Source organism: Pecten maximus, chromosome 5 (genome assembly GCF_902652985.1).
Source record: "Pecten maximus chromosome 5, xPecMax1.1, whole genome shotgun sequence".
Classification (NCBI taxonomy): Eukaryota; Metazoa; Mollusca; class Bivalvia; order Pectinida; family Pectinidae; genus Pecten; species Pecten maximus.
The window spans coordinates 40954858-41099036 of NC_047019.1; the positions used below are offsets into that span (position 1 = coordinate 40954858).

The following is a 144179-nucleotide window of genomic DNA, read 5'->3' on the forward strand; positions in this document are numbered from 1 at the left end:
ACACATCCATGGGTAAATCATCCGCAACCACCGGAGAAATTGAAACTTGTTTGAATCATGATATATCTATTTTGGAAAATTGGTTCATGAAATTCAATGCAGAAAAAACAAATACACATTTGTATATCTTTCTTTTTCAAAAAGACGTAATACTACATTACCTGATAATGTATTTCAACACATTACTTTGCCATTTGTTTAATATCACAATCAAGACGGCATACATTGAATTACTTAAAAAACCTGAAATATTTAGTGTCTAGAAATTCTTTATCTGTTCTTTATAAAACATATCTTCGTTCCTTACTGTAGCCTGGGATGGGTATTCTCAAAAAGATTCTGAAAAAAAACCAGTTACTTGCAGCTCAGTTAGTTACTGGCCTATACCCATATATGCATCAAGAGAATCACTTTGCTTTGAGACAGGATTGGAACTTTTATCTGAACGTCGCAAACTAATTAAGCTATCAACACTTTTCAAAATAAGAAATTAAATGACACCAAATTATCTGTAAGAATTCCTTCCTAGACTCCGTTCTGAAACACCAGCATATCTTACTCGTAACCAAAATAACTTCACTTTCCCAAGATGTAGGACTGAACTATTTAGAAAGTAGGAGATAGAAAACTTGCAATTTTACACACCAGACTTAGGAATGGATACAGTACTCTGCAATATGACCTTTATAAGTTAACCTCAGTGAGAATCCTTTATGTTTATGCGGGGAAGTAGAAAGTGTACATCACTATTTCTATACATGTCCATTTTACTCTATTGTAAGAAATCACATGGTAAGAAATCATAAGAAACCTTAACCTTCCAGAGATACTTCTTATTGACACACATTCTTCTTTGGGGAAATCAAGATATCACTTTTGAACAAAATATTAATTTGTTTTACCTTTGTATGTAAGTCCATTAAGGATACAAACCGTTTCTAATAGTCCTGATTACAAAATAAAATACTGTTTTTATGTGAAAACCTTGGTTAATACTCTAGTAGCTCTGAGTAGCTCAGGGTAGAGAGAAACAATGTCAACAAATTACAACAAATTATTTTGTTAATCCAATGTATTTAAGTCAAAATTATATATAAATGTACATGTTAAGACAGCCATGATGTATGTAAAATGTATTTAAGTTAGGAGCAGGCTAACTAAGTTGTAAGAACTGAAACGTTTTTTGTCATTTTAAGGTAATAAAATATGTTTAAACCAATGGTAACTTTCTGTATGGTAAATGTTGAATCGATGGCAATTTGCTATATGTCAAATGTTGGATCAATGGTAATTTGCTGTATGTCAAATATTGGATCAATGGTAATTTACTGTATGTCAAATATTGGATCAATGGTAATTTACTGTATGTCAAATATTGGATCAATGGTAATTTGCTGTATGTCAAATATTGGATCAATGGCAATTTACTGTATGTCAAATATTGGATCAATGGTAATTTACTGTATGTCAAATATTGGATCAATGGCAATTTACTGTATGTCAAATATTGGATCAATGGCAATTTACTGTATGTCAAATATTGGATCAATGGCAATTTACTGTATGTCAAATATTGGATCAATGGTAATTTACTGTATGTCAAATATTGGATCAATGGTAATTTATTGTATGTCAAATATTGGATCAATGGCAATTTGTTGTACTTTAAATGTTGGATCAATGGTAAGTTAATGTTGGATCAACGGATTTTACATAAGGCACATGTAGATTTGCGTGTCGTTGGCATTACAATGATACTGAAGGCTATGATGACAAGGAATCCACCGATCGGTTTAGACTAAAGACAACATTGTCTTAATTCAAGTAAAGGCCCCCGAGGAACCCCGAACTCTAACATTTTGTCGTTCTCTTATTTGTTGTCCAGGGTGACAGGGCTATATCACTGTAGACACTAAAAATGAAAAGCTGTTCGTCAAAATACTCTTGTTTTCATTAACTATTTTATAAGATCTTGACGATTTCTTTTCCTGTTAGGATTAAACATTATATATGTATGTATATTGATGCTCCAGACGAAGTGGATGTATTTGAATTTAAGAGAATAAACACATCAATTGGATTTTTAGTCTGACAGTTGTTAATTAATGAACTATCATTAATTAACGTTTTTGCTTCGCCACATTTAAACGCTGCGATTTATTCAGAATGTTAAGTGCCGGAATACCGGGTACCGTTCTTAACCTGTTTATTATACGTTACGTCAGGATATCGTCAAAGTGCTTGATTTATAAACATGGGCAGAATGACTCCATCAGCTAAAAGATTATTTTTTTAATGCAGAGCGGGCGTCGACCACGATAATTTGTTTAGGAGAAATCATGTAATTGCCTGATAATTAATTGGACGGTTTATGGTCGTAGTCTACGTATGCGGCCAAAGTTTATTTCGGACGGCACAGTGACAACATACTTGGCTTTTACCTAGACGGTCGTTGTTCTATTCCCCGACATGAAAAGGTTAGGGGGTCACCTGTCCGACTACGTGGGTTTCCTCCAGGTACTCTGGTTTCATCCCACACTAAGACCTCTCAATGCTTCCGAACGGGCCAACAAGCTCGATTAATAGAAGTTGATATAACAGGAAATCAGCTGTAAATCAAATAACAATTTTTGACAGGGATATATGTAAATAAATATATTGTGTGATGTAAGTAAAGCTTTCGACAGAATCTGGAATAAAGGTTTGATTTACAAAGTTGAACTTGATGTAATTTCGGGCAACTTTTATTGACCGATTAAACATTAAAACCTGAATAATAAAGGGTCTAGCTATTGGAAAAGCATCACCAAGTAGCCATGCTATTGCAACAGTTTATTCTGATTTTCTATAAATAATGGGGCTTATGATAATGCATGGACCAATAAACGTATTGCAGATGATACTTTCTATATATGGTAATTCGAAACCTATGACGACAAAGCAGCTCATCAGTAATGATAGCTCTCCGTAATGATGAACGGCTGATAACGTTTAATGATTAATCATACGAAAACGATAAAGAAACACGATATGTGAAATTGTCTACCAGTGACAATAACAATACATTCATATCCAAAAACAAAGAACAAATAAACCGACATGGGAACAGAGCTGTAATTCTAAATCAAAATCGATAGATCGAGCGGAAAGTATCAACAATTCATCAGTCGACATCAATACCAACAAATAAGATCATCTACCTCACCTGCAAATAGGGGCATGCTTACCTTTCCTTATTCTTTACCTTTTTCTTAAAGCAAGACCAGGGGATTGCTTATAAACAAATTAAAACGATAGCGTGGGAATACTGTGGTCTACCTCATACGATCACATTTATATATATCTGGTGAGCATGAAAGAAATTGTTTATCGTTAACTAATAGTCGTTAAACAATGACAATAAACCAAGTTCATTATCCATAATTAATTTAATCAATTTTAAGATTTTTTTTTTCATTTGTATGTCTTTTGTACAAGTCAGTATCAAATATGCAACATGCGTTCCTGTTAGTGTGTAACCAAGTAATCTGACGTCGGGAAAGGTGTTAACAATGTGAGTCCCGGTATCTCTAGGGTGTAACCAAGTAATCTGACGTCGGGAAAGATGTTAACAAACGTCCTGAGTGAGAGTAAACTACATCTAGAACTTAATCGTCAATTGATTAATTCACTCTGACAATTTCATATAATATTTAAATGAATAACAAATTAATTTTTAAAACACAAATAATAAATCAATTTTTGAACAATATCCTGTAAACCGTATATATGTCACCAAAAAGCTGGAGGACAATTATGTCCCTAGCGAAGCTTTATGTCCCTAGCGAAGCTAATGTGAGTATATACATCTAATTTTCATTATTTAAGATGTCAATTTTATACCGAATCCTGATAAAAGCATGGATTAATTTACAAATATTTTAAGCAGCAAGATGTGGTATATAAACTATATTTTCTGTAGAATTAGGGTATTGTTCATATTATGAAATTATTTTGTTCAAAGATCACAGATGATCCACCATTCGTAATTTTCAAAAATTGGAATGCTTTTATTGTGTATGTTGTGTAAAGTATATAACATCAGCAGGTAAACAAAGGTAAGAAAGGTAAGAAAACGAAATATTCACTAATGAAGTGAGACACAAAGTGGATAACACCCAAGTACTGTAAACTACTGAGGAGGTGTTATTTATAGTATGGCAAAATGATGACAAATAACTATAACTTATTCTTGTGAAAATAAAGTTAATTGTCCTTTCAACAAAAACCATTGCCTTGTGTACTGGTGCCATACGTCAAAATTTACCCTTTTCGACAATGGTTTCTTTTTGTTTTTTGTTTTTGTTTTTACATTCGCAAAGACTTCATTAAAATTCATTCCTATGTGATAAATTGAACACGGGGAAACACTATTTTCATTTAATAGAATATTCTGTGGGACATTGTATACTCCTAAGTTTCATCTTGCTGGCACTTGGAAGGCAATGTTGTTTGTGATTGAAAATCGATGTATTTAAGATAGTGCATTATTGTATGGAGAGAATTCAAATATTCAAATGTAAGATTAATTGTCTAATCAAACTGTCACAGAGAGTACAATTTCATGTCATAGCAAAAGTCTACAAAGTAAGAAATTCGTTATTACCTGAGGGTGCGGATTTACAGAGATAAATATTTAAGGGGAACAACTTTTGCAAAAATATTCAAATAAAAATGCAACTTAGGAAAACAATACTATACATGTATATATATATAGGTATTATATTGTACAGTTGTGCAGGTAGGTTTTTTTTAACTGATATTTTGTTGTCACGGTAGCCGAGGTCACTAAAGCAGATTTTTGTGTACTAGCACATAGCTCATCAGTATTAAATGTAATGCATAAATGTAATTATATTATGGCCCGTAGGTCATCACCGAAATATTAATTTTATTCAAATTTGACCACATTGTGTATGTTATCAAAGCCTATTATTTGAAACATTAGTTGTTTCCTGGACTTTTATTATGGAAACGTAAAATATAATGTAGGCTTTATTGATCAGAATTGATATAAAAGTATTGTCAAATTATTAAGCTGAAAATCAGTACATGCATACTAAAAACGTTGTCACTTGGTTGCCATGTTAACCAATTAAAACACTATATTTGGAAGGAATCTATAAAGGTTTTGGTATAACAGCGCGCTCATCCAGTCCTTAAAAAAATTGTTTAAATTTGGCCAAGTGTTGGAAGATTGATTTCTGTTGATTCCTTTGGTCTGCACTGTCGATTCTGATATAATATAATATGCAATAAATGGATATCTTTGAACTGACTGAAGTGTGAAGTTCCCGTGACAGATATGAACACGTAGCTTAGGAGATAGAGCACGGACAAGTTATATTTCATTCTAATTTAAATCTTATCTCTTATTACACTATATTATTGAGTAGAATAAGAGTTCTGATTGTTATCATTTTTTCTATCTTAGTCAAAGATAAAAAAAAGCAGGGCAGAGTAACCTACTTCACTTTGCAACAATACACCTCGCCTCAACTAGGTGAACATATGTCCTAAAGTATTAAGTTCCAGGGACCAGGAACGTCCGAGATAATTACCGGACGGACTAAACGCAAACCTATCCTACAGCCCCCCCCCCCTCACTTATCACCACTCCATCGTTCACGGTGGAAGAACAGGCATCTATAGTCTAAGTACCTATAAAGTAAATAGTAACGCGACCTTAAAGATGTCAGAGGTTCAAGGATATTATATACAAGTACTTATAATGGAGCACAATTAGCCCTCTTTCATCCCATAAAGATAGGAATATTGGTAATGTATGCATGCACTTTATGTAATATTAGTCAAATAACTATATCTATCACATTTCTACTGTGTTTTGCCATGTAATTAAAACCATTTCATAAAATATCTTTATTATACACGTGTTATATTGTGATTAGCTAATTCTGTGTGAGTTATTCCTTCGCGCAGGAACGAGTTTTTTTTTTACTACGAAATGACCAAAACAAAATTCAGCTGACAAGATTCAAACAGCTACAGTGCTTACAAATCGACATCGACTCTCACCTTTCACGGCAGTTTGAACACAAGGTTTGATGGAAATATCTCTCAGCTATCCTAACTCACACAATGACACTTGTAAATGTATTGGTATGATGCTGATTCTGATGAGTCGGAAGACTCGGAAATTAATACAAAGCTTGAGCTTGTAAATCTACAACACAGGCGCTTGCATAGAAAATATGACTTCCAATTTTTTTTATATGACAGTGGTATGTGTAATATGTTAAGGTGAAGGCTGGCAACAACGCCACGAACGAAACGGCACCCCATCTCACTTCAATCGACTAAAAAACACATTTATTCAAACTGACACGACGCACACTATATGCGACCGTCATCAGAAAACATTCATCTTTAACCTACCGTGCCACTCGATACGAATTGTTACATCCAAGAATACCTGGGGGGTGGGGGAGCCGAATTTTTTTTGGCGAGGGGCCTGGAGGCCAAAATTTGGGAACAAAATTTCGGAAAAATGAAATGATCAAATGATTATAGCAAATTTTGCAATCTTTCGAGAATAAGATTTCCGATAAGCGGAAGGGGGGGGGGGGGGGGGGGGGGGGGGGGGGTATAAATTGATTCACACAGAACGTCACTATCGTATCGTTTTCTAAATAATGAACGGTTTTTAAGGCTATAAAAAAATTTTCCTCATCCGAAAAGGGGTCCTGACACCCCCCCCCCCCCTCCCTCCCCCTCTGAATCCGCTAGTACACAGGAAAAGCAAAAGAAGTCAAGAATACCTATTCTGTAATAACACTCACGTAGTAGGTCTAGACATTTTATACTTGAAATTTAAAAAAAAAAAAGGTAAAAGGGAAATGGATTCGCATACTTTTTTCACAAAGGTAGAACAAAATGCTTGTGCATACAAGACTCGGGACTTGCCTATAGATCTATCACTGTATGATTATCGAAATATTGAGGAGGAGTTCCTTCAGTCATTTTGTTTTACAAATTTAAAATCCGCCAGTGACAATGTCAAATAGTTTAACACATTGTATTCTTTGTAATACTGATTATCCATTAGTTCCACAATTCCACTTTACATCGCTCGCATATATAAAATCTAAGTTATTGATGAATTACCTGATTAATGGAGTGTGTAAGCATCAAACGCTACTCTAATAATAATCAAGCTGGCTGAAGTGCTTACAGAATTATTTACTTGAGGGGCAGTAGTGGTTATTTTGTGTCAACGCCAGACTTTTATAGTATTTTAGGGCTAACTCCAGAATACCCAGAACAACCTCTTATTCTTACCGGTATTGTGTGTGGTCTATATATTTTTAACTAGTCATGTAGGTGTCCATTTTTTTAAATTGAAGATGCGACGTGACAATGTTGTGAATTGACTAACTTCATTTTTTTCTTCGGGCTGAAATCGACTGTTTCTTTACAAGCGATTCACATGCAAACTTAAGATTACAAAAATGCATCATGTATTCAAAAGTAAATTTTACAAGAAGTTCATTATTTTTTCGCATTATTTTTTGTGATGATGTCCAAATGGCGCTGACCAGTTGATAGATCGATAACATCAATTCAAATGGAATTTTGATGCCAAACAGTTAAGTCGACGTCATGACAAAATACAAAACATTTCAGCATTATTTGACAATAGCATACTATACTTAGACCTTTAGACCTCTAACAAATATCAAATTGGAATGGTGTCAGGTATACATAACGCGAAGGAGCGACAACACGATTGTGAAGGAGCGAAAACACGATGCCGAAGGATTGAAAATACGATGGTGAAGGAGCGAAAACACGATGGCGAAGGAGTGAAAATACGATGGTGAAGGAGCGAAAACACGATGGCGAAGGAGTGAAAATACGATGGTGAAGGAGCGAAAACACGATTGTGAAGGAGTGAAAATACGATGGTGAGGGAGCGAAAACACGATTGTGAAGGAGCGAAAACACTATGGTGAATGGTGAAAATACGATGGTGAAAGAGTGAAAATACGATGGTGAAGAAGTCAAAATGCGATGGTGATCCTTCGCCATCATGTTTTCGTTCCTTCGCTACTTCGTTCCTTCGCGTTTATCTTCGCTAGCCAAGGCCACGGATTACGTTACACTCCACGAACCCTTATTGCAACATCATCTGTAACATTTCCGTTGTTAATTGTAATTATAAAAACGTCGGTATTAATTATCACCTGACCATATAATTAGGCTATGTATTCATTTAAAACAATTTTGTAATTTTGTCAAAATTTAGATGTTTGTGATATCAACATGTTTGTCTGAATAAAAAGATTTTACTCAAAAAAAAAAAAAAAATGTTACAAGAGAGGCTTTAAGAAAATCTGCAAAAATAAATTCATATCATTTGATTTGAAATTAATGAAATTAAGAAAATTCTGAAAGCCACATAATTAATTGATTTATATACGGACGTCCGCCGGAGGATCAATAATGATACATATCGCGGATAGTTAATGCTCTTATGAGCTATAACGGAATAAACATAGAGCTGTATAACCTTATAGGGCAGCCGTACCAGGCCTAGCTACAAAACTAATACGATATGGTGTCACGTCACCACTACTGAATTTCTAAAGTCATTTGATAGTCTGGGGGATTAAAGCATGGCATTAGTAACAGCACTAGATTAAGTCATTTAAGTTTATAATATCATAGATCTGCGTATTAATATCATTAGCGTCATAGAAAAGGTTGATACCAAATGTTTTTATATATAAGAAGTATATACTGTGTACTAATTATTTTAGGTGGAGTGTCTGAAATGCTACAGTGCTTACAAATCGACATCGACTCTCACCTTTCACGGCAGTTTGAACACAAGGTTTGATGGAAATATCTCTCAGCTATCCTAACTCACACAATGACACTTGTAAATGTATTGGTATGATGCTGATTCTGATGAGTCGGAAGACTCGGAAATTAATACAAAGCTTGAGCTTGTAAATCTACAACACAGGCGCTTGCATAGAAAATATGACTTCCAATTTTTTTTATATGACAGTGGTATGTGTAATATGTTAAGGTGAAGGCTGGCAACAACGCCACGAACGAAACGGCACCCCATCTCACTTCAATCGACTAAAAAACACATTTATTCAAACTGACACGACGCACACTATATGCGACCGTCATCAGAAAACATTCATCTTTAACCTACCGTGCCACTCGATACGAATTGTTACATCCAAGAATACCTGGGGGGTGGGGGAGCCGAATTTTTTTTGGCGAGGGGCCTGGAGGCCAAAATTTGGGAACAAAATTTCGGAAAAATGAAATGATCAAATGATTATAGCAAATTTTGCAATCTTTCGAGAATAAGATTTCCGATAAGTGGAAGGGGGGGGGGGGGGGGGGGGGTATAAATTGATTCACACAGAACGTCACTATCGTATCGTTTTCTAAATAATGAACGGTTTTTAAGGCTATAAAAAAATTTTCCTCATCCGAAAAGGGGTCCTGACACCCCCCCCCCCCCCTCCCTCCCCCTCTGAATCCGCTAGTACACAGGAAAAGCAAAAGAAGTCAAGAATACCTATTCTGTAATAACACTCACGTAGTAGGTCTAGACATTTTATACTTGAAATTTAAAAAAAAAAAAGGTAAAAGGGAAATGGATTCGCATACTTTTTTCACAAAGGTAGAACAAAATGCTTGTGCATACAAGACTCGGGACTTGCCTATAGATCTATCACTGTATGATTATCGAAATATTGAGGAGGAGTTCCTTCAGTCATTTTGTTTTACAAATTTAAAATCCGCCAGTGACAATGTCAAATAGTTTAACACATTGTATTCTTTGTAATACTGATTATCCATTAGTTCCACAATTCCACTTTACATCGCTCGCATATATAAAATCTAAGTTATTGATGAATTACCTGATTAATGGAGTGTGTAAGCATCAAACGCTACTCTAATAATAATCAAGCTGGCTGAAGTGCTTACAGAATTATTTACTTGAGGGGCAGTAGTGGTTATTTTGTGTCAACGCCAGACTTTTATAGTATTTTAGGGCTAACTCCAGAATACCCAGAACAACCTCTTATTCTTACCGGTATTGTGTGTGGTCTATATATTTTTAACTAGTCATGTAGGTGTCCATTTTTTTAAATTGAAGATGGGCATAGCCCTAAACAGATGGCAAGTACAATAAAAAATCAAAATATCAAACAACTATCAGCTATTACCCCATCCAAATTTTAACTTCGAAAAATTTCAACTGATACTGCTTCTTCATGGTATACGTATAATGTCCCGGCCCTGTCTTTAACAAGTTATTGAGCACCGTTATATGCAATCTTTTTTTTATTGTAAACGAAGTTCAACAACTACCGAAATGATGCAGTTGAAGAAAAGGAAAGGACGATCTCATCACTGCATGGCATTAAAACATTTTATCTTATTAGTCCGTGATATCGCAAACGACGTCCTATGCTTGCACCTGTAAAATAAAGTATGCCGAGATGATCCCAAAAAGTGCATCTGGTGACAGTCGATTATATAATCGCATGACCTTTGAACCCCGTATGTAAATGAAGAATCTGGACAGGCTGAGGGAGCCGTTTGAAAAATGGCGTTCTGAGCGAGGAATTCGGCGATGTTTTCACGGATTATTGTGTTTTGGATGTAACAATTCGTATTGAGTGGCACGGTAGGTTAAAGATGAATGTTTTCTGATGAAGGTCGCATATAGTGTGCGTCGTGTCAGTTTGAATAAATGTGTTTTTTAGTCGATTGAAGTGAGATGGGGTGCCGTTTCGCTCGTGGCGTTGTTGCCAACCTTCAGCTTAACAGATTACACATACCACTGTCATATATAAAAAAAATTGAAAGTCATATTTTCTATGCAAGCGCCTGTGATCTACAACGGTCAAAAAACGTCACCTGATTGACTGTTGAGGAATGTGATTTCTGGCCAAGTGCCAACCTGCGACGTGACAATGTTGTGAATTGACTAACTTCATTTTTTTCTTCGGGCTGAAATCGACTGTTTCTTTACAAGCGATTCACATGCAAACTTAAGATTACAAAAATGCATCATGTATTCAAAAGTAAATTTTACAAGAAGTTCATTATTTTTTCGCATTATTTTTTGTGATGATGTCCAAATGGCGCTGACCAGTTGATAGATCGATAACATCAATTCAAATGGAGTTTTGATGCCAAACTGTTAAGTCGACGTCATGAAAAAAAAAAAAACATTTCAGCATTATTTGACAATAGCATACTATACTTAGACCTATAGACCTCTAACAAATATCAAATTGGAATGGTGTCGGGTATACATAACGCGAAGGAGCGACAATACGATGGCGAAGGAGCGAAAATACGATGGCGAAGGAGCGAAAATACGATGTCGAAGGAGCGACAATACGATGGCGAAGGAGCGAAAATACGATGTCGAAGGAGCGAAAATACGATGGTGAAGGAGCGAAGTTCCGTCGTTCCTGCGCCATCATGTTTTCGTTCCTTCGCTCTTCCGCTACTTCGTTCCTTCGAATTTAGAGCATCTTCGCTAGCCAAGGCTTCTGATTACGTTTCACTCAACGATCCTTATTGCAACATCATCTGCAACATTTCCGTTTTTAATTGCAATTATAAAAACGTCGGTATTGATTATCACCTGACCATATCATTAGGCTATATATTCATTTGAAACAATTTTGTAATTTTGTCAAAATTTAGATGTTATGAGAGAGGCTTTAAGAAAATCTGCAAAAATAAATTCATATCATTTGATTTGAAATTAATGAAATTAGGAAAATTCTGAAAGCCACATAATTAATTGATTTATATATTGACGTCCACCGGAGGATCAATAATGATACGTATCGCGGATAGGTAATGCTCTTATGAGCTAACGGAATAAACATAGAGCTGTATAACCGTAGGGCAGCCGTATCAGGCCTAGCTACAAAACTAATACGATATGGTGTCACGTCACCACTACTGAATTTCTAAAGTCATTTGATAGTCTGGGGGATTAAAGCATGGCATTAGTAACAGCACTAGATTAAGTCATTTAAGTTTATAATATCATAGATCTGCGTATTAATGTCATTAGCGTCATAGAAAAGGTTGATACCAAATGTTTTTATATATAAGAAGTATATTCTGTGTACTAATTATTTTAGGTGGAGTGTCTGAAATGCTCTTATATCGGATTACTTGCGTCATTTCAGGAAATGTGTGTTTGGATATCAGATCACATACAGGTGACACACGAATTTGGTATTAAACACCTAAACCTAGCACATTTTCTAAACACATGTGTTAACATCTTCATATGCTTCGGTAGAAGGAAATACCCCTAGATTTAGCACTAGGATTTATGAAACGAGAGATTGTTTGCATTCGCCATATCAACCTTACAAACTAAACTGTAATCGCAGTTCCAGAAGATTGCGATTTTGGTTTTGGTGTCTGGTTCCAAGCGAGATAACGTTTCTGGTCATGTTGTCTTTGTATGGCACAGCATAATTTTAGTCATTTAGAAACCTTTTTTGAACGGTTTTGTTTCCTTCTGTGCTCTGCTGAGAAACCGATATGTTCCTTTTTAACTCTTCGTACAACTTAAATACATGTGTTTCCTTTTTTTAAACGGCACTAAGTAGCCATGTACTCCCGCTACTCATTTGACTGCGACTTGAAATTTTTTTGTTTGTTAAACTAGAACCATAGAACACATAACAATTATGTTTATTCTATACAAAACGCACGCATTGAAATAATTAAGAAATGGTATTAATGACTTGAGGTATACTGACATACACAAACACAGAACACAAAGGATAAAGGGAAAAAATGTAAACCTAGGTCGAAAATATGTAAACTTCAGTATTCTTTATTTTTTTCTTTTGTAGCTAGTGCTGTATTTTTTTGTGTTTATCTGAATTTTATTTTTAGGTTACTTTCAGATATAACAATTCAATTTGATATGACTCTTTAGACTATTCAGATTGAGTTTCATTTCTAGACATTTAGATCTATACATTGTATATGTATTGTTTTATCACGAGCATTACTGAATTATTCATGTTTATCGAATCTACGATCATGATTTTTAGGTATAACAATAACTCTTCAATTTTCTTGAAAATATTTACTTTTTCGAAGTTTCACAATATTAGTGTTATTGTTCCTGGAAGACTTTTAAAACTTGTGCATTAGTTTTTATCTAATATACCGATATAAAATAAACATTTGTTTATTTTAAGAACTCTATGTGTTAGCCATTGTAGAATGAAACGGGAATAGGCATTGAAAGAATATTTGTTTATTTTTCATATGACAATATTGAAAGTTTGATTCCATTTATTTTGGGTAATGAGTTTAACTTCAATTTTAAAAAACAGTGTATATATTTCCTGGGCTCGTTTTTGACTTCTTAGAATTAACTTGAGATTCATAGGTATATTGGGTAATGTAATATTTATTTCTGAATCAAAATTTTATTGGTTCTTCCTTATAAAATGATATGTAGCATTTTTTAGACTCTGATAACTTGAATAATCATGAGCAGCATGAATGTTGATTTTCCCCCACAAAATTCTTTAAAACTGTTGCAAAATCTATCATATTTAGCAATATTATAGACATAATGAGTCCCTTTTTTGTACCATGCATTATTTTATGTAACTTTCTGATCTAATTTTATTTCACTGCAAAATACCAGGCATCCAATACATCTTTCCAAAAGAGATTATTTTACAGTTTTTCAATTTCTTCCATTTTCTCAATCTCAATATTTGTTTTTTTTTCCACAAAGGACTCCTATTTCCATATTTACTATATATCCGTCTGACCAAAGTTGCTGTTACGGCTGTTAAGGCTTTAGATGTATCATTTTAAGGCCCCCTTCTTTATAGGTTTTTATGATAATATCTGTTCTTACTTGATCAGGTTTTTCATTCCATAGAGTTTGTTTAATACAAGTCATCGGGATTAGGAAGACATATCAATAAATGATTGATCTGCGATATTAATAGAGTTTTGATGACGGCTTTTTTAAATATTGGTGCGAGTGTTCTTTTATTCCATACTGATTTTCAGACTTCAGTTTTGCAAGCTTTATGTCAAAATCTAGTTTAATAATTCTCTGTAGATCTTCGTCATATTCTATTCCTGATAGAATGAAGCGTCTACTTCCCATTTTAAGTCAAACTTTGTGTTTTTGCTGCCAATCCATACTACCTGGGTCTTGGAGGATTCGTTCCAAATCCAGATATACTTGCTAAGTAGCAAGAGAGTAAGATATTAGGGATCGGTCAGAAAACAACGGTTCTTTCAACAGGGTACCCTTATTCATGGTAGCCCAATGAAGTCCTCATTTGTTAAAAATCTTAGAAAATTTGAAGACGGATAGTCAACTATTTGAAAGCGTAGGTACTCACAGTCTGTACTGTTATCCTGTGACCAGAAGGTATCACACGGGCCTATAATACTGGTATTCTGTGACTAGAAGTTTCCCAAAGGGCGTTATTGGTATCCTGTGACAAGCAGGTCTCAAAGTATGATCTACCTCCCAAACAATGTAGTTTAAAAAGAAATACCGGACGCTCAGAAAAAATGTATCTTTTAATTGTGAATACAACAAATAATGACACATGTTCTGATAGTATGTGAAAATTTATGCGCAATTTAATAAAAAATATTAACTTCTGAATCAATTACTATTAATGGATAAGTATACTAGTGAATAATTGATGAATCAAAACATTGTTTTAAATAAATACAAATAAATCTTAAAAAATGAATATAATGAAATGGCAATGCTTCTTCAAGAAATAAAACAATGTATTTTACAAATGTCTTGCATTCTTCGGCTACCTTACACATTCCATTTCACTTTCCCGTCATGTTTCTTCATTTTCTCTATCTCATTGCTGTTTTACTTTCCCCATCTCATTCACATTATATATATATATATATATATGAAGAATTAGAAAAAATGCTATCAATGATTGGACAACATACATATATGTAAGAGGACATGTTCTTGATGTTAACATCATATATCTAAATTGTGTGACAAAATTGAAAGTTAGAGGTTACAGATATACCAACAAACACGTAACACTGTCAAGATATAACGTATAAACACATATGACCTTGACTATTATGAGAACTAATTTACATTACAATATTTACAGTTGTCGTATAGGATCGAAGTGTGCATCGCAAGTGTACATGTATCATAGAAGTTGTACAGGATCGAGCTTGCACGTTTTAACACAAATTTAACATTGTAAGCTTTTCATAAGAGATGTTGTGCCATCGAATTTGATTTTATATTACCTTTAAATTGCCATTTGCTTTAGGAATGAATTCGTGAATCTAATACAAATGCATTCCTCTGGTGTATCATAATGCATTCAGTAACTATTTTGATCTCTACTAGGTTTTTAGCTGTCGACGTAATTTATTTCTAATATGAGGATAAAAATATACAATTGACAGGTAATTAAAATATCGTGCCACGTATATAATTGTACCTTGTTAATAAATACTTATCTCGGACATCTAAAGCATATGATCTCAATCACAGATAACATAACACCAGGGTTAATCTATCAGGGTCATAACCAGGTCATTGTTCGTGAGAGTTAATCTGTTGGTATCGTCACTCATCATTTACATCCGTGTGACTTTAATAAAATGTCTAGACATCACATCCCATGTTTAATCTGTTTTAAGTCATGTGTTTAACGCTTAATTGAAATGTGATGGACATGGTGGTCGTGGTGTTTTTTTTTCAAAAAACATAAATAAGTAATGTGTTTTCACGAATCATAAATAAGTAATGTGTTTTCACGAATCATAAATAAGTAAAGCGAAAAAGTGAAAGCAATCAAATCAGCATGTTATATCTCATATGCACAATTAAAATATAAGACATAAAGTAGGATAGCAAATATAACAAAAATAAACTTGATATTGAATACCAACGTAGATCAGTTCTTTGATGTTTTAGCATAATTCAGCCATAATGACCTTGGAAATATATAAAGGCCACTTATAGCATTTATGGAAGAATTTATGATACTCAATCGTCTACTAGCCAAACGCCATGTCTTGCATAACCAGAGAAAATTCTTTAACAAGAGATCCCAGAGGGATCTTGGCGCCCACCATTGAATGTTCTTTATAGGTTCCATGTCAGATTGATCTTTTCTCTACTTTTCTCTTCTTCTAAGTCTTACTAATCTGTGTAAACTCAGAAGAAACCTCTAGTACTTTTCAAACAAGGGAAACCTATATATAAAATTTAAGATTTAGGCACCAAGGGGAACCTATATATATGGAATTTGAGAAAGATTCCTTCAGTGCTTTCTGAGAAATAGTGATAACAAACTTCAATTGTCAAAATCCAAGATGGCTGCTTGTCGGCCATGTTGTTTTCCGATTGGTCTCAAAATGCAATATGCATAACTAGGCACCTGGGGGAACCTACATATGAAATTTCAGGAAGATCTCTTCATTAGTTTCTTAGTAATAGTGATAACCAGTTTCAATTTTCGAAATCCAAGATGGCTGCCTGTCGGCCATGTTGTTTTCCGATTGGTCTCAAAATGCTATATGCATAACTAAGCACCAAGGGGAACCTACATAACAAATATGAAAAAGATCCCTTTAGTACTTTCACAGAAATAGCGATAACAAACTTCAATTGTCAAAATCCAAGATGGCTGCCTGTCGGCCATGTTGTTTTCAGATCGGTCTCAAAATGCTATATGCATAACTAAGCACCAAGGGGAACCTACATAACAAATATGAAAAAGATCCCTTTAGTACTTTCACAGAAATAGCGATAACAAACTTCAATTGTCAAAATCCAAGATGGCTGCCTGTCGGCCATGTTGTTTTCAGATCGGTCTCAAAATGCAATATGCATAACTAGGCACTAAGGGGAACCTACATATGAAATTTGAGAAAGATCCCTTCTGTGCTTTTTGAGAAATAGCGATAACAATCTTCAATTGTCAAAATCCAAGATGGCTGCCTGTCGGCCATGTTGTTTTCCGATTGGTCTCAAAATGCAATATGCATAACTAGGCACCAAGGGAAACCCACATATCAAATTTGAGAAAGATCCCTTCAGTACTTTCTTAGAAATAGCGATAACAAACTTCAATGGTCAAAATCCAAGATGGCTGCCCGTCGGCCATGTTGTTTTCCGATCGGTCCCAAAATGCAATATGCATAACTAAGCACCAAGGGAAACCCACATATCAAATTTGAGAAAGATCCCTTCAGTACTTTCTTAGAAAGAGCGATAACAAACTTCAATTGTCAAAATCCAAGATGGCTGCCTGTCGGCCATGTTGTTTTCCGATCGGTCCCAAAATGCAATATGCATAACTAGGCACCAAGGGAAACCAACATATGAAATTTGAGAAAGATCCCTTCAGCTCTTTCTCAGAAATAGCGATAACAAACTTCAATGGTCAAAATCCAAGATGGCTGCCTGTCGGCCATGTTGTTTTCCGATCGGTCCCAAAATGCAATATGCATAACTAGGCACCAAGGGGAACCTACATATGAAATTTGAGAAAGATCCCTTCAGTACTTTCTGAGGATTAGCGATAACAAGAATTGTTTACGGACGGACGGACGGACGGAGGGAGGGACGGACGGACGGACGGACGACGGACCACGGACGCAGGGCGATTTGAATAGCCCACCATCTGATGATGGTGGGCTAAAAACTGATGGACAACTATTATCAAGTCTCCATTAGAGATTAAGAATTAAACAAATTCATCATTCTAGACTATGAATGTACATATAATGCTGTCTAATGTTTTTAACATAATAGACAAGTTTAGCCTTGAAAATAGATTTGGATCATTGAAAAAACTTTATAGCATTATATCCCTGTAATCAATATCTAAACTTTAAGCTTGCATCACAAGACTATGAATGACTATCATGATAAAGTGCAAGTTGGATAAGAATAACTAATTTATCTGGCACTCTCTTGGTATTTCTCAAAAAGTGTGCATTTTGGTGTGCGACTATCCTGCACCTTTCAGCTTTTGTGCCACAAAATATTTGGTTTTTGTGCAGCAACATTAGTGCAACAAGGCTAATTTACATGCAAAATCTGACTAGAGCTGCAACACTACCTCAACTATGTGCCAGCTATAATTACAAGGCCTCATCAGTTAATGTTTTGAATATGTTATAACATGGCATACTGTACGGTAAACCTCCGTTCAGTTCGAACAGGCGATACTTCAAACACGTTTCAACAAAAGTGTTAATTTCTAACTTGTGCTAAATCGAACTCTGGTTGTTTATAACTGACACTATTTCGGATAGTCCGAACTTGTCAAAGTAACAACATAAAGTATGATTTTTTTCCGGCAAGCTCCATCGAAAGCTCGCGACGATTGGCCCAGTAAAAATGCTAAGACTTTGATCAACAGACACATTTAGGTTAATTGGTTGTATGTGATCATTGCCGTTCATCTGATAGAACAAAAATATTAATATATGCTACACATTTTAGCGCTAATTCAATATTTTCAGTTGATTGCAACTTTAGGCCCCCACAAAGTATAGAAAACATGCAATATAAGTACTATCGCTGTATGACAAACTAAGAAATCATCCATGCACTGTCAAATATAGTGCAAGCCAAGCATATTGATTATCTAATTGCGACTGGACATCTAGTTATTGCCAATCAAGGTATTACCTGTAAAACTGCGCCCTTTCGCTAGGTAGGCAGGCGAGACAAGGTGCAAGCCGCTCTATAGGGTGCTGTTTTAGTATTTATCTACAAAATGTGATATCATTAATTCGAATTACTGATCAATGAATTAATAAATGATATCAATAATTCAAATTAATGATATCAGTAATTCGAATTAATTATATCATTTATTCGAATTAATTATATCATTTATTCGAATTAATGATATTGATAAATAAGAGTATCTATTGACATCAAACATTCGAATTAATGATAATGATGTCATTAATTCCCAAATTGTTTTGCAAAATGACTGCTCCCTCTAAAAATGTCCAAAATAGCGGTTCTCTTGCAATGTGGCAATTTTTAAAAAAGATCTTGTATTACTCACAGGTAAAAAAATATGTATTTCATCTCAATGAGAAATAAGGAGCATCACCGTTGTCAAAACAATGTTACTCCAGGATAATATTTTGTCTGATATCAAGCAGCAATTACAGTCTATCCTCAATCTTGGTTTAAAGTGTAATCCCGCAATGCAATGGAGAGACATATTCTTTTTTTACTGTGGTTCTACAGACTAATTCATGATATCAATAATTCGAATTATGATATCAATAATTCGAATTATGATATCATTAATTCCGTTTATTTAATGATATCAATAAATTGATTTAGTGATATCAATGATATCACAAATTCGATTTATTGATTTGATTAATTCCTGGAATAAGTGATATTATTAATTTGAATTAAGGATATCATTAATTCAATTTACCAATATCAATTCATTAAGTGATATCATTAAATCGAATTGGTGATATCACATTTTGCAAATACTAAAACGGCACCCATATTGCTCGCGGTAATGTTGCAATGATCAGCCACTAGGTCATTCTGAGTTACATGTACGTGATAAGCATTTATATCCAGCCAAAACAGTCCAAAGGTGTCCCAATCAGTGATGATAATTTTGTAGGTATCAAATAAGTTTGGTAGATAATACGACTTGGCAATTTGAAAGCAGACATGCTGAAGTTCTGACCTAATTTTACCAACATATATCACCTATCACAGTAGCACTTTCATAAACGCAACAGGTTATGTAGATTATGATTTCAATATATGAAATGGACCATTCATTACAATAATATATCGATAGTTTCTGATTCAAATATAACCAAACCGTTCGGAGACTCAGCATTTATATCTCTAGCTAGTCTACAAGTATGTCCAACTTTTATGTTACAAATGAACCGTGTACTGTTTAGGAACCTATAGCTACATAATGGCCGAGGGCTTCGCGATTAATATACAGTAACGATAATAATAATCATGAAATGAAGTAAGTTTAACAATCATTTGACACTGAATTAAATAAAATGCTATCATTTCTTATTTATTTACAAATGTGCCATTGTTCAGGTCGTCGTTGTTACGTATCAGATTTACATTTGATATGCCAGGTATGTGTTTGTGTCTTATTTACCCTTTGTCGAGATTTTCGCCGATATCAACTCGGATAGTTCGAAATTTCTGAAGCAGAATATCGTACAATTTGAATAGGTTCATTAATATATATTTACTTTTGAACTGACCGAAGGTTTACCATAAACTTTGTTTGGGTATGTAAAAGCACAGTGGAATACATACATCATAACATATCTAACATGATAATGTTGGGTGTAGGTGGAGGTGTTTTGAGAGGTGTTTCATTATTTCATACAGTCATTTCACTGTACATGTACCTCTCCTGTGTAGTTTACAGACACTTCTAGTCAGCAATTCACATCATATTGCCTATTACTATGATTAAACTATAAAATCATCTTATAGCTTTACCATGGTTACAATGAAAGCCATAAAGAGGATGCTATGACAATGAGTAATGTCCAGTTGTACAGAAGTGTTGTACCAGAGTTGCACTCGTCTTTCTGACAGAAACAATAGTTTACTGTGCGACCATATTGTGTCACAAACTGTTTGCAGCCACTGTAGCTTTCCACCTTGTCTATTCCTGTCAAAAGAAATTGTCTCATTTAAATATTTGTCTTTTATTAAATGTTTTTTTTATTACTGAAGGGAAAGATAAACAATTTGAAATTTTGAAAAGGTAAAAAAGATAAATGTGAAAGCAAACACAAACATTAAGAGTCAATATTAATGGGGGAAATATATTGTTGACATGTCTTGGAGTGTCTGAAGAGAGTCTGGAGAGTCCATCTAGCCACTGCAGGTTATGGAAGGGGCATTAATGATATTGATGGGCTCAGAATGCTATTCTTTTAGAGGGAGATACTCTTGGATCAACCTGAAATTTGACAAGGGTACTCAGCACCAGAGACATATATACACAGAGATAAGAAACATCGCTATTTCCCCGTACAAGTGGTGGCTCCCTTTATTCGTGACCACTCCAGCGTATCAATTATCGAGAGCGCCTTGTCCCCTATCAAACACATGCGAGCACAGGTAAATCGGGCTTTGCGCATGTGTGTATCGATCTACTGGAACTTATTCGACAAGTTATGGTTAATCCGCCATTACGTCAGGCCAAAATATCCTCACTTTTAAATACACACAATCAACACATCGTTTTATTTAGGCCACTACAAAAGTTACTTCATTATCCAAAAACGATCATACTTATGGGATATAGTCTTGATGATTATGCACATTATTGTCATTTATCCGTATTCTCGAAAATCTATTGGGTCCTATTCGACATGTCCTAGTTTTGTAATTAAGCCGCCATTACGTCAGACCAAAACATCGTCAAATTTAAACACACACAAAAAGCACATCGTTTTATGGAGGCCACTACAAAAGTTACTTCATTATCCAAAATCGATCTTACTTATGGGATATAGTCTTGTTTATCATGCACATTGGTGCCATTTGTCCGTATTTTAGAAAACCCCAAAGGGACTTTTCGAATACTGGAAATTCCCGCCGATCTTCCGTGCGTGTGCTTGAATTTCATGCTCAAAATACAAACACTTTGACAGCAAATTGTTATATATTTCATATTGATGATACTTCTGCATTTTGATATTAATAAAATACAAGAGGCCCATGGGCCTTAACGGTCACCTGAGATTTGAAATATTTCAGTTTATTTAATTGACCCTTTTTGCTTTTGCCCCCCCACCTATCAGCCCCTAGGGTCAGTCAGGGCCAACATATGCATATTATCAAACTTTCATTCCATGCTGAAAATGTTAACCAGAATGAATTCCAATAGAAATCAAAACAAATCAGTCAAAAATGTGATTTCCATATATAAACTATAGTAAAATTTACCCCCTCCCCAGGGGCAAACTTGTGACCCCAGGGTCATGAAATTTAAAATTTCAATAAAGCACCATAAGACCCTTCAAACTATAAAGAGTATTTGATTCCACCTTATTTCAGTCTTGAGAAGAAGATTTTTGAAATTTCAGTCAATTTGACCCGTTTTAGCCCCCGTCCATCAGCCCCTGGGGGTCAGTCAGGGCCAACATGTGCATGCCATCAAACTGTCATCCCATGCTGACAATGTTTACAAAATTAGAATGAATTCCAATAGAAATAAAACAAATAAAAGTCAAAAATGTTATTTCCCTATATAAACTATAGTAAAGTTTAGCCCCGCCCCAGGGGCAAACTTGAGACCCCAGGGTCATGAAATTCACAATTTTGGTAAAGAACCTTCAAACCGAGCCATCTATGAAGTGTATTTGATTCTATGATATCTGAGAGTAGAGAAGAAGATTTGTGAAATTTCAGTCAATTTGGCCCTTTTTAGCCCCGCCCATCAGCCCCTGGGGGTCAGTCAGGGCCAACATGTGCATGCCATCAAACTGTCATCCCATGCTGACAATGTTTACAAAAATTAGAATGAATTCCAATAGAAATAAAATAAATTAAAGTCAAAAATGTGATTTCCCTATATAAACTATAGTAAAGTTTAGCCCCTCCCCAGGGGCAAATGTGAAACCCCTGGGTCATGAAATTTACATTTTGGTAAAGCACCTTAAGACCCTTCCATCTATGAAGAGTGTTTGATTCCAGCATATCTAAGAGTAGAGAAGAAGATTTTTGAAATTTCAGTCAATTTGGCCCTTTTTAGCCCCGCCCATCAGCCCCTGGGGGTCAGTCATGGCCAACATGTGCATGCCATCAAACTGTCATCCCATGCTGACAATGTTTACAAAATTAGAATGAATTCCAATAGAAATAAAATAAATTAAAGTCAAAAATGTGATTTCCCTATATAAACTATAGTAAAGTATAGCCCCTCCCCAGAGGCAAACGTGAAACCCCTGGGTCATGAAATTTACAATTTTGGTAAAGCACCTTAAGGCCCTTCCATCTATGAAGAGTGTTTGATTCCAGCATATCTGAGAGTAGAGAAGAAGATTTTTGAAGTTTTAGTCAATTTGACCCTTTTTGGCCCCGCCCCTCAGGCCCCTGGGGGGTGGGGACCATATAATTTACAATTTTGGTTGACCTTTAGCCATAGAAGCTTCCTGCTAAATTTCATAGAATTTGGTTTGTGGGTTTTGGAGAAGAAGTCGAAAATGTAAATTGTTTACGGACGCACGACGCACGACGCACGACGGACGACGCACGACGCACGACGACGGACAAAAGGGGATTAGAATAGGTCACTTGAGACTTTGTCTCAGGTGACCTAAAAAGCACATCCTTGGATATGGGTGATGATTTCAAATGGAAATTATCGATAATTATATCTGGTTTTCAAGAGTTCTCCAACATGGCGTCAAGTGAAGACTAAACCGAGCGACCGCTAAGGATTGTGGGAAGGTCAGGGGCCACCACATACACAATAGGGGCAAATAGAGAGCTGCATATCTATGTATATATGTCTCTGTCAACACTCATGGATGAAGTCGACGCCGAACAGACGGCTGGACGTCCTACCATGACATAAGCTCACTAAACCAATTCAGCAAAGAAAGGGCACATTGTTCCTTTAGGTATGTCAAACTGTTAGAATGCAGTACCTTGTTACCAAACTCAACAATTTGTCAATTACAAATCCAAAATGTTCCTTTAACGAGTGCATTACAAATTTACTCTACAAAACATGATAACCAGATATGTGATGGTTGGATGTACAAAAGGTAACACATTCTGCATAAATAACGCATGTTTTTCTGTGAATCTCAAATGTTTAGACGGGAATTTAATGCAAAATCACTTACCATCAGATAAACTTTCCAACAAATATGTATAGTCTGTTTGTGAATAGCACTGTCGTCTTGCATTTTGGTAACCTATAAACACCAACACAATGTGTAACTACAGATGTGGCAATAAGTAAGTACAAGGCATTGAATATTTTACACTCAATTGACATTTGACCTGAAAATGAAGGCTGCAGTGACTCATTTACAATATTATGCACATTATCGGTGGGTAATGAATATACATACACATATATTTAACTGCTCAAAAAGTTTGCCCCAGACAGATTGTATTAGAACGTCAACAAGAAATTGTAAGAAAAACCAGAAGAACTAGTACTAATTAAAATAATATATGTCTCCCTTAAGCTTCATTCAAATTCATTCGTCACAATGACCCAATGGCAGAGCACTGCACATCATCTGGGGTGATAAAGATATACTGCAAGTTTCATTCAGGTATCTTTTAATAGCTGAAACTTTCTCGTCGGCTGAAATCATTGGTATAAATTGCACATATATGACCTTTGACTTAATTTGTGTCCCTTCGCCCCAGGATGTTTTTGACAAAACAAGAGGCCCAGGGGCCTTAACGGTCATCTGACTCTAAATTAAAAACCTTATATTATTGTAGTATGTATTCTCTGTAGCAAGTATATAGTGGCACTGTTGGCCATGGTGGCCATCTTGGATTTCTGACCGACCCAATAAATAAAAACACTTGGTAAGGACCATCTCAGGATCATTTCTGGTAAGTTAGAGCTGAGTCCCACTGGTGGAATTTGAGAAGAAGTTTAAAATAGGCATTGTTCAGGAAAACCATGAATGCACAATCATGTTACAAAATGGCCTCCATGGCTGCCAAGTCAATGATTTTACGAGGCCGAAAATAACAACACTTTGTTGGCCCTCCTTCCTTAAAATCCTCACCAATTTCGAACTCAATGGCACCAGTGGAACTGGAGAAGTTTAAAATGCTTTTTTCAAGATGGCTGCCATTGCGGCCATCTTGGATTTCTGGTTGACCCGATAAATAACAACACTTGGTAAGGACCATCTCAGGATCAATTCTGGTAAGTTAGGGCTGAATCCCACTGGAAGAAGTTTGAAATGGGTGTTGTTCAGGAAAAACCATGATTGCACAATCATGTTACAAAATGGCCACCATTGCTGTCGTTTCAAAGTTTTTACAAGGCCGAAAAAATAACAACACTATGTTGGCTCGCCTTCCTTGACATCCTCACCCATTTCCAGCTCAATGGCACCAATGGAACTGGAGAAGAAGTTTAAAATGTGTTTTTCAAGATGGCTGCCATGGCGGCCATCTTGGATTTCAGACCAACCTGAAAAATAACAACACTTGGTCGGGATCATATCAGGATCATTTCAGGCAAGTTTCAGCTCAATACATGTAGCACTGGTGGAACTTGAGAAGAAGTTTAAAATGTGTTTTTCAAGATGGCGGCTATGGCGGCCACCTTGGATTTCAGACCAACCCGAAAAATAACAACACTTGGTCAGGATAATATCAGGATCATTTCAGAAAGTTTCAGCTCAATAGCACTGGTTGAAATTGAGAAGAAGTTTAAAATGTGTTTTTCAAAATGGCGGTTATGGCGGCCATCTTGGATTTCGGACTGACCCGAAAAATAACAACACTTGGTCAGGATAATATCAGGATCATTTCAGGCAAGTTTCAGCTTAATAGCACTGGTGGAACTGGAGAAGAAGTTTAAAATGTGTTTTTCAAGATGGCGGCCATGGCGGCCATCTTGGACTTCGGACCGATCCGAAAAATAACAACACTTGGTCGGGATCATATCAGGATCATATCAGGATCATTTCATCCAAGTTTCAGCTCAATAGCACTGGTGGAACTTGAGAAGAAGTTTAAAATGTGTTTTTCAAGATGGCGGCTATGGCGGCCATCTTGGATTTCAAACCGACCCGAAAAATAACAACACTTGGTCAGGACCATCTCAAGACCCTTCGGGTCAGATGACCTAAAAACCTCAAATGCATTCAGTTATGACTATAATTCACAAATTTGTCCTTGACCTATGACCCAAATGGCTTTGATATTTGACCTAATGACCTTGATCTTCTTTAATGTTCTTCAGTTAAACGGTACAAAAGTTACCTTCACCTTTAACCTTTGAGCCCAGAAACCTTTACTTTTATTCAGTTGACCTTTTGTTGAAATCTTACACCAACGTTTTTCTTTATGATATCACCATGAGATGTTTATATGTGAAAGAATAAAAAAAAAAATTCTCGATCATGACCTTTGAACCATTAATATTGACTTTAGTCATTGGTCAGTTGACTTTTTCTTTTATTTCAAACAACTTTGACCCATAAAGCCATCACAAAATGTTTATCAGTGAAAAGATACAAAAGTTGTGTTTAACTGTTGACCCAGTGACCTTGACCTTTGGTAAGATAATTCTTTTATAAATCTGACCAACTTTGCTTCATAATGTAATAACAAAATGCTCCTCAGTGAAATGATAAAAAAAATTGACCCTGATTATCACCTTTTACATTTACCTCTGATCAGTTGCCTTGTTCAATTTCAATGCAAGTTTTGTACAAAAATTTATTCTCCTCATCCCAAGGATGCTTCAGGCCAAATATAGACCAAAGCCTTTCATTTCTACAGAAAAAAGAAGGATTTTAAAGATTTTGCTTTATTTCTCCTTTTGGGCCCCGCCCCTCAGACCCGTTGGGGTTAACCCACTGTTTATACAAGATCGGTTGGCCTTCACACCGGAGGATACTTAAGACTGAATTTGGTCAAAATCTATTCAGTGGGGAGTACATGTATAATGTATATACGTAACAGTCTCGGAATCATAATGTAACAACCTGGGGAGTGTGATTTAACAGCCTAGGGAGAATTATGCAACAGTCTGGAGAGTATAATGTGACAAACTTTAATTTTGTTTATGATATGTTATTGGGTAAACCAATGATCAAACTTACTATTGTCAAATTCTTTTGAACAGACATGACATCCTGATCTTGTGCTGATGGATAACTGGTCAGGATCAAAAGGTTCTACTGGACAGAAATTGCAGTCATAACACTCGATCCCTCCAACCTCCTCACTATAGTCATTTCCTCCTGTGCCTGGGAACACTCCTCCAGGAATCACATTCCTCTGGTCCCAGTACACCTGGAACTCGTTATAGGAACCGTCATTCCAACCTTAAACAGAAAGTCACAATATCTGGTTGACTATGATAGCATAATATATTCATTGGCTTAAATATATGTAATCGTCTTGAAATACTAGTTATTCCCAGTCCTGATCTGATGACGAGATTCGATTGTCTAAACTGTGGTTTCACCGAGTATCGGACATTCAAGATTGTGCGTAAGTACATTTGTATGTTTCTATTATAAGTGCTAAATATATTGTTAAGGGAATGCCCCAGGGGTAAACAGAAAATATTAATTAGATCTGAAATGGGAGGTCACAATTCACTGAAATCAGTAAAATGGTGCGACTTCGACTGGCGGTATTCATTTTTTTTTTATTATTTCTAATAAATTTATTATTTTGAGTTGATCTGGCAAACTTAATACTTTCATATGGTGACATGCTTCACTTTACCTCCAAGATTACCGCCAGATGGGTACAGATTCCCTGTATTGGAATACGGGAACTGTGAAATTCTCAGCTTAAACCCTCCAAAGCTCTCCTTCCGACCATCAGTAACAAACTGGACAGTTAAATGGTTCTGGGTTGTCTTGAATGTTTGGATATCGGCCATGTCAGCAGGGGAATTCTTCGTACCACAAATACCAGCTGGAGGAATATTTGGAAACATCTTGGCATTGTCAGCTGTGGGTCCTTCAAAAGAACAATATATAGATATCATCAGTCAATTCTGTACATACATACCAGTAGGTCTCATATCAAGATTGCTAGAAGAGCTGTCTAGTCTAAGTAGAGTGTTTCTACCTGATGAACATGTACACACATCGGTCAAGCGTAAAAGTTAACTAAGTAAATTGTAATTACAATGGATCTCTCACCTTTACCTCACAAGGTGATGAATTAAATAGAATCTTTCCTTACCTTGAAGGGTTGTTATATTGTTTTCAGTTATATATATCGGTACAAATGTTGCGACTCTTAAACATTAATCGCTTAGAGGTCTCTGTCAAAGGAACTGGCCAATGCAAGATTCTCTAAAGAAAATACATACTTCAAAGTTTGCTTACCTGGTATCTATCATAATCTTTAAATTGTATCGTTCAAGAGAGAATGAATGTCTTTATAATGGTCGCAAGGACTCTAGTCTTTCTATCTTAATATTTAAAAAAAAAACATGACTTCAATTATATAAGATAGCCTCTTACCATTGTAAAGCTTCAGATAATCATAGCAGAATTTCGGATAACCTCTTTCATCCATCACAGCATAACTATCTATTGCAAGATAATCAATCTGAACTTCAATCTGGTTGTTTGGGTGTGCTTCTATAGATACAATACAGTTCCTTCCATCTTGATAACTGGTGCCCACATTTGAATTGACGTCTTCAACATCCCGACTGTAAAATTTGTATCTGGTGTTGACATATGCTGGGTTTCTGCAGAATTCTTCATTGTAGGTACAGATCGAACAGTAAAGAGTGGACTGTACGACAATATCAGCTGAAAATAATTAAATACTGAAAGTACTCACTGATGGCTGCTAAAATTTTAAATTGATGACAGATGAAAGAATTATGACATATATATTCCTGTGAAAATTAAATTGATTTACTGATGGATCCCTTCTGACAGATAATATACATTTATGTTCTGGAATCATTTTGCGGTTAAAGTCTAGTTTATGCTCTGGTATTTCCAATTTTTCTAAGATCATGTGAAAAATGTGGAAGATAATGTTTTCAATCATTTTCTAAATGTTACATCAAAGTTCATTCCTATGTGTTAAAGCTGCAACAGTTGGAAAAAATACAAGTTTGGAATAACCACAGATGAAACTTAGACTATATAAAAGATGTAGGTCAAAGGTCTATGAAAATTTTCTAAGAAAAAGAGACAAACCTTAACTGTGAAAATAAAAAAAAAATCGCTTGTCGGCCACTTTGTTTTCCTATCAGTCTCAAAATTCAATATGCACAAGTAAAGACCAATGGAAACATATAGCTACATATGAAATTTGAGAGAGATCCATGAACAAGTACTAATCTGAGAAACAAGCTGTTGTTCCGAGGTGTTGCAGATTTCCTGGTGGTTTTTAATTATCAACTTAATTACAAGAAAACAGAAGCATTCAATAATACTTTAATGAATAAATGCTGTTGATTTATTTACATTAAATCAGTCAAGTATTTTCTAAAACGAACAAGCACGCTGGGTAGTGCTAAGCAATAATGCATGCCCCCTTCGTACCGTCCCCGAATAGCAAGTGACCTTGACCAAAAAAACCCTGAAACCTGAACATGAGATGTAGCTACTCATGCTGATAATAAGCATGGCACATGCACACAGAAAATGCACAAAAAAGGGTGAACAGGCGAACTCTGTCAATTAAACCAGTCAAAACAGTGATATTTTACAAACCTATAAATACCTACTTTGATGAAATTACAGAAATAACTTGAACTTTTAATGTGTATTAATGGCAAACCGTGGGAATTAATTGCTGTTGACATGTAATGCGTTAAGCTGTTTGTAAATTTTAACAAAACATACGAAAAATGCATGTTTCAGGGGGACATAATTAGCTCATTTGTATCGCATATATTACATAAACTAGTTATATCGTTTTGCTCACAAGAGTTTAAAGCACAAAATACGAGGATTGGTTTGACCAAATTTGACTTAATTATATGAATGAAATGCAAATGGCGGTCGTGAAAGATCACACAAATATGGCATATAAGGAGGTATTTCAAAACATCAGAAATGCTCTTATTAGACACCATAAAGAACTCTATAAATGGCAAGAAGTCTTCTCTTAGAAAACAAGAGATCCCAGAGGGATCTTGGCGCCCACCATTGAATGATCTTTATAGGTTCCATGTCAGATTGATCTTTTCTCTACTTTTCCCTTCCTCTAAGTCTTACTAATCTGTGTAAATTCAGAAACAGCCCTCTAGTACTTTTCAAACATGGCGAACCTATATATAAAATTTAAGATTTAGCGATAATGGCTGTCTGTCGGCCATGTTGTTTTCTGACTGGTCTCAAAATCCAATATGCATAACTAGGCACAGAGGGCAACCTACAAATGAAATTTGAGAAAGATCCCTTCATTACTTTCTGAGAAATAGCGATAACAAACTTCAATTGTCAAAATCTAAGATGGCTGCCTGTCGGCCATGCTGTTTTCCGATAGGTCTCAAAATGTAATATGCATAACTAGGCACCAAGGGGAACCTATATATGAAATTTGAGAAAGATCCCTTCAGTACTTTCTGAGAAATAGCGATAACAAACTTCAATTGTCAAAATACAAGATGGCTGCCTGTCGGCCATGTTGTTTTCCGATAGGTCTCTAAATGCAATATGCATAACAAGGCACCAAGGGGAACCTACATATGAAATTTGAGAAAGATCCCTTCAGTACTTTCTCAGAAATAGCGATAACAAACTTCAATTGTCAAAATCCAAGATGGCTGCCTGTCGGCCATGTTGTTTTCCGATAGGTCTCAAAATGCAATATACATAACTAGGCACCAAGGGGAGCCTACATATGAAATTTGAGAAAGATCCCTTCAGTACTTTCTCAGAAATAGCGATAACAAACTTCAATTGTCAAAATCCAAGATGGCTGCCTGTCGGCCATGTTGTTTTCCGATTTGTCTCAAAATGCAATATGCATAACTAGGCACCAAGGGGAACCTAGATATGAAATTTGAGAAAGATCCCTTCAGTACTTTCTCAGAAATAGCGATAACAAACTTCAATTATCAAAATCCAAGATGGCTGCCTGTCGGCCATGTTGTTTTCTGATTGGTCTCAAAATGCAATATGCATAACTAGGCACCAAGGGGAGCCTACATATGAAATTTGAGAAAGATCCCTTCAGTACTTTCTCAGAAATAGCGATAACAAACTTCAATTGTCAAAATCCAAGATGGCTGCCTGTCGGCCATGTTGTTTTCCGATTGGTCTCAAAATGCAATATGCATAACTAGGCACCAAGGGGAACCCACATATGAAATTTGAGAAAGATCCCTTCAGTACTTTCTGAGGATTAGCGATAACAAGAATTGTTTACGGACGGACGGACGGACGGACGGACCACGGACCACGGACGCAGGGCGATTTGAATAGCCCACCATCTGATGATGGTGGGCTAAAAATGTTAAACCGTTAAGTTTGGGCTGAAATATGCCTAATTCTGAAGAAGGCCACAAACTCACCAGTCTAACATTTTGACTTAGAAAGGCCCTTCTGACTCTGATCAGATGTCTTAAAAGTATGATCAAGGAGCATTTGTATTGATTGAAATGCCTCTCTATATGTCATATTTGTGTAATATTATTCACAGCCGCCATTCGCATTTCAAGGTCAAAACAAAATAAGCGTTTATAAGTATACGTACATAAAGTCAAACCCGGTAAAACAAATGCTCCTGCCCTGTGCTATATGCACCTGTGAGCTTAACAACTTGGCTATTTTTCTGTGCTATAGACACTTGTGAGCATAACAGCTTGGCTATTTTTCTGTGCTATAGACACTTGTGAGCATAACAGCTTGGCTATTTTTCTGTGCTATAGACACTTGTGAGCATAACAGCTTGGCTATTTTTCTGTGCTATAGACACTTGTGAGCATAACAGCTTGGCTATTTTCCTGTGCTATAGACACTTGTGAGCATAACAGCTTGGCTATTTTTCTGTGCTATAGACACTTGTGAGCATAACAGCTTGGCTATTTTTCTGTGCTGTATACTTGTGAGCATAACAGCTTGGCTATTTTTCTGTGCTATAGACACTTGTGAGCATAACAGCTTGGCTATTTTTCATGTGCTATAGACACTTGTGAGCATAACAACTTGGCTATTTTTCTGTGCTATAGACACTTGTGAGCATAACAGCTTGGCTATTTTTCATGTGCTATAGACACTTGTGAGCATAACAATTTGGCTATTTTTCTGTGCTATAGACACTTGTGAGCATAACAGCTTGGCTATTTTTCTGTGCTATAGACACTTGTGAGCATAACAGCTTGGCCATTTTTCTGTGCTATAGACACTTGTGAGCATAACAGCTTAGCCATTTTTCTGTGCTATAGACACTTGTGAGCATAACAGCTTGGCTATTTTTCTGTGCTATAGACACTTGTGAGCATAACAGCTTGGCTATTTTTCTGTGCTATAGACACTTGTGAGCATAACAGCTTGGCTATTTTTCATGTGCTATAGACACTTGTGAGCATAACAACTTGGCTATTTTTCTGTGCTATAGACACTTGTGAGCATAACAGCTTGGCTATTTTTCTGTGCTATAGACATTTGTGAGCATAACAGCTTGGCTATTTTTCTGTGCTATAGACACTTGTGAGCATAACAACTTGGCTATTTTTCTGTGCTATAGACACTTGTGAGCATAACAGCTTGGCTATTTTTCTGTGCTATAGACACTTGTGAGCATAACAGCTTGGCTATTTTTCATGTGCTATAGACACTTGTGAGCATAACAGCTTGGCTATTTTTCATGTGCTATAGACACTTGTGAGCATAACAGCTTGGCTATTTTTCTGTGATATACGCACTTGTGAGCATAACAGCTTGGCTATTTTTCATGTTTGGTCATTTGCATGACTAAGAGTTATTCCATGCTGCATCCTACCACATTTAAGTAACTCTATAGAAGAAACTGATAGCATCTACAAATTATTGGTGATTGTAAGAAACTACATGTCCGAACAAACACTTTCGTATATTACATGACTATATCTTTGTGCAAATCTTTAGATATTTAATTGTGTTTAAAATTCAACTAATTATTGAAATATTAAGAAATGAATTGTTGATGATAAAGAAAAAATGCATCTTTCTTTCACCATGGCCTGCGAGATATATATTTTATCCAATTTATAATGATTTTTGGAGGGATACATGCACACTGCACAGTCACAAAAGTAACTTGGAACAATGTGATTGGTAGCTATATATAATCTAGGTATAGTTGCGAGAACATCTGTATAACATTGAACAGGTCGGGGCACCACAATGCGGTCAGGAGAGTCTGTCATTCCGCAAAAAAATGAAACACACATTTGTTCCTGGACTATTTTGATACGACACATTTGTACTAAAGAGTACGTATCACCTTTCACCTTTGACCTTTGAATTAAAATCAATATGAGATATCATACCGTTATAGTGATCATCACATCTATATCATCTCTGACTATATATAGATTTATAATCACCTAAAACCAATTGAACAGATAATCCTCTTATTTCAGGAACTAATAAACAGAGGATATTAAATGGTTTCCCGTTTCATATAACATATATTTCACGAGTATGACAGAATATCGATATTTTCACGGGTGTGAAGCACAAGTGAAAAATATCGAAATATTCTGTCATACTCGTGAAATATATGTGATATTAAAGGGAAACTATTCAATTTTCTTTTTATTGCATTTTATAAACTTACAAACAAAATAAAAAAAAAAATTAATAGTGTCAAAAAGGTGGGGGAATCAGTAACATAATTCATGACGTCATCCCTTTGTGACGTTACTCCACGTCAAATGATGACGCCATTTTGAACGGGCTGATCAAAGCAATTTAGCGTTTCCTTCTGTTGTCGTGAATCTTTACTTGAAAAGCTAATGTCAAGTTAATATTTTGTCAAAACCTAGTCTGAATATTTCAGAAATACAGCAAAATAATCAATATATCTATCTTCGCTTCGATTAGAAAAAAAAAGTATCAAATGTGTGCTCTGATTGGTCAAAAACGAAAAACCTACATTTCACTACAAATTCCTATATTTTCACTACAAAATCTTATATTTCCACGGCTCATTGCTGCAGTGAAAATACAAATTTTATTAGTTTGATTTTCTATATTTCACTGGTCATGCAGGTAATGCTATCCTTATAGTCAATTTGACCTTACTAGTTGTGGCCCCTTGTACATGTTCTAATAGTTGTTCAGCCCTACAAACATTTTCGACGAAATAAAATATGTTTAACAATGAATTCATAAGTTATTCCATTTATATCTTGCTTAAGCTTTCGTCGATACCAAAATAGGTATTGCATGTACTTATATCTAAGTACCGAATTGTATATTGTCGCATATATTTACCAGGGTTACATAAGTATAAGCATTTATACATCAAATGGGGCTATAGATAAGTACTATACGAGGGCAGATGGGTATTTTATGTAGCTTTTGCAGGTAGATGTAGATGAGCATGTTAGGGGGGTAGAAAAGAATGGTATGGGGTAGATGAAACTTTTACGAGCATAGATGAGTATTTTATGGAGGTAGATATCGATGAGCATTTAAGGGGCAGATGAATATTTTATTAGAGTAGCTATATATTTGTATTTGATGAGGAAGGAGAGTATTTTGTGGGTGTAGATGAGTATTTAATGGGTGTAGATGAGTACATCAGGGTTGATGAGTGTGTTATGGGGTATATGAATATTTTATGGAAGCAGTGAGTATTTTATGGAGGTAAATGAGTAATTCATGGGGTAGATGAATATTTTATGGGGATGGGGGTAGATGAATATTTCATGAAGGTATTTTATGGGAGTATAGATATTATTTTATAGTGGAATCGAAGCACATCATCTTAAAAATATTTCCGGTCTTTTGATTGGTCAAGAATTTGAACTTTGACCCGAGTTGCAATTGCTATTGACGTCATCAATAATCAAATGACGTCACATCACCGGGTCCCGACCGTTACCTGTCCACCTTATTTGCATACGCGAAATAAGACTTGGCCACGTTTCCCTTCGATTCAAGCTGATATTATTGTGGCAGAAACAGGTCACACTACTCGTGATTTTTGGATATGGAATTATTTCACACTCGCTAAAGCTCGTGTCTTTTGTAACTTTTGAAAAATAACTAACGAGTGTGAAATGAATTCCATACCCAACAACCACTCGTTGTGTAACCTCTATTTTTGTGGTCAACTCAATTGCAAGTACAATTAACATTAAGATTACACATAATTTAAATGTTTTTACATTTATGAGCTGTAGTTTAAATCAAAGTCTTCTAAGGGTTAAAATAAATCTTCCTGTCATTCTTTAAGAAGAGGGAGTTGAGATTTTTTGCTTTATTTCCCCTATTGGGCCCCACCCTTTCGGCCTCAGGGTAGTTTTAACATCCTCCTTTTATACAACATAGGATCACCTTAATGATGCTCCAGACTGAATTTCGTTCAACTTATTTGCATTCAAAGGAAAAGTTTGGCGGTGGACGAAGGACGATGGACGCTGAACAATATGGCAGTTCATGATCACCTGATGAGGATGCCTTTCAGGTCAGGGAGCTAACAAATCAATTCAAGATTTAATCATTTCGCTATAAATGATTACATTATCATCAACAATAAGATAAAGTCATAAAGATATGTCTCCTTAGCAACAAGTTTACATTAGTATTTATTTCATGAATATAATATGCGTGTGGAGTGTATGAACTGTCTTAATCAAATTTTTTTTATCATGTGATGTTTCCCAAAATCTGGATAAAAATTGAATGAAAAGTTGTCGACCCAGAGAAGAATCTGTTAATATAGTAGGCTAATACTACATCAGTCATGGCCAGATAGATGTCCCCCCTCTATTATTGGTTCTCTACCCCTGTAAAGTAGTATAATACTCCCCCAGTCATGGCCAGATAGATGTACATGTCCTCCCATCTATTATTGGTTCTCTACCCCTGTAAAGTACTTACATGTGTATACACTACGTATCTTAATCATATAAACACCCACATATTTCAAGCTCTCTCTCTCTTTTATGACGATTGTCATATACAAATGTATATGTATACCCCCCCCCCCCCCCCCCCCCCCTGATATTTAGTTAACTTAATTATAGTTTTTTTCAAAAGACTTATAATGTACAAATAGATCATTTGTTTCATAAGTAAGTGTAAATTATCATTCTTTTTGCTTTTAATATGTTTTTCTCTGATTTTACTGGCATTTCAGTCCATGTCTCTAAATAAGAACTAACTAAGAGCAGTTCAATGCATGTGTATTAATTAAACAAGAGGCCAAGAGGGCCTATATTGCTCACCTTGTTTCATGAGATATGAAACAAGAACTATGCTTAAGCATATTTGTCACTGGTATTGCTATGTCAATATATCATAAGCATTTTATATGGGTACAAGAACATTGGTTTTATTGTAATTCTAAAAATGTCAGTTTAGCCAAATTGACCCCTTCTGGCCCGCCCCTTAGCCCCCAGGGGGGTCAGATCTATCATTTGTACAATTTTTAATCCCTACCCCAAGGGGATGCTACCAGTCAAATATGAGAGATATCCATTGCTAGTTTCAGAAAAGTTGTTTAGCCAAACTGGCCCCTTTTGGCCCCACCCCTCAGCCCTAAGGGGGTCAGCCCCGTCATTTGTACAATTTTGAATCCTTACCCCAAGGGGGTGCAACCAGGCAAATATGAGCAATATCCATTGATTGGTTTCAGAGGAGAAGTCGTTTATATCAATCTAGCCAAACGGGCCCTTTTTGGCTACGCCCCTAAGACCCCCAGGGGGTCAGCCGCACCATTTGTACAATTTTGAATTCCTACCCCAAGTAGGTGCTACCAGGCAAATATGAGAGATATCCATTGCTAAGTTTCAGAGGAGAAGTTGTTTATATCAATTTAGCCAAATTAACCCTGTTTGGCCCCGCCCCTCAGCCCCCGGGGGGGTCAGTCCCACCATTTGTACAATTTTGAATTCCTACCCCAAGTAGGTGCTACCAGGCAAATATGAGCGATATCCATTGCTCGGTTTCAGAGAAGAAGTCGTTTATATCAATATAGCCCAATTTACCACATTTGGCCCCGCCCCTCAGGCCCCTGGGGGGGTCAGTCCCACTTTTGTACAATTTTGAAACCCCACCCCATAGTGATGCTACCAGACAAATATGAGCGATATCCACTGCTCGGTTTCAGAGAAGAAGTTGTTTTTATCAATACAGCCAGATTGACCTCATTTGGCCCCGCCCTAGAGGTCCCCAGGGGGTCAGCCCCATCATTTGCACAATTTTGAATCCCCACCCCATAGTGATGCTACCAAGCAAATATGAGCGATATCCATTGCTTGGTTTCAGAGAAGACGTCGTTTATATCAATATAGCTAAATTGACCCCTTTTGGCCCCGCCCCAGAGGCCCCGAGTGGGTCAGCCCAAACATTTGTACAATTTTGAGTCCCCGACCCATAGCGATGCTTCTGACCAAATTTAATGAAATTCCGATCAGTGGTTATGGAGAAGTCAAATAAGTCAATTGTTGACGGACGGACGACGGACGACGGACGCCACGGTATGGCATAAGCTCACCTTGGTCCTTCGGACCAGGTGAGCTAACAAGGGCCCAATGGGCCCGAAACGATCACCTGCAATGCAGTGATTTTTCATATATGGTCATAGATTGTTATTTGAAAGCATGCTACAGGGCCAATATTCAGAAGTCTGTTCAGAAGTCATTTAAAGATTTAAGCATACTTGATCGACGTGACCTTGAATGTGAGGGTCATTCATTTGAACAAACTTAGTAGCCCTTCACTCCTGCATGCTACAGACCCAATATCAACTGCCTGGGACTCTTGGTTATTGAGAAGAAGTCGTTTAAATATTTCAGCCTTTTTGACCCCTTTGACCTTGAATGATGGTCAAAGTCATTCATTTGAACAAAGTTGGTAGCACTTCACCACAACATGCTACACACTCAATATCAACTCCATTGGACCCTTGGTTATTGAGTAGAAGTTGATTAAAGATTTTAGCATTTTTTAACTATGTGAGCTTGAAGGTCAAGGTCATTCATTTGAACAAACTTGAGAGCCTGTCACCCCTGCATGCTACAGGCCAAATATGAGGTCTCTGGGACTCATGGTTATTGAGAATAAGTCGTTTAAATTGTTCAGCCTTTTCGACCCCTGTGACCTTGAATGAAGGTCAATAGGGCTGGGTATTGCGGACCAAAACCGTATTGCAATATATTGCAATATTCAACAGAAACTTGCAATACGTATTGCAATATTATTGACCTTAGTACCATCAACTTGCTCGTCGTCCGCCATTTTTCGTTTCTAGTAAACAATCATAATCTCGAAAGTGCTTGATTTTAACGTAGATGTCCCATACGGCCAAGCGCTTTAGAGACAACGAAACAAGCGCCCCACCAATACGACATAATGACGTTCTCGTGTGTTTCTTTCACGTTTACATAAGTAATTTACGCTATTGGTGCCAACACATAATGTTAAATCAGTGATTAATATGCCTTTTTGTTAACCATCGCGATATACCGGTTTCCAGGGTTTGTGTACCGGTATATCGTATCGACCTGCCAAATTCGCGGTATACCGGTATTTCGATATTATCGCGCACCTCTTAAGGTCAAGGCCATTCATTTGAACAAAGTTGGTAGCACTTCACCCCAGTATGCTACAGACCAAATATCAACTCCCCTGGACTCTTGCAATTGGTTATTGAGTAGAAGTTGTTTAAAGATTTTAACATTTTTTAACTATGTGACCTTGAATGAAGGTCAAGGTAATTCATGATCATTTGAACAAACTTCGGAGCCCTTCACCCCTGCATGCTACAGGCCAAATATGAGGTCTCTGGGACTCTTGGTTATTGAGAAGAAGTCGTTTAAAGGTTCTAGCTTTTTTTACCTCTGTGACCTTGAATGAAGGTCATGGTCATTCATTTGAACAAACTTGGTAGCACTTAATCCCAGCATGCTTTCGACCTAATAGCAACTCCCTGGGACTCTCGTTTATTGAGAAGTCGTTTAAAAATTTCAACCTATTTGATCCCTATGACCTTGAATGAAGGTGAAGGTCATTCATTTGACCAAACTTGGTAGTACTTCACCCCAGCATGCTACAGACCCAATATCAACTTCCTGGTAATCTTGGTTATTAAGAAGATGTCATTTAATATTTTTTTTAGCATATTTGACCCCTGTGACCTTGAATGAAGGTGTCCTGACACTTTAACACTAGCCCTCCACCTCTGGGTTGCGAGTTTGAAACCTACGTGGGGCAGTTGCCAGGTACTGACCATAGGCCGGTGGTTTTTCTCCGGGTACTCCGGCTTTCCTCCACCTCCAAAACCTGGCACGTCCTTAAATGACCCTGGCTGTTAATAGGACGTTAAACAAAAAAAAAAAAAAAAACCTTGAATGAAGGTCAAGGTCTTTTATTTGAACAAACTTGGTAGCCCTTCACCCCAACATGCTACAGGCCCAATATTAGGTCTCTGGGCCTTTTGGTTATTGAGAAGAAGTTGCTTAAATGGAAAAGTTGATGCCGGACAGACGGCCGGATGGATGGCCGGACGGACGACGGCCGGATGGATGGCCGGACGGACGACGGCCGTCGCGCCACGGCATAAGCTCACTTGGTGTGGACATTTAATTGAATTTTATATGAAATACACAAGGTCATATTAAAACTAATGGGTATGTGATATAATTACTGTGTTTATAACTGTTATGACATACTATTTTACTGTATATAATTATTATATACAGTTTGCAATACTTCTTCTTTTAAGTTCACAGTTTATGTTTCAATATATCTTTCCTTTAGTACATGACAAATTATTTTCAACATTCAATAAAAAACATAATTATGATAAATTAAGTTTCATTTTACCATGAGATTTACATGTACATGCATAGGAGTTAGTTTTATGTTTTTACAATATTAAATACTTAAATAGGCAAATACTTATATCTATATAGGCTTGCCTGTTGTCTAATTCTTTTGCATAATGTGTACAATAAATTTGCTGCAATATTATTAAATACTTTTTGTTGTAGAAATAATGTATATGGATCGAGCATTGAACTCTCCGTAACTTGTAATTGTAGACAAAATTAATGCTAGAAAATGTTGTGTGATGCTATACAACAAAGTCAATCATCAATTAAAATCATATGTAGTTGAACTGGAGTGGTCGATCATCAACGACCAGGTAGTTCAGTTGGTAGAGCATCCATCTGGATTTCGGAGGGTTTCATGATCATGCAGGTTCGAACCCTGGTCTGGCCACTATATTTTCTTTTTCTTTTACAAAATTTACAAGAATTGTTGCTATTACCATTGCCAAGCATTTCTTTGTAAATGTTGCTCTGTTGCTATTATCAATTGTCCACGCGTATTTCTCAGTTGCCAGGTACTGACCATAGGTCAGTGGTTTTTCTCTGGGTACTCCAGCCTTCCTCCACCTCCAAAACCTGTTGCGTCCTTATATGACCCTGGCTGTTAAAAGGACGTTAAACAAAAACAAACTAAACAATCTGTAAATGTTTACCACTTGAGATCAAGACTGGAAGTTATGTTCAGTAAAGAAATATTAACAGCATCTTCAGCAAAGGGATCCAGATGTGCAGTTAATAAGGTTGACAACATCACCAGCAAGGCAATCGATCCCGACATACTGACTACTATCAAAGGTAAGCCTCATTCTATAATACACCCCTATTACAAAAATATTGCTTGGTCCAAATAAAAGTTCATTGATTATAACTGATTCTGAGAGTCATGAATTCTCAATTCACTTTTTTTTCATTGATTTATTTCAGATTATACCCTAACACAATTTAAGGAAGAAAATAACAGATGCAGCGATGACAAATCTGATTAATTCAAAGTGTGGAAGTGCAAAGAGAGCATTAAAGAAGTCAAACTAGTCCCTAAATCTGGGACTTTTTTATTTGTTAGATGTATTTTATTTAGATGACTTGTGCCATGCTCCAATATCTGTCGTCAATAATCAAATGCCACATGCTTTCTAAATAAACTTTCTGAAAGCATGCTGCAATTTCATTATATTCATGATCAAATGGTATTTGCAATTGTACATCCCAGTCAACAACTGGAATTATTTTAAATAGAATATTTGATCATCCGGTTTCCATTTTATCGGAAGAGAGTTACGTGTGAATTGTCAGTTAATCTTTGTTTTCAAAATGAACTTATTCTGAAAAGATGCATTTAAAATAGCAAAAGTTCGACAAAAGTCTGGCATTATATATAGTCACCATGTAAACAAAAAGCACAGTCCTCGACGACTTTGAGAAAAAACACAAATTATTGTCAGGTGTGCGATATTTAGGTACTGTGCAAAATTACGTACCCTTGCTCTAGTGTTTGGAGGTCCAGGGTTCGAACCGAGGTCTGGCACTGTGTTTTCTCTTTGACCTGTTACACTATATTATGGGTCGAAACGAGGAGGGGGACAGAACTATTAAGGACAAACCAGTAAGGAGATGGAAAAACCAGGGGGTCTGACATATGAGAATGGTTCGCACAAAGGGATATATACGTGCGTCCCATTTCTTGATCATATCATTTGTAATGAACCCTGTGATTGGAACACGAGAGGCTGCAGGACTTGATTCGAATTGATACATGCACAGGCATCTGTTTACACATATATATTTATATATCTTTATAAAAAAAGAAATATAAGCCCCTGTGAACCAACAAGTACCAGAGTTTGACGTTTTATCAACAAGCTTGTTTACTTTTTTATAGCAGACCTTTATATTACAGGTCTCTGTTACGGAGTAATATTATATGGATTAAATATATATTCTTCTTCAGTTATTGATAGAATGTCGACTCAGGTGCCAGTACGTATTGGTTCACCACAGGGGCATGTCTAGTCTTAAATTAAAAAATAGCCAGAAATACCTCAATATATAAAGACTTTACATATATAGATATTTCTGGATATTTTTATAAGACTAGACCTGCCCCTGTGGGTTCACCAGGAAACGACTACACCGCCGAAGATAGCATACCTGGCCGTATATATACAGGTGTACAACGAGACAAACAAATATTGATATGTAACTATATACAGTACTGTTATTATCACATTAAACAAATGAAATATAATAATGAGTGGCTAGAACTTGGTAAACAATGTGTCAAGTTACCTTTCAGGTAGCCAATCCAGGTAAATAAAATCAAAACAAACACAGCGGTATCCATTTTTAAAATATGACGTCATCACCGGATGTACAAGAATACAGGTAATTATAATCCTGCGTGAGGTGAAGATTTTCCGTTCATATCAAAAGTATTATATTACTTACTCTGGAGCTCCGTTATCATATAAACTTATTGCAATATATGTCTATTACAACACAGTTAGCTAAAGAAAGATATTATTTCTCACCGGGTAAAATGTACAGGTATGTGCACATTAATATAGGTCTCTGTAAATAATAATTCAGATGCTCAATCAACACCGGGTGTAATACACGGGTACTCGCTCTCATCACCGGGTATACGCAAGAACTCATTTTAATCACCGGGTATACACAAGTACTCACTTTCATCACCTGGTATATTACACAAGTACATGTATGTACAGCATGTATACGTACTCACTCTAGATCTCATCACAGGGTATAGCACACAAATATTCACTCTCAACACCGGGTATAATACACAGATACTCATTCTCCATTACCGGGTATAACACACAGGTACTCACTCTCATCACCGAGAACAATATACAGGTACTCACTCTCATCACCTGGTATAATACAAAGGTACTCACTCCCATCACAGGGTATAATACACAGGTACTCACTCTCATCATCGGGTATAATACACAGATACTCATTCTCCATTACCGGGTATAACACACAGGTACTCACTCTCATCACCGAGAACAATATACAGGTACTCACTCTCATCACCTGGTATAATACAAAGGTACTCACTCCCATCACAGGGTATAATACACAGGTACTCACTCTCATCATCGGGTAAAATACACAGATACTCCTCTCATTACCGGGTATAACACACAGGTACTCACTCTCATCACCGAGAACAATACACAGGTACTCACTCTCATCACCTGGTATAATACAAAGGTACTCTCATCACCGGGTATAATACACAGATACTCACTCTCATCACCGGGTATAATACACAGGTACTCACTCCCATCACCGGGTATAATACAAAGGTACTCACTCTCATCACTGGGTATAATACACAGGTACTCAATCCCATCACCTGGTATAATACACACACACAGATACTCACTCTCATCACCGGGTATAATACACAGGTACTCACTCCCATCACCGGGTATAATACACAGGTACTCACTCTCATCACCGGGTATAATACACAGATACTCCTCTCATCACCGGGTAAATTACACAGGTACTCCTCTCATTACCGGGTATAACACACAGGTACTCACTCTCAACACCGGGTATAATACAAAGGTACTCACTCTCATCACCGGGTATAATACACAGGTACTCACTCTCAACACCTGGTATAATACAAAGGTACTCACTCTCATCACCGAAAACAATACGCATGTACTCATTCTCCATTACCGGGTATAATACACAGGTACTCGCTCTCCATCACCGGATATAACACACAGGTACTCACTCTCATCACCGGGTATAATACACAGGTACTCACTCTCATCACCGGGTATAATACACAGGCACTCACTCTCATCACCGGGTATAATACACAGGTACTCACTCTCATCACCGGGTATAATACAAAGGTACTCACTCTCATCACTGGGTATAATACACAGGCACTCACTCTCAACACCGGGTATAATACCCAGGTACTCACTCTCATCACCGGGTATAATACCCAGGTACTCACTCTCATCACCGGGTATAATACCCAGGTACTCACTCTCATCATCGGGTATAAAACACAGGCACTCACTCTCATCATCAGGTATAATACACAGGTACTCACTCTCATCACCGAGAACAATACACAGGAACTCACTCTCATCACCGGGTATAATACACAGGTACTCACTCTCATCACCGAGAACAATATACAGGTACTCACTCTCATCACCTGGTATAATACAAAGGTACTCACTCCCATCACAGGGTATAATACACAGGTACTCACTCTCATCATCGGGTAAAATACACAGATACTCCTCTCATCACCGGGTATAATACACAGGCACTAACTCTCATCACCGAAAACAATACGCATGTACTCATTCTCCATTACCGGGTATAATACACATGTACTCATTCTCCATTACCGGGTATAATACACAGGTACTCACTCTCAACACCGGGTATAATACACAGGTACTCTCTCTCATCACCGAAAACAATACGCATGTACTCATTCTCCATTACCGGGTATAATACACAGGTACTCACTCTCATCACCGGGTATAATACACAGGTACTCACTCTCATCACCGGGTATAATACACAGGCACTCACTCTCATTACCGGGTATAATACACAGGTACTCACTCTCATCACCGAGAACAATACACAGGTACTCGCTCTCATCACCGGGTATAATACACAGGTACTCCTCTCATCACCGGGTATAATACACAGGTACTCCTCTCATCACCGGGTATAATACACAGGTACTCACTCTCATCACCGGGTATAATACACAGGCACTCACTCTCATTACCGGGTATAATACACAGGTACTCACTCTCATCACCGAGAACAATACACAGGTACTCGCTCTCATCACCGGGTATAATACACAGGTACTCCTCTCATCACCGGGTATAATACACAGGTACTCCTCTCATCACCGGGTATAATACACAGGTACTCCTCTCATCACCGGGTATAATACACAGGTACTCTCATCACCGGGTATAATACACAGATACTCACTCTCATCACCGGGTATAATACACAGGTACTCCTCTCATCACCGGGTATAATACACAGGTACTCCTCTCATCACCGGGTATAATACAAAGGTACTCCTCTCATCACCGGGTATAATACACAGGCACTCACTCTCATCATCAGGTATAATACAAAGGTACTCCTCTCATCACGGGTATAATACACAGGCACTCACTCTCATCATCAGGTATAATACACAGGTACTCCTCTCATCACCGGGTATAATACACAGGCACTCACTCTCATCACCGGGTATAATACACAGGTACTCACTCTCAACACCGGGTATAATACACAGGTACTCACTCTCATCACCGGCACAGACACTCACCAGGTGTAACCAACAGGTACTCATCACCGGGTATTGTCCACAGGCAATTGCATTTAAAATGTCATTGGAAAAAAAAAGAAAAAAGAAAAGAAAAGAAAACAAACAAACAAACTTTATTGCACTTTCATCGCTTCAAGAAATACGAAAGCCGGTTTGGGCCATTTTCGTATAAGAAAATATTTTTTTTCGCGTTATATTGCGCAACTAACGCCATATTACACGAAACTAGCGCGTTTTATTATATGACTGTGATTTTCCCATTTTCCTGATTGGCCAATTCTAAATATTCTCACTTTGTTCAAATATTATATCAACCCCGAATCCGCGGTACAGGGTGATATATAACAATCCAACTTGAGTTCGTACTCAAATATAGCAGCAAGGGACTTTCCCATAATACGTGACGTCAAAAATGTATGCTTCCTGTACATATACACGTATTTATCCTGCAACTGCCATCGCATTGTCGGAATACACACACCGTATATATTTTTTTTTGCGGTACGGCAGTGACGGAAAACAGCTGTACTTTGGAATCGAAGCACGTGCGTCAATTCGACTGACCTACTTCCATATGAAACACCGTTTAAAAGGCGAACATATTTGGAAAAATAACAAACGAGAGTGAAAGAAATACCCTATACAAAAACCACGAGTGTGTGTGACCTTTTTTCTACCAGAATAGAAAAGCTATTCTGAGGATGAATTGACCTGTTTTGTGTCAACGTGTGTTCTTTTCACAATATTAGGTATTGTGTAAGGATATAACCCGAAATGAAATGCAGCTAAGTAATATGCAAAACTTACAATATCGGAAATGTGTGGAAATATTACAACTTATTACAAATCATAACAAAATTAATAATAAGTAAGCAATAAATTGATAGAAATCTATAGATATTTTCAAGAATCTAACAAACACAACTTAACTATTTTTCGTGCGTTATCATTCCCGGGACATCATGAAGCGACCTTCATGTTTAAGCCAATGAAATCGCATTAAACTACGTAATTAAAATAACTCGCTGTTTTAGACAATAGAAAGAGCATAACAAAACGTTCCATGTTTACAGAGTGAGAGTCTCTCTCTGAAACAAGGACACAGAAAGAGACAAGCAAGAAGTTCTTTGTTTACATGACGAGAGCCCCTCTCTGAAATAGGACCACAGAAAGAGTACAACAAGAAGGAGTTTCATGTTTACCGATTGAGAGCCTCTCTCTGGAGCAGGGCGACAGAAAGAAACAATCAAGAAGTTCTTTGTTTCCCTAGGAAGATCCTTTCTTCGGAAGAGGACCACAGAAAAAGTAAAACAAGAAGTTCCATGCTTATCGATTGAGAGCCTTTATCTGGAACAGGACTACAAAAAGAGACAAACAAGAAGATCTTTGTTTACCGAAAAAGATCCTTTAGCTTGAAGAGGACCATAGAAAGAGTACAATAAGAAGTTCCATATTTACCGATTGAGAGCCTCTCTCTTGAACAGGTCCATAGAAAGCGTACGAGAAGTTCCATATTTACCGATTGAGAGCCTCTCTCTTGAACAGGTCCATAGAAAGCGTACAAGAAGTTCCATATTTACCGATTGAGAGCCTCTCTCTTGAACAGGTCCATAGAAAGCGTACAAGAAGTTCCATATTTACCGATTGAGAGCCTCTCTCTTGAACAGGTCCATAGAAAGCGTACAAGAAGTTCCATATTTACCGATTGAGAGCCTCTCTCTTGAACAGGTCCATAGAAAGCGTACAAGAAGTTCCAATTAACATTGGAAATATTTCGATGTCTGAATTATAACAATTACAAAGAACCTAACATATCTAGCAAAGGACAATTTAGATTAAATAAATGACTTAAATTATTGTTAGGTTTTTATTTGTCACTAGTTCAGAAATTTAAGATATGCATGCATATGATAATACTTTATGTATTGATATAAAGGCCTCAAGCTTGACTCCGTCATTATTATATAATATATCGTAGGTGTATCGCAGCAAGTTATTTAAAATGAAACAATAATTAATCTACATGTAAATAGAACAGTACATCAAAACTATGGTGGCTTATATATGCCATTTCGCTATTTCGTCATTTCGTTGAGAGATAAAGACAATTGTCTTTTTGTCTTGATAAACATAACCTTTCTAAATTGATGAAAAAAAAAAAAAAAAATGAATGAAATTATTGCTTAGCTAGCGACCCGAAATAATTACATTTAACTATTTAATGGTTATTTGGCCCGCCAATCATCGTTATGTCTACGCGCCGCACGAGATATAAATTTGAGAAGTCGGACAATGAAATTATATACAATAAAGCAGTAAGCACACAGAACACAAACGGACGACATACCTACGATTACATTGTATACAACAAAGCAAGATAGGACAACATTAGACGGAATCTTACCTAATTAAAACCAGAAACATGGCAAGAGGCCGAATGTGCCTGCATTGCTAACCTTATATTCAATATCGATTCTTTGATGATTTTCTGCCTTAAACAAAAGATAAGGGCATTTCCCAATAATGTACCACCCATATACCTTGATTCTTGGACTATAGTTTATCAATATTGAATATTTTAGCTAATTAATCCCTGTGACATTGGATATATGCAAAGGTCATTTCTGTTTGCAAACTTTGTGGGGTTACATCCCAGAAATATAAAAATAAAATATCATGATAATTCTAGGCTTTTTAGGTACGAAGAAGGAGCCCTTTGATTTTTTAGCACCCCTTTGACATTAAGTATGGCATAATAAATCAATAATAATAATAATAATACAAAGACAGAGGACCCATGGAACCCATTTAAAAGACGCTATTGAAATGAAGGAATATATATATATATTGCAAAAAAAAAAAAAAAAAAATCATACATTTCTTGTCCATATAGTGTAGAGATGTGTCATATGCAGACCAAGAGAGGTATAATACAAGTACATTTCCTGTGAACTTGACATGTCCTGCAACAAAAAACAAAAAAATCGCTCCCCTTCATCAAAATCAGATATCAGGAAAACAACACACTAATAGAAAACTGAAACTAAACACTAAACACTAAACTTCGTTATAAAGCCTACGCAACACACTTTCGTCATCAGACAACAATGAATCAGTTTGTCTTTATTTTGAGCCATTTTTTTTATTAAATATTAAAAGGTTGTTAACGCAAAAATTGCGAGTTGAAATAAAGTACTGGAAGGAAATATCCCTAAATGCAAACTTTATGTTAGACGAAAACAATTAAATATATGTACGTAGGTGTGGTTCAATAAAACAGAAGGAGTAGATCAGTTCGGACAGTACTGATTATAAATAGATTTCTAAAAATGCTTTGACCTATTTCACCCCAGAACTCCCATAACATTTCAATGGATGAACATACAACTATACACAATCATGGAAATGTTCATTAGAACACGTCTTTCTTAGGGGGCACAGGAAACTCAATAGCTGAATGATTTATACACAGTGTGTATTTTCACTAATATCAATTTGCGTTAAAACAGTATCTGAGGTTTTGAAATTTCGAACAGATCAATCAAATACAATTGTTTTTCTACTTAGAGGATGTATTACCATCTAAGCAACATCTATGCTCTCTACGTATATCATTATAACCTCCAGGTTTTACAAGAGTACTTACCTAGATGTACAGTTTTTGGTATTCTCTGCTGTAGTGGTTCTCCAGAGTATAACTTATAGTCATAAGAATAAATTTATATCAAAACGTTTTAAAACGGGGCACTTAGGAAATTGTATATCATGATAAAAACTACCAATGGTAATTTCAAGTTTTGTTGAGAAATGATTATATATGATGATGACCAAAAAATATATCAAAACGGACAGCTTACTTTCTATTTCTAAATTTACTGTTGAACACTCTCAAAGCAATGTCATTTGAAATACATGTATTTGAAATGTATTCATGTGAATTAAGATGATCCGCACTTCAAGTTTGATTTCTTTACCATTTATCGTTATAAAAACTTCCACCTGTTCTAAAAATGAAATTTTGTTGTTGTTGTTTTTAATATGCTTTGAAATTCCTTCCAGCACAATAATTATTCAAAATTATCAAGGATACCATACAAACCGAGATGATAATAAAATTTACATTGGAAACTTTAATTGTTTTACAACATCTGCGAAAGATGTTATATCAGCTTATGTTATATTCCATTATAATACAGAACCAGAGAGCGACATGTACACACACGTTATACGATTATCGGGCAGCCTTCGAAACCACACAATCTGCGAGTTGATAATACTTGATCATCGTTATATAAATCATTAAATAAGATAAACCCTTAAAACATAGTATAAAATATGATGCAAAATTATCTAATTATAACGAAAACTTTGTAATGTTTGACTCTCATTTTTCTGTAGTACGCGATAACATTTGATTACGTAGACTGGTGAGTTGTTCTCTTATGATATAATATTTTTCAAAAAAAGTCTACTGTGTTGTTAAAATAGACGTGATTAATCAACTGATTGTTAAAACAGAAGTGAATAATTTCCTCAGATAGCTCATGCTGCAAATACTACATTAATGCTCCTAATATGTTAGGGTCAGTCAATTTACCTTCTTATGTGTAATTCAAACAAAAGCCAAATCCGCAGGATAGCGACTATATTATAATATCTTGTTAAAAGTTTACATAATATATATACAAAAAACAGGCAGTAAACTTGCCTTCTATACCATTAAACTTTTAGATATGATGTCATGGAATTTCACCTTCCTAAAGTGATTGATTGCATTTTTGTACTAAGTCCAGTTCTTCATATAATTATACAGTATGATTGGAGCTGTACTATCGGTGGTCCTTATAGCGAAAAAAAATACACAGCGAATATAGTTTATATGTACACACACCAATCTTAAGGTTTTATTAAACCTAAAATGTGGACTTAGTATGTAACTTTCACTGTTAAAATTCTTTTCCTGTATAGTAATAAGGCACATTTCCCTTTTTTTAAATGGAGAGATATGATTTGTTATAAAGACTTTACAGTACCAAATAAAACCACGGTCTGCATTACAATTGATCAATATGGTCGATAGAATTAAGGTTGCACAGCTCAGCTTGGACAATGCTGCGTGGTCAGAAAGTACATTAAAATAGTGTATCAGCCGGATGACTCGGACGTTTAAAACTGGAAAAAGCTGTGTGGTCAGAAATTACATTAAAATTTGGGATTACAATTGTTCCAGTGTATTAGATAATAAATCTGTAATTATAGGGCAATCAATGATTCTCCCGACATTAGGTCTATAGTTTGTAAACCAATGGGTACCTGTTGATCTCCTCCGTTACCATGTTGACCAATGGAAATGTCCTGTCACAAGGAGCACACATGACCCAAAGCTGTTCCTTGTCCTCTGATCCTATAACATAGATTCGTCGTGGTTTGTAGCTTTTTAATTATTTCGTGGGTAAAGATACGTACCATAAAGCAACCTCAAAAACAACGAAAGTTTGTACACAACGAACGTTTCATGTTATTCAAGGAATGAAATTTATTTTTTCAACATTCATAAGTACAACATTGGCTTCTGGACATTTTCCATGAATAGCAATTCATTGTAAATATCTCCAGAAAACAAGTGTTGTTATGAACTTATGAATATTGAAAAAAAAAATAATTCCTTATATTTACATTATGATTATTTTTATCTGATCTGTTAAAGCATCAAATGATTTAAAAGAAATGCATTTTTTTCACGTTTTCACCTGGAAGTGACATCGGAGAGAAAACAGCCGTTTTTGCGGGAAGGTGTCAGGCAGTTCTGGCATGGCCTTAGCAACCATCATAACAACAAAACCTACAACATTTATTCTGTGAGATTTTTTGAGTGATTTTTATCTTTTGAACATTTAGGAGACCGTAACAACATCGGATTTATGTACATATTACATGGATCGTGCTATACAGTATTATCTACAGTCAGTGGTGAATTGGTGGTATAATCACTAGTTCTAGTGTCAACAGACAACAAAAAAGAGGAGGGATATTCTGTAAAAAGGCATAAGAGCGCACAAGTTCGCAAAGTGCACTGTACATGAAGGTTAATCCTACGCCCAATTCCGCATAGAGTTCGAATACCTCAAAATTCTTTTGTGCCTTAGACGGCATCAGCTGTTAATATTGAGGACGCAATTTTGCCACTGTATTGAAACCTATCAGCTTTTACGAATAACTTATTACGTAATATATGATTACTGCATGTCTGTGGAAATTGTCTTAATTAATGAAATGAAATACCGATATGAATAATTGCATTTGCGTCTACTTGTGCTATATACACTCATAGACGACCATGATGTCATATTTCCATACATGTAATACTTACAAAACCTATGTGTTCGAGTTCTGCGATTAAGCGCAGAACGTAAGATAAGCACTTGAAGCATAGGTTCCTGACGCATAAGACAGGAAAACAATAATTAATACATATAATGAAAAAAAAAATATTTGATGCGTCAGGAGGAAGATGTGCTGAAGTTGAATAACCAGCTGTTTCTCTGTCTAGGCTTAGTAGGCTTACGGTTTGAATTCGAGGCCCCGTCGTAACTACTTTGATATCATACTGCGTAATGTTAACTATTGTGAGATATACGAGAATAACGTATATATATGTGAGAATAACGAAAGTGATCTCAGTATTCCTTTCGAGGAAAACAAAAGATGATACTAAATAGTTCATTTAATGACCAGAAATTCCCGCTATCGTGTAGCTTTGTTATCTGTTTCATGGAACGCGGTCCATTCTAAACATCTATATCGTACTGAACTTTGTCCTTTGATAAATCCACCATAGATATCTTTGAACCTTAAATAGGTTAATTCTGTCACGATGAGAAAACATTATTATCGAAATCCAATAACAAGTGTTATTGCTTTGTCATATACTTTTGTTATTAATACATAGACCATCTTATACAGGCTAATACCGTCGCGTGTTCAGCAGCTAATTAGGCTTGTGAGATATAAACCTTTTCTTGAAAATCTGATTGAAAACTTCAGTATTCGGTAAACTTCAATAAAAGTCAGTTATCCTAGATATGATCAATCTATACATAATGGTCTGATTAAACCAGGAAGTTTGTGGGCAGGTAAAATCAGAGAAACTTTTAGATGTCAAAATTGATAACAAATTATCTTGGTCTGACTACATTGCATTTATTATTTCAAAAATAAATCATGGCCTCGGGTTACTAAGACGTATACGTCAATATGTACTTGTCACTCCAAACTAGACTCAAGTTATACCATGTATTGTATTTTACCACCTTGCATGGAGTGGATGATCTTTAAATCCGACTCAAAACCTTTCAAAGCACAGAAAAAAATTTGCTAGATTGCTTTTAGATGCTTCATTCGACACATCATCTTTGGAAAAAATGTTTTTATTGTTTCATTGGTTACCGATTTAGGGTATTTCCAAATTCAAAAGATGTGTGTCAACAATTTAGTACCACAATACCTTTCAAACCAGATCTCAGTTTCGAATTATAGACGTACCCGGCCAACTTCCCAAAAATCCTTAATGTTACCGAAACACCATACTACATTTGATGTCAAACATTTTAAAGTGGCAGGCAGCCAAATCTGGAACAAGTTAAAAGCTAATACAAGACTTTCAAGATCCCTCCCGATTTTAAAACGAAAAATAATGGGAAGAAAGTTAAGTACAGCTTCAATCTTTTATTTTTAACAAAGAATTATTAGCTACAGAACTAATTATTTTGGGCTATATTAGCGTGTATTCTGTCAAATCTTACACTTTGGCACGTAAGCGTATATGTATATTGGACAGTCTGTCTTTTACTGAATACCTAATGGCCAAGCATGAAAGAATTGTGCGTCTTTGTTTCTGTGATGACTTTATGTAATTGTGAAATGTTTCTTTAATTGTGCTAATCGTGTATTGATGATTTTTAAGGTAATCATATCAATATTAATCCATCCATGTTATTATCTTATCTTAATTGACATTAATTGACTGTGATATATTACTGTTTTAATTAACACTTTTACTAACAAAGGTTAACTTTGCTAAACAGGTGTTTATCCTCAGTAAATAAAGTTGTTATTTATTATTATAATTATTATTATTAATGGTCGAAGAGGCCAATGAAGGCAGCTTGTCGATCGTGAAACGTTTCCGTATTTAACGCACTCCACGTGAACTTTACCTAAGCTATAAAGTATAGGAAATGAGTTCTTCCTTAGCAGGGAAATCTGATCATACTGATTTGTTTACACAAAACCAAAGTTTGCAGAAGTTGTATCACCTTTTTTATCATTGCAGACATTACAAAATAATTAGCATTCAATAGAAATACTTATGTTGAAATACATCATCTTTTATCTTTGCATACGTTACAAATAATTATCATAAATCAATGACATTAACAATATTAAAAGAAATAACTCAAAAAAACATAATTGGATGATATTGGCCACAGTTTAATCAACAATAATGGAAATGTACACCGCAATATTGGCGTACCACAAAAAGCAATATAATGGAGGATCTTGGGAACTCAATAAGTTGAAAGAAATGTTTGTTTCTCATCATCAATCAAGAAAACTTCAATCAAATAATTGTTTCCAATCATCAGTAATGGAAACTCCATCAATGATAGTACTGATTTCCGGAGATGTAGCGACATTCGCCATGTGGACATGGATATCAAAAATATCCAGTCTTCATCCCAAGTTCCATTTCAACTTCCTTCAACGTCCTAAGTTGGGTGACTGATTTCCATGTAAGGCATCATTTTCCGTTGCCCAATAAAGGAAAATACAATAGAAAACTGGCAGCAAACAATAGCGCAATACAAGGCAAACAAGGGAGATTCTCAACAAGGGAGATAACTCTGAAGTCAAAACTGTCAGGGCAGCACAAGGGAAGCAACTCTTTGAACACCCGGGAAAATTGCGCACCACCAGAAGGCCACATGTCTCTGATAATGTGATTTATGCATAACACATAAATCTAATTAATATTCAAAAGGAATATATACAAGTTTAAATGCATCTCCTTTTATCTTTACAATCATGATAATATACTATGCAGAAACATTCCATTTTGAATCATACATGTTGTGTAATAGAGACGTGACCTAACAAAAAATAAGAAGAAAATAAATGCAAATTAAAAAAAAACTAAAAAGAAAAACAACAAAAAACATTATGAATAGAAATATTTATCAGAGAATGCAATACCGCTTAATTCAAGAACATCTAAGCATACCGTTACAACGAGAACAACAAAAGTCCACCCCATAGCCTAAGCTTTAAACACCATGAACGTTTTCAGAAACGAAAACTCGCTTTCCTATCCTTCTATCGAGCGCCAACGCCAGCTATTGGAGATTTTGATTAACAAATGGATTTAACTTAATCTAAATCAACATTTGTTAATTTATCTATTTATATATTAGGAATGTACATAGTCAGACTGGACGCATACTGTAACATATGTCTTAAACAGACATTTGTGTACTAAAATGTACAAAATACGAAAAAATTGACAAGGGTAGAGAGTACTATAATTTATAGTGAAGACTGACATTTACATGTTTAAAAAGAGTTCCTTAGTATGTTATGATAACGGACTCAACCTTCTAATATATATTTTCACATCGTGGGAATACACTACAACTACCGTTCCACAAGTGTTTCGTATCCCCCGGGAGCACATTTGTCTCATATGTCGTGGACGGCATCCAAACGAGATGATTTTGCCATACCTTTTCAGAAACTGAGATGAGTAAGAAGTAAGATGACGTCTGAAATTCCATTTCTTTTTCATTGACAAGATCAGAAATATATTGAGAAGGCGTACGTTAATCTTAGGAATATTCTATTCACACGTCTGAGACTTCCGACACAAAGTAAAAAAGACAGCGTTTGTATGGAATACATATTATACTAAAGTAATGATATAACGTGTCAGCATACCGACACCGTTTCCGTTATCATACCCAACATCATTACAAGATAGGGTTTTCATAGAGAAGAGTACATGTATTTGAAATTCGAACGTTCTTTCTCAATAAGCACACCGAGAGCGGAACCGTTTTATGAAGAATCATTTATCGCCGTTAGATTTCTTTTCATGAATGGATATTGGTCTGGCAAACCTCCGCAATTTATGTTTTGGTATCTGTGCGATTGATAATCAGAACTTCTCCTAATAAAACATCCATTATATGGTTGATATGAAATCAATCTTGTCATTAACTTCAGTGCAATGCCTGTTTCTTATAAGCCATTATTTGTCTTACCGCCGTAACTTTACTCGCTCTAATCAATTTAGTAAATGTTACTTATCCATTGTAGTTCCTTTACATATGTTATTTGTTGTAACGCTCCCTGCTGTCAATACCATAGGTCTGCTGTACCCACTTTGTACCTGGACGGGGTTACAATGACGAGTGCTGCAGCCAGTCGTCCGTTAACATTACATGAACACATTACATTGGAGTTGTCTTATACATGTATATGAAATCCTGTCTATTGAACATCAACTTCTATTACAATTCACTCTGTCGTTAGAGAAAGACATTTTTTAAAACAAACAAATCGCAGATACAACATCCGTAATTAAAGAAAGAGACTCTAATATGAATTAATTGTGCAACGTCCTTTATGGCCGTTTTTCGATCACTTTAAAGTTTCATTACCCGAAGATTTCGTTGAATATAAGGGAGTAACTAAAAACTAGTTCAAAAGCTCATTAATAATATTAAAGAATGAATGATCGACAAAGATACTGCAGTTGTGAAAATTTGATGGAAAAAGTTTTATCATGCAAAGTTGATACGTAATATTGTATTCCCTTAGAAAGGTTACAGAAAATACCATTGAACAGCACAATAAGAGTGAAAATGTGGTTTGTGCATGTCCACTTATAATACAATATATAAGACACATAAGTAATAGGAATACACGAATGTTTAGAAAAGGGGCACTGCCTTCATAGATTTAGCAGGAATAAACACTGTTTCAATTTATATTCTATGGCAATGCATTAATCAATCAATCAGTATGAAATTGGGAAATGAGCGGTCACGCAACACCACATTTCCACGTTTGTACATTTTATAAATTGCTCAAAAGTTTGCAGCGGGCCCTGTGAAGGGCATGAGACACGGCATTTTTCTCGTACTTGTACTCCATGTATTTCCTACATCTTAAACGATTCGTCCTGACACCATTCAAAGAACCACCAGGATTATCTCCCCTATATGATTGTTACGTTAGCAGGGATAACACTTATAATGGCTTCAGAGCACGTCTATAGTGACAAACGTGTCATGAGTCAATTGAACGGTTGCCGTCAGAAAACAAAAATGGTTGCATGGAACAAAAAAAATGATTTTTGTTGTTGTTTGTTTGTTTTTTGTTTGTTTTTTTGTTTTTGTTTTTGTTCTCATATTGGTTAAAGACTATTGCAAAAAAAAACCTTATTATTCTTCATTCTATAAATCCAAATGATAAGTTCATGGCTTTCAGATCAAAATAATGATATACGAGTCCATTTTTAGGGTAGCGTTTGGAGTAAACTCTAATATCTCAAAATAAATGATATCATCTTACCATATTTTATACATGATTTACCTGAATTTCCAGATTGGTATGGAAATCAGTTGAGAAAGAGAATTATATTCTTTATCATTATAAAAGGTAACCAATGGCAATGAAGTGTCGATCCTTTGATTAGTCTTGAACGGGTTTTACTGGTGAGACATTTTACTTGATTATATAGATCTATCTAATCACAATAAAATATTGTATATATAAATATTGTATTTTAGTTTTACAAATTATTCCTGATTAGATACTGGAAGTTCATTACTTGGATGTGGTATACTTATATTCACACGTCGTTTGTAGTAACCTGACGTTAAATTTTTTGAGAAACCGACCTTAATATCGAACAGAAAACAAGTAGACACTGCTTTCATTCTCAACTTCAAGATCGTTTTTTTATTAGAATCTTAACTAACAAGGTTGAATTAAATTGATAATTAATTGAGCACAATAGTTAAAATATTTTGAAAAAAAAGTGAAATTGAGGTGGACAAATATCATAGCGGTTTTGCTGCATTGATCATCCTAACTGTCACAGTCGCCCTCACGTGCCAAGTTCACTCCCCTGTAAACAAAAGGTAGGTGCATTAATTATGTTTCTTTCCTGTAAAAATAGGTACGTTTATTAATTATTTTGCTGTAAATAATAGGTAGTTTTATTTACTATGTTTACTCGCCTGTAAATATTAAACAGCTACATTTACTATGTTTACTCGCCTGTAAATATTAAACAGCTACATTTACTATGTTTGATCGCCTGTACATAATTGTTAGCTACGTTTACTATCTTTACTCGCCTGTACATAATTGGTAGATACATTTTCTATGTTTACTCGCTTGTAAATATAAGATAGCTACATTTGATGTGTTTGATCGCCTGTACATAATAGGTAGCTATGTTTACTATGTTTACTCGCTTGTAAATGATAGGTAGGTTTATTAATTATTTCACTCACCTGTAAATAATAGGTAGGTACATGTATTATATTTAACAGATTATGTTATTGATAAAAAATGCAATATTGTTTTAAGTGACAAGATATTTAATTAACTGTTACTGAAAGGGAAACCTTTCGATTCTATTCGAGTTTTAATCTTCACAACAAAGAATTTTTCTTAGTTGGTCTATAACTAATTTACAATTGTGTTATACGCATTTAGAAAAAAGCGCTGCAAATGGACAAATGATATTATTGTGTCTCCTGTTTTGAAACGTTAGCAACTTAATGTAATATCAATTAGATAAATAAATAAAATAGATGAAAATGAAAACAAACAAAAGATAAAAATGCAATTTAAGTAAAATCTATAATCTTAACAATCAGTCAAAAACAAAAAAAATGCATTTTACATTTGAGTATTGACGAATGAAGAACATTGTTTTGTTGTCAATCTTATAATCTGACCTAAATACCTTCCCCCGTCTTAATAAGAAAAACGGAAAATATTATATAAATCATTCATATTAACGACAATTTACATGACACTATACCATTGAAGTAAGAAACAAGCACACAACTATCTGCTTTTAAGCTATGCTTGCCGCAGTTGGTTTATTATCGAAAAGCACTTCATAGTGTAATCGCTTTAACGTAAATACAAAGTGTACATACATTGTACATGTAGCGTGAAAGACGAAGTGCATGCATACCATGACAAAAATGACAGTGTCTCACATTTTGATATATAAAATATATTTTATCGGTAGGTATACATACTTGCACTTTCTGCTGCAGTCGTTGATGTACGTTTCCCCGTCATCGCCACACACAGGCTTGTAGTCCATCGTACAGACACACAGATCGTTCTCACACTTGCCATTGTGGAGCAGGCGAACATCACTGAAAGATGAAAACACGACCATGGAAACAAAGTGGTAATTTAAAATAATGAATTACTAGTTGTAAAATCTGCTGAATAGCAAATTCCATTACTTTCATTGAATAATGTTATGAAAACATGTACGATACCATAATTAGTAAGCATTTAGTTTACAAAATCATGATAAACTTCTTCTGATCCTCATTGTACTAAAGTAGTCGTCTAATTTAGCCATCTACCCTGATGGTTATTATCTCTTGCTATTGAATAACAGTAACACATTTTTATAAGTTTGAATATCTTCTATAAGAAAATAAGGTGCTAACTTACTTTCGTCTTAGTTATAAGATTTGAAAAAAAAAAAAAAAAAAAAAAGGAAAAGGCATATATAAGAATTTTGAGGCATCCCACCATTTCGTCCAGATGCAAATTTAGCTCGTTAGTAGGGGGCTATCGTCTGCTTAGGAATAATGTCCATATCTGGTGATTGTAATATGATTGGGAACAACAATCACAAACCAGGCAACCGTGGGGTCAGAATAACTTTCATTGTTAAATTAATATCTTTGGCACTCGCTTAATTCGTCTTAGATATAAAAAAAATATACATTGTCTCATCCTTTCGGTTTTTATCATTTTTGTATATCCATCTTGTATAGGTATATATATATCTGATATAAGAAAAAATATAGATGAATTATTTAGGTCTGAACTATAAGCTCTGTAACACAACATTAATTTCATATATAATGTATATGTATACGCACCTATAATGAAAGTTTAACTTCAAACAAGCTATCTATGCATTCAAAATTTATTTGGGGTGATGAATTTTTCGAATTGGTAACTATTTGTACTTACTTGCACTGCCTCATACAGTCGTTGTCATAGGTCTCGCCATCTGCACCACATACCGGTTCGAGAATCTTTGGACATGCGCACGCTTCATTAACTTCTGTGCCTTCATCTGCCATGGCGACAGAAATGCAAACCGCAAGTACGACGAATATCAGCTTCATTTTTAGACGGACTGCTGTATACCTATTAAGAAAGGTAATAATAATACATTGGCTTTTTATCATGCCCTTCTGTACACATTATTGCAAATATCTCTTAATACATGCATCGGTACAATGCCAATGAATGTATAACATAAATGACAAATCAATGTAAACACTTCTCAGAGGCAATAGATGGTACTGAAATTGCTCAGCCTATCACACATAGATCTGCTCTGGACGAGGAATTAATTTGAAGAAAAGTTAAAAAAAAAAATTATAGTAAAGAAGTATCAATAGAGCTATAACTATCAGCATTGAATGCTTCAACTAAAACTTTGTCACAGGAATCTCTTACGATACCATAGACGATACTTAACAGCTACATGGTTATACTTACCTTCACTGGTACTTCAGGTAGTTCTGATACTTTCGTTTGAAAGTGACTCTGAACACCTGCTATTTATAGGCAGCAGTTTCACATTGTCATCAATTAAGTTAATATAGTACACATTGATGAATATAAACACTGGTCATGGAAGTAACATGTTGGTAATAGCCTCGAGCTGTTTTATTTCACGGAAACGTGTATAGTGCAAAGTTGAAATACATGACGACAGATACCGAAAAGAGAGAGATTAAAACATGTACATAATATATAAATGCACATTCTAAAATATGCTGTGATATAAAACGGCTTCTTGTTAAGAGTAAATAAGATAATAGTAAATATTGTGCTGCACAATGCAGCCATTCATTGGTATTTATTGACTTATCTTCATAATAATTCTAACATCACCCATCTACGTAATGAACTTTGCTTCCACAAACTTATTCATTATCACTTAATTTTATTCCAAGAAAATAAAGATAGTGTGCCCCACTGAACATGTTATGGTCGATTTAATGACGTCAGTATCCTCATTATACACATGGGACCTTCAATAGTGTACACTAACCTTAATTGTAGGTAAATTCAAATATATTGGTGTGGTATCCGTCAAAACAGGTTACATGTGAATAACGAATAACTGTCTAATTTAGTTTTGCCCTTGGAAGTTTTAAGTTATTCTGAATATGTATGTAACCATGATTAATTTTCTTATTTGAGGACAGAAGTTTTTTTTTTTTTGTGTGTGTGTTTTTAAAGTGTTTGAATTGTTCTTTGTGTTGTATTCCAAATAATTATTTTGGAGAACCTATACCATTGACAACTGTTTTATTTTTAAATTTCCATTTGATAAGTTGAACAAACAACACATCCTCATTCTAAAAGCTATCTTCCATCTTCTCATATATGATCATTTTTTCTATGTGTCATTTGAACAAATTATCAATTGTGATCATTGACCTATAACAGTCATATTGTAACTGTGTGTCGATAATCATTTTTCGTTGTGCAAGCAAAGGCAGAGGAATATGACGTGATGTTAAACATCAGTCGGCAGTTTCCGGAAAGCCGATCGGCTCTGGCAAACATTGAATTATATTTGTTGACACTTTGACAGTCAGCTTATGTTGATAGGTATACCATACTTTTTTCTCATCTTTCCAAAATGTAATTGGTTTCATTGCCGGTCAGAAAAAATACAAAGTTTTTATATATTTCCCCATGCATTTCACGAAAAAGGAATGAGCACAATATTCCTCGGGTGTAGAATTTCCCTATCCCACATACCTACATTTGATAAACTCTATCAATACCAATAAGAAAGCCCATTGTTGAATACTTCAGGTTGTGGTACAATGATCCATATGAGTACCGATGTAAGTGTATAGTTTTACACTAGAAGATGAATTGATAATCCCTATCAATACCTATGTGAGAGTATAGATTTACACCAGAAGATGATTTGATAATCCCTGTCAATACAGATGGGACAATTAAGTTTTACACTAGAAGATGATTTGATAATCCGTATCAATACCGATTTGATAGTATATTTTTACACTAGAAGATGATTTGATAATCCTTATCAATTCCGATGTGAGAGTATAGTTTTACATAAGAAGATGGTGTAATGGTATAGTTTTATTCTAGGAAATGGTGTGATGATACGTATGAGTACCGATGTGAGAATACAGTTTTACATTAGATTAGGTAATGATCCGTATCGATACCGATGAGAGAGTATAGTTTACACTAGAAGATGGTTTAATGATCCGTGTAGATTCTCATCTAAGTATTTACTAAGAGGTGTTATATAATTGAAATACGCGTTACTTACAGTGTGTTTTAATTCATATTAAGGGAATACTTGTTGAATACAGTATGTTTATATAAAGTGAATACGTGTTACGTTCTCAAAGTATAAAGTAAGCATTTGTAAATATAGCGTGTTTTGATATTATTTATTTACATCTCTCCCTTTTTCAGCTTAGTGAGCTCTGACTGCGAGTAAATAAGGGTATACGCAGTGAAAAAAAGTCTTAGCGGATGAATAAGCTCAGTAATCGGTAAAATAGTTATAACGTCGTCTATTTGTGACGTTACTTGAACGTCAACTAGACGGCGTCATTTTGAAAGGAGTTATCAGCGCAATTTTAAAGTTTTCTCCTGTTACCCGATCATCTCTGCACACAAAGCTAACATCAAGTGAGTATTTTGTCAAAAATTAAACTGAATATTGCGGAAATAGGTGAATATTCAACTTCTCCACGAGGTAAGCTAACAACAAATGGATGAAGCGTACAGTTCCAAGAGAACATTTGGCCACGTCATCAGTCAATCAGTGTCAATACACGATATGCTTGACAACCATAGTAAATCTGAGACAGAATTTGTGGATTGTGAATATATCAATTAATTAAAAATATAAAGCTGTTTCTTTCAATTTTGTTATCGATACTGATGTCTTAACGTATATTCACTTGAACTATATTATCTAAGCAACCACGTACGGTAGCTGTAGTTACGGTACCGTATACGCAGTCAAAATAAGGTACAATTTTCAAATGATATAAAATCGTGATTACGTACAGTTTTTTTTTTTTTTTTTTTAAATATTATATAAATAAATAGTGTTAATACAGTGTGTTTAATATTATATAAAGTGAATAGGTGTTTATACAGTGTGTTTTGATGTTGTATAAAGTTAATATGTTTTAAGTACAGTGTGTTTTAACATTATATAAAGTGAATACGTGTTACGTACAGTGTGTTTAACATTATATAAAGTGAATAGGTGTTTATACAGTGTGTTTTAACACTATATCAAGTGAATAGGTGTTTATACAGTGTGTTTTGATGTTGTATAAAGTTAATATGTTTTAAGTACAGTGTGTTTTAACACTATATAAAGTGAATACGCGTTACGTACAGTGTGTTTTAACACTATATCAAGTGAATACGTTTTACGTACAGTGTGTTTTAACACTATATAAAGTGAATACGTGTTACGTACAGTGTGTTTTGATGTTATATAAAGTTAACACGCGTTAATTGTAGCGTGTTGTAATGTGGTATTTGATTATCTTATTTAGATGTATATACACCTTTTTTTTTGTTTTGTTTTTTTTTTGTTTTTTTCTTTTAGTATCTTCTGTCATGTATTTAGGTAGAGTGTCATTTTAGCTCTATACATAGTAAATATCAATCTCAATGTCTTTAAAATGAAGCAACGGAATTTTGACCGAAACATGTTTTCATGAAATAAAGCAGCTCGAGGCTATTACCAACATGTTACTTCCATGACCAGTGTTTATATTCATCAATGTGTACTATATTAACTTAATTGATGACAATGTGAAACTGCTGCCTATAAATAGCAGGTGTTCAGAGTCACTAACAAACGAAAGTATCAGAGCTACCTGAAGTACCAGTGAAGGTAAGTATTCATGTACTTTGTTAGTCGTATAATATCGTCTGTGATATCAAATATTTTATCCGGAGAATTTTTATGAGATTGCTGTAGTTGAAAAATTAAATACTTAATGTCATATACCTTCTGAAACTGCATTGGCAATCGGCAGTGCTATGTTGGATAAGCTAAATGATTTCAGTACCAATAATTACCTTTTAGAAATGTTAATATTGAGTTGCCATCTATGGTCACAATCAAGAGGAGGTAATTATCATATATCTGTATAAAATGACGTTATAATAGCCTATATATCATTATCATTGAAACTTTCTAGGTATACAACATTCCGTCTAAAATGAAGCTGACATTCGTTCTTCTTGCGGTTTGCATTTCTGTCGCCATGGCAGATGAGGGCACAGAAGTTAATAGAGCATGTGCATGTCAAATGATTCACAAACCGGTATGTGGTGCTGATGGTGAGACCTATGGCAACGACTGTATGAGGAAGTGCAAGTAAGTACCATTGGTTATCAATTCGAAAAACTGCGAATGAACTCACAACTCATCACCCCAAATAAATTCCAAATGCATAAATAGCTTGTTTGTGATTAAATTTTCATTATTGATACTTATTAATACATTATATTTATGTCTAAATCTTCATCACAATAACAAAATCACGACTTAGCTATGTTTTTGGCTACCTATAATGTGTCGTAAGTATATCAAGAACAACAGAGAATAACTGTTTCCAGTAAATGTCATTTTATTAAATGACGAATAACATGGCAGACATGTAACAACAATATTAGCCATGCTGCCTAAACATATTTACAACATAAACAGTATCTTGATACTATATACAACATAAACAATATCTTGATATTATATAGCCAAAACATACATATGTACATGTATATAAAAATATGTTGTGTTACAGTGCTTATAGTTAAGACCTAAATAAATCATCTATATTTTTCTTATAACACACACATATATATACATGTATATACTTATAAAAAGATATAAAAAGATCGTGAGTTCGAGGCCCGGTCAGGGCACGAGTCAAAAGTTGTCTTACTTCGTCATTTGTGTTGCAAAGTTATATATCTATTTATTAGCACAATGTATCATATACACTATGTGTTGGTGATCCGAAGATATAGATTTGAATTTCCTGTCGTAGTTGTACCGAGAGAAATATATATAATATATGTACAATTCGTAGCCATGTATGTAAATACATTGCGATCCAGGTATTCATATAATCTTATAGACAACTTCCACAATGATCATGTCAGGGTATCGGGCCGACCATCTCTGCGCCATTGAAACGTTCTTTTTAAGAACGCCGATGTGGCGCAGCGGTATAAGCTGCGGGTATTTCTGGCTAGGCGATTGGGTGCCGTAGATCGTGAGTTCGAGGCCCGGTCAGGGCACGAGTCAAAAAGTTGTCTTCCTTCATCATTTGTGTTGCTAAGTTATATACTTATAAAACGATAGATATACAAAAATATAAAAAAACCGAAAATATGCGACAATTTATAATTTTTTTTATATCTTAGACGGATTAAGCGAGTGCCAGAAGATATTAATTTAGCAAAGGAAGTTAGCTCAGTATTCAGTGATTATCATATCACCTTAAATGATATATTTTATAACATTACCCAAAGAAAGAAATGGTGAATTTGGCATTTGGTCAGTTAGGGAAGTTTGAATCATTACATTGTTTCCATGATCGGGTATATTCATTATAACCCATTGCTATGTGTTATTTTTAGTGATGTCCGCCTGCTTCACGATGGCCAGTGTGAGGAGAACGAAATTTGTGACTGTTCGATGGACTATAACCCTGTGTGTGGTGATGACGGAGAAACGTATATCAACGACTGTAACATGGAGTGCAAGTAAGTACTACATCTAGTTTTCGAGACGCCGTCATTATTGTTTGGCAATGAATATATATTTTGTGTGTGTTTTGGATTATCAAGTTAAATTGAATGGTTACTTTTGAGAATTACGTGTAACGAAGAACTGAAAATATAGCCGAAATGGAGATAATTTTGCGTTTATTTCTGAAATCAATGTCATGGTATCTTCAAATTGTCTTTAACGGGAACACTCATGTTAGTGATTTATATAACGTCTCCCTTTCACAAACCTTTGTTGGCAGCATGAACTTTTTTTTACCGATATCAGGTTATAGTAGGGACAAGGGAAGGTTCCTTGGGAATAAACCAGTATATGTCTATATGTCTGTACACAGTGATGTCGTGTGTTTGTATATGGACAAAGTTTTGGAACGCCCCGAAAGCCGTATTTTCTTTGTAATTTCGTTATTAATGTTTATACATATATGTACATTATAGATATCGAATTTTATTTTGTTTTGCAAAGCTTATGCTTAAGACCGAAGTAAATGATTTATATCTTCCTTATAGCAGATATACATATACACATAAAAAGAAAGGGTTCGACTTTTTCTAGATTTTTCTGTTTTAAAAGAACTAAGTGAGTGGCAGAAAATAATAATTAGAATTAATTATTACCCCATGATATCACATTTTTTTCATCACAATAATCAACGAATAAAACGATATAACTTTTCAACTTTTCATTACAGTAAGAATGGAGTGAACATGGTCCATGAGGGCCCCTGCTAAAGCTAAGATGATCGATGCAGCAAAACCAAACTCGAGTAATTCAAAGAAATAAACTGTTTACAATGTTAGTCCATCTCAAACCCACGTCTATTTAGCTATTGTACTCTATAAATTTTCAATCCATTTCAACCATGAAATTGAATCATTATTAAAGTTACGAATGATTTGAATGAAAGAAGTGTTTATTATTTTATGTGAGAAATCTATATTCATGTATCGAGTAAACGGACTGGAGAACAATGTTAAATTTTCCAGACAATCGCATGGAGACACAAATGTACGAGAGGCATTGTAGTCCTCGTTCTTGTTTAAAACCACATGGATACAGCATAACTGTCTATCCTCCAGTACATGCAAGATAAAACTATATATAATCACTCGGCTTTACCTGTTTGTGTTATAACATATATCTTAAGCTAACAGGAAACATAAACTTGTTTAAAACATGTTCATGATTATAACCAAATGCCAAGTCTTTAGGTATACATGTGACGTTGACCCTGTTGACACAGCGACAATATGCCGGAATATTTCGGAATGCGTTTCTGATATGCAACATATACTATACATTATTACACACGGTACAAACAAATCATAGCACAGATGTGTTATCAAATGCTTGTCCATTAACCATTGGTTCCGAGATTATTTCGATTTAGACATGTTTCGTTAGAAATAGGACGAAATATACAGGACGTATTGTGTTTTAAACAACTACCGATAATTACTAGTAAAAATAAAACATTTCAATTTTGCAGACGAAAAACAGGATTAGTTTCGTGGTTAAAGGGTATCAATAGACAATGATATCAATTTACAATCGATTACTTGGAGTCAATAAAATTAGGTAATTGATACTGATACTGTTTATATCGTCAAGTGTCCGTTGCCTGTCGTCAGTTTCTCATAAAACCGGGTTGTTTGGATTTTCCTAATTACATGGATCATTCTTCCGAAACATCGACTTCATGTTGGTAAGATAATATAATCTTTATTGAGATATTTAGAGTTTACTCCAAACACAGACTTTATGTTGGTAAGATAATATCATCTTTATTAAGATATTTAGAGTTAACTCCAAACACAGACTTTATGTTGGTAAGATAATATCATCTTTATTAAGATATTTAGAGTTAACTCCAAACACAGACTTTGTTTCCTTTCGGTGCAAATTTGCGGTAAACAAGCGTTCACCTTCAATGGTTCCAGGTCACATGTGTCACTATAGACGAGCTCTGACGGAAGCCGTACAATGGATCCGGTCACATGTGTCACTATAGACGAGCTCTGATGGAAACCGTACAATAAATCCGTTCACATGTGTCACTATAGACGTACTCTGACGGAAGCCGTACAAAGGGTCCGGTCACATGTGTCACAATAGACGAGCTCTGACGGAATCCGTACAAAGGATCCGTGGTACATGTGCCACTTTGGACGAGCTCTGACGGAAGCCGAACGATATATCCGGTCACATGTGTCACTTAAGACGAGCTCTGACGGAAGCCGTACAAAGGATGCGGTCACACGTGTCACTTTAGACGAGCTCTGATGGAAGCCGCACAATGGATCCGGTCACATGTGTCACTATAGACGAGCTCTAACGGAAGCCGTAGAAAGGATTCGGTCACACGTGTCACTATAGACGAGCTCTGAGGGAAGCCGTAGAATGGATCCGGTCACATGTGTCACTATAGACGAGCTCTGATGGAAGCCGTACAATGGATCCGGTCACATGTGTCACAATAGACGAGCTCTGACGGAATCCGTACAAAGGATCCGTGGTACATGTGCCACTTTGGACGAGCTCTGACGGAAGCCGAACGATATATCCGGTCACATGTGTCACTAAAGACGAGCTCTGACGGAAGCCGTACAAAGGATGCGGTCACACGTGTCACTATAGACGAGCTCTGATGGAAGCCGTACAATGGATCCGGTCAAACGTGTCACTATAGACGAGCTCTGACGGAAGCCGTACAATGGATCCGGTCACATGTGTCACTAAAGACGTACTCTGACGGAAGCCGAATGATATATCCGGTCACATGTGTCACTAAAGACGAGCTCTGATGGAAGCCGTACAAAGGATCCGGTCACACGTGTCAATATAGACGAGCTCTGAGGGAAGCCGTACAATGGATCCGGTCACATGTGTCACTATAGACGTACTCTGACGGAAGCCGTACAAAGGATCCGGTCACATGTTTTACTAAAGACTAGCTCTGACGGAAGCCGTACAAAGGATCCGTGGTACATGTGCCACTTTGGACGAGCTCTGACGGAAGCCGAACGATATATCCGGTCACATGTGTCACTAACGACGAGCTCTGATGGAAGCCGTACAATGGATCCGGTCACATGTGTCACTATAGACGAGCACTGATGGAAGCCGTACAATGGATCCGGTCACATGTGTCACTAAAGACGAGCTCTGAAGAAAGCTGTACAATGGATCCGTGCCACATGTGTCACTATAGACGAGCTCTGACGGAAGCCGAACAATGGATCCGTGCCGCATGTGTCACTAAATACGAGCTCTGACGGAAGCCGTACCATGGATCCGGTCACATGTGTCACTATAGACGAGCTCTGACGGAAGCTGAACAATGGATCCGTGCTACCTGTGTCACTATAGACGAGCTCTGACGGAAGCTGAACAATGGATCCGGTCACATGTGTCACTAAAGACGAGCTCTGATGGAAGCCGTACAAAGGATCCGGTCACATGTGTCACTAAAGACGGGCTTTGACGGAAGCCGAACAATAGATCCGGTCGCATGTGTCACTAAAGACGAGCTCTGACGGAAGCCGTACAATGAATCCGTGCCACATGTGTCACTATAGACGAGCTCTGACGGAAGCTGTACAATGGATCTGTGCCACATGTGTCACTATAGACGAGCTCTGACGGAAGCCGAACAATGGATCCGGGCCGCATGTGTCACTATATACGAGCTCTGATGGAAGCCGTACAATGGATCCGGTCACATGTGTCACTAAAGACGAGCTCTGATGGAAGCCGTACAATGGATCCGGTCACATGTGTCACTATAGACGAGCTCTGACGGAAACCGTACAACGGATCCGTGCCATATGTGTCACTACAATTGTTCCACATCTGAAGAGAGGGAGGTATAAAGGAGGAGGAAGGAAGAGAGAGTCTGTAATAGGGAATTATATTGTTAGTTCGTAGAGTGTATTTGTAAGTATCGCCTACTTTTGGAGAAAGAAGATAATGGAGATAATGTGGTGTTAAGTTCCTATCAATTTTACAAGAACGGCATAATTTCCTTCGTTTTCGTCTCTCAGAAAGTATCTCAAGGCTCGTTTCTGAATATAGAGATGAAATATTTACATAACATGGTAAACCAGTTATGATTCGAGCTGCCTCACGCTGGGCTAATTCTTATTTTATAGAGTCAGATATTGAACACCCATCCCAAAGTTCAATGCTTCGAGATCTCTGTTAAGTACTTGCTCTAACTCTTAGCAGGAAAAGGAAGAAACTAAAAGAGAAGTATCATCAGCAAAGAGTCGAGAAACCGATTAAAGAATATCGGTTATGTCGTTTATATAGATAAAAAAAAAAGAGGTCCTAGAATCAAGCCTTGAGGCATCCCTGCTTCAATCGTACCTAGAGCTTAGAATGAGGTTTTTATAAAGACTTTCTGCTTACGATTATAAAGATAATTTTCAAGCCACCTCAGAAATTCGCCAGTAAAACCATATGATCGTAATTTAACTGCCTTTCTTTAATGGCAGGACAGATTTTGTGGTATTGTTAAATTAGCTGTCATGAAAGACAGTGGCATGAAACCAGACTGATGCTGATAAAACAGTAAATTTTCTAATATAAAATAATGCATGTGCTTATAGGTAACTCTATCAAATACTTTGTCTACAGTTGATAAAAGAGAAATTGGTCTGTAACTTGTTGGAAAATATTTATCTTATTGTTTTAATAATGGCATTATAGCAGTTTTCCATACATTAAATCATGATACCCGGTATTAATATAACGCATATATTATGTCGTTTTACTTCAGTGAAAACAGCTTATAACTTTTATCGGCGGCTTTGTGGGAAAAGTGTTTGTGTATGAGGCCACTGTATGGTTATGATGTAACATAGGATTGCTGAGGTGCAAAAAAGCCGAGACTAATGGGAAATCATGTAATAACTGCATAAGTTTTCACCTCAAAAATCCGGGAGTGTGAGTAACAAAAACACTTTTGTTGTGTATAATCTTCCTGTCCTCACTTACTTATATCATGGCCTGTCATTCTCCATCATAATGGACGTAGTGCTATATTATATTACATTATATATGTTATATCACAACTGTGGACTGTGGTATCACGTTATTTACTTATCATGCCTTTCCAGTTATTGAATTTTGCCACGTTCCATAATAGAAAAGTGTGGTTTAATGCCTATTACCGACCTGCCACAATTGAAATGTGAAACACACTCCACATTTTCTACCTCAAACAATGGAAAAGTGTACAATGGACAGTGGTAATATATTTTAACAATAAGATGTGAATTTCCTGATATTAGATGATTTTTCCAACACAGTTTGTAGCAAAACTCATTAGCTTTCCTGATTATAATAGAGGGAAATGTTCCCTTCTGTATCTCATCCGTATTCCACAAATGACGCATTCAAACATAGCTTCCCTGGAAAGACACAAATGGAAATTGGCTTAGGTATTCATAATTTCTCGTGTACATGCATGGCTACCTTTCCAGTATCCTGTTTCTTTGCCACATATTGATTACCTGATGATATACATTTCTTTGGTATGGTTTATGCACAGATTTTATCCTTTGCTTTGCATTGTGATTTGATTAATGATATTTCTTACATACTTTCTTTGGATTTTTTGAAACCAGTACTTTCTGAGTATCATAAATGAAGAAACTAGATACTGAATCTATTTTCATTCCGAAGGAAATATTGATCACGAAGAAATTGAAGCAATTCAATGTTTATGTTTCAAGAAATGGTATCTCTCAATGTGTTATTTTTTTTATTAAGGAAATACTGATGAAGATAAAAAAAAATCCATGAAATGCTGGAGGGGAATATTATCTTCTCACCTGATATGGACAATTATGGATAATTACTAATTTATTGCTTATTACAACTGTCAATCTAATGGTCATGCAGTCTTAAAATTAGATCATTAGTGCAATGGACTGTGGTAGTTATTTAGTACTCATGCCTTTCCAGTTGCTGAATATTTCCCACTCACCACAATAGAAAGGTGTGAGTTACTGCCTTTCCCCGACCTGTCACAATAGAAAAGTGTGAGTCACTCCATAAGTCCTACCGAAAATAATGAAAAAATCTGAGAATCAAATCATGATTTTCTGTTTGTCATATGTACCAACGGTGACAGACGTTCGCAATGCATGTATGAAATATATGTGGAAATCAATGCAGTACGCAATTACTGAGTAAGACTCCCATTGCGAGCACTTCAAAAAAGGAAATAAAATTCACTTCCGATTTGCCGATTGCTTGGGCAAGACCAGTAAGATACTGTTAATACATGGTGCTGGGGCCGTTTAGGAGGAAATGTATTAGGTTGATGCGTTTCAGACTTGCTTAACATTTGAAATGCAGTTACAGACAACTTACAAAAAGAGAAATAAACAATATAGATAAATGTTCATCTTGAAAACCCAATACAAAAACAAAACTAAATAATGAGCAAATATGAAAGCTACGTACCGCGTAGGTCTCGGTAAACTCCAGTTAATGTAACAGAACAACATTGGGCCGCGACTTGTCTCAGTGTTTCCCGTCCAAGTTACGCGAGCAACCTGCCATATTGTGCTTTGGGGCCTGATACGATCAGCCAGATCCACTTTCTCCTAATATCATTATTCTTTATCTGTTTGGTAGTGGAAATAATTTTACACCTTCAATCAATGGATATTTGACATATTTATCAAGATTTTCTTGTTGCCGCATTGCAACCCGACACAAAGCAGAAAATATGGTGACATCATAGCAACAACGTCCACAACAGCTTGTGTTCCGAATCTAGCCTTACCTCATGTATTAGGGTTATAAATCCCGCGGAAACTCGAATCAGAACTCCTAAATACCCTTTTAATTAGAAACATTTATTACATATGCGATTGAAAAGGCAATACATCTGATTAATGGCAGTATTGATTTCATATCCGCCATAAAATTGATATTTCATATAAGAAGAAATTTTAATTGTAACCACGCAGATTTCAAAAGTAAATCGCGGAGAGAAAATGAGAATTCCTTTCACGATTGGGAATCTAACGACAATAATGAATTTGTCCATATTAATAGCTTTTCAAAATACAAGAATATGCCTTTTTGGAGAAAGGAACGTTGTAATTTAAAATTGCCTTTGTCCCCAGGACCTGAGAAAACCCTTTGTTGTGACTTCGTTATTAATAATAGTATACGGCAAGACATCATTTTCTACAGGAAATAGTGTCTATATTTATAACATGCCGTATTATATTTTATGTCAGTTGAGAAAAGGATATGAGATATTTTATTGTTTTCTTTGTATGAGAAGCATGTCTTTCGCATTTCAAAGATTGATGTTCATGGTCTCTCTTCACACTGTAGACGTGTATCTGCGAATAGATGATCTACATTTGGCAGAATAACACACTTTCCTAATGAAATTAATCTTTCCGTTTCTATGCCGTGGTGTAACATTTTGAAATGATATTTATGGAGGTCAAATTCAGATTCGCTAAGGGAAGAGCGACAATTCACCAAGCTAAGAGCGTTCACTCTTCGCATGATGCATTTATGCATTATCGCTCTTCGCTTGGCGAGGGCGCCAGTATGACAGTGCGACATGACCAAAAGCAGCGACCATAATTACCAGTAAGTTTGATACAAATAGTTTGTTACTATCACCCTCCAGAACTTTGAGTTTCTTATAGTATCTCAATTGTAATGTCTAATGAAATTACTTAATTGTATCGCGAAGATATTCTATCATGCTTCGCCTCTACCAACCTGTTGCATTGAACTTTTCGTGGGATGCACTAAGTAGGCAATCCTATTGGTGCATAAGTATACATGTTTCGGTGTGTTGCGTCTTTAACGTACATGCAGCGAGTAACTGGATGAAAGGTTATATACAAGAGTTCGGAAATATAACAGCAAACAGTGACGGGTCTTTAAAGAAATCGTTATGAAGTAATGTTGTATTACACAAAAATATCAAACTTACAATAACTAAATGAGACATTGGGAAACAAAATAAAGAAAAAAGAAAAGGAAATGGAGAAAGAAAGAAAGAAAGACAAAAACCACACATACCACAAACAAAATTGCACCCCTTCCCCCCCCCCCCCCCCCCCCCCCCCCCCACACACACACACACACCAACACACACGCGCTTGAATTATAAAGGAAAAAAGCAAACCTGCGAACACGTGACACTGAAACATCTACCCACCGACATAACCACTTAAGGTTGCAATGAATAGCAAATCCAGTGATATTTACAAGCATATAAATCACTATCCTGGTAGAAGTAATTTGACTAATTTGACTAAATATTTATCATGGTTTTTCATATGTCTTGATTATGACTTTTAATCTGATAAGCTATCTGTAAAGTTCGGCCAAACATGCGTAAAATGTTATTTTCAGCAGAACAGAGAAAGCTCATGTGGATCAGATATATTGCACAAAACAACCATGTCGTGATGCTCACAAATGTCTTCAGCAGGACATGCGGGCGTTTTTTAACCAGGTTTGAATTTATAAAACCATGAACGTTGATTATCTTTAGCGGGAAAACTTAATTTACTTATGTCAAAACAAGATTAATTCTGTCTTTGGGATAGAGATATTTAATTTCAAATAGGTTTCAGAAAAAAAATCGTGTTTTTTTCACAAAATTATGAAAACATTCACCAACGCTTTTACGGCATCAACGATATCTTTTGTAAGATATGATTCTTGCAAAATTGCAATTTCATTCTTGCTATTAATCTGACTGATGAATTTGATTTTTACTAAATACCTTTTCAATCGCCTATGTTATAAATGCTCTTAAGCTAATCATTTGTATTATTTACACCTATAACTTATATAGAAATCTTTTACGTCTTTTACCAACGTTCGATATACCTTGAATGAGAGAATTTTGCCATGATCACCGAAAAAAATAAATAAATAAAAAACCTATAATTTATTCCAAAATTAACCTTTTTTAGAACTTAAACAATATGATTTTACATTTTGATTCCGACCGCCAGTTGTTACCCCCAGTTTTGTTTGAAACGAACTCAAATCCGATTTTTTCAATAGCATACGGTATCTGTCCTAATTATACTGATTGGCAACGGAATAGGTTCTTTAGTAGTGAAATGTATGTGATCAGCTCTGTTAATGACAAGACAAACACTTGTTGATATAAAGATAACAAAAATCAAGTCATCACTGAATCGGTCTCGATTTTGTACACAAGAACCGTATGAACTGTACGATAGACTGTTTGCTTGAATTACCTTTCGAATATGTCTCCATGTGATTGCCCAGAAAGCTTATCTTTTCCCCTTGTAGATTTACATTCACATTCAACACTTTTATCGGACATAAAACAAATACACACTGCTTTCAATCAATGTATAATTCTAAACTTTAATAATGATATTTCATTTGTTTGTTAAATTACATAATTGAAATGATAATTTATAGAGCACAATACTTAAAACATTTTGAAGAGCTGAAATTATGATGGACAAATATGATAGCGGCTTTGCCTCATCGATCATCCTAATGTTCACAGGCGCCATCATGTACAAGGACCACTCCCCTGTAAATAATAGGTAGGTACATTTATTATAATATTGAACAACAAATAATATCGACTAAATCTTTGCCTCATCGATCATCCTAATGTTCACAGGCGCCATCATGTACAAGGACCACTCCCCTGTAAATAATAGGTAGGTACATTTATTATAATATTGAACAACAAATAATATCGACTAAATCCAATATTTCATTAACTGTTCTGTAAAAGAAACTTGTCGATTCCATGAAATTTCTTATCTTCGCCTTAGCTATAAAATTATGCATGTTTTTACAAACAGTCAAAAGAACAAAAAGTACGTTTACGTTTGTGTTTTGATGAGTTTCACGGTAGGTTTAAATCATATACCTGTCCTAGTTACTTAATAAAGATGAATGATGTTTACCGTATACTTTATTTAAATACTTTTCTGAAAAGGTTTAAATTGTGTGTGCTACCATGATCAACGAAAACAGAGTTAATATTCATTACTAAATTATTATCTTCTGCCATTTACTTAACTCGTCTATGATATAAAAATCCAGATAAATAATTGCATCCTTTAGTTTGTTTTGATATCAGAATGTATATTACCTATCAGAGCAATATGAATTATCTACTTTTAACTTGATCAAAACGTTGTCCTTATACAAACACACGACTTAAATATGTACAGACATATTGACCTATACTGGTTTATTCCCAAGGAACCTTCCCTTGTCCTACTATAACATGATATCGGTAAAAAAAAGTTCATGCTGCTAACAAAGGTTTGTGAAAGGGAGACGTTATATAAATCATGAGTGTTCCTGTTAAAGATACCATGAGATTGATTTCAGAAACACACTCATGTATATCTATATTTTTAAAGCTGTCTGTTACATGTCGAAAATTACTATTTAATCACATTGCAACTTTCAAATGATTTTGTCAAAAGACGAAACATATCCATTGCCTTACAAAAATGACTTTATCTCGAAAATTTGATATATTCATCCAATCTAAAAGCCATGATTGCTTGTTTACATACTTGCACTCTCTGTCACAGTCGTTGATGTACGTTTCCCCGTCATCGCCACACACAGGCTTGTAGTCCATCGTACAGACACACAGATCTTTCTCACACTTGCCATTGTGGAGCAGTCGGACATTACTAAAAACATAGAGTAGTGGGTTGAAATGAGGATAACGGGCATAGAAAACAACAAAAATTATTTTTGTGTGATACTAATCAACTAAAACATTCATGACTTAAAATACCAAAAATTAGAAATAGTGTTAACCTTTTATATATATACCTTTGAGAATTTTTTAAATGAAATTTATATTTAATGAAGAAATTGATATTTCCATCCATACATGCTGAATGTAGCAGATTTCTAAAACGATTCGATAAAAAATTACAAAGAAGCTAATCATTGATTCTGAAATCCTTTTGTGTGGTGTGTGTTGATGTCATGCGTAGAGTTCCGAATGGATACCTATTTTTACTTACTTGCACTTCCTCATACAGTCGTTGCCATAGGTCTCGCCATCAGCACCACATACCGGTTTGTGAATCATTTGACATGCGCATGCTCTATCACCTTCTGTGCCCTCATCTGCCATGGTGGCAGAAATGCAAACCGCGAGAAGAACGAATATCAGCTTCATTTTAGATGGAATGTTGTATACCTAGAAAGTTTCAATGATAATTATATATAGGCTATTATAACGTCATTGTACACAAATATATAATAATTACCTCCTCTTGATACATGTACCAGTATATAGCCAATGAATGTGACCATAGATGGCAAATCAATGTTAACACTTCTCACAGGTTATCAATGGTACTGAAGTTATTCAGCTTATGAATCACTGATCTGCGTGACAACTTTAGTAGATACTGTTATGTCAATGTAGATTCAATATGTTTCTGACTTTCGTCATTTAAAGTATCAACTAAAACATTCTCAAACGATTCCACGGATATTGATATTACGGACGATATTATAAAGCTATATAGATAACTACCTTCACTGGTTTCACACTTTTCGATTACAAATTACACTGAACATGTATAGTTACCTTAACTGGAATTCCTTTAGTGAACTCGGACACTCTTCGTTTACAAGTAACTCTAAACAAGCGTTATTTATACGCAGCATTTTCACTTCGTCATCAATTATGTCAACATAATACACATCGATGAATATAAACATTGGTCATACACGTAACATGTGGACAATAGCCTCAAGCTTTCCTGGCTTATTTCATGAATGCATGTTTAGCAGTTGTGGTTTTAAAATAATTTAATCATTATAAATTTACTGTACACAGCACAAAAATGAAACATCAATACATGACAGATGATACCACAAAAGCATAAAACAGGTTCAGTAATAACATCAGATATCATATCAATTTACTCACAATAAGAAATAAAGTATATGACACCACGTGATGTATATAACATCACTCTGTACAAAGGGAGAATTTATGCAGATCATTACACAACTACCTTCCAGTGTAATCCTATCATTACCCCATATTTGAGTGTAATAATATGATCCCACATCGGTATGTTTACACAGGCAATATGTCTTCACGTGAATTTCACGTGAAAAGCGGTAAAAAAGTGAATTTCACATGAATTTCACGTGAATTTCACGTGAAATTTTTGTCCATTTGATTTTTATATGCTGTTTTTTTCACGTGAAATTCACATAAAATTCACGTGAATTTCACGTGAAATTCATGTGAATTTTTTCACGTGAAATTCACGTGAAGAAACATTGGCTGTGTACGGATCATTATACCATATTTCAGTGTAAAACCATACCCTCACATCGGTATTACTATCGGTCATTACCCCATATTTCAGTGTAAAACTATACTCTCACATCGGTATTAATATCGGTCATTACACCACATTCTAGTGTAAAACCATACTCTCACATCGGTATTAATATCGGTCATTACACCACATTCTAGTGTAAAACTATACTCTCACATCAGTATTAATATTAATATTAATATTGGTCATTACACTACCTTCTAGTGTAAAACCATACTCTCACATCGGTATTAATATCGGTCATTACACCACATTCTAGTGTAAAACCATACTCTCACATCGGTATTAATATCGGTCATTACACTACCTTCTAGTGTAAAACCATACTCTCACATCGGTATTAATATCGGTCATTACACTACCTTCTAGTGTAAAACTATACTCTCACATCGGTATTAATATAGGTCATTACACCGCCTTCTAGTGTAAAACCATACTCTCACATCGGTATTAATATTGGTCATTACACCACATTCTAGTGTAAAACCATACTCTCACATCGGTATTAATATCGGTCATTACACTACCTTCTAGTGTAAAACTACACTCTCACATCGGTATTAATATTGATCATTACACTACCTTCTAGTGTAAAACTATACTCTCACATCGGTATTAATATTAATATTAATATTGGTCATTACACTACCTTCAAGTGTAAAACTATACTCGCACATCGGTATTAATATCGGTCATTACACCACCTTCTAGTGTAAAACCATATTCTCACATCGGTATTAATATCAGTCATTACACCAACTTCTAGTGTAAAACTATACTCTCACATCGGTATTAATATTGGTCATTACACCACCTTCTAGTGTAAAACCATATTCTCACATCGGTATTAATATTGATCATTACACTACCTTCTAGTGTAAAACTATACTCTCACATCGGTATTAATATTAATATTAATATTGGTCATTACACTACCTTCCTAGCTAGTCCACCATGTTTAGGTGATTCACGTGTACAATATCCTTATGCTCGTCGATGAAAATGTCGGGAAAAACAACAGAAACACTTTTTTTAGCTGTCATGTATCATACTAAGTTGTTGAGGTATATTACAATTGTAATGTGATCGAATGTCAACTTTTGATGCCTTAACAAAGAAATAAATATAATTGTGTCACTCGAAGGGCTTAACATTGACGAGGAAGGAATTTCGAGAAAAGGGTCCCCGTCATTTCGAATACGCGTACTCGGACCCGGAGCCGATTCCCATACCAGGATATTTTTTTTCTAAACAACGACTCAATGGATAAATCTTTTTTTTTTCTTATAAATTCAAATTAGAATTTGAAAAAACTGTCAGTAAGTAATCCTTACAACATTAGTAATCGTCAATTTACATTTTTCAGAGCGTGATTTTGTGTACGCCGCACTCAACCGTGAAAAATACAGTTTTTAGCTATCAATTCTATATCAATATATATTTTCGATTCCACTCTTCAAGTAAACCTAGATGTTGATACCAATATCAGTTTTAATTACAACAACAACAACAACCTCTTTCCTTGAAAATCTTGCCTTTTTGAGATCGCGGGGGAATAATGCTAGGAATTATGATCGTTACAAATATCATTTAATTGAATTTTCAATGTGTGAATGCAACACATCTTTTGAAACTGTCTTACTTTATTTTTCAGAATGCAAGAAATATGATAATATTCGCCAGACTCTCCAACAAAATTTAAATCATTACTCTCATAATCATCTATGTATAAAGTTGTAATGATACACAGAATAAAGATATATTATCACATATATCAAGCTATATATTGCAATCAAATAGATTATATTAATATCAACAATTCTATTTAATCAAATAATAATGTTTGTTTTTGTTTTGTTTTGTTTTTTTACATTGCTAAGTTATATAAAATGCATTATCACTAATTCTCGATTAAATCGTGCTATCTACTGATCTACACTATTCCATATTTGTTGAATGTTGGGTAAATTTAATTTAATTATAACACTTGTTTAATACCTTCTGGATGTAATTGGCTTTGGGCAGTTTTTATACTTGTTATTAATATGTTGCTCTCATTCTCTCTCTCTCTCTCTCTCTCTCTCTCTCTCTCTCTCTCTCTCTCTCTCTCTCTTATGATAGAACCATCAATATAAAGTAACTCCTTTCAATTGGATTAAAATTATCATATTATTTGCAAGAGTTGGTGTAACCCTACTTCAAAATTATATATCTATATATAAAATAGCTGAAATAGGCCTTTTATCCTCATCAGTGGATGGCAAGTGTGTTATGCATATGGACCCTGTGGCCTGTATCTGTTGGGGGGATAAATTCAATATCACCAAATATTTATGTTCAATAGTATATTTATATGAATTATTTTATTATATCAATGTGTACATTGTATTAGTCTGTATTTCTTACCACCTGTTGCTACTAAGGAGAAGACTTAGATAGGCTATGCCTGATGTCTAATCCTATTGACTTTCTTTCTATGTCAATAAAATTTGTTGAAATTGAAATTGAAATCGCGTTTTTTTTTTGTTTACGCCTGGTCCCGTACCAAGGGCAGATTACTCCCGATCCAACGCCCCGTGCTTAGACTAATTACATATCCAGAGTGACATTATAGTCGCTCTCGGTTTCAGTAGCGTAAGTATCGGGCAAAGTACTACACGTGAAATGCTTCAATATATAGCCCATAGCGACAGACTATTGCACCAATTAACACAGCTGTTACTGTTACTCCTAATACTCAACTCTACATGAAAAAACAAAAGCTTTGTTTTCATATTACAGTATCAGTTTTATTATTGAATATAATAATAAAGCAGTTAATACATTGTGGCAGTCCACAAACGCGTACATTCTTCACATCGCTATTACGTACGGTCACACCCATCTAAATACACTCCCTATAATTTCATTTGCAATGCATGAAAATCCTCATGATTATTAAAATACGACTTAACTCTGTGGAGTATGTGAGAAAAGAAGATCTCAAACCGGTAAAATTGTGGATATCCCTGTTTAGGGTAAATAATAACGAGACTTAGCTGGTGTGAACAGCGGCACCATGCCCCTTACGTCACTAATTCCCGGGTCCAAGAACAAAGAAACAGCTGTATAATGTCGCTTTCCTAGTTCCCGAGTCTTAGAATGAAGATTAAGTTGTATAATGTCCCAAGCATCACTGAGGAGCTCTGAAATGACGAAACAGCTGTATAATATATATAGCATCACTGGCGAGTTCTAGAAAGACGAAACAGTTGCATGATGCCCATAACGCCACTACCAAGGCCTAGAAAGACGAAACAGTTGCATGATGCCCATAACGCCACTACCAAGGCCTAGAAGGACGAAACAGTTGTATGATGTCCCCAACACTACTAACAGGTCCTTAAGTTATTTTTTCTTCTTTTCTATTTAAATGATATTTTCTGTCGGACATGCTCTCTTGTAGGCATCTTGTATCTATACAGGCAGGAAGCGGATGCTATTGAAATTTACATTAGACAAAAGTCAGATAATTGAGAAATGATTGTCATTTACCATTTATGATAAGTAACGTCTGGATACACCTGTTGCCGTCATTGTATCATTACTAATCACACCTACCTGTAGGCTGTAGCAGATGGACATCAAATACGACGTAGTAATAACTGCCCTGCAGCCATTGGTCAGCGTTGAACTTGTTATCTACCTCATTAGTGTCTTACGTACCCTTCTGGGCATTGGTCAAATTACGGCCAACGCGAACGATCTATAATATCTACTCTGATTACGACAAAAAACCTTTGCAACACCTAAACTAGTTTGTTATAATAAAAAGAGTATAGATCACATTAATGTTTGGTTACTTTTTTGTTGTGTTGTATTGAACTGCCTTTTATATTATTATATCATTGTCGTATTCACCTGCTAAATATTGAATATAAATCCTCGTCATTGTTATTGCTATTTCGCATTAAGTTTAAAAAAACTGTATGGAAGCATGAAACCCAAGTTATACATCTTCAACAAGTTTGTGTATTGGAAAATAGATATATGGTCGCCATACCGACATATTATTTATTCAGCGAAACATTTGTCATTGAATTGATAATATCGTTTTCCATTTTCTTCATGTGGTCCTCCTTGTAACTATGTGTTCAAAATCGACAGCTTGATGCCCTTCGATATGATGCAATGTGACCAAAGTGCTGTATGGTGAAGGTCACAATAAACAGTCTTGTATGGTGAAGGTCAAGGTAAACAGTCTTGTATGGTGAAGGTCAAGGTAAACAGTGTTGTATGGTCAAGGTCAATGGAAATAGTGTTGCATTGTGAAGGTCAAGGTAGCCAGTGCTGTATAGTGAATGTCAAAATAAAGAGTATTGTATGGTGAAGGTCAAGGTCAACAGTGTTGTATGGTGAAGGCCAAAGTAAATCGTGATGTATAGTGAAGGTCAAGGCAAACATTTTTGTATGGTGAAGGTCAAAGTAAATAGTGTTGTATGGTCAAGGTCAAGGTAAACTGTGTTGCATGATGAAGGTCAAGGTAAATAGTGTTGTATGGTGAGAGGTACTACTGTATACAATAATATCCCAGTATATCAACATGATTTGTTACTGTATTGGTACTATATTACATATATACCCCAGTATATCACTGATCTGTTTATACTGTATTACATATATACCCCAGAATATCACTGATCTGTTTGTACTGTATTACCTATGTACCCCAGAATATCACTGATCTGTTTATACCGTATTACATATGTACCCCAGATTATCCCCGAGCTGTTTATACTGTTATGTCCTTAATTAACTTTTGTAGATCTGATAGTTTAGATAGCGGAGATAACGAACATCTGTTAGACAGACATTGACATCGACATATAAAAGAAGATTCGATTCAACTTCGAGTCTATTTCATTTAGAACAATCAGACGTCAAAGAAGAATCTGAGTTAAATATACTTAAATATTTCCGGTTTGAAACATTTCCACTGATTATACATACGACGCTAAAGGTATAACCTTAAAATCCACAGCTACTGAAAATGATCAGAATGGTGACTGAACTGCTCCTAGTTGGTATACTGATGATCCCAATGCTTGTAGATGCTGGGGTAAGTAACTCGAAAATAGCATTTATTGCCACCTCTGCCATATATATATATATAAGATTTTCTTTGCTCGTTTACTTTGTATCCTCAAAAGTAAAACTTGTTTCAATTATGAAACTGTAAAATAATTTCGGTTTCGATAAATGACATTTAAGCATCCATAATGTGCTGATAATGAAGCTCATTGTCTGTTTTGCTATCATAATTGCCTAAGTGTAATATCAACTGTATAGAAAAAATCCCGAATGAGCTTGAACATCGAATGAAAATAGTACAGTTTTCGGTGTATACACTAATATTTGTATCTCGTTTAATCTTTAATCCTCATTAAACTATATTTATAGGTGTATTTAAGCAAACATAAGACAACCAGATTTTAGTTTCATTGCGACAATGCTTAATGATATAATACTAGTACTAATACATCCACTATGTTTGTTTTATTATATCAAAGGGCTTGGCCAGGATTTTTTTATGATACATTTTCAGAAACAAGCCAATATTAAAATCAGCATTTTATCATTATGTACTTAAATAGTTTTACATAATTATAGCTATGTGGTTGCCAAAGGAAATATGCCCCCGTTTGTGGTACCGATGGAAATACCTACAATAACGAGTGTACCATGAGATGCGAGTAAGTGAGAATGAACTAAAATGTATGAGGTAATGACCTATTCAATAGATACAATGTATGTATTGATGTAATGTTTAAGAATTTAGCCATTACTGTCTCATTTTTAGGTGTTTGTTTTGTGATATTATGTTAAATATATATTAATCTACTTTAAATGTGAAGGTGATTGCAAAATCGCGGCAAGTTCTCGTTTTTAGTTTGGTACTACCATTATACCATTAACTTAATTAGAGTACTTAGAATACAATCATTAATATATTTGACCAAATTAACATCAATATATTTGCATGTTTCATTTCATGTAAACGTTCCGAATATCAGTTATATTTTCTTATGCATCCTGTCAAATTTGGAATCTGCTAATTCTTCTATTCATGTGTTCATTCCTTGCTTTCATTGTTCCTAGTTGTGTAGCTCTAATGCCCTGACATTATATTTGTTTAATAATGCTGTTCGGGGGATATGTCGCTATCAACAAGAAAACTTTTTTTTTTCGCTTTTTCATATGAAAAGCATTTATGCCAAAATCATATTAACCTATATAGCTATTAAGGTAGAGATAAGGTTTGTACACATTGTGAAGATGTATCTCCATGTACGGCTTATAAAAAAGGCAGGAAAGTCAATAATGCATTCAAATATGGATTTATTTGTCAAGTCTATACCGATATTATCAATATACGACTGAACCATTAAGCTGCTTCGTATAGGAATATAGAAGGGACATGAACGCAAAATAAAACCAACAACAAAAACAAACAAACAACAAACAAAAAACGGGTGAATCGTTTTCATATTTTATTTGATGGGCTTTGAAACAAGATGTTCCTATCTGATCCGGTGTTACTCTTCGTAAGATTTTAAATTTGTCAATCAGGATAACGTCAAAAACAACAAAGTATAATGACATGATAACTAAACCATGATTCCAACTCACTATCAATAAAACAACAAAGTTTTAACAAAGTGATATCATTATATTTTTTTAAAGTTTCGTATTAATACTACAATCACTCATTAGCGTTCGTCTTGAAGGAACGATTGTAAAACAATTGTCAGATGTAGTCTCATATTTATATATATTGTCCAATTTCAGGGGAGCCATGTTTGATTATTACGGAGAATGTAAGAAGGTAAAGTATTTTCATAAAGTCTTTTAAAATATGTTATGCACCGCGATATATATACTTTTGACAAAGAACTGCAATATCATTTATATTACATTTACATAACATAACACTTTAATGAATAACCTTGTAACCAGAACACTATGAAGGATTTAATCACGAAATATTTGAAGACATTAGTTCATCATGCAGAGAATTTTGAGTCACATTACCGTTTTCACCATGCAGTGACGTTGTGTAACATACATTTTAGGTATGCAAATGCCGTAAAAACTATGACCCTGTTTGCGGAATGGATGGGAATACCTACGATAATGACTGTCTCATGGAATGCCAGTTAGTATACATTGTTAGCATCGGGTATCAAAAGTACTTTGACTACACTGCTAACGAATGAAGAAATGATATTAGATGATCTTAAGTGTTATCAACTATTCTGTATTCATGAATATGAAGATATATACAATATCATTGTATATCAATATTGAAACTGCTTAGTTCTAATATATAAGAATACGCCACACTTAGGTTAAACTACTACTATATGTATACCACCATCTAGTGTAACAATGGACCATGAAGTCAAAAAGGAAGTCGCTACTGTGTTTCTAATTTGTTTATCCAGGGATATACTGTTCAAACTATTGTTAAACGCCATAATTTCTCGGTGTAAATCTAGTTGGTGCTATTTTATTCCAATTACTTTTCCATATGAACTTGGATTTTTTTTTCATTTCGACGTTGTCATTACACTTAGTAAGAGGCCAGAAAAAAAGGATATTATGAGGATGTATATTCATATCAAGTATTTTATTTCAGGGGGATAACCTTGGATCACAATGGGCAGTGCAACAAGGTAATAACGTAAAAACGGTTATGTGTGCTAAACATTATAAAAGATAACAGTATAACACAAATATATATTATCAAGATATCACAAAAAATCTTATCAAGATATCACAAACAACTCATTGTCGACTTCATTAACCTTACGAGTGGTTCTAACGATGGATGTCAGGATGACCATCAAACATTACTGTAAGTCATCCAACTTGGAATAAATTAACATAAAATGTTCGACCTTGGATATTTACCCTAAGGTAGTATAATATTCTCCACATGGATATCGACCCCGGTATAGTTAATATAATTCATTAGGATATCGACCCCGGTATAGTTAATATAATTTACTAGGATATCGACCCTGGGGTAGTACAATATAAATCATAGGGATATCGACCCTGGGGAAGAACAATATAATTCATTGGGATATCGACCCTGGGGTAGTACAACATAATTCATTGGGATATCGACCCTGGGGTAGTACAACATAATTCATTGAGATATCGACCCTGGGGTAGTACAATATAATTAATTGGGATATCGACCCTGGGGTAGTACAATATAATTCATTGGGATATCGACCCTGGGGTAGTACAATATAATTTATTGGGATATCGACCCAGGGGTAGTACAGTATAATTCATTGGGATATCGACCCTGGGGTTGTACAATATAATTCATTGGGATATCGACCCTGGGGTTGTGGTTGTACAACATAATTCATTAGTATATCGACCCTGGGGTAGTACAATATAATTCACTGGGATATATACACTTTAGTAAGTCATCTTCCATTCTATGTTTTGTTCCTTTCTGTTTTAGCTGTGTGGTTGTCCACTGAATTGGGATCCTGTCTGTGGCATGGATGGGAAGAACTACCCTAACGAATGCAGTCTGAACTGCGAGTAAGCATTTTTAAAAACAAATGTAAATTCATCTTAGAAATAATTTTGTCTTGTATACATGACGGTTAAAGGTATGTACGTTACATGTCTACCCACGTTGGTTTTCTGGGAGTGCTCTGTATGATTTCCGCCCACATCCAGGTTAATAACGCTGTAGTGTAGGCTGATGCAACATGTTTTGCGATTGATCTAAAATTGATAAAGTTTTTATTTTATTATTAACTCTACAAACTATTGATAGTGTTTTCTGCTGTAACTCATTAGCGTTCGTCTTGAAGGATTGATTGTAAAAAGATTGTCAGATGTAATCTCATATTTATATATATTGTCCTATTTCAGGGGAGCCATGTTTGATTATTACGGAGAATGTAAGAAGGTAAAGTATTTTCATAAAGTCTTTTAAAATATGTTATGCACTGCGATATATATACTTTTGACAAAGAACTGCAATATTATCTATATTACATTTACATAACATAACACTTTAATGAATAACCTTGTAACCAGAACACTATGAAGGATTTAATCACGAAATATTTGTAGACATTGGTTCATCATGCAAAGAATTTTGAGTCACATTACCGTTTTCACCATGCAGTGACTTTGTGTAACATACATTTTAGGTATGCAAATGCCGTAAAAACTATGACCCTGTTTGCGGAATGGATGGGAATACCTACGATAATGACTGTCTCATGGAATGCCAGTTAGTATACATTGTTAGCATCGGGTACCAACAGTACTTTAGGGACTACACTGCTAACGAACGAAGAAATAATATTAGATGATCTTAAGTGTTATCAACTATTCGTGAATATGAAGATATACAATATCATATCAATATTGAAACTGCTTAGTTCATATATATAAGAATACGCCACACATAGGTTAAACTACTACTATATGTATACCACCATCTAGTGTAACAATGGACCATGAAATCAAAAAGGAAGTCGCTACTGTGTTTCTAATTTGTTTATCCAGGGATATACTTTTCAAACTATTGTTAAACGCCATTATTTCTCGTTGTAGATCTAGTTGGTGGTATTTTATTCCAATAATAACTTTTCCATATGAACTTAGATTTGTTTATTTACGACGTTGTCATTACACTTAGTAAGAGGCCAGAAAAGGGGATATTATGAGGATGTATATTCATATCAAGTATTTTATTTCAGGGGGATAACCTTGGAACACAATGGGCAGTGCAACAAGGTAATAACGTGGAACGGTTATGTGTGCTAAACATTATAAAAGATATCAGTATAACACAAATATATCTTATCAAGATATCACAAAAAATCTTATCAAGATATCACAAATATATCTGATCAAGATATCACAAAAAACTAATTGTCGACTTCATTAACCTTACGAGTGGTTCTAACGATGGATGTGAGGATGACCATCAAACATTACTGTAAGTCATCCAACTTGGAATGAATTAACATAAAATGTTCGACCTTGAGGTCGAACAATATAATCTACTTGGATATTTTCCCTAAGGTAGTATAATATTCTCCACTTGGATATCGACCCCGGTATAGTTAATATAATTCACTAGGATATCGACCCTGGGGTAGTACAATATAATTCACTAGGATATCGACCCCGGTATAGTTAATATAATTCACTAGGATATCGACCCTGGGGTAGTACAATATAATTCACTAGGATATCGACCCGGGGGTAGTACAATATAATTCACTAGGATATCGGCCCTGGGGTAGTACAATACAATTCACTAGGATATCGACCCTGGGTTAGTACAATATAATATATTGGGATATCGACCCCGGTATAGTCAATATAATTCACTAGGATATCGACCCTGGGGTAGTACAATATAATATATTGGGATATCGACCCTGGGGTAGTACAATATAATATATTGGGATATCGACCCTGGAGTAGTACATTATAATATATTGGGATATCGACCCTGGGGTAGTACAGTATAATATATTTGGATATCGACCCTGGGGTAGTACAATATTATATATTTGGATATCGACCCTGGGGTAGTACAATATAATATATTGGGATATCGACCCTGGGGTAGTACAATATAATATATTGGGATATCGACCCTGGAGTAGTACAATATTATATATTGGGATATCGACCCTGGGGTAGTACAATATAATATATTGGGATATCGACCCTGGGGTAGTACAATATAATATATTTGGATATCGACCCTGGGGTTGTACAATATAATATATTGGGATATCGACCCTGGGGTAGTACAATATAATTCACTAGGATATCGACCCAGGGGTAGTACAATATAATATATTGGGATATGACCCTGGGGAAGAACAATATAATTCACTAGGATATCGACCCAGGGGTAGTACAATATAATATATTGGGATATCGACCCTGGGGAAGAACAATATAATTCACTGGGATATCGACCCTGGGGAAGAACAATATAATTCATTAGTATATCGACACTTTAGTAAGTCATCTTCCATTCCATGTTTTGTTCCTTTCTGTTTTAGCTGTGTGCTTGTCCACTGATTTGGGATCCTGTCTGTGGCATGGATGGGAGGAACTACCCTAACAAATGCAGTATGAACTGCGAGTAAGCATTTTAAAAAACAAATGTAAATTCATCTTAGAAATAATTTTGTCCTGTATACATGATGGTTTATGGTATGTACGTTTATGTCTACCCACGTTGGTTTTCTGGGACTGCTCTGTATGATTTCCGCCCACATCCAGGTTAATAACGCTGTAGTGTAGGCTGATGTAACATGTTTTGCGATTGATGTAAAATTACTTAAGCTTTTATTTTATGTATTAACTCGACAGACTATTGAAAGTGTTTTCTGCTGTAACTCGCCAACGTATTTTGAGGTTCTCTACTGTAATGATTGTGCGAAAGGTACACAGATAAACACACATTTCAATGCTAGTATTAATTAAAAAGAATGCATCATACTGCAAGTACATTATGTAATGTTTGGGTCATAAATTGTATTTACTTTCAAAAAGGCGAATTAGACCAGTTGTTTCGGAAAGATAAGCGTCTTCGGCTTTATTGATGACACCCGCCATACAAATTTTGCCTTAAGTGACATTCGATGGTGATAACGGAACCACTAATCATACCAATAAACATCAAACACGCATTGCTTCAAATCTAACAAGGCAATAAAAGATATTCCACTGTTATCATAGTGTTGACCGTATAACTTTCCCATATTCTTCATCAATATGCGTCTCTCGATACCTTGTGTTGAGAAATCTTAAAATTTATTTTTATTTCTTCAGAGGAGTAGTCCTGGATTATAATGGAGAATGTAACAAGGTAAAATGACGTTATAATGTCTACGTGAAAAATACAACAATCCTTGTTATTAGAAAAAAAACAAGTCCTTTTCGTAACATATATAAATCAATACACTTTCCAAATATCTTTGAAGACTTTGTTCATCTTCACAATTTCGTCTATCAACGAGTGCCATATTAAAAATATTCTCAATCATATATCAAAATAATGTAGTTTTTTGCATATTCATTTTTTAGTTGTGTGGATGTCGAGAAAATATATATGACCCCGTTTGCGGAATGGACGGAGAAACCTATGCTAATGAGTGCACCATGAAATGCGAGTAAGTATAGATTTACAGATAAACTGTTTTTTTTTTTTTTTTTTTTTATCTTTTGTATTTATAATAACCTGACATTTACTTTCGTTTTATAAAGTATGCGATAGAAAATGTAAATTAACGCTTATAGCATCACCTTATTGGTGATATTGTTGAAATTGTAAATATTCTAAAGCTGTACAGCTGTATCTCATTATGTCATGTCATTTCAGAGGGGTTTCTCTGGATCATTATGGAGAATGCAATAAGGTAATGAAGAGACCATACGGTCTGTGTAATAACTATTATTATGTCTAGCCATTATGACTGATTTCCTGTCCACGTTAATGAAATATTAAATGGAAGGAAACACCTCCACCTCTCAGACAAAATAACTATGAAATCGTTATGTCTACTGTCATGAAATCAATTTTAATATATTTTTTGCCAGTCACAAACATTTATAGCCCGAAACACCTTATACAAAGACATTCGAAGGTACAGAATAGCTGACATAATTGTAGGAACCATATTCTTTATCACGTATCGCCGATCGTGGTTTAATCAGATCATGGATACACAACTGTCTGTTTAAGAAATGATGTGATAGAATACATTCCATTTGATCCTATTTAGATCTGTGCTTGTCCAGAGATCTGGGATCCTGTTTGTGGCATGGATGGAAAGACCTATCCCCAACGAGTGTACAATGAACTGCGAGTAAGTTTTCTAGAAAAAGTGTCGTGTTACATACATTGGTGAATACCATCAATGTTTACACTACAATGTATGGGGAACTTTATTATCAGCGTTAACGCTGAATTCTAGGAAGGAGGAATTACATTTCTAGAGATATGTCATTCGCAAAGGATTTCTTTTAATATAAATTGACTTGCAAATGGTCTTGATTCAATCTAAGCAGGTTTGCATATGCGCAATGCATCGTACACAAATATCGCGACTCCTCATGCGGTCTTTCAACCATAAATATATTTTAATTGCTTTCTGGATAGTGTCTTTACTGCCTGTTCACTGATGCATGCTCGAACATCGTACATCTGTTTTGTAGCCTTGTATTAAAATCCATGACGTTAAGTAAATTAGTCAGGCGATCTAATCTATAAATGTCGGTAGTATTCCTACCAATTTCATTAGGTCAAACTGACCACAAGAAAGAGTCTTTATCCTGACAATACTTAGAAAATCGTTAGAAATTGTTTTAAAATGGTACAGAATAACCAGATAAGGCAATTTGTCCGCGATGTCCTTCAGCTTCCTTGTTTAAACGACAATTATATAATGCGTTATTATTGCTTTTCGTTTCAGTGGAGCTTCCATGGATCATAGTGGGGAATGTAAGAAGGTACTATCGCATTAAACATTTCCCAAATATTATAGCGGTTTTTGATTTAGAATACTTTCATAATTCCTGCAATGCCTTAATAAAGCCTCAAATATATACAATATATATGGAGGTTTTAAATCATTTATTTTCACTAATCTCTTGACTATAGCCACAAGGTCGCTTTTTGTCATGTACTAACTTAGCGATACATTATTTTAGTTATGCGGTTGCCACAAAATCTATGCTCCCGTTTGCGGTATGGATGGGAATACCTATGATAACAATTGTCTTATGAAATGCGAGTAAGTATCGACGAATTAAATCTGTATGTATTATTTGTATTATACTAAAATTGAGATTTTTCTAAAAAATATAGTATATTATATGAAATATTAAAGGATTTAATCGAGAAAATATTTGATGTCTTAACTTTTATCCGTGAATGTGTTCCAATGTCCCCTATAAGATAATAATTAGAAATTTCACAAACATTTTTCGGTAAACAAAATGAATTGGAAAAATATTATCTGCATCCTTATCTTGTGATGATCATATATTATTCAGTTTGTCACATACAAACAGTTGAGGAAGAACATAATATAAGCTGACATTTATGTACTTTCAGAGGGATTGACTTAGACCATTACGGACCTTGTCACAAGGTATTGTATAGATTCGGTGTCTATATATAAAGATGTTAATCCGGTTTAGCCGACTTCTGTCTTTAATACGCTAATCCAAGTCACACCTGATCTCTAGCAGTATTATGGTTTCATGTTCATTGACGTAAATGCTATTAGATTCCATGGTTATATTCTTACTGTTCCCTTTCTCATAATGTAACATGTGAAATGATTAGTTCTACCACTCGTGAAATAGAGAACCATTTCAGATATACACACAGAAAAAATATCATTATTTACCTGCACCTTTTTATATCCATTGTCACGTTTATGCTTTTGGCTTGGATAATTGTTATGTTAGCATAGAGATTGTATAATTAAAATTGATATAGATTGTTCGGCGTATGTCCTGGTGGTGGATATGATCATTTTTGTATGAATGTATAGACATTGTACGGCGTACGCTCCGAGGGTGGTATATAATCCTCTTTGTCAGATTTTTTTAGACATTGTTTGGCGTATGCTCTGATAGTGGTATATGTTCATCTTTGTAAGAATTTATAAGGATTGTTCAGTGTATGTTCTAACTTAATTATCAATTATCCTTTTATCTTAGAAATATTTTGTTGATATTAATACTTGTATGTTTAGGTTTGCCCTTGCCCGTTGATTTTGGATCTTGCTTGCGGAACGGATGGGAAGACCTACCCTAATGAGTGTACAATGAACTGCGAGTAAGCACAAAATAATTTCATTATTTAGATCACTTGTTTTGAGTCATTGTCTTCCATATTTTTTCTGTATATGCAAATAATATACAAGTATATCAGCGAAAAAACGCAATTGAAATATGTTAGAACAGATTATATATAGATATTTATTTATCACATGAAAGTTGCCATTTACCATGCACTAATTAAAGTGAAAAAAACGCGATGGATAAACAGGCAAACACTAAAAATTCCATGGTAACGCCATACATATATGACGTCAAGGTCTTATGCATGACGTCACACTATTGTGGCATTGGTTTCTCGATTCACATTATGAATAAAATCAAGAAAACTTTACATTTGATACCTCCGTACAGTTTTACTGTTAAAGTGTTTATTATTTCAGAGAAGTCCCCTTGGCACATCATGGCGGCTGTTCCAAGGTAATGCAGTATCTTTGGTTTAGCTTTGAACAGAGTTCACGCCCTTACAATTGTAAGGTCATACGAGTGAGAAGGCCTTCTGTGAAGCCTTGAACATGGTTATTTTGGCAAGTCCAAAGTCTGTTTCTCTCTAAAAAAAAAAAACACATTATCAAATGAAAAAGTGAACTTGGTACAAAAACAATTACTTATCTGAAGTGCAGCAGAAATGCAGTAATGTACAAAACAGATAGAGGGTATGTACCTGCTTAATTTAGCGGTAATTTTATTTCAGAGACTTTTGCGCAGGAAGCAATGCGCTAATTATCATTTCGCTATTAACACTTTCTTTTTACAATTTCTATAGCAAATAGTTTATGTGCGCCAATTCATCTTTGCGCTGATCTGTTTAAATTTGGTTATGCGCTAAAAGTTGACTGCGCCAAATGAGTGCATTTTCAGCATATTACTGTGGCTAGCTGACTTTAAAATTTGAGAATATGATTAAATTCGAGGCTATTGACATTAATTAGGTAATTAAAAGCATCCCATTTCATTCTATATAATTAGCTCCAGATAATTAAGTTCGGAGACAAAGTTAAATAAGAGACTGGATTTTAATTACATTGATATTTATAGCTAGGTTTTTGACTTTTGTTTAATTTTTAGATTCCATTCTAATTCTCTCTTTTTTTTTATTACAGTGACACTGCTGGCATTTACATTGAAGCTGACTTTTCGTGAAGACATCAATTAAATCTTTTTTCTCTGTAAGATGAATGTGTGTCTTTTTTGTATTTTTTTTTTTTTTTATCTAAATGCCACTGCCATGTTAGATATAGACATGTAATTACATTACATGTTCCTTAAATATCAGTGAGCGTTAGTAAAGAAGAACGAATTATATATTATTATCTACCTGAAAATAACTGATACCTTTTTACGGATGACATCAAGCTGTATAACATCATACGCAGACAAGAGTATTTAAAAACACTCTAATCGGATATTAATATACTGCAAATCCATGTGTATCGGTCGGATGCTTGAAATGTAACAGGAAGGATTAATGAAAAATAGCCCTACCCCGCTGAGGCTCGAACTAGTGATATCTCGTTCTGAAGATAAGCAGCCTACCACTAGGCTAAAGTGATATTCGCGCTTACCTGAGCTAGTAAGGTGAGCTACAAGAAAACCTCTCCATCTCCTATACCTTTACTTAGTGGTCAACGATATCAAATCTGTAATAGTAAGGACTAATGAAAAATACCCTGTCCGCGCTGGGGTTCGAACTAGCAACCTCTTGATCTGAGGCAATAGTCCTACCACTAGGCTTAAGGAAAATTCCCAATACATGTATCATGAACTAGAAAGGAAACCTATACAATTTCCACTTTTACAGCAGAATGAACTTATTTCCTTAGATGGTGAAAAGTTCTATAGATAATGCTCCTTTATTCAAAAATCAAGCTAATTAGAAAGACAAACTCAATGTTAGCAATTATCCGCAGAACGTATCAGTATTTAAATGATAAAACCTTGATGTTGTATTTGCAATGTACAAAGATCGTGTGGCATCCGTATAAAGAAAAGGCATATTGAAATGCGAGAAAGGGTCCAAAGGATGAAAAACAAACAACTAGCAACAAGCAACATATATGACAGCAGAGCGTCAAACATTTTAAAGATGTGACAGGGATGAATCACATAGGCAGAGAACTCGTACTAAAAAGTGTATCCACATCAGGCAACCATTGATATACAACGTGTGATTTATGCTCAGCTGCTTGTTTCTTACACCATCAGTCAACTTCCAGCTTGTTCATTAGTCAATAACAACTTAACACATTCATATAGAATAGAAATGGCCGTTTATTTTAAACGACATTCATAATCAAATATCAACCTTATATAATATCATGTCATAGCATGACTACAACATATACTTCCATAGTATTACATATTAATGCAAGGTTAACAATTATGCTTGACTAGTGTAGGTGAGGGGGGAAAGGGCCCCATATAAACACACTACACTATCAGAATACAAGATTACAAATGTAATGTTACAGAAAAAACTGAGTATCAATAAAAAAACATGTGCTGCATAAAGCATACACATGTTTTTTATACTTTCAACAAAATGCAAAATCTATTAAGTTGACACAATCATCAATTGAAAAGAGACAAAAAGGCCGTAACAAAAGAAATTGAACCAACTTAGTGGTGCTTGGGGAAGGAGGTTGGTATGTAAATAAAAAACGGTGTTACATTTGGCCTTTGTGTATCTTTTCCAATTGACGCTATGTGGTTTTAATCACGTGATCGTAGGAGTAACTCCTGTACTGCGCAGCATTCGCTGATCACGTGACATACCTCATTAACATATATCTATTTACAGAGTAATAGAACACATACAGCGTAGCTTAGCCTGAATTTAACATGATTCTAATACATATCAATATAGAATATGTACCCACAAGCACAGGTCATAAATGCAATTAAATAAATGATATTTAATTGCTTATTTATGCTCAGCTGCTTGTTTCTTACACCATCAGTCAACTGCCAGCTTGTTCATTAGTCAATAACAACTTAACACATTCATATAGAATAGAAATGGCCGTTTAATTAAAACGACATTCATAATCAAATATCAACCTTACATAATATCATGTCATAGCATGACTACAACATATACTTCTATAGTATTACATATTAATGCAAGGTAAACAAGTATGCTTGACTAGTGTAGGTGAGCGGGGAAAAGGCCACAATGCATGCTGTTATGTCTGTGAACTGCATCCCCCCTATCCACATCAGTCAACCATTGATATACAAAGTGTCATTTTCTTTACTTGAACAGAAATACGGAAAAGACTTCCAGAAGAAGCGGAAACAGCGCTGTCATTGAACAATACAGAGCTCAATACAGAGCTAACGTTGAGATTTAATCGATAACATTATATCACTTTTCATTTCGGGTATTACATGTATCTATATCCTATTACATATTCTCTTTGTATTGGTCACGTGATTTGAAGGGAAATGTGTCGGCAAGCATTCATATTATTGCTAAAGGTGGGGTGCTAATTTGGGCCTTTCTGTGGTCATTCAGTGATAAGGCTAATATTTGGCAGAAAGATACTTATAAGGTCAGCTGTCTATGGTATGCTACTCAAAATATCAGTTTTATTCTCGGCTCATAGAAATTTCAGGGGCAAAATGTCGCGGAATGTAAAATGCAAATTTCATTGTTCGGGCTGATACAAGTTCAATAATGGAGTAAAATGATATTTTTGATGTTTCTGTTTAAAGGTGTCAGCTTAAAAAACAAAAGTGGACAAAAACAAAAAAAAACAAAAAAAAACAAAAAAAAAACGGAAAAAGCAGGTTACAGATACCTGATTTGACGTCTTTTCAGTTTTGGAGACAAATATTTTAGAAAAATGACCAAGACACTTCCATAATTCACCCAGTAGTAGCTTTTCAACAGTAAACCTGTCCCTTTGGGATCAAAAACTATATTTGGCATGTTACTGACCATTCAGAGCCCTGGTGGTCTAATGACGGGGCCCCAAACGGGGTCACCTACTGAATAAACTCCATTCGTGAGACCACAAGTCTAATTTTAAAAAACAACAACAAACAACAATGATCCTTGGCAGGTGATGCTGTGAGCATATACTGGGTAATCTGGTTAAATCCGATCCCAGGGCTTAGGTTAGTGTGGGTATTTTTATTCTTTGAGCCCAGAACTAGTCTGATGATATTAAATGCAGCTGACCTTAAAACACCTTCCTGCAAAATAATAGCCTTATCACTGTCTATTGATTGGCCACAGAAAGGCCTATATTGGCACCAATCATTTGTCCTGAGTTCTTTATTGATCAATTACATTAAGATGCGCAACTTCTTGTACATCAACACTGACACAACCATTACATCCTACTGTTGAGGTCATAATTTCAAACAAATACACCACTTATTGTTCCATTGAATTTTTTGTCAATCATAAAAGCACCCTCAACCACATTAGCTGAAGGCCGACTATTTATATCTTCTGACCGAGTCTCAGAAAAAAAAGAATAAATACATTTCTGTTAATTGCTATGATGTACTTTAATGTACTGATTGGAAAAAAATAAACGTTTTATTAGAAGAAACTTTGGAGGTTAGGAGGATCTTTTGAATCAACATTCCACTTATTCCACTTTTGAAGGATACAATATCTAACCGTGATGTGATGAGTTTAGATAAAGTTCTGATATAAGCAAGTCTATCCCAGCTGTTTTTAAAATTACATTTCATTTGCCATTAACCTTATATAATTATGACTTTTGTACATACCAATACTTGGTTTATATATAGGTATCTTTATTGGATCAATAACGACGTCACAATAAATGGATGCCGTTTACATATAGAGTGAATGATGAAGTACCACGTATATACTATACTTCAGTTTAGTCATGGCTAAATGCACACAGAATTAGTTCAATTCACTTTTTAAAAAGCATTTTCGATAGCTTCTTCAGAATTCAAAATAATGTGTATATAATTATAGCTATATTTGTTCCTTCACTAGACCATTTGAATTACTTGACATCGTCTCTCTATGACTGAATGACATGGAAATACTAATAACGGTGCGTGCCTAGAGCTTTATCGAATGTTCGATCCTGAGACAAAAACAAAACGGGTAGCCGAATTAGGGAACTTTTCACGCCAAGGCAATTTTCATTTTCAAAAAGGTGCCTAAACTCAATTTTATTTACAACGTTCGTGCACATAGTTTAGACTAATCTTTTACCACATTACTTTAGTGTCATCCACAAACAATTCATATACCAAACTCTTAAAACACAATGAAATTGATGTTAACTATTTTCGTGTTGTTTCCTTTAAGTTAAAAGAAACACAATTTGAATTATATTACAATGGTAGCTGCCCTCGGTGAGCCAAGACTGGTTGAATCGGCTGTGGTTTTAATGGACCTATCCATACATAGATATTAATCTTCGCCGATGGAAAAGTCCAAAGATGTTTTTTCTCTCTCTCAAACATTACTTGGTATTATTTGTCTTACCGGATACTATCATAGGATTAAGTTAATTATGATATTTAATAACTGTAACAGGTTTTATAAGCACAACAACAAAATGTGTATTCTCATATTTAATTGTTAATCGAATGACATCTTAATTAATCATCTATATCTAAACAGAAAATAATGTTCATATGATGTCTATATAAGTTGAAAACTGACACCAATCTTTGTGTGTATCCAATGATGGCTCATGTGTCCTGTTTGTGTCATTTGGTCTGTTATTTCTTATCACAACTGCCATCGTGGTCAAAGTTCACTCCCCTGTAAATAAAATTACAGTCAAATTAAGGGTCCAATAAATATTTCCATCAAAGTATTGTATGTGACAAGATCAATGATACCACGTTACCGATAAACACACATATATACATGCTACCGTTCAGATATTATAATTATATACCAAAACATCGATACATGGTTTTATTCCTTAGGCATTTGTCCAGTCAAATAACAATAGGGAAGACGTAGTCTGGTACAAGTGCTTCTGAAGATTACTTTCTTTAAACTGTAAGTAACATAATTCGATGCGAACAGTAAGGTGCTTGGGAATAGTCTCAAAGATCAAATAAATCTACCTTGGAAAAAAGGCATATAAAGATGGAAGCAATTCGAAGAAAGAAAACCATGTCCTGTGTTATATACGTTGTACATGTTACCAGTTACTTACATGCATTCCATCTCGCAGTCGTTAGGATAAGTAAGTCCGTCCTCCCCACACACAGGGTTGTATCTTCTGCTACAGATACACAGGTCGTCCTCGCACTCCCCATCGTGCAGCAGACCAACTTGACTGTAAATTTAGTTAAACAAATATCACAAACAAATAACTGATATAAATTAACAATTTACTCATTATACTTTACAATGAAAACTTACGTTCTGTGATATTTTTTCTACTGTTATCAGTGACAGGGCTATTACGAGTTGATGCAATTCAACAATGCCAATGGGTTGGGATCCCTAACATACGACTTCCATGATTGAAGACATGATGGATCTGGTTAATCAACTTTTGGTGAAAGATTCGTCTCTGAAGTTCGACGCGTATATTGATTGGTAAGTTGTGAGCCTCGTATTGAAGGGGGTACTCGATGGTGTTCTTTTTAAAGAGGCTTACCCGCAGACGGACCGGTAAACGGCACATCTCCGATCACTAAATAAACTTCAGTACACGTTTCTATGTGACAAAATTAGAGGCTTTCCGACTTTATTTCTTGAAAACAATTACAGAATATGTATTTAAAAGACGTTTTAAAACTCAACCTGAGAGGGAAATGTATGGAATATAACGGCAAATCTTCTTTGTAAATCGCCGCTGCCTTTGAAGCTATCACTGTGCGGCACTGTGCACGTGCTTGTTTCTTTGATGTGTCAATCAAATTAGACTCCACTTTATAGCGGGGACTTATTGCGGGTTGCGATTAAATAAATAATATTTAAAAAATGAGGTTTTAATATCACTTTTCAGCGTTTTATAAGGAAAATAAAATGAAAAACTCAACAATTCCAACAATCTGTCATGTGTAAAAAATCTTTTTCTATTAGCCAATTTTTCTGATCTCTCTGCGGGCAAGCCTCTTTAAGTCCTACTATTATCTGACTATATAGGGCCGTGGTTAGTTTATATCGACGAGGTAGCACTTTAAAGTAAACAAGACAAGCGGCTTTTGCAAAATGGACAAAATCGGTTAGGGTTAGGGTTAGGGTGATAGTCTGTCATTGCCATGGCTGCCATTCACAATTGTGGCTTTAAACTGATTGAGCATCCGCCTTATTTCGTCTTTTTCCAAAACTGAAACAGCTATTTCAGACACCCTAACTCTAACTCTAACATGCAGTGGATGACTTTCTGAACATCCAAGAATAGGAGTTCTATAAAAGTGGCATTGAGGCACTTAAACACCGCTGGCAAAAGTGTACAGATGCTGGAGGGGATTATGTTGAAAAATTATAAAATATGTCCGGCAAAATTCAAATCTTTCAATACGAGGCTCACAACTTACCAAGCAGCCCTCGTACATTTGAATGATAAACATACCCGACAGCTGTCTTTCAATAACCGGCTCACACAAAGAACAAAACTCTTAAACTCTTAAAGAAAATTCTAATAATTGTTTGAAACTGGTTTGTGATATTTTCAGTAGAAGGTAATTATTGCTATGACGGCGAAAAATAACCATAGTACCTTTGCCATTTTCAATTCGTGAATTTTTTTTTCTAAATACAATACAGTTTCTTATGTTAAAGTTCTCTTAATAGTCATGAACCCGAAGTTAAGTAACAGGTATACATGTACTTACTTGCATCTCCTTAAACAATCATTATCGTATGTAATACCATCCTCACCACAGACCTCGTGTAATTCTTTTGTACATTTGCATGCTCTGTTAAATTTAGGGGCCGTGGTTGTTTGTGCAATCGCCACGGAAAAGCAAATTGCCAAGACAAATAGTGACAGCTTCATCGTAAGATTTCGGATACTGGTGCGTATACCCTGGAGAGTAGGTAATGATGCAATTCAACAAAATGAGTCTTATATGAAATAAAAACGAATGTAAAATTATCACATAACTACAAAGATACACTCCATCTTTACAAATATTTTAGAAAACATCATTTTAGCATACTGACTCTACAATGGCGATAGTATCACAACACTCCTACATTGTATGACAACGACAGTAACATGTTTTATTACAACAACAAAACTCCGTGTTTTTACATTTTTTTTTACACTTTTACATTCCAACAAAAATTATAAAAACGAAAGTTACCATAGCAACAAAAGTCAAATTATATCATACCGACAGTTATACCATAATAAAAACATTCCTTCGTTTTATTACAACAACAAAACTCCGTGTTGTTTACTACTCTGGTAAATAAACCTGCCGGACTGCACGAGTTTCCAAGCATTGCTAACCTGTATCTTGAATTGAACATGATATACGTCCTAAGGGGGAGAAGTAATCCGACTTACCGACAGTGGTGATCCTGTAGTCTATCTGTTAGAACTAGGACAGCTGAATGTGTGCTATGTATATGTAGAGGTTGGTGTTTATAATTAATATCATAAGCTTATATATTTCTGATTCTAACATATGACGTGTATGTAACACATTGGCCAAAGCCGTCGGCATAGTTTTATACGCCTAAGTGTTTTACAATAGCTACAATATCTTTTTAAATGTATCATGCCTAAAGCCGGCAACTGGAACGCTGACCAGTCTATTTGGAGCCATTTGAAACCTTTAACCATATTTTACACGTATCGCATATACTGAGAAATATCTTGTAAACTAAAGTCTACTATGGACATTTTAAAGCTGATAATATATATCTTTATACAAGCACATAAACGATATTTAGGTAAAATATCGTAGATATCTTGGTTTTTTAAAACATGAATGCGATAGAGATCTTGTAAACGGAAATTGTTTCTTAAAATGCTAAGTGAAGACTTGAGTGCGAAATCATAATCAAACTGTGTCCTGTTTGCTTTGACAAGTAAAGAGTATAAATGACGTAGTCCTGACAATAGATCACTTGTGCGAAAGGGTAAAGACAGCTTCAAATTGCCAAGATGCATATCTGGCTTCACACTTTAATTACTTCCCATCGTTGAATAGTGAACTGTTGATACTGCCATTTGCACCCATTTCTTTTAAAGGGAAAAGACTTTTTCGAAGGGTCGCAATGGCAATGTCTTTTGTCTTTTGTCAGCGTCTCCTTGCCATCCGACCTCAAAAGCCATGGCAATGTCTTTCGTCGGCCTCTCCTTGACATCCGTCCTCAAAAGGCCATGACAATGTCTTTCGTCGGCCTCTCCTTGACATCCGTCCTCAAAAGGCCATGGCAATGTCTTCTGTCGGCGTCTTCTTGACATCCGTTCTCAAAACGCCATGCCAATGTCTTCTGTCGGTCTCCCCTTGACATCCGTCCTCAAAAGGCCATGGCAACGTCTTCTGTCAGCGTCTCCTTGACATCCGTCCTCAAAAAAGCCATGGCAATGTCTTCTGTCGGTCTCCCCTTGACATCCGTCCTCAAAAGGCCATGGCAACGTCTTCTGTCAGCGTCTCCTTGACATCCGTCCTCAAAAGGCCATGGCAAAGTCTTCTGTCGGCGTTTTCTTGACATCCGTCCTCAAAATGCCATGGCAATGTCTTCTGTCAGCGTCTTCTTGACATCCGTCCTCAAAAAGCCATGACATATCTTTCGTCGGCGTCTCTTTGACACCCGACCTCAAAAGGCCGTTGGCATGTGTTCGGTCGGCGTCTCCTTGACATCCGTTTTCAAAAGGCCATGGTTGTTTGTTTGTGAATTAACCTCTGTATGAGCTTGGTTCAGCAGTATTTAGAATCGAGAACTTGATGGAGACGACAATTTTATATTTCAATCACATCTGTGTTATTATCGTTCTTGACGAACCGATAGCAGTCGATTGATCAGTGCTTATGCAAAACATTTACATTGGTCGTTCTTAAAATGTTATACCGTAATTAAAACTCAAAATCGGTGAAACTGGTATTATGTAATCGTGGGAAGGATTTACATGAGAATCTTAGTATCTTAGAATCATGTACATGTATACGGAAGTGCCGTGTTTTGCTTAGTTTATTGACGATAGTATCTACTACGCGGAAATCGTTAGGTGAGCAAGGTCTTTACTATCAAATCAACTCTTTTGTGAAGGAAGCGAAGTTACTTTCAAGAAATGGAAACTCTTTCCTAAGAAAATCGAAATAAGTAGCCTATCCTTGTTCAGCTCAAGCAGATCCTGGTTAATGGGGATATTTCGAGGTCTGTAACTGCCGTGATCAATGGATTTCTCCTCAGAAAACATTAACAAATTAAACCGCCTCTTTAATCCAAGAGGAGCGGATTTATCGTCAAATTATTTTGGATTGGATGGAAAGTCTTGTTTTAATTTAAACATACATCAGCAAACAGATACCATAAATTTTGAGAATTTGAAAAATTTCAGTAACACGAGTTTGACGAAGTTTTAATCGGTAGAATTTGTTTCTATTTTGAAACTAATTTCTGCATCAAAAGAATCGAAAATTTGATGCTTGAAAACAAAAGAATAGAAAAAAAAAATTATATGAATGTGCGATGTTTTAGTACATATGGTAACTGAATATGAATTGGCATGCGTATATAATTACATGTGTGGCCACAACGACCACTCAGTATGGGCACATTCTTGACACGAACAGCTCGAGGCGGAGTAAGGCGGTATTGGTCAGGCCCATTACGAGAACAACTGTTACATAGTTATAGACTAGTATTCATGTTGCATTGTACATCAATCATGAGAAGCATATCGGTATTTCACGCAGTGCATACATCAGGCCTTTCCAGGAAAATTGTATGAAACATAATCCATCTACAGCTCTTCGCCTCTTTTGATCACCAAATGTGTACCGAGTACAAGTTTTGATTTGACACTGCTTTGTAAATTAAGGACGCATTTTTTATGAAGTTTATGGCGTTGTGAGCCTTTTACGATCGATGTCCTTGTTATGTAATACATACCTCTATATCCATATCTGAAATTATATGCTCAGGATCGAGATGGTTTTTATCAACATTCTAATTCATGCATAGGTGCTTAGCGCGTTTGTAAGTCCAAGACCGATTATATTAGTCTATAATCGGTCTTAGACTTATAGACGTGCTAAGCACCTATGGTTCAAGTGATCACATATTTATCGGTTCTAATCATAAAGAACATTCTAAATAGTTAGCTAAGAGTAAGAAATAGCATCTAACCGTTTCTCATTTTTCGATACGGCGCACAACTTTTCTACTTCAAGGCAGTCCACGGACGCCGTATACATGTATAGACAGAAACATTATATTAACAGGTATGACATTAAAAGAAACATGTTTTTTTCACTAAATCTAGTGCATTCCCATCTCCATAACTAACAAGTAAGCTATTCAATAGTAATAGTGACCTTGACCTTTGACCTTGGAACATCGAACCTGAAATCAATCCCAAGCAAGCACTTCCAAGGGATCTCAAGTTATCTCAAGTAAAGCTATTTTCTATTTATAGTAACAATGACCTTTGACCTTTGAACCTGAAAAGCAATATAAGCAAGCACTTTTGGTAAGGAAGCACTGTATGAAGTTTGAGCCTGATTGGCTAAGGAAAACTCGAGTTATCACATGAAACAAATTTTCTATTTATAGTAACAGTGACCTTGACCTTTGACCTTTAAACCTGAAAAGCAACTAGTTTTGATAAGGAAGCACTATACAAAGTTTGATTTTGATTGCCCCAAGGGAACTCGAGTGCCCCAAGGGAACTCGAGTTATTGCATGGAAACCAGTTTTCTATTAATAGTAACAGTGACCTTGACCTTTGAACATGAAAATCAATCCCAAGCAAGCGCTTTTGGTAAGGAAGCACTGTATGAATTTGACTTTGATTGGCCCAGGGGAACTCAAGTTATCGCACGGAAACCATTGCGCGGACGATGACACCGCCGACACCGACGAAGTGATACCTATGTGTCGCCTTTTTCAGGCGACACAATAAAATGGTTTTAATGCATTTTGCAGTTGGTGTTTAAAGATTCCCTGATGCAAAAGGTCATTGAGCTGAAGTTAAGGGTTAGTGTCCATTGGTCAACTTCTTCTTTAAATCGCTACTAGTCCAAAATATCGGAATAGATTTTGACTATTACATGGACCATCTTCCAGTGAAGGGGATGCAGTTTTATTTAAATTGGGCTCAAAACTCCCATGACAGGTATTTTTCAATCTAATGGAGCTCGTACCAATACGCAGGAACATGTTGTCCTCACTCTGCTTTGTTCCATAAGTCACTCAAAAAGTTTTACGACCATACAATTACCTGTTACAGCATTGATTTCGTTATGAATTACATCATGAATATATTTACCAAGTGAGGCCAAAATAAATTACTTGGTTCTCAGACCCTCCCCAAACAGATTTGAAGAAAAAAAAGAAAAAAAAACCCTGATCTCATCAATATTTTCCCTGGTTGATTAAAAAAAATTTCCCTCATTAATTTTTGGGAGAAGAATGTGGAAACAAGCATCACCAACAAACCTTTCTCCTGTAAATTCCATCAAACTATAACCATAAAATGAGAGCATGTTTATGCAAAACAAAGACAAAGAATATTGATAAATAATTGTTTTCCTCGTTTTGAAGCAGTTTATATGAAAATTGATGACGATTGATTTGAAAAATAAAAATAAAAACTGCTCTCATCTGTTTTTTCAACAGTAAAATAATAATCATAAAAAACTCCTTCCATCATCTCTCTTTAGAAAATTAGCCCGAGAAGCAAGTTATTGATTTCATTTAGCCTAACCTTTAGTGGAATACTGACTGTTATGTAAATGTATATTGTAAATACATTTTTATGTATATAATATTTCATGTGTACAATGTATCACATGTTTGTGATGAATTACTTGGTAATCATTGTACATTTATACAATAAGTACTGCCTATATCATACATTTTCTTTTTAACAGTCCTCAAAACACTATGAACAAGCCCCTCAATATATTATACTGAATACATAAAGGCTTGTCAAAAGTAAAGTCACTGAAACAGAACTTAAATCTTACAGAAAAATAATACATATATCTTTAATAGATATTTCTGTACACATTTACACACAAATGTTTATAGTAACAAGACTGCTCATTTGAACTCCATTTGTAAGAATTAAAATGTCTCACTTAAATTGTCAATCATTGAAAGGGCAGTTAGTCTACCACATAAATCGAAACTTTTCTTTGTCTGCTGGAATTTCTCCTGAATCCACGCGTCTGTAATGATTCTTCTGAAAAATACAGAAAATGACATGAGATGTCTGTGCAGGTAAGATGATTACACATTTATATAGTCTTAAAATTAAACATGTACAATGCATGTACACTACAAAAAAACACAGACGAGACGAAGGATTCTACCAGCCTCCAGTAAAACATTACACAGGTACAGTATAATTCTTATTTTCTATTCCTTTCTCCGTTTCAATTGTAATTTTGTAAATTGGGCCTATTACCATGTGTTGGCTTGTTCTATGCTGTTTTTTCCTTCCTTCCAAAAATTGGACCCTTCAATCATTTGTGAACTGTTTTGAGACAGTTATGTTGCTGTGATTATATTACTCCAAGCTATACTTCATAATTACATTAATTTTTTTGTATTACAAACTTGAGACAAAGGGGACATGCATGCTAAGTTTACTGATGACCCTTTAGAATTTCTGAGAAACAGCAGTGTAATAAAATTTACATGCACCATCCATTTTGTAGAACCATGGTTGCCTGAAGATATAACTTGTTGATGCAAGTTTTGTGGCAAATAAAACTGTGGACATAACAAATTTGATTTACTCTATATATTATTTTTACCACAATCTCTTTATTGGTAATGCAACATTTTGACTTGAGAAACATGGTGACATACCATCAACTCCTAACATTTGTAACTTTACCCATCCACCACTTCAAACCTTAACAAGAGGCCCAGAGGGCCTGTATCACTCACCTGGTTTCATGAGATATGAAACAAGAATGATCCTTAAGTATATTTGTCGCTGGTATTGCTATGTCAATATATCATAAGCATTTTATATGGGTACATGTACATTGGTTTTATTGTAATTCTAAAAATGTCAATTTACGTAAATTGACCCCTTTTGGCCCCACCCCTCAGCCCCCGGGGGTTCAAACCCAACATTTGTACAATTTTATATACTCGCCCCTTAACCATTCTACCATACAAATGTGGTTTTTATGTCAAAAAGTACAATTAATCCATGAAATGAAATTGACTTTGAGCAAAACCCCATAGGGATTGCTACCACACAAATGTGAGTGATATCCATTGCTTAGTTTCAGAGAAACCCAATTAATTGACCCCTTTGACCCTGCCCTCTGCCCCCCGGGGGGTAGTTCCTGCCTTTATACAATTTTGAATTCCTACCCAAAGGGGATGCTACCAGTCAAATATGAGAGATATATATATCCATTGCTTAGTTTCAGAGGAGAAGTTGTTTATATAAATTCTGCCAAACTGACCCCTTTTGGCCCCGCCCCTCAGCCCTGTCATTTGTACAATTTTGAGTCCCCACCCCATAGGGATGCTTTTAACCAAAGTTGGTCAAATTCCAATCAGTGGTTATGAAGAAGAAGTCAATTGTTGTTGGATGGACGGATGGACGACAGACGCCACTGTATGACATAAGCTCACCTTGGTCCTTCGGACTTAGGACCAGGTGAGCTAAGAATACAAAAGCTTTAGAAAAATGTATTTGTATTTTGTAGCTATAGCTATAAGCAATCACATTCAAGACAAAATGAGCCCAATAATCTCAGTACGAAAAAAATTAAAAATTTGGAGCATGATTTCAAATAATGCATTCAGATATACCCAAGTGTGTAACGATACATTACGTATTGTAGGTAGAAGTGAACTGAAAAATCAACCAGTTCCACAAGTAGGTGGAAAACTTTATTATTTGACAACTGGTTTCGTCAGGGCAAAAACATAACAATTTTCAGCCCCTATGGTACCCTTAATGTGATACCCTTGTGACATTATTGTTATGAAGTGTGGTAACTCTAGCTTACACAATAATTGCTATAAAATGGTGATATTAAATTAATATTCTGTTTCCTAATAATATGATGAAATGATTAAAAATATGATCAATTTAATTTCGCTTATAAATTCTTAATTTAAAATTTTTTTAGTCCAAACTCAAGCTTTTCAACATACCCAAAGTAACTGTTCAAACACATCATTTTTGAATCTACTATACATGCATGTGAATGACAAAAAGTTGTGATATATATGCTTAAGAAAAAAGTTAACCATTAGCCAGAAACCTGAGGATTTTACATAACATAATTTACAATTTAACAACAACAATAATCATATCGCAGTATTAAAGGGATATTCTGGTCAAGCGGGAAATATTGCAACTTATATTGCATTAATATCGATCCTTTAAAGCTAATAAATTACATATGACTACTTACCAAAGATCGATTCATTCCATAACAAAGAAGACCAAGAGGGAAGACATACAACATAAAACCCTTAAACATTGTGATGGTTGAATGTGGTTTGAAGAGATGATATCTTGCCATTCTTGCTGACATATGTCGCTGCACTGCTGGATCGAACTGAAAAAAGTAAATAATCCTGATTTTAATTGACAATGGTACAATAATGTTTTCACCAAAATCCAGAAGCATTTTGTTAATGTTACCAATTTCTTTTTTCTATCACATACATCTGAAGTAAATTGAGACAGAATTATATACCCTGCAGAAGATAATAAATGAATACTGTATATACATTGTATGTATATATATCTATTACCATGTAAATTTGGTTTTTTAATTCACAAAACATAGCAGTGATGTTCATCAGGATGAATGCCATATATATGTTTCAGTTATTTGGCAGAAAAACTTGATACATACAATATATCCTGAGCCACTGCTGTAGGGATTAGTTCTTTTTTTAAGCCATTCAGCACGTGCAGTAGTGCGCATTGCCTTCCTTTTTTCAATTATTTTTAGTTCCTCTGGAGATTCCCTGAATAGCTCCCATGGATTCCAACCAGAATCTTTAGAAGCCATGTCCTGTAAATAAATGTAAATTAATCATACATCCAGGGACAAATTTAAATAATAACATCATCTCAGAAATCAGCCGACTGATACAAAGTGTTCAAGGGGAAATAACTTGTACTAAATGATCATTAAGTGAAGTCAACACATGTACATGTACAGCTCGCTGAGTGGGTTGAAATTTCGAATTAGTTTTTTGAAAGAGGCCAGCATAATGAACATACCCGGGTAATTAAGTCAAATACATATAGGCTAAGCTGTATCCTCATTAGTATTGACATGACACTTCGGGCATGTGACTTTGTCCCGGCAAGCTATAACAATGGTGGATTTGAATCAGATGGTTTTAGTTAATCTCTGGTGTATATACATACAGGTGCACATGGTACCAGTACTGTGAACAGCGCAAAAGCAGTATATTGATAATTGGAAATATCAAAATGATTTTGACATGGGTTCAATTGATTATTCATAAAACTGTCATCAAGAACTAAGTTTTAAAAGATACATGATACTGATTGTGAATTTTTATTTCTTTGACAAATTTCCGAATATAGCTCAAGATGCAATATATTTGTCATGTTATTCCCACTTTAAAACCATGTCAGAATTAAAATATATTAATGTGTTTTATGTAGCTATGTGATGCGTATGTTAAATATCTCGCTATACAAATATATATTACCATAATCTGCAAAATGGCAGAGATTATGAAAATCAGCTAATGCATTTAATGACTTACTATGAAATTACATACATATTACGTTAGAAATCATTACCCTGGTAGTCTTCCTTCATTTTGAATCATTAGTCGATTATTTGTCAAAATTTTCTAAAGGTGAGATATAATTCATCCCAAATATTGGACCAATTCATATTATAAGAACTAATGAGGAACTATATATCCTGTCTTCTCATAGTAATGTCTTGCACTAATCATGATGATACATGTAGATATGTATAATATTGGTTGTGCAATGTCATCTGTATAATTCCTTAGGAATAGAATTTTCAAATGTCTGATCAAGAAAAATTACCTTATATTAGTAATATAATATGCTATGATGCAGGCAGTTACATGTAAATCAGAGAACTGTGATTGTTATTTAGTTCTCTGGTGAAACCATAGATCTTTGTGTCAAGTACAATCTGAAGTTTGAGTTTTTATTGAAACTGTATATATGATTATGGAAATGTTGCATTGACTGATATTGAGTTTATTTTCCAGACAAGGATATATTAATCCTTTACTCTGTACTCAAAAAGATACAATATACATAATATACATTTGTATATCATATAATAATATGAAGTATGAGCAAGTCACATAAAAATATTTTTAGTGTTTATATAATTAGTTGCGTAAGTTATTAGTTAAACATTCATCCTTATACTAATACATCGGCTCTGTAATTGTATAAGATATCTTGTTTTCCAAAAATTTATCTACATGTATTATGTTTTTGAAACTGTTCGTGTTTGGTCTGCATGATTTAACTGTTTCTGGCAAACTGTTCCAAATGCGTGCTGCTCTCACAGCAAAATAATGTTTTCTCTGTAATGAAGATGCTCATTGTGGAAAAAGTTTTTTTGGAATTCCCTCTGGCACTGTGTTTGTCTGACATGTCAGACCACAGTTTTATATAGGTACAACGTTACATTCCTGGTCGTAAACTTGATCATGTCTCCCTGTAAGCGCCTATATGACAAAGTAGGTAGTTCCGGTTTTTTTAATCTTTCTTCATATGTTAAGTTTTGTAGACCAGGTAGACATCGTGCCACTCTTCCTTGAACGTTTTCAATTAAATCAATATATTTGCACTTGTAAGGATACCATACTGCACTTGCGTAATCAATCTGAGATCTAACGAGAGATTCATATAAAATGGAAAGTTCTTCTTAACATACCAAACATTGAGGAGTTTGCTTTCTTTACTTTTTCACTAACATGATTTTCAAAACTTAAGTCCGACTCAATCAAAAGGCAACTCCTATATCTTTCTCCTTTGATGTTGTTATGATGATATATGACCAGATATTCATGTATTCCTATCATGTGTTTACATTTATTATGCGGGTGCATTTTCAGAAGCCATTCCACACTCCACTTGCACATAGTATCCAAGTCTAAAATATATCCGATTCCAGACTCTCAAAATGTATTTGTATGTCTGTTTTAGCCGTGTATAACGCAGTTTGCAGTCTCTATATTACATTCTGAAGCATGTAGATTGAAAATGATCCCATTTAGGCCTATAGTGTACATATTTTTTCATTCAACATAATAATATAATACGACCTTCTACTTCTACTTCTAAATGATAATAACCAACTTCAACAAGTTGAAGATAATGTCATGAGAGAAAAAAAGATGCGGCCGTTTCCTAGAAAGCCAAAAAATATGTGTATATATAGGTATTAATTAATTTGGGGGATATATATACTGACAGGAGGGCCAGTCTTAAAAGATCCAGCTGTTGGACAGGAGGTAGCCCAAGTTTCCTCTGGCCCTGACACCATGTCTGGTGTAGGGCGAGAGCGCACTACTATATATGAAAACGTGGATTTCTCCGACACCATTTGGTGTCGCTAAGATTTCCCTAGTTTCCTCTAGGAAACTCGGGCTAGACAGGAGGATATGATATCTATACATATTTGTGAAGGGTATGCCTTGATTGCCTGTTTGTTGGTATGGGTCTGTTGTGTTTGGCTCTCTATAGTATACATAGATATTTTCATTAACTCTGTAATACAGAACAAGAACATAGCCTACTTACTAGTATATTAAAGTTTCTAAATTTCTAAATGGTAATGACCAACATCAACAAGTTGAAGATAATGTCATGAGAGAGAGAGGAGATGCAGTCGTTTCCTAGAAAGCCAAAAAAGATAGATATAAATTAATTTTGGGGATATAGACTCAGCTGTTGGACAGGAGGATATATCTGGTGGGATCTTGTTCCACTCCGATATTGTAATTTGTACGTGGAAAAAATGATTGCTTTCTGGCCATGGTTTTGCAGTGTGGTAGTTGAACTGATTTGTGATGGGTATGCCTCGATTGCCTGTTTGTTGGTGTAAGTCTGTTGTGTTGACTGATGGCTACAGTACTTGTAACTTGGTTGTTGATAATTTTGTCTGTCAGCCAGGTCGAGTACACCTAATTCTGCTTATGTGGTAGGCCTACATGTTTTCTAGTGGTGCGAATTAGACAGTTAAACAGGAGGGATATTTACTAGTCATCATATTACTGCGGGGCATCAATAAATTGAATGCAATGAAATATCACACCTACCAGCAACTTTATATTTACAGCCGCAAGGTCAGCTACCGGATGTTCGTATTATCTATCTAATCGCATACCTTGCAAGCGGTCACAATTTTCCGGCTTGTTACAGTGTAATATTCCCTTTAGTAATAAAGTTGACTCACAGTAAAATTAAATAATTGCAGTTTATTACATATTCCAGTATTCGTGCTGCCCAGAAAGTCTAATTTCAATATTTCTAAGTTAATTTTCAGAAAGTGCACTGTACTGTAGTGTTTTTTTTTTTTTTTATCTTTAACAGTACTGTCAGTACTGTGTTACATTACAGTATCGATCATGTCTAAGTTTGACCAGAACTCTGTAAAAGTACAAATCACATAGAAACAAAAAGTTTTCTAACTTTTTACAAGTGTTAACAGTATTTGTTAAGCTTATTGACGGTTGTTTATATAACTTTGCTCGTGATATAGTACGATAAAATAATATATCATACCAATAAATCATTATTTGAGCGAATACGGATTTCACAATTACGTACTTTCCGTATCCGATTTGTGCTATAGTCATATCACGAGTGAAAAAATGGCTACAAGTTAGAAAAGTCATCCTCATCACACCAACAAATCGATTGTCCTGACAGTTACTACGCAGTGACATAACGTGAGATTGTTTTGCACATGACTTTTTTTATTTATTAATCTATGTAAGTATGAAATGAATCTTATCCGATATAAAATGTACGGACATCACCAAGAATGTTGATACGGCGCACTTACAGCTTTTCACAAGGCATAGGTGGTCCCGCGCCAAATATTTATATTTTCTCTGAGAAAAAGAATACTTGACTAGATTCTATGGATCAATCTCATACTGGAATGTATACACTGTCTTTGTTATATATTTTTACACATAATGAAACTGATTGTGCCCACTGCCATATATACAGAAAATTGAGACCAGTCTAGAATTGCACTAGTTTACTGATTACTGTGCAATATGCAATTACTGTATTGACTTTAGTTGAGGTACTGTATACACGAGAATAAACTGCATTTCTATATTGTTTACCGCTTATTATTTGTAACTAATGTATTATTGCATTAAATATAACATATTTTGGGAAATAATAAGCTTAGTTTTCTTGATTTAAACTATGTAAGAAGAAAAACAAGAATGATATTTGGTCTTTTTCGGTCCATTACGTTGTGATTCGGGTGGTTATAGTTTGCACTGTCACTTGTCACTTGCTAAATGGTGGGTCAACTATGAAATTTTGACCAGCGTAAAGTGAGGGTCTACACGAAGGGAATAAGAACACCAATTTGGGACTAAATAGATGTTTTGGTGTAAATGAATATCTTATTTATCTATATATATATGTAAGGTATAGGTGTACGTCATGCCCAATTATATTTTGTATCAAAATCTTAGTGACATCAAACGGTGTCGGAGAATTCCACATTTTCATATAGTGATATGCTCTGGCCCTACACAAGACATGGTGTCAGGGCAAGAGGAAACTCAGGCTTAGCTACATGTAGCTAATTATCAGGTAATAAAATTCCTTAAGCTAGTGACAATAGTATTTTTTTCACAAACAAATAAAAAAAATATTAAAACATCATATCAGACTCCCAGAGTTTGATCACAACATTACATTCTTAGACACATCAATATTAATGTCCGTGATATTCACACAACTGACAATGGAAGGCTTACGTGTGTAGAGCAAGGGTACTTAAATTCGCAAACCAGACGATTTTTAGCGTATTTCCTCTGTGCTGTTTTGTTGATATATTGACTAATGCCAGACTTTTGCCTTTTTAAATATATCACTTCAGATTAATATCAGTTTGTTTTAAAACAAAATCTGACTTATATACTCAAAGAAAATTGATAAGGTTTCACAAAAAGCAATGTTAAATAAACTCTTGTGTTTATATACATTAATCAATAATATGTAGTCTTAGAATGTATAACAATATAATGTTTTTGTCTGTAGGCTATCAATTGACGAGTTTAACGACACCAGCATTAACATTTCATATATATATATATAGTTAATTGTTATGTTGTTACAAAATAGCGTGTGCGAGGCCTATGATTGTGTATTCACCTGAAAGAAAAAAAGGATCTATTTCTAGCTGATAAAAATTCTTGTCTAAATATTCAAAAGAATATTCCAAAATAATGGCTTCCTTACAAAAAATGCTCATTTGAAGTGTACAGTATGAAAAATTTAGTCTGTGTTCCATGTTGGGAACTGACATTTGGAAAAACCGAAGTTGGAGTGTTCTAAATAGTTCACATGAGCTTCAGGTGACAATTTTCCTTTTTGAAAGTTTAACATGCTCACCCTTGCATACATTCTCCTTAAATGGATCTGCTTTATTTCTGAATTTTTAACAAATGAACAAAATGCTTGTTTAAGGATCCGATTTTGGTACTGTCACCTTACTAGGTGATTTAATATTTTGTTTAAAATAATCTAGGGCCCAGTGGTTGATTGGGATGTGCATTTGCAAATATTTAGGGGGGAAATCATTTAATCAAAATGCAACGAAAATTGAATAAAATTTCACCAAGTATTTTAATTAATAACAGCTTAATCTGCAGACCCCTTTCACTTTCATCACCTTGTGTACATTACCTCTGTAGGGAGCAGTCATTATCTTAAGCAGAAATGTCTGTAAATTGACACTTTCCAATATCACATTCTTTTTATTTTTGAAGATTATCATGGCATTGGGCTTTAACTTAGTTTATAATTAGGATGTTGTTTGTCTGCAAAATGGTTGAAAACTGCTTTAATCAACAAAATTAGAGAAGTCAGATTTCTCAGATGCTTCTCATATGTATGCATTAATTATCTTAATTCCTATAATCTTGCTATCAGGCACCGGAAGAAAAAAATAAAAAATGTGCTTATCTCTATTGTGATATGATGTTTAAGTGGTAAGAATATTATTGTAATTGAAATGGAGGTAATGGGTCAAGGATAAAGGGAATGTCCCAAAAATACCCAATAGGACCGAAAACATCCAATAGGACCAAAAATACCCAATAGGACCAAAAACACCAAAACACTTCAATCTACAATAATATATTGCAAATTTTAAAATGAAACATTGTATAAATTTAACAAGAAAGTATTAAAAGTAAAGACACCCTCAGGTGACAACAAAATCTATTAGACACAGTAATATATATATATGAGTTATAGCGTATATATATATATATATGCAATGTTGTTTATTCAAATTTAGAATCATGCAGTGATACATGGTCACATTGTTCAGTTGATTTTTCATCTCAACATTACTCATTGCAAAAGTGATAATTGGAAATGTAGGAAATGTCAGGATATATGTAAATGAATATCTACCCCTGGTATGGTTTTTGTGTTGGATGTAATATAAAAACTTAATCATAAACAAATCATTTTATTTTACAGATCTTGTGTATAGAGCAACAAAAGTGAATCATATTGAAAGAGGCACAAACATGGCTGCATTACCAGCAGCTAAAGGGACTTACCAGTTTGAAACCCAGGGTGAGATTTTTAAACAGCGTATTATATCTAAGGATTGGTTGTTCCAATTTCTTCAACATCCTGTGAAGTAGCTGAGTCACATGTGGCCTGCAGTTACAGATTTGGGTGCTTTTCAATATAGGCAGATATATACTGGCAGTACACATTTACATACATGTACTGTTCTATCGGTCATTCCATCTATCTGAATCACCTTTAATTTCGGGCCAATAACTCAAGTCAATGCAACTGGATTGATCTAATTTACTACTTTCTCATCAAGAACACTTGCTTGGGATATCCCTTAAACATCATTGTTGCAATCAATAGAAAATTGGTTTTTGGACAATGGCTCAAGTTAAAATTACAGCTCAAACTAAACACTCTATCTCCTCATCAAGATTGCTTGCTTGGGATTTCTTTTTTTCTAACGGTCAAGGGTTAAGCTCACTATGAAGATATTTGGTTTTCTGACAATAACTCAAGTTCATTATTAGTGCTGTGCTCAGACCCCTTTCACTTTCATCACCTTGTGTACATTACCTCTGTAGGGAGCAGTCATTATCTTAAGCAGAAATGTCTGTAAATTGACACTTTCCAATATCACATTCTTTTTATTTTTGAAGATTATCATGGCATTGGGCTTTAACTTAGTTTATAATTAGGATGTTGTTTGTCTGCAAAATGGTTGAAAACTGCTTTAACGAAGCAATACTCTACTTCGATAGGCAACAATGTCATGATACGATACGTATTGCGATACAGACATCACGATACGATACATATCGCGTATACGTGAAATTGTCATAAATTGAAACAAATCAAACAATATTTAACGTTCAATCTGAAGTTTTAATGACACTCATTGAACCCATTTTTAACAAAAACAGTAGAATTAAACAGATCTAAATAAATGTCAAATATAAACAGGACTCTTGAGTCTTGTCACTGAAACATTGTTGACTCTGAATGTTATACCTTGGGTCAACAGCGTGCAACAAGTTACAACTCACGGAAACATTCATTTCCACTGCCGAAAAGGGCGCAGATCATTTATTATAAACTAGTTATCGATACATCATGTAGCATGTTTGCTATCAGCTTTTAAACATAGTGGTTTTTGGCTTTATTTGTGTTAAACCTGTCCACGGTTTTCGGTTTTCAATACTTGTCTTGCTGGTAGTGTAAAATTGTCAAATGAGGGGTGATGCTGATTTAATGCGAATTCAAGTTATTGTGTTCCCGGAATACGTTAACTCCGCCTCCCATTCTGTGAATATGGCAATACTGAATACTCTACTTCGATAGGTAAGTTCCATGTGCCGTGGACCCTTGACTTGTTTCAAGTCAACAAATATCTTTGATTTACAAGTCAGAGGAGGTTTAGTACCAAGATATAGATATAGATAGAGAGATCAAGTTAAACAGAATTACACATGGCTGTCAGCGTTAGCCATTGTCCATATTTATTCGCAATCATCAAGGCGCTCTGCATTGGCGACTTCATACAATCCGGTTACAAGCGTTTTACTGATGGTGCGCTTCGGCGCGCTCGAATCGCTGTATCAAATGTGTTACATGGACCCGCACCCATGCCGGCGATATTACGATACAGGGATGACTGTATCGATGTATCGTATTGCGGCACAAAACGAACATATATCGATACGTATCGATGTATCGTTACAGCACTATTCATTATATATCAAACTCATCAAACTTCACATGTTGCTTCCTTTTATTAGGACTACTTGTTAAGGATTATTTTTGGTCAAAAGGATCATGAACTGAATGAGAGGATTGTTTAGTAATACTTTGAATTGGTGTAATTGTAATGTTTTAAGAGACTAAATTGATAATAATGGTATGGCAGCTGGTTTTAATTGAAACTATAACATACATAATGATGTGATCGTTTTTTTATAGCTTCGCTCTAATATAAGGGGAATCCCCGTTTAGCTCTGTAGGTAGAGCAGCAGACCAAGAAACTGTGGGTCATTGGTTCAATCCCTGGTAGAAGCACACAATTTGCTTTCCCTTCACATTGGTTGCTGTTGAAGCATCCATAGTGATGCAGTCACTATGTGCTAGGAGGACTTTTCATTTTGCTCATTTTACCGGTATAGTAGATTGACAGAAGAGCAAGTCAATAAATGGTCACTGGTTCAATCCCCGGTGGAAGCACCATGCTCACATTTCTATTAAAATATTGTACATGTTCAAAATATATATTATTTCATATCAGTTTCAGGTATAGTGATTATTGATTGATAGAATTAGAGTTTTCTCCCTTTACTTGTGATAAAGGATGCCACTGAGGAATAATGCCTGTAAATATTGATTTTAATAGTAATAATGTGGAAAGGACTTAATAGGCTAAGTCTGATGTCCGATCTCTTTGACATATTGAAAGTCAATATAATTTTGTTGAAATTGAAATTGATTTATGGAATTGGTCTGAAATTTATAGTGATATAGTAAGAAAGTGTAATTTTTTGTTTTTGATATTTGTTGTCTACAGGCAGTTTTGACTGGGATAAATATTTAGTAGAGACTGGATCAAAGCCAGCTCCAGAAAGCTGTTTCAAACAGGTAATTACATTTCTAATACATTGTATACTATAAAGTTATAAAACATGTACACCTGCATGAGCTCTAATGTGCTGTTGATGCCACAAACTGTATAAGTCATAACACATATGGCTCTAATGTGCCATTGATGCCACAAACTGTGTAAAGTTATAAAACATATGGTTCTAATGTGCCTTTGATGCCACAAACTGTCTAATTTATAAAACATCTAGCTCAAATAAGCCGTTGATGCCACAAACTGAATATAAGTTATAAAACATATGGCTCTAATGTGCCATTGATGCCACTAACTGTATACGTTATAAAAAATGTGGCTCTAATATGCCGTTGATGCCACAAACTGTATACATTATAAAAAAATGTGGCTCCAATGTGCTTTTGATGCCACTAACTGTATAAGTTATAAAAAATGTGGCTCTAATTATAAGGTGCCGTTGATCCCACAAACTTTGTAAAGTTATAAAACACATTACTATTGCCTATTGCTGTGGTGGAATTTTTATTTTCCAAACTATCTGCATCTGAAAATTATGTGTAGGCTTGATTACAACTCTTCAATGCCTCACAAATATATTTTATTATAGCTGATAATATTTTCAAGGTTATTTAATTTCACTATAACTGTACATGTGTCATTAAATATACCACGAAAACAAATACCCAGCAAATATCTGTATACACAAATGTATGGACATTTTTAATGTGGAATGTTTACAAGATGCGAGTATGAACAATTTTATATCTACAAACTATAGGTCAGACTCTGACAACTGCAAAATATTATCCCCGAGAACTTTAACAACTAGAACGTAAGATATGTACAATGAGGACAAGTAATTCTTCCACTTCCTAGACCATAGCATGTGCTGTAGTGTGATGTCATTTATATTATAAATTGTCATAATAACATTTCCTCATTGACAAGGACTTTTCGATTGAATGATTTCACTTGGCAAATTGCTTTAAGGTATAGATATATTAACTGCTGAGACTATTGTCCCTCATCACTGCTTATTATGTTTGCATGAAAACAACACAGATTCAATTTACTTATCAATCATTTCAGTCTTTTACTCCGCCTGCTAATGAATTCAAACTAAATATGAAGATAGAGGCAGTTGATCCTAGAAATCTGACATCTATCTGTGTGGCAACAGTGGTGGGAATGATTGGCCCTCGTCTTCGACTCCGGCTGGATGGAAGTGATGACAAAAATGACTTCTGGAGACTTGTGGATTCCTCAGATCTCCATCTCATCGGTTATTGTGAATTGTATGGAGGACTTCTACAACCTCCCCTAGGTAATGTTTTGGTGAGATTCATCACTTTAGTGCTCTCCACTATGAAAAAATATGATGAATTATCTTTAAAAACAGTGATAAAATAACATCACGAGTCCCTCAGACTGACTGCAGTAAAAAGTGATATTGAGCATAAATGTATTTTGAAAATTTGACAGATTGCTAACTTTCATTCTATCGCCACGTAGTGAACAGTCTAGAAGGCTCAATCATATATATGCATTCTGATTTACATATGTTTTATAAAGCTAGCTAACAGTTATTTTCTTTTTGTTATGATAAACACCCTATCACTCCTAGATAATACTTGGTATCACTATATGTCCACAAATTACTGTAAATCACCTTCGTGTAACAATAAGCTGCTTATTCGATGTTATTTCCTAAAGAGAGACAAGAGGTAAAATAAGGTAATGATTGTAATTGTTTATACATGCACATTATTGATACTAAGATAATTAGCCAAGACTTCCGGTTCCGTGATGAACGAGTGAAGGCAGGCTTGCACGTGGAGGAGCTAAATTCCCCCAGGAATGCCATATGTGTCTAAGAAAACTAAAAACAATAAGCCTCATGGTCGCGGTAACATCTCTCAATATATGCTGAGAAGTTCAACCAGTGGTGACAGTGACGACAAACAGCGTGTGAACGCAAAAAATACACATCGACCAGAGACGAACGATTCCAAGATGGCGACTGGGGAGACCGTAACAAACCAGGACCTAAAAGACTTGATTCTGAGCTCTACTGGCAAATTATCTAGCCGCATTGAGGAGGTAGTGAGGACTTTTGGAAAAAGAATTGAGAGTCTAGAAGAAAATTATCGGAAAATTGACGAAAAACTGTCCAAAGTTTCCTCTGAACAGCTTGAGATACAGAATAGCCAGGTTTTCTGCAATGACAATTTCGAGCGACTAAGTTCTCTGGAACCAAACGTTTCCAAGCTACTTCAACGCATTGCAACACTTGAGGCAGAAAATAAGTATCAGGAGGCTCGAAGCAGAAAGTATAACCTTCTGATATATGGTGTCCACGAGACAAAAGACGAAGATACAGAACACGTGGTTAGGAATTTTCTGAAGGAAAATTTGGCCATGGACAACGCGAGGGCAGACCAAATGTCCATAGCGAATACACACAGAATTCCAAGGAATCCAAATGCTTTTATTATGGATTCAGCTACTGACAAAAGGCCAAACGCTATAATTGTGAAATTTATTCGAATGAAGGACAGAAACGCCACACTGGCAGCTGCTAAAAATCTCGATAGGAATTCAAAGATGTCGGTGAGAACGGACCTACCAACCGAGCTGAAAAAAAGACGATCTAAACTTTCAAACATTGCATACAAAATGAGGAGAGAGGACAAGCTACAAACTGCGATAAGAGAATCGGCGAACGATGTCTGGCTTGAATTCAGGAAGGAGCGAAGTGCCCAATGGACGAGATTTCGCGATAGTACAACGTAAATGTGAATGAAGGACGAACACGCGCGTGTCGTGGAGTAAATCTAGTCCTCTTTAACAAAACAACTTTTGTTTATAACAATTTATTCCATTTATTCGTTTATGTCCCCACATGTTTTCAGTTTACAAGACGTTAATCTACTTCAAAAATGGCGCTTTTATTTGTGTTATGGAACTCTCCGGGAATGGTGAATAGGAAGGTATTGGCAATGGTTTCCGGTCAAAACAAACCGGCATTGAGACGAAATACTTTACACACTTCATGATAATATTTATGACAACGTTTATGTTTTAAGTAAGTCTAACTTTCAGAATATGACTGGTCGCATAGACAATTATCTCTCCTCTTTCTGAAAGGTATATTTTGTCTATTGAGACTTTATTTTAGCCCACAATTGTTAATGAAGTGGGAAGATCCCCGTGTATATATACGATGTGAAATACTTACCTTATGTGAACAATAGATAGTCTAGCAATATTGAAACTACCTTTTCTAAAAATGGAGTTGTCAGTGCCATCTGGCGACGTTTTTGGCATTGCTACTATGATAGTCAATATATATGCTATCGTATTTACAAACAAAGAAACCATGTATATGTGATGTAAAAGTACAGGAGGGTCTAATGTAAATTCTTACTCAATATAATAGATGACATACCAGAGCCTTGGAGCTCTGAAGGAAAAAAAAGAAGTCATTCTAGCCTTGATTTAAATAAGTTGTGTGGAATAATCTGAATACACAAGACGGTTTTGTTTTTTCTACAAATTATTTTTAAAATGAATAATTCAAACTTCAATCAAAGGTTGAATATTCAATAAGTTAATTAAATACAAGTTGGTCCTCACAAAGTATGTGAACCTCCAAGTGTACGTCATATCAATATGACTTTTCTTGCTTCATTGAAAGAGTCAATGAAGAGGGAGTGTGTGAAATACGGAATTAGAATGATATATTTTTTGTCTTTGTATGTTTTGTATGAGTGTGTGAAAGAAGTAGTATATTTAGTTGCCACCATGAAAACTTGTTCTAATGTAAACATCATATTTAAAATTAACCCAAATGGATAGTGTTAATATTATGAGTCTAAACTGCAGGGGACTGCGGGATGCAAACAAACGTAGAGATGTTTTTAATTATTTAAGGAAAAAAAAATTCTCTCTATACTGTCTCCAAGACACGCACTTCACAGAATCAGATGAAAAATTAATTCGATCGCAGTGGGGATATGAGTGTTTATGCAGTCATGGTACTCATAACTCGAGGGGAGTGTGTATCTTAATAAATAATAATTTTGATTACAAATTAATCTCTGTTGATGCAGACAAAGATGGTAACTATTTACTAGTGAATATATTGATAGAAAATAAATTTACAATTACTTTAGTGAATGTCTATGGACCAAATAGAGATGATCCAGATTTTTACAAAACATTGAAAGGAAAAATATTAGAGAAAGAGGAGGAATTTATAATTCTATGTGGTGATTTTAATATGGTTCAAGATTATGATTTAGACTGTCTTAATTATAACTCGAGAAATAATGTTAGGGCTAGTGAAGAGCTACAAAACACTGCAAATGACTTCGGCCTTGTAGACCCCTGGAGAGTCAAAAATCCAGATTTAAAATGCTACACTTGGTTTAAAAAGAACCCTATAAAAAAATCCAGACTAGACTTTTTCCTTATTTCTTCCGAGCTGTTAACAAACATAGGTAAAACAGATATAATTCCAGGTTACAAAACTGATCACTCAGCAATCACCTTGCAAATAATAATATCTGACTTTAAACGCGGTAGGGGATTCTGGAAGTTTAATAACTCCCTCCTGAAAGATACTCTTTATATAAATAAAGTAAAAGAAACCATTTTGAAAACAAAACAAGAATATGCTCTGCCGGTTTATAATATTTCAAATATACCAGAGATAGACCCATCTATGTTTCAGTCATCACTCAATGACCAATTATTTTTTGAAATGGTTTTACTGAATATACGATCCATGACTATATCTTATTGCTCTAAAAAGAAGAGGAAAAATAGGGAAAGACAGATACAATTGGAAAACCTTATCAGAGTCACTGAAGAATTAACTCTAGACAACATTGACCCTAATCATATTCTAGTAGAGATTTTAACTGATCTTAAGTCCGAGTTAGAGGACCTCCGGGAAAATCAAATGAATGGGCTGCTAATAAGAGCAAAGGCTCAGTGGATCGAAAGCGGTGAAAAACCCACAAAATACTTCTGTAACTTAGAAAAACGTAATTATGTTAATAAAAATATCACAAAAATAATCCAGGGGGATGGTAAAATTATAAGCGATCAAGATGATTTGCTGAACGAAATAAAAAACTTTTACGTAAATTTATATGCAAGTAAAGATAATGAATTAAAAGAAGTTGATTTGGATACTCTTCTCGGGGATTATGAAGTGCCTAAAATAGACAATGAAACTAAATCAGAGTTAGATCGACCAATTACCATGAAAGAACTAGCTCATTCAGTTAAATGTCTTAAAAATGGCAAAAGTCCCGGCCCAGATGGGTTTACAACAGAATTCTATAAGTTCTTCTGGATTGATCTCAAGTTTTTTATCACGAACTCCTTAACTATGGGTATTCAAAAAGGCGAGTTATCACTTACACAAAAGCAAGGTGTTGTATCTCTACTACCTAAGGGTAATAAACCTAGAGAACTCCTAAAAAATTGGAGACCAATATCTCTTCTTAATGTCTCCTATAAAATACTCTCTAATGCAGTTGCTTATCGATTAAAAGATGTTTTAAACAGTATAATACATGAAAATCAAAGGGGTTTTTTAAAAGGTAGATTTATTGGTGAAAATGTTAGACAAATTTATGACTTAATGCAATATGCAGAAGAGAAGGAGATACCTGGTTTATTATTATTAATAGATTTCGAAAAGGCCTTCGACTCTATTTCATGGAACTTCATAACAAAGGTTTTAACTTATTTTAACTTTGGTAATTATCTCAAAAATGTTATCCATACTTTATTCCAAAAGGCATCTTTATGTGTTACACAACATGGTTTTTTCTCTCAATTTTTTAATATTGGTAGAGGATGTAGACAAGGCGATCCGCTGTCACCCTATCTTTTTATTATGTGTGTGGAGATACTTGGCATATTAATAAGAAATGATAAAGACATAAAAGGCATCAAAGTCGGTAATAAAGAATTCAAGTTATCGCAGTATGCTGATGATACTGGTCTCACATTAGATGGCTCAGACAAAGCACTCAAGAAAACTTTAGATCTTCTTACTCAATACGCCAAATACTCTGGGTTAAAACCCAACATCGAAAAAACAAAGTGTATATGGTTTGGAACTAAAAAATTAAGTACGGATAGGATATGTGCTAATAATAACCTTTCTTGGTCAAATGAACCATTCACTTTCCTAGGAGTGAAATTTAGTCCGAATCTGTCAGAGCTTGCTGACTTGAATTACTGTGACAAACTTAAAGAAATTAAAACTCTCATTCACATATGGTCAAAGAGGTGTCTTAGTCCAATAGGTAGAATTACAGTTGTTAAAAGCATCATTCTTTCTAAATTAACACATTTATTTATAAGTATTCCAAGACCTGATAAGGACTTTGTAAAAATCCTAGAAAGACTTTTATACAATTTTATATGGGGCAGGAAAAACGACAGAATCTCGAGAAACCTGATAGTTCAAAATTACAAAGATGGCGGTCTTAAAATGGTTCAAATTGATGCTTTCATTAAATCCATGAAACTATCCTGGATAAAACGCCTGTTAACAAATGAGAATTCATGGACCTACCTTTTTGAAGAAGTGATTGGCGAATCAAAATTTACTATTATTTCATATGGGGCGGACTATTGGAGAAAAAAGTCGAAATCTATTAAAAATCTGTTCTGGAAAGAAGTCCTTGAAAATATACATTGTTTTTTGTACCTTCCATGCAACGAAGAAAGTGTTTTGTATCGTCCCTTGTGGCACAATCCAGAAATAAAGATTGATAACAAGACCTTACATTTTAAACAATGGTCACGAAAAGGAATATGTTATGTGTATGACTTATGTAATGACCAAGGTAAATTAATTGAAAACTATGAAGAATTTTGCGAAAAAGTTTCTTTTTCACCAATACTAACTCAGTTTTATGGCATCAGGAATACCATTCTGTCTAAATGGCCTTTTCTGAGAAATTATAATTCCACTATTATACTTCCACATTGTCAAAAGTACATTTATCACATCTTAACAAATAAACAACGAGGACTCTCGATATATAATCTTTTTATTAAAGATTTATCTACAAATGATAAATACAAAGTCAAATGGTCACTTGAACTTGATATACATCAAAATCAATACTGGTGGGAAAAGATTAACTTTATAATATTTAAGTTAACCTCGGACTCAACACTTCAATGGTTCCAATACCGAATTACTCACAGAATCATTAGCACAAACAAATACCTGCGTATGATAGGTGTAATTAACTCGCCTGTATGCTCATTTTGTAAAGCAAATATAGAATCAATAATCCACTTGTTTTGGGAATGTACTCTTGTTACAAAATTTTGGCAAGAATTCACCACATGGGTAGAAAACAAAACCGGGAAAACTCTGAGTTTGATTAATTCAGATGTTATCCTTGGGAAAACGGACAACGAAATAAACAACATAAACTTAATTATTGTTTTAGCAAAATTGCACATATACAAGCAAAAGTATAAAAATCATCTGCCTGCTCTATTTATATTCAAAATGGAACTGGAAAAACATTACAAAATTGAACAGTACATTCATAGGAAAAATATGACTGTCCAAAAATTTGAAAAACGATGGGTTGATTTGAAAGCACTTGTAACGTAACAAATCAAAAAAAGAAAATCTTGTTATTGTTACTTTTAGAACTCTATTACTGTTAAAGTATGAGTCTGTGCATGTAAGAAGTCTTTATGTATGTTTTTGTTTTTTGTTTTTTGTATATCTACATGTATAAAAAGTTTTCTTCTGAACTAATATGGCAATATCCTTACCTGAGGTATACCACAAATAGCTATAGCAACACAATAAAAAAATATATATATATATATATATATATATAAAAGAGCATGTTCTATCAGCCACATTACACAATGAGATAATATGATATCGTGATGAACACTTTCATTTTATACGATTGCACGATTTAATGTATTGGGACGAAACTGCATCTGAGGTATACTTCATGTATTGATGAGCGAATTTTTTATTAAGCGTATGAAAAAGTGTAATTGTTGCGATTAAATATACACCAATATTATGTATTGCTACGTGTATGCATATGTATGGAAGAAAATAAAAAATTTTGAAAGATAAAAAAAAAAAAAGATAATTAGCCAAGGATCAGCTGTTATGGCTTGCTGTCTCCATAGAACAACTTCATGTTATATACAAAGTACAGTCTGTGTTTAGGTCTTCTGATCATTGACCTGTAGCCATCTCATTTCATCGATCATCATCCGCTACATGCCATCCGTAAAATTTTCAAGCTTCTTCTCTCCCAATGATTGGATTCCTACAGTTCAAACTTGCTTTGCTTGATCCTGTGATTGTCCTGATCAAGTATTGGCACTACAAAATCCAACATTGCCATCATCTTGAAAAACACATTGTAACTTGAATTCTAACTAATATAAGTGAAATGCCCCTGTCCCTGCATAACAAGTCGGCCTTTGATTGGACAATGTTTAGAAAGAATTACTTTTCTTTGTTGACTTCAGAGTTTCAATTGACATTTTGTCCAGAGAAATTCCTTCTTCATTTTAAACCCATCTTTATGAAACTTGTAGGATTTGTTATCATCATAGCAAGTCATATGGTACTGTTACAGTTTCATCAAGTAACATTTTGATTAACCAATGCATTTTGACATTTTTAGAATCCATGTAAAGTCACTTTGGCAGTGGATGAGCATATATCATTTCAACCTTGTTAATTGATCTTCATGATAACAATCTCTTCAATGCTTGTGACATTTTTCAGGTTTCAGAATGAACCCATCTTCCTGGCCAGCATTCTTGAAAAAGTCATTAAATGGAGCAGAAGTTGCCCCTGAGGAATGCTTCAAAAAGGTATTCTGAGCAAATCTCAGGAAAAAAATGTGTTCGCTGCCTTAACACAAAATGCTATGTTAGAAGAAAGGCATTTGACCGTTAATGAATTAGAATTTATAAAAAGTTTGAAGTACAAATGTATAGATCATTGAATTTGATAGATCATCACTATCCAGGACTTCTGGGAATCTGATTTTGTTTTCTGATACCAAATCGTGTCATTTGGTTATTTTTTGCTTATTAGAAATTTTTTGGAAAAAAATTACTAGCTTTGTCCCTATAGTTGGTCCATCAACAGTTACATTATGTACATATAATAAGCCATTGATTTTCCATAAATTGATAAATTATGGTATCCTTTTTGGGACGCTATGATTTTGTTATTATTTCTAGTCCCTTCATCTTAATCCATAATAATGATGATTCTTTAGATGATCATTACTTCCATTTGAATTAATTCTCAATTTATACATGCAGTGTCTTTGTTTGGCCTGTTTTACCACCGAATATCCGCTGTTTCCCCTAGCTATAGGCCAAAAATGCTGTAATGTCCCAAAATTTCAATGAAGTCTCCAAATTATTAAAGTTGAAATTTACTTTTTTTAAATGTTTCTTTTACCTATTCTGACATTTTGTAAATGATAACATCGCGATTTCCGAAGCCATAAAGTATTTTCCAAACCTAACTAATATTCATACGTTATCACTTCAAACATGTAACATCCCGTAGGCCTAGAGGCGTGCGATCTTTGTTGTTTTAGATCTTGATCTTTAAAACACTTTGTAATAGATGTCAGTGATTTAAATTTAAGCACTCAAATGATGCAGACATCGTACTAAAGACTACACAAATGACCGCCTGAAAAAAACCATGAAGGTCTTTTAAGGTTAAAATTAGTGATACATTAATTAGGATACTGATAGTTATTATCCAAATCATATAATGATATTTATGTATTTTACTCAAAAATATATACAACTGCCCTGTGCGGCTTGCTACATTATCGGCTGTAAACTGAGTAGGAGGGATTTCTTATACCCTATCAGAGTGCAGTGAATGCAGGGTATGTTTACTCATTCTTACCTGGATTTGCCACCTGAACAAGGAGCTTTCGTTGACTGATTAAGAGGAACTTGTTGATCTTTTCAAAGGATTAAAACAACGAATTCAGAACTTTACTAGCAACAAGTCATATCTCACCAGGCTGGCATATTATGTGCACATGATGATTTTAAACCACTTATAATGTGTTCTTTTTGTAGCAAGTGATGTTTACTTTAATAATGCTGAAATCATGGTGAATTATATATTAATAAATATAAATTTATTTTGACAAAATCAGGACTGGTTTTTTTTTTGCAATTTGGTATTTTCCCAAATTTTTCAAAATTTCGATGAATTTTCCCAACTCAAAAGCCACGGGAGGCTGAAAAATATTGGGAACAAAAACACAATTAGGTGTCTGGAAGATTAATTCGAAACTGTCTAGTACTTATGTATATTAGAGTACTAGGTCATATGTAAATCCTGATCGGCATGGTCTCTCTTTTGTTACTAAATGTTAATTAACTATTAGCAATTATGCAGTGACTGATATCTGTTTTGTGCTTACAAATTAAGTCCTGCAAAAAAAATATACAATCAAAAATAACATAACACAAACATTTATTTTTATAGGAACCTCTAACACCTAAATGTAATGAGTTCAAGGTGGGAATGAAGTTGGAAGCAGTTGATAGAAAAAATCCACAGCTGATATGTCCAGCCACGGTTGGTGCAGTGAACGGTGACCAGATTCATGTTACTTTTGATGGATGGAGAGGAGCATTTGACTATTGGTGCCGATACGACTCCAGGGACTTGTTTCCCTGTAACTGGTGTTCCAAGAGTGGTCACCAACTACAACCTCCTGGTCAGAAAGGTAGGACTAATATTGATCTAAGTGATACTATACTTCTGTAATGTTTAAATGATATCACAGTCATCAACAGTAACAGTATACAACAGAGACTAATAGAATCTAACATATGGGTCTGTTCTGTGACAATCTTTTCTTTTTCAATTTATATTGAGATGATTATGCCTATTCTTTTCCTAAATAGGTATACAGTAAAACCTCGTTATATCGCCACCTTCTGTTCCACGCGATTTTGGCGATATAACAAGTTTGGCGGTATATCGGGTTTGCCGCTCAAACCCAAGTTTCCTGTCCAAACACTATAAATAGTGTTTCCCTAACAACTGTACACTGTGAAAATCAAAAACAAATTATTCATATCAAAATATTGCATCAAATTTTACACATACATGTATATGCTTGATAAGAAATAAATATTAATTTCAATTATTTTCCCGAGAATGTCATCGTAATTTGCATCACATGATCTAGTAATCGTAACACGATTTTCACTGTTACCTCGTTTAACTGTGTGCATGTTCTACCGGGTGCCGAAAAACGTTCAATTGTCGTCTGTTTTGCCTTCAACCGACAAACTGACAAAACAAACTGTTGAAGAGATCAACATTTCTCAATTTCTGATTCAGCTCTAGAATGCTTGTGTTCTAGAAATTTGACAACGTTTCATCATTAGCTCGCGCGAGTAATGTTTTAGATGTTTGTCTGGAGTTTCCGGTTACTGTTAACGTTGCGTCATCACGTGGTACGATAGCTCTGTGTACCCAACATCTTACTGTTGTCTCTACAGTAACAGAGTCCTATGACATTTTAACAAAGAGTGAAGCGGTATCACAAAAGTGAGTTTTATTCATCATAACTTACGAAACTTTCCTAAAGAAATACCAAAAAGCACTAGCCATGGTTCATTGATTTCATGTGTGTACACGCGCTCACGGTGTGTACAGCTAATTATCTGTCAGTCGACAGTCAGTCACGTAACAATAACATATAAACACACGTCCTTCTGGACTCAATTTGACGCTATTAACGAGGTCAATATGATATTATTTTTACCGTTTGTTCTGGAAATATGATGGCGGATGGCGGTATGCGAGTTTGGCGGTAAAACGGGTGTAATAGCGTGGTAAGAAATCCGTTCTGAATGAATTCATGGCGATAAGCGAGTTTGGCGGTATAACGGGTGGCAATATAACGGGGTTTTACTGTAATCTTTCTTCCCGGATTCATTAATGCTACCACAAATGGTGGCTTGAGTTCCCCCTGGGATATCTTGCAGCAAAATGAAGTAATTTTGCCCTATAGGAGTTACCATTTGCAGATTATTAGCATGCTAGTAACAACATTATTTTGTTATGCTTCATTTTTAAAGGAAACCCACCATTAAAGTCCTCTAAAGGAAAGGAAGTGCCATTGTCCATATCTCTGCCAGCATCCAACACCTCAGGAAATAGCGGATCCAAAGCATCTCCATCTCTCGGTGGTGGAGCTGGGAAATCCCTCCACTCAAACACTACTAGTCCCAATCTGACTGATAATAAGCCACTCTCTCCCAGAGAGGCGGAGTCTCCTATAGTCACAGTTACAGAACCTGACACAAGTTCACCAAGTACTGCCACAGGTAACTTTTATATATGTACAGTCATAGTAGTCCGACTAATATAAATAATTCTTTCCGTTCATTGGGCAAACTTGATGATCCTCAGCAAAGTCTTCTCAGTAAGAAGTTTTACCTTGCCTATGATTTGATAAGTATTTTTTATTATGGGAAGAATATCTCAAAAAAGTTAAGGACCTACAAGGTACATTGTTCAAGCAGTCTTTAATTAAAAATCTACTTTTCTCTTACCTGGACAGGAATATCCACACATTTACCAGTATGAGATTTAGTAACAGAATTACACCCTTGGTGGTAAAATAGGGAGAGTGTAACAGCTGCTGTATTTTTTCCTCAAAAGTGTGTTTTTTAGAGGGGGTACACACACCTGTAAAACTGGTAGAAAAATCACTGATAACTGATATTTAACCTGTAATTTTGTGTGTACCTGTATGTTTGTTAATTACAGTAATTGTGTCTAATATAAACCTGTAATTTGTCCCCTGCCGTTTGAAAAACGGGGGGACTTTAGGTTTACCCTCCGTCCGTCCGTCTGTCTGTCTGTCACGCAACAGTTGTCCAGACAACTCCTTCTAAAGTACTTCTCCGATCTTAACAAAACTTGGTAAACATGATCAGTATAACATGTTGTTGTGCATCCCACGTTTTTTTGTTTTCGCAAAAGACATTTTTCAAAATGGTTGCCGGCTTCTCATTGGTTGAGGCTTGTCCGGACAACTCCTCCTAAAGTACTACTCCGATTTTAACTTAACTTGGTATACATGATCAGTATAATGCCCCTGTCACACTTGACCGGATTGGTGTACCGGACATCAACGGATAGAATTTTTTGTTATCCGGTGGTATACGGTGACAAAGTTGTCAGTCCGGTAGAAAAATCCAAACTGACGACGTACTTGCACCGAATATGGAACGGATAAAACGTACCAATAACGAACATGTAACGTACGGCTACCGTACTACCAACCGGGTGTCTCCGAATGAGTAACGAACAGCAAACGAACATGAACCGGTGAATCAGGACGTGAACAGGATGCATTCTGGACAAACTGAACACCTAACGGACATTAACGCGCGCGTGCAGAAAAAAAACATGATATATGCTTTTCTCCGGCGATCAGTTGTCAAAAAGTTACAGTGCTGACTGCCTCGTCAAAATGCCTCGCGGTAGAAAAATAAAAAAAAAACAAAAAAACGTTCCTGCAAAAGCGCAAGACACAGATGAAGTGTCTGTCGATATTGTTCATATGCATTTCTGCCTGCAGCAAGGCGGCCTAAACTGCACAGGAACTTTAGTCTGACATTCCATGCTGACAACTGACAACTGTCTGTGAATCTAATTTGGAAGCTTCCAAGAACCTTTTTATATGCCTGCGATAATTAATCAGTTTCTGTTGGTAGTCAGTTCCTCCCCCTGTAGGTATCCTGTAGGTATTCTGTATTCATCCGTTCTGTGCGTGTTATCCGTTTTCAATCCGTTTGTCTATTTGTCGTGTCCGGTGTTAATCCTGCAAGCATCCTGTGTTTGTCCGTTATGTGTCCGTTATGTGTTCGTTATGTGTCCGCTGAAGGTCCGGTTTATGCGTGGCGTATGCGTTCAAGTTCCATCAACGGACTGGGTAACGCATGCCCTCCGTTCACCTACCGCATATAAACGAATAATGACAGGATATATACAGGACAAAACGGACATGCACAGGACAGCCAACGAATATTCTTATCCGTTACTATCCGTTTCAAGTTTTGTGCATGCACAAAACTTTCCAACAGATACCACCGGACGCACCGTACATCACCTGACATGAAACGAATGAACCGAACATAAAACAGACATAAAACGGATATTGACGAACATCACCGGATATCCAAAAATGTTATCCGTTTCACGTCCGGTGGCCCAATCCGGTAAAGTGTGACAGGGGCATAACATGTAGTTGTGCATCCCACATTTTTTTTTCGAAAAAACATTTTTCAAAATGGCCGCCGGCTTCTCATTGGTTGAGGTACTACTCTGATTTTAACGAATCTTGGTATACATGATCAGTATAATATGTAGTTGTGCATCCCACATTTGTTTTTCGAAAAAAAAAATTTTTCTAAATGGCCGCCGGCTTCTCATTGGTTGAGGCTTGTCTGGACAACTCCTCCTAAAGTACTACAGTAACTGATTTTAACGAAACTTGGTATACATGATCAGTATAACATGTAGTTATAAAAATAGGAAGTAATAGGTGCAGTCCAAGCTCAGGCAGGGGACTTTGTATTGCTGTTGCAATACTATCCATCCTTGTTTTGTGTGTACCTGTATGTTTGTTAATTACAGTAATTGTGTCTACTATAAACTTGTAATTTTCAACACAGCTGTATATGACATGTGAATCCCTGTTTAAATATTAATCTTTGTTGTGATTTCAGTGTGTGTATATGTGAACCATGGTTGTAACTGTGGGATGTACCTACAATCAAGAAAGATCTCTCAGCTACCTAGTCAGTTTGGTCCAGGAACAATGGTGAAAGTTCTCAGAGAAGTTGTTCAAACGTGCATAGATAGTGCTACTCATGAAAAGCAGGTGTATAACTGTATTCAAGAAGGCAGTGGCAAAGTCATTGTCACAGGTATTGTATAGATTCCTACTCACTTTCGGTGAATTTCATGATCACATAGCTCATAGTTGACATTTTTGCAGTATACATTCAGGTAATTAACACATCTTGGGATTTACTTACATGTTTATTATAAATGGTATAATTACAACAGAATGTTGATATGATATACCTGTTTGTTATCCAGCAAACCAAGGAAACAAAACACATACAAAGAGGCTTCCTGTCATTGACAAAGTATCAAGTCTTTGGAGTTTTATAGAGCGCATGCTGGAGGACCTCGGATGTTGTGAGAACCTGTTCACCAGTCAACCTCTCCACGGATTTTGTCCAAAGTGTGGTAGGAGCAAAAACAAGACAGGTTAGTGTCTCCTAGTCCAGATTTGAGATTGCATGGTTAAATGATAAAAAATCCTTCATAGTTTTACCTAGTAAATAAGGTTATATATAAATATAGTTAAATGCAATTGCTCTATATAGTAAAAAAATTTAACCTCTGGGTTGCGGGTTCGAAACCCACTTGGGGCAGTTGCCTGGTACTGACCGTAGGTCGGTGGTTTTTCTCTGGGTACTCCGTGCTTTTCTCCACCTCCAAAACCAGGCACATCCTTAAATGACCCTGGCTGTTAATAGGACGTGGTTAAGGTGTCCTGACACTTTATCACCTGCCCTCCACCTCCGGGTTGCGGGTTCAAAACCCACTTAGGGCAGTTGCCTGGTACTGACCATAGGCCGGTGGTTTTTCTCTGGGTACTCCGGCTTTCCTCCACCTCCAAAACCAGGCACGTCCTTAAATGACCCTGGCTGTTAATAGGACTATAAACCAAATAAACCAAATCAATGAGCCAAAGGTTACACTTGACCAATTTTTGAATCATTGTTACAGACCATTTGGTGGGAAGGAGTAAACAATTTACTGATGAAAGACACCCCTGCCCACTTTGCTTTAATTTATTTTTGGATGATAAAAAATAGTGATGTACTAGCTAGGTAATATTTGATTGAATTGATTGTATTGATTGTATTGATGTTTTTATAACAACACCCCCCCCCCCCCCCCCCCCTAACTACTTCTTATAGATTACAGGTAAAAATGTATGTGTGCTAGGGAGATATCTCTCTTAATAAGCATTGATTTGGAGCTATTTTCTGATCAGCATATTTATTAAATTAAACCACTGTTTGGCTGTTGTTATGTAAATGTATATTAGAAAGGAAAGAGAAATGGGAACATACAGTATGTAGATAAGATTTCTTCTTCTTTTCATTTCAAAAGATCATCTTTATTGATATCCAGGAAAAAACATAAAAAAATTTTTTTAATCTGTTTGGCAATACTGTACATTGATTGAATTTTTCATTTTTTTTTTTCAGAAGATGAAACTGAAAAATTAACAAAAATCATTATGAAAAGGCGATGGTCTACAGAATCACTGGACAGTCAAAAAGGAAGTAAACACCAAAAGATGAGGCGGTACTCAGAATATACCGCTGAAGGTATACGAAACACCCACTGATGGTCACGCCAAGGACCATAGAACATACCCAAACTTTGCTGTCTTCCCCCACTTCTTTATTTTACCTATTGTTGTGGAATATAACCTATCTAACCAACTCAACACTTAATTATATTACGAATATATTCTGAAGTTTAAAAGTCATGGGTCAAGATTTCTCAGTCTGCATGATAAGAAAAAATGTAATGGATTTTATTATGTGGATTTCTAAGGCATAGTAAATTTAATATGATTACTAGTTCCTTCTTGTTATTCTTAATTATGTGTATGAACATATTTATTGGTGTATTTGATTTGACACTAAAAAGTAAAAGTAGTGTTTATATCCTGCTTATAAACTTGATTTCACAGCAAGCTCCACAACTGCAGACCCCAAACCAGTCCAAAAGTTAGGGAATGACCCCCTGGAATGGTCAATTGAGGAGGTCATCCACTTCATATGTGATACAGATGCTGCCTTGACACCTCACACTGAACTCTTCAGGAAACATGTAAGCTGATACAAGATGTCAGGACCATATAGTAAAACTATCAAGTGTGACAGTCTTAACTTTATATGTATATAACATAATAAAACAACTGATGTAGGAAGACAATTTTTTTACTCCTGCCCAGAACGGGTTTCAACCTTTTGATCGACAGCACCTAACTGCCTAGCCAGAAATACCTGCAGCTTATACCACTGCACCATATCCATGTTCTTAAAAAGAATGATCCAATGGCACTGTGATGGATGGCCTTATACCCTGATGATCATAGTGACAAATTGTCTATTATATGACATGAATACCTGGATCACAATGTAAATACATATGTGATGCAAATTGAACACATATGAATACCTGGATCACAATGTAAATACATATGTGATGCAAATTGAACACATATTACATATATTCGACACAATACAATTATCACAGAAAATTCATTCAAATCTTTTACCTTTGGATCAACAACACATATTATGTCTTGTAAGAACATAATATGCAGATCAATATGTTGAAAGTTATTTTGACATTAATCCGTACAGTTGTTGTCTGGATTGGAACAACATCCGTCTCATCTTCATTTGAGGTCAAGTAGGACTCGATCTCTACCAACTAAGATATCTCTAAGTCCTCAGTCCATGGGATGAAAGTTCTTTTTGTCTGTTCCTTTTGTCATATGATATTATTTGTGATATTTTGTCATATAATAGTATTTGTTATATTTTGTCATATGATATTATTCGTGATATTTTCACAATGTTTTGTTTTGCTTTCAGGAAATAGATGGAAGAGCTCTGTTACTGTTGAACAGTGACATGATGATGAAATACATGGGACTCAAACTGGGCCCTGTTCTCAAACTTTGTAATATTGTGGAGAAACTCAAGAATAAGAAGTGAAAATGGTCTTTGCAATGTTGAAGTTCTTTTACGGAAGTGTGTTTCTACCAACTGGATTACACTGTTATGCGAAAAGAATGGGACTTTCTGTGGTAGACCAGTTTACTAAACTTGACCTTCGTACAGGTGGTGTAAACTTAGGTTTATTTCATATAATCACACGGTAATTCATGAAATGCAGATTTGTGCTGAGTTGTATAAAGACTGTCCTTTCTGATTGTGAAAAACTGCCAGTTAATCAGCCTTAATGGATATCCAAGATTTTATAACCATACCTCATTTTACCTCAGAGTTCACTACAGGATTATGATCAAATTAAAATACGCTAACAAAATAGAGGTATCATAAATTTCTGTGCTGAGCCCTTGAATCTTAAAGGGATGACAGGTATTCAAATTATATTGTTAACAAGTTCATGACCTACACAAAAAAAATGCAAGGTCATAATATCAAAGTATGAAATTCAAATGGTTTTAATTTTCATCACTTTTCTCAGACACATTTATTGAAAATGAAGCTGCACATTTGCTTCAATTTCCTGTACAAACACTACCAAAAGAAATCAAATTCAGATGGCTATGAACACCTTGAGAGATTTTGACTCTTCTTGTCCCACCTTGTATATCACAAGATCTTATTTTGTAAAATGTTAATATTTAGATGGTTTAGGATGTTTCAGGAATTAATTCTATGCTGATGGCACAGGAACTTATATATACAAATATTAGAGAATCATTGAAACTACAAGTTTTAAATGCAAATAAAAAAACTGAACAAAATTTCTAACAGCCATGCTGGTATGATTGCATTTTGGATACTGTTAAATACAGCTAACAGGTCTATGTTCCTGCCTGATTATTTGAATTAAAACAAATCTATTCAGTCCCTAAGAATCTATGAAGATAACATTTGATATTTCGTGTACCTGGTATAATTCAGCCTGTAAGAGCAATTGGAGTCTGATATCTGACTGTCCTGAATGTAAGCCACAACTGAATTGCGAGGCACCAAAAGACATTAATAGATAAATTAGCTGCTGGGATTGTTTCGCAATGTAAGACATTGAATAACTAAGCTGTTTCATAATAGTTAATAGAATGGATTAGCTGTGAGGTGAGAACAGTTCAGCTGTGTGGTGAGAATGGATCAGCTGTGAGGAACACATGAGAATGGATCAGCTGTTAGGAACACATGAGAATGGATCAGCTGTGAGGTAAGAACAGATCAGCTGTGAAGTGAGAACAGATCAGCTGTGTAGTGAGAATGGATCAGTTGTGTAGTGAGAATTGATCAGCTGTTAGGAACACATGAGAATGGATCAGCTGTGAAGTGAGAATGAATCAGTAGTTAGGAACACATGAGAATGGATCAGCTGTGAGGTGAGAATGAATCAGATGTGAGGTGAGAATGGATCAGCTGTGATAAAAAGAGAATGACAGGTGTGAGAAAAGTTATTGAGAAAGGATCAGGTTTTAGATAATAATTAAATTGGTTAAAACAATAAGATTAGTAATGGACACGATTCCTTCATATTTGAAGTATCTACAGCAGTTATTAGGAATTTCACTGCTGTGCCACAGTATTTTACCTTACTAATGCTTTGACTTCCCTGTCTAATGTGACACCCTGGGTGGTCCAGAAAGTTGGCTGGATATGATGAGGTATCATAAAATATGGTATCATTTCAGAAGCAACTTCTTACTGGCTCATACAGACCATTCATTTTTTGCTTTCAAGTATATATAATGTTTATTGCAAATTCTTAGAATCTGCTCAGGTGTGACTTTTGTATATATATTAACATATACTTATTACCTTAAGTGGTATACTTGCTTGTTACTAAGTGGTACCTACATTACATCCTTTTGTTTATTTTTGGGTTTGACTTGTTACATTTTATTGGTTCCTACAATATACATTCTTGTTCATTTACTTTAGTTGACATTATTTTAAGCTAAGATATATATAATGTACCTCTAGAACTGGAAAAGTTGAATTCCTTCCATAATTTGATATGTTGCGAAGTCCGGAATATTCCCTTTTGTAAATTCTTAAGACTGCAAAGTCCAAAATGTTCCCCTTTATAAACTCAACCTGTACCTCCTATATATTTGAGCTGACCATGCATTAATTTTCCAGCTCCCCCAGCTCCTTGCAAAGTGTCCCCTATTGTAATTTCATCGTTATTATTTTACCAGGATATATGTAAACCTTTGAATGAAATTTCAAATGTTCATTCAAGTTAATGGAGTAGTTTGATCCAGTTATATATATCTTTACTATTAAATGTCAAAAATCCCCATGTACCAGATTGAAACATGATTTTCATCCTTACGCCTTTACAGCTATTTTTATCGTTTATAGTAATCATTTATTTGTGAAAAGTTTGGAACAAAAAATCATTTGCTCTGTAGGTTGATTTCTTTAATTATCCTGGTAATTTTAGTTTGTGATTTTATTCTATTTGTATAGCGAGAAATACAACCCATCAAAATCAATTATAATCTGTCACACTGTATTACTGACGAGCACACCCTATCTGTAGATGATGGAAGTGTAACACAATTGTAATTAGTATCAATTTTACATTATCCAATATAAAAAATAGAGGCTTCATGGAGTCAAACATTTCTTCATTGGACAGTTTGCTTGTAAAGTAGGTGGGGCTTCAGACCTTTTAACAAGACAGACTTGTTGTGTAGGTGGGGCTTCAGACCTTTTAACAAGACAGACTTGTTGTGTAGGTGGGGCTTCAGACCTTTAAACAAGACAGACTTGTTGTGCAGGTGTTCAGCTGTAGGGAATTCGAAAGTTCCAACTTTTGGTAACTGCACAAATAATGCTATCTGTATGATTAGATACAAAATAAATTGTTTTTAACAATTTTAATTGGTTACCAAGAAGCTTCTCTTAAGTGAAAAAACATGTTTTTGTAATTCAAAACTAACTCAAAACAAGTATCGGTGAAGGCCAAAATTACAAATATTCCTGGCTACCATATTGCTTCAGCATATAGATGTGATTATTAAATGAAATTACATATAGACACATTTGAACGGCCCCAGGCGCAAAGTAATTATTAACCATTATCTTAAATCAAACTTCAGTAAAATGACGACACTGATGCCAATAAAGACTAGATAAAGCCACAACAGTACTAGTATTATCAGTGGACTTGATCAATGTGCTACACAATTGGGACCACAAACATGTTAGGGTAGCGGCAGTTCTGTTTGCAATCTGAACTCAATCAGCTGAACGACAAACAGAATATGCTGTCAGTATTATTGTTCCTCTGGATATTCCAAATTCCTATTTCTGTGGCTATTTTGATCAATGTGAATACGTGTGAATACAAAATGATGTGCCAAAATCAAATGTATTTTCCAGTGTTGTCAACATTTGATTCAAACTCCGCCTTCTTAAAATACAGCCAATCATGATCACCGCCACCGTAACACCAGTGGGACAGGCATTCTTATTGTAGTACACACAATACAGTTAACACTTGTCAAGGTAGTGAAGTACTTTCCTCATCCACAGATCGCTACATATATTTTTACCGGCTGTAAATATTCTGAAATTAAGACCACATATTACACAGTCAGTCAGTCAATGTGCTAGATATTCTCATATAAGGACAACATGTTACACAGCCACCATGTTAGATGTTCCCATATAAGGACAACATGTTACAAAGCCACCATGTTAGATATTCTCATATAAGGACAACATGTTACACAGTCACCATGTTAGATATTCTCATATCAGTACAACGTGTTACACAGCCACCATGTTAGATATTCTCATATAAGGACAACATGTTACACAGCCACCATGTTAGATATTCTCTTATCAGGACAACATGTTACACAGCCACCATGTTAGATATTCTCATATCAGGACAACATGTTACAAAGCCACCACGTTAGATATTATCTTATCAGGACAACATGTTACACAGCCACCATGTTAGATATTCTCTTATAAGGACATGTTACACAGCCACCATGTTAGATATTCTCTTATAAGAACAACATGTTACACAGCCACCATGTTAGATATTCTCATATCAGGACAACATGTTACACAGCCACCATGTTAGATATTCTCATATCAGGACAACGTGTTACACAGCCACCATGTTAGATATTCTCATATCAGGACAACATGTTACACAGCCACCATGTTAGATATTCTCATATAAGGACAACATGTTACATAGCCACCATGTTAGATATTCTGATATCAGGACAACATGTTACACAGCCACCATGTTAGATATTCTCTTATCAGGACAACATGTTACATAGCCACCATGTTAGATATTCTCATATAAGGACAACATGTTACACGGTCACCATGTTAGATATTCTCTTATAAGGACAACATGTTACACAGCCACCATGTTAGATATTCTCATATCAGGACAACATGTTACACAGCCACCATGTTAGATATTCTCTTATAAGGACAACATGTTACACAGCCACCATGTTAGATATTCTCATATAAGGACAACATGTTACACGGCCACCATGTTAGATATTCTCATATCAGGACAACATGTTACACAGCCACCATGTTATAGATATTCTCTTATAAGGACAACATGTTACACAGCCAACAATTTAAATACATGTATTCTCATATCGGGATTATCTAGGACAACATATCAATTTGTGAGATATTCTCTATTTGTACCATGAATTTGGATATGAAAATGTATTGCTTGGATTTCTGTTACTGTTTAAGTATCTTTCTTCTAAAACATGTTCACACCTTCAGTAAATCATTCAATGGTGTAAGATTGTTGGGTATGAAAAGCTATTTGCAAATTGTCGTTATTTACAGTCTCACATAAAGTGGCATCCAGCTGTATACTTTGTAATTTAATTCAATAAGTTTTTTTTTATTATTGTTAATGAAAATCAGTATAATGTTGATATTTCTGTACAACATATATAGGGCGTGTTGATATTTGTAAATGGCCAATACTTTGATACCTGAATCATTCAATTGTTGTACGATGATTCATTGTGTGGCGACATCTTATTGTTTATAGTGTCATTTCATATAAATTGTATGTAAATTTTGCTCGTAAACAATGTATGTAAATTTTGGTTTGTTAGTATTGTTAATATGTAGCCTATGCAGAAATGACAGTTCATTTTGTACTGTAATGCTTTGTTGCTAAATAATGTCATAATGTCCAGCTAAACACCATTTTTTTGTCACACAGTTCATAATTTTCTATGTTAGGTTTATTGTGTACAGGCCACCTATGCAGATAGAAATAAGAGTTTGATATCTTTGACAAGGATGCTTTCATGTCAGCTAACAATGTTGTCTTTCTGTGTATCAACCAGTTGTACATTATCATATTTCTCCCTAGAAGATTTTAAGAGAATATTCTTTAAGCGATTGATCATTAATAACATACAATATGTATAAATATTCTCCATGATCACCTTGTTTGATGTTTAGAACAATAAACAACCTAAAGCTATATATATATAGCTATTATTTATAAAGTACAGTGTAGTGTTCCTATGATGTAAAGTGAAATTCAGGGTTTGCACACGGTATTTTATAAAACAGATTTTTTTTCAGATTAAATTGGGTCCCTCTGTATAGTTTTAATTGACTCCCTGGAAATAAGAGAGGTTCTCTTCATTTTTCATGCTTCAAAAAGCTATATAGGGTTGGCTTCAGCGTAACACTAGCTCTAAAGTCTAGACTACATGTGTACCAACCAATGACAAGAATAGTTTCAAGTGTGTCTATAGTGTAGTATAAAAACTTATCTTCAATTAAACACCTGTATTATGACCTTTCAAATTAAAATTTTGAGCACTATCTAATTCAGATGGACGCTATTTACTGTCAAAGAGATGTGTCAAGGTTATAAAAAAAGCAGACTTAATTTTTCAGCTTTCAACCAATTTTTGTGAACCTTTTATAATGTGCACATGATCAATACATGAAGACTGCATTTCCTTTTTCTTTTAAACGATTCGCTGATGAGTTATGCCCCTTTGAAGATATCATAATTTAGCCTCGGTATGTGTTGTATATCATAACTGATATAATATCCGGACTAATACCAGGTTTTGTTTATGGTAGAATAAGACAGTTGATAACTAAAAGTAGAGCTGGTAGTGGTCTCTCTGGTATTGTCCCAATATCCAAAAATGTTGTATATAATGTTGCTTATAATTTTGCCTTTAAAATGTATTGTGTATAACAGTCTATTGTAAACTAAATCACACTATTGTATCCTTATTGGTATTTCTATATCATTATTATTATCATCATTATGGACTTAACATCTTCAGGACCTAGATTGTGATTGAATTCAATTGGTATACATATATATTTTCTCTCTCATTGTATGCAATCGTATGGTCATATAGGTGTGGGTATGTATGTGGTTGTTTTGTTAATTTTCAGCGAATATGATTGCTTTGGAATATCTCTGTATTAATACATCTGAAGTAAGAAGTGATGTCTTTTGGAACATCTCTATATTCATACAAGTGAAGAAATGACAGTTTTGTGTTGTGATTAGATACCTGTACATTCCCATGAACCGCCGGGGCATGGCACAGAAGAGTGATCATACAATATCTGTATATATTTTACAGAGTGTGTGATTAGGGTTCTGTTCCATACTCTGTGTTGTCAATTATATGGTGCTGCTTTAAACAAAAGACTTTTTCTAATGATAAAAAATCTGTGATCCAAATTATTACAACGCATACCTCCTTAAAGTAATGAATATTAAATGTTGCTAAAGACTTAAATGAAAATGAAATGAAATTGAGAATTCATTTATATATCACCTGAAATGGATACAGATATTATAATATGAAAAGACAATTATTGTATCATTATATTAATATTTTTTAATTAAAGTACTAAATTAATGACTGATTTAAGATATGACATTTAGTAAAATCCCATTTTGTCCTCGGATATTTAGGGGTATATTGCTCCATGCACTAATGAATTCTGAACAGTTTTATAATAATACAGGTGTTAGTTTTGTGCATTTTCATTTATATATTCCTATTGTTCTGCTTACATTAGACACCTGTGCCGAGAGCTTCATAAGCATAACATTGTGTCATTTTTTCTTGCTTACCTGGTTTCAAGGGTGTGGAAAATCTAGAAAGATGCCAACAATAAAAGAGCATCCAATTCAATGTTGTATAAAGATTCCAGTACAGATTTATCCAAGTGTTTCATGTATCAAACATGCTGATATAGATACTTAGTATCCTGCCAAGTGATGTTGGCAGGGTATATTCTGTACAATATACACATTCAATGAATTCCATACTAAGACAGTTTCTAGAGCATAAGTTAACTTTTTTTATGTGTGTCAGTATTATTGTTTAGAAGTACATTTCTCTGTAGTGCCTTTTGATATGGTGAAACATTCTTTTTTTTCTGGTTTTCTCTGTTATGGAAACAATTGGCCAAAATCAATTTTTGATCACTAGTATTGCCATTTCAGGAGCATATGTCGAGAACCAAGATATCTTTACCAAACTTTATAAAGTTTTCAACTATAATGCTTCCTTCAGTAGGAACCTTGACAGATTTCCATAGAGAATATTTACTGTTTATTGCCTATACCATAATTCACAAATCTATACAACACATACAAATTCAGAACACCCAATGTCTGAACTTGTATTGGAATACTTACTGAAATTTCATTGTAATCAGAGATGGTGGAAAATATAAAAAGTTCAATTACACAGGATCCTCTTCTTTCCAAATTAAAACTTCTTGTGAGATTGCTTTTGTTTTTTTGAACAAATTTCTTTGTATTTCTTAGATATGTTAGTGTGTTTGTATGAACTTAATCTACAATTTTTAAGGGACGAACTAGACATTAATGTGACATTTCCGTCCTACTTCAGGTATGACTGCATTTGATAATGTTGTCAGAACTGCATACAATTTACCAGGGCATACATTGTCTCCGATTGTAAAACACTTGAGGAAGTTCAGTATTTGAGATA

General features: G+C 35.2%; 8 protein-coding genes across 10 annotated transcripts in view; 3 read left to right on the forward strand and 5 right to left on the reverse strand.

The window, feature by feature from the left end:
- Window positions 1-18438: 18438 nt before the first annotated feature.
- On the reverse strand, window positions 18439-42201 carry LOC117328040. The gene is made up of 6 exons (XM_033885369.1): window positions 42123-42201; window positions 28336-28632; window positions 27584-27823; window positions 26950-27174; window positions 23983-24054; window positions 18439-20789 (listed from the first exon to the last, which is right to left on the reverse strand). Exons 1-6 carry the CDS (start codon window positions 42175-42177, stop codon window positions 20620-20622), a joined length of 1059 nt encoding a protein of 352 aa, XP_033741260.1. The 5' UTR covers window positions 42178-42201; the 3' UTR covers window positions 18439-20619.
- A 14999-nt stretch (window positions 42202-57200) lies between these two features.
- Window positions 57201-60153, reverse strand: LOC117328044 (serine protease inhibitor dipetalogastin-like). The gene is made up of 4 exons (XM_033885374.1): window positions 60052-60153; window positions 59515-59694; window positions 58551-58673; window positions 57201-57397 (listed from the first exon to the last, which is right to left on the reverse strand). The coding sequence occupies exons 2-4, from the start codon at window positions 59670-59672 to the stop codon at window positions 57358-57360; spliced, it is 321 nt and encodes a 106-aa protein (XP_033741265.1). The 5' UTR covers window positions 59673-59694; window positions 60052-60153; the 3' UTR covers window positions 57201-57357.
- A 3225-nt stretch (window positions 60154-63378) lies between these two features.
- Window positions 63379-66292, forward strand: LOC117328043 (serine protease inhibitor dipetalogastin-like). Its single transcript, XM_033885373.1, has 4 exons — window positions 63379-63478; window positions 63789-63967; window positions 65236-65361; window positions 66078-66292. Exons 2-4 carry the CDS (start codon window positions 63810-63812, stop codon window positions 66115-66117), a joined length of 324 nt encoding a protein of 107 aa, XP_033741264.1. The 5' UTR covers window positions 63379-63478; window positions 63789-63809; the 3' UTR covers window positions 66118-66292.
- Window positions 66293-74762: 8470 nt separating this feature from the next.
- Window positions 74763-77120, reverse strand: LOC117328045 (turripeptide Lol9.1-like). Of its 2 annotated transcripts, XM_033885376.1 has the most exons (5): window positions 77013-77120; window positions 76438-76616; window positions 75973-76095; window positions 75031-75083; window positions 74763-74910 (listed from the first exon to the last, which is right to left on the reverse strand). In XM_033885376.1, exons 2-4 carry the CDS (start codon window positions 76593-76595, stop codon window positions 75044-75046), a joined length of 321 nt encoding a protein of 106 aa, XP_033741267.1. In that variant the 5' UTR covers window positions 76596-76616; window positions 77013-77120; the 3' UTR covers window positions 74763-74910; window positions 75031-75043. The 2 variants fall into 2 exon arrangements, with proteins under 2 accessions (XP_033741267.1, XP_033741266.1); XM_033885375.1 differs by lacking the exon at window positions 75031-75083 and having other exon boundaries at window positions 74763-74963.
- Window positions 77121-82680: 5560 nt separating this feature from the next.
- LOC117328041 (serine protease inhibitor dipetalogastin-like) lies at window positions 82681-93864 on the forward strand. The gene is made up of 20 exons (XM_033885370.1): window positions 82681-82879; window positions 83431-83513; window positions 84610-84646; window positions 84894-84976; window positions 85460-85496; window positions 86306-86388; window positions 86728-86764; window positions 87012-87094; window positions 87567-87603; window positions 88896-88978; window positions 89671-89707; window positions 89926-90011; window positions 90221-90257; window positions 90624-90707; window positions 91314-91350; window positions 91552-91634; window positions 91958-91994; window positions 92607-92689; window positions 93075-93111; window positions 93795-93864. Exons 1-15 carry the CDS (start codon window positions 82811-82813, stop codon window positions 91332-91334), a joined length of 897 nt encoding a protein of 298 aa, XP_033741261.1. The 5' UTR covers window positions 82681-82810; the 3' UTR covers window positions 91335-91350; window positions 91552-91634; window positions 91958-91994; window positions 92607-92689; window positions 93075-93111; window positions 93795-93864.
- A 4389-nt stretch (window positions 93865-98253) lies between these two features.
- Window positions 98254-101267, reverse strand: LOC117328042 (serine protease inhibitor dipetalogastin-like). The gene is made up of 4 exons (XM_033885371.1): window positions 101181-101267; window positions 100501-100693; window positions 98868-98990; window positions 98254-98461 (listed from the first exon to the last, which is right to left on the reverse strand). Exons 2-4 carry the CDS (start codon window positions 100662-100664, stop codon window positions 98419-98421), a joined length of 330 nt encoding a protein of 109 aa, XP_033741262.1. The 5' UTR covers window positions 100665-100693; window positions 101181-101267; the 3' UTR covers window positions 98254-98418.
- Window positions 101268-105817: 4550 nt separating this feature from the next.
- Window positions 105818-112218, reverse strand: LOC117328047. Its single transcript, XM_033885377.1, has 4 exons — window positions 112139-112218; window positions 108694-108855; window positions 108244-108390; window positions 105818-106034 (listed from the first exon to the last, which is right to left on the reverse strand). The coding sequence occupies exons 2-4, from the start codon at window positions 108850-108852 to the stop codon at window positions 105963-105965; spliced, it is 378 nt and encodes a 125-aa protein (XP_033741268.1). The 5' UTR covers window positions 108853-108855; window positions 112139-112218; the 3' UTR covers window positions 105818-105962.
- Window positions 112219-112688: 470 nt separating this feature from the next.
- Window positions 112689-144179, forward strand: part of LOC117328048 (sex comb on midleg-like protein 2) — a 32625-nt gene continuing 1134 nt past the window's right edge. Inside the window, exons 1-13 of one of the 2 annotated variants that reach the window (XR_004532788.1) lie at window positions 112689-112814; window positions 115566-115664; window positions 118165-118235; window positions 119302-119536; window positions 127031-127119; window positions 128780-129023; window positions 130390-130638; window positions 133051-133251; window positions 133427-133600; window positions 134614-134736; window positions 135108-135247; window positions 136021-138803; window positions 138846-144179. The exon at window positions 138846-144179 is cut by the window's right edge and continues 1134 nt beyond it. Coding sequence is in view for 1 of the 2 variants with exons in the window: in XM_033885378.1 (XP_033741269.1) it covers window positions 115616-115664; window positions 118165-118235; window positions 119302-119536; window positions 127031-127119; window positions 128780-129023; window positions 130390-130638; window positions 133051-133251; window positions 133427-133600; window positions 134614-134736; window positions 135108-135247; window positions 136021-136143 (1698 nt within the window). In the remaining variant the exon portion in view is untranslated. Of the gene's footprint in view, window positions 112815-115565; window positions 115665-118164; window positions 118236-119301; window positions 119537-127030; window positions 127120-128779; window positions 129024-130389; window positions 130639-133050; window positions 133252-133426; window positions 133601-134613; window positions 134737-135107; window positions 135248-136020 lie in introns of both variants that reach the window. The other variant, XM_033885378.1, reaches the window with a different exon arrangement.

Coding starts and splice junctions, on each gene's coding strand:
- LOC117328047 (XM_033885377.1), bottom strand. CDS start 108,852: ATGGCTTCTAAAGATTCTGGTTGGAATCCATGGGAGCTATTCAGGGAA. Junction 108,391..108,693: donor GCAGTGGCTCAGGATATATT/GTATGTATCAAG, acceptor TACTTTTTTCAG/TTCGATCCAGCAGTGCAGCG. Junction 106,035..108,243: donor ATGGAATGAATCGATCTTTG/GTAAGTAGTCAT, acceptor TGTATTTTTCAG/AAGAATCATTACAGACGCGT.
- LOC117328045 (XM_033885375.1), bottom strand. CDS start 76,595: ATGAAGCTGATATTCGTTCTTCTCGCGGTTTGCATTTCTGCCACCATG. Junction 76,096..76,437: donor GACTGTATGAGGAAGTGCAA/GTAAGTAAAAAT, acceptor CTATGTTTTTAG/TAATGTCCGACTGCTCCACA. Junction 74,964..75,972: donor GACTGTGACAGAGAGTGCAA/GTATGTAAACAA, acceptor TATTATTTACAG/GGGAGTGGTCCTTGTACATG.
- LOC117328043 (XM_033885373.1), top strand. CDS start 63,810: ATGAAGCTGACATTCGTTCTTCTTGCGGTTTGCATTTCTGTCGCCATG. Junction 63,968..65,235: donor GACTGTATGAGGAAGTGCAA/GTAAGTACCATT, acceptor TGTTATTTTTAG/TGATGTCCGCCTGCTTCACG. Junction 65,362..66,077: donor GACTGTAACATGGAGTGCAA/GTAAGTACTACA, acceptor TTTTCATTACAG/TAAGAATGGAGTGAACATGG.
- LOC117328042 (XM_033885371.1), bottom strand. CDS start 100,664: ATGAAGCTGTCACTATTTGTCTTGGCAATTTGCTTTTCCGTGGCGATT. Junction 98,991..100,500: donor GATTGTTTAAGGAGATGCAA/GTAAGTACATGT, acceptor CTAAATTTACAG/TCAAGTTGGTCTGCTGCACG. Junction 98,462..98,867: donor GACTGCGAGATGGAATGCAT/GTAAGTAACTGG, acceptor TTTTATTTACAG/GGGAGTGAACTTTGACCACG.
- LOC117328044 (XM_033885374.1), bottom strand. CDS start 59,672: ATGAAGCTGATATTCGTCGTACTTGCGGTTTGCATTTCTGTCGCCATG. Junction 58,674..59,514: donor GACTGTATGAGGCAGTGCAA/GTAAGTACAAAT, acceptor TTCATCTTTCAG/TGATGTTCGCCTGCTCCACA. Junction 57,398..58,550: donor GACTGCAGCAGAAAGTGCAA/GTATGTATACCT, acceptor TTTTGTTTACAG/GGGAGTGAACTTGGCACGTG.
- LOC117328040 (XM_033885369.1), bottom strand. CDS start 42,177: ATGGATACCGCTGTGTTTGTTTTGATTTTATTTACCTGGATTGGCTAC. Junction 28,633..42,122: donor CTGGATTGGCTACCTGAAAG/GTAACTTGACAC, acceptor AATTATTTTCAG/CTGATATTGTCGTACAGTCC. Junction 27,175..27,583: donor ATCTGGCGGTAATCTTGGAG/GTAAAGTGAAGC, acceptor TTTCTGTTTAAG/GTTGGAATGACGGTTCCTAT.
- LOC117328041 (XM_033885370.1), top strand. CDS start 82,811: ATGATCAGAATGGTGACTGAACTGCTCCTAGTTGGTATACTGATGATC. Junction 86,765..87,011: donor ATTACGGAGAATGTAAGAAG/GTAAAGTATTTT, acceptor CATACATTTTAG/GTATGCAAATGCCGTAAAAA. Junction 90,258..90,623: donor ATTATGGAGAATGCAATAAG/GTAATGAAGAGA, acceptor GATCCTATTTAG/ATCTGTGCTTGTCCAGAGAT.